This window comes from Capricornis sumatraensis, chromosome 8, assembly GCF_032405125.1.
Source record: "Capricornis sumatraensis isolate serow.1 chromosome 8, serow.2, whole genome shotgun sequence".
Lineage (NCBI taxonomy): Eukaryota > Metazoa > Chordata > Mammalia > Artiodactyla > Bovidae > Capricornis > Capricornis sumatraensis.
The window spans coordinates 77,086,791-77,226,894 of NC_091076.1; the positions used below are offsets into that span (position 1 = coordinate 77,086,791).

The 140,104-nt window shown below is 46.8% G+C and overlaps 8 protein-coding genes and 1 pseudogene across 14 annotated transcripts; 6 read left to right on the forward strand and 3 right to left on the reverse strand.

Annotated features, from left to right (window-relative positions):
- The first annotated feature begins 13,149 nt into the window (after positions 1-13,149).
- On the forward strand, positions 13,150-13,531 carry LOC138083612 (transcription initiation factor TFIID subunit 13 pseudogene; annotated as a pseudogene).
- A 30,431-nt stretch (positions 13,532-43,962) lies between these two features.
- ALOX12 (arachidonate 12-lipoxygenase, 12S type) lies at positions 43,963-57,082 on the forward strand. The gene is made up of 14 exons (XM_068976430.1): positions 43,963-44,097; positions 44,668-44,869; positions 46,175-46,256; positions 46,360-46,482; positions 46,600-46,703; positions 46,961-47,121; positions 47,949-48,092; positions 48,880-49,089; positions 52,863-52,949; positions 53,153-53,322; positions 53,823-53,944; positions 55,936-56,036; positions 56,158-56,328; positions 56,448-57,082. The coding sequence occupies exons 1-14, from the start codon at positions 43,963-43,965 to the stop codon at positions 56,625-56,627; spliced, it is 1,992 nt and encodes a 663-aa protein (XP_068832531.1). The 3' UTR covers positions 56,628-57,082.
- A 2,184-nt stretch (positions 57,083-59,266) lies between these two features.
- On the forward strand, positions 59,267-60,964 carry RNASEK (ribonuclease K). Its single transcript, XM_068977879.1, has 3 exons — positions 59,267-59,452; positions 60,154-60,230; positions 60,607-60,964. Exons 1-3 carry the CDS (start codon positions 59,375-59,377, stop codon positions 60,746-60,748), a joined length of 297 nt encoding a protein of 98 aa, XP_068833980.1. The 5' UTR covers positions 59,267-59,374; the 3' UTR covers positions 60,749-60,964.
- A 218-nt stretch (positions 60,965-61,182) lies between these two features.
- BACC1 (BPTF associated chromatin complex component 1) lies at positions 61,183-64,008 on the forward strand. Of its 3 annotated transcripts, none has more exons than XM_068978298.1 (6): positions 61,183-61,340; positions 61,526-61,620; positions 62,251-62,352; positions 63,028-63,218; positions 63,446-63,550; positions 63,758-64,004. In XM_068978298.1, the coding sequence occupies exons 1-6, from the start codon at positions 61,320-61,322 to the stop codon at positions 63,820-63,822; spliced, it is 579 nt and encodes a 192-aa protein (XP_068834399.1). In that variant the 5' UTR covers positions 61,183-61,319; the 3' UTR covers positions 63,823-64,004. The 3 variants fall into 3 exon arrangements, with proteins under 3 accessions (XP_068834399.1, XP_068834400.1, XP_068834402.1); XM_068978299.1 differs by having other exon boundaries at positions 63,762-64,004; XM_068978301.1 differs by lacking the exon at positions 62,251-62,352 and having other exon boundaries at positions 63,758-64,008.
- Positions 64,009-69,880: 5,872 nt separating this feature from the next.
- Positions 69,881-75,787, forward strand: BCL6B (BCL6B transcription repressor). Of its 2 annotated transcripts, XM_068977735.1 has the most exons (9): positions 69,881-69,940; positions 70,487-70,677; positions 70,916-71,137; positions 71,248-71,592; positions 71,853-71,977; positions 72,732-72,896; positions 72,977-73,107; positions 73,222-73,359; positions 73,760-75,787. In XM_068977735.1, the coding sequence occupies exons 2-9, from the start codon at positions 70,499-70,501 to the stop codon at positions 73,874-73,876; spliced, it is 1,422 nt and encodes a 473-aa protein (XP_068833836.1). In that variant the 5' UTR covers positions 69,881-69,940; positions 70,487-70,498; the 3' UTR covers positions 73,877-75,787. The 2 variants fall into 2 exon arrangements, with proteins under 2 accessions (XP_068833836.1, XP_068833837.1); XM_068977736.1 differs by lacking the exon at positions 72,732-72,896.
- A 2,695-nt stretch (positions 75,788-78,482) lies between these two features.
- SLC16A13 (solute carrier family 16 member 13) lies at positions 78,483-81,761 on the forward strand. The gene is made up of 4 exons (XM_068977886.1): positions 78,483-78,856; positions 79,006-79,149; positions 79,779-80,516; positions 81,201-81,761. The coding sequence occupies exons 1-4, from the start codon at positions 78,658-78,660 to the stop codon at positions 81,398-81,400; spliced, it is 1,281 nt and encodes a 426-aa protein (XP_068833987.1). The 5' UTR covers positions 78,483-78,657; the 3' UTR covers positions 81,401-81,761.
- Positions 81,762-82,442: 681 nt separating this feature from the next.
- Positions 82,443-84,731, reverse strand: SLC16A11 (solute carrier family 16 member 11). 3 transcript variants are annotated; one of them, XM_068978205.1, is made up of 5 exons: positions 84,625-84,731; positions 84,168-84,375; positions 83,701-83,844; positions 82,767-83,534; positions 82,443-82,672 (listed from the first exon to the last, which is right to left on the reverse strand). In XM_068978205.1, the coding sequence occupies exons 2-5, from the start codon at positions 84,367-84,369 to the stop codon at positions 82,443-82,445; spliced, it is 1,344 nt and encodes a 447-aa protein (XP_068834306.1). In that variant the 5' UTR covers positions 84,370-84,375; positions 84,625-84,731. The 3 variants fall into 3 exon arrangements, with proteins under 3 accessions (XP_068834306.1, XP_068834307.1, XP_068834308.1); XM_068978206.1 differs by having other exon boundaries at positions 84,620-84,724; XM_068978207.1 differs by lacking the exon at positions 84,625-84,731 and having other exon boundaries at positions 84,168-84,393.
- Positions 84,732-88,564: 3,833 nt separating this feature from the next.
- CLEC10A (C-type lectin domain containing 10A) lies at positions 88,565-91,221 on the reverse strand. Its single transcript, XM_068978852.1, has 9 exons — positions 91,128-91,221; positions 90,410-90,523; positions 90,022-90,117; positions 89,861-89,932; positions 89,712-89,783; positions 89,461-89,547; positions 89,215-89,369; positions 88,877-88,983; positions 88,565-88,721 (listed from the first exon to the last, which is right to left on the reverse strand). The coding sequence occupies exons 1-9, from the start codon at positions 91,192-91,194 to the stop codon at positions 88,565-88,567; spliced, it is 927 nt and encodes a 308-aa protein (XP_068834953.1). The 5' UTR covers positions 91,195-91,221.
- Positions 91,222-111,032: 19,811 nt separating this feature from the next.
- Positions 111,033-122,274, reverse strand: ASGR2 (asialoglycoprotein receptor 2). 2 transcript variants are annotated; one of them, XM_068978854.1, is made up of 9 exons: positions 121,973-122,274; positions 121,486-121,763; positions 120,007-120,126; positions 119,711-119,806; positions 118,761-118,832; positions 118,550-118,636; positions 118,301-118,446; positions 112,123-112,229; positions 111,033-111,699 (listed from the first exon to the last, which is right to left on the reverse strand). In XM_068978854.1, the coding sequence occupies exons 2-9, from the start codon at positions 121,607-121,609 to the stop codon at positions 111,570-111,572; spliced, it is 882 nt and encodes a 293-aa protein (XP_068834955.1). In that variant the 5' UTR covers positions 121,610-121,763; positions 121,973-122,274; the 3' UTR covers positions 111,033-111,569. The 2 variants fall into 2 exon arrangements, with proteins under 2 accessions (XP_068834955.1, XP_068834954.1); XM_068978853.1 differs by having other exon boundaries at positions 111,572-111,873; positions 121,973-122,268.
- Positions 122,275-140,104: the final 17,830 nt, after the last annotated feature.

Consider the following 140,104-nt stretch of genomic DNA (forward strand, 5'->3'; position numbering starts at 1 on the left):
TGAAAGTGGAGGACACACCATTTTTTCAAGTGTCCAATAGTATTTATGAAAATTCATCATATTTAAGACTTAAGGACTATCGCAACCCCCCACCTACAGAAATAATGCACAAACTATCCTATAATCACATTGCAACAAATGAATTTAATAAGAAAATCAAAGAGTCCTCTCTATTTGGAAGTTTAAAAATAAAACTCTCTTTCATATAATTATTGGGTCAAAAGGAAAACATACCCAAAACTAAGGAATTAATGGAAATAAAAATAACATAAAGAATATATACCAGAATCTATGAAATGCAGTTCAAGTAGTACTCAGAGGAATACTTAATCACCTTAAATACATACTTCAAAACAAAATGCAGAAATCAGAGTTCCTCTTTAAAAGTTAGAAAATAATAACAAAATAAACTAAAGGAATGCTGCAGAAATGAGTAAATGAAAAAACAAATTATAATAAATTTTAGAAAACAAGAAAAGCAGAACTATTATATAAACCTAAAATACTTTTTTAAAAAGTAAATAACTCATTAGCCCAAACAAAACTGAGGAAGTGAGAAAGTGCAAATACAAAAAAGAACAAATAATGGAAGGAAATAAAGAGATAGAAGATATTTAAAATACACAGAAGGGGAAAAGTGGAAGCAGTGACAGATTTTATTTTCCTAGGCTCCAAAACCACTGTGGACAGTGACTACAGCCAAGAAATCAAAAAACGTTTGCTTCTTGGAAGGAAAGCTATGAAAAACTAGACAATGAATTAAAAAGCAATGACATCATTTTGCAGATAAAGGTCCATATAGTCAAAGCTATGGTTTTCCCAGTAGTTATATATGGATGTGAGAGTTGGACAATAACGAAAGAATTGATGCTTTCGAATTGTGGTGCTGACTCTTGAGAGTCCCTTGGACTGCAAGGAGATCAAACCAGTCAATCCTAAAGGAAATCAACCCTGAATATTAACTGCAAGGACTGATGCTGAAGCTGGAGCTCCAATACTTTGACCACCTGATTTGAATAGCTGACTCCTTGGAAAAGACCCTGATGCTGGGAAAGATTGAAGGCAAAAAAAGAAGAGGGTAGTAGAGGATGAGATAGTTAGATAGTATCACTGACTCAGTGGACACGAATCTGAGCAAATTCTAGGAAACAGTGGAGGACAGAAGAGTCTGGTGTGCTGCAGTCCATGGGGTCGCAAAGAGTCATGACAACGTGAGTTAGCGACTTAGCAACAACAACAAAATACCATAACTGACTGTGCTCAACATCATGCAAATAAATTTGAATTGAATGATAACTGTTTAGTGAAATAGACTGTTTTCAGCCTGGAACTTTTCATGTATACTGTTTAGGTTTTCAGTGAGTATAAATTTCCTTTCCAGGAATTCTAAATGGTTCTTTTACATGTGCTGGTTAGCAGGGAGCTAGAGTGTTGTGGAGAAAGAGAGGCAAGTTTTCAGCCTGTGTGGTCATGCAGCCAGGAAAGGCAGGGATACACAGAGTCCAGATTTCTAGGGGAATAATTTTGTAGGGGGCATTTAACCTTGAAACACCAGCATGCAACTCCTAATCTGAGCCATACCTTTAGAGAAAGGATAAAGTGGTCTTATGTTGGAGCACTCCCTGACTATTCCAGAAGCCAAAGCAAACACTGTCTGGAAGAAAGCTTCTTCCACATACAAAGATCAAGCAATGCCTAGGAAATCCCTTGGACGGAGAAACCTGGCAGCTAGTCCCTGGAATCACAAAGAGTCAGACACCACTGAGCATGCAGGCAATCAATCAAATCAACGGATTCACAAAGATTATCAAATATATAAGGAAGCCAGCCACTATGAGTAAAAATCAGAAGTAGCAAGAAAAAAAACAGAGTTCGATTCCAAGGGGATAAAGCTATTAGAAGCAACAAATACAGGGCTCCCTGCTGGCTCAGGTGTAAGGAGTGCACCTGCTAAAGCAGGAGACATGGGTTTCATCCCTAGTTTGGAAAAATCCCACATGCCTCAGAGCAACTGAACCTGTGCATCAGATCTGCTCTGAGTCTGTGCTGTAGAGCCTGGGAGCTACAAGTGTTGAGCCCACAAGCCACAGCTGCTGAAGCCTGCCTGCCCTACAGCCTGTGCTCCGGAACAGAAGAAGCCTGTGCACCGCAGCTGGAGAGTGGCCCCAGCTCACCACAACTAGAGGAAAGCCTGCATGCAGCAATGAAGACCCAGCACATCAAATCAATAAAGAAATAAAAATCTAAAGTGACAAATATAGAATATAGAACACACATACACACAGGAAATGTTAAAGGGTAAAAATAGTTGACTTACAAATGAAAGCATATAAAAAGACGATCAAGATTGAATGGATAGATCAGGAAAACATATATTCTAGAAATAAGAAAAAACAAGATTGTTGAAATTAAAGTCTTAAAGGATGGCTTAAAAAGCAGATTTGGGACAAGTGAAGAAAGGATTAGAGGATTAGAATATTTGTCAAATCCAGAATATGAGAAAAATAGATATGGAAATGAAAAATATAAAAGAAAGATTTAGAGACATGGAGGATAAAATGAGAAGGTATACCATAGAAATAACTGGAGTTTTGAAAGGAAAGTATGGTCATAAGAAACAACAGAAATATTTTAGCCAACATCGGTTAACAGTATTCTAGAACAAATGAAGCATTAAAACTCACAGATCAGTGTATCCCAAAGAGGAAAAAATGAACATAAATTCATAACCAGAAACATTAAAGTAAAATTTCAGAATGCCACAGATGAAAAGGTCCTGAAAACAGCTGTAAAGAATGAAAGATCATAACCAAGGGCAAGAGTTAGCATGACAACAGAAGTCTCAGCAGCAACAACGGAAGCCAGAAAACAATGGGACTGGGTATTTATCACATTGGAAGAACACACAGGTGAACCAAGAAATGTGAACACGCCAAAACTCCAACGTGTTTTCAAACCAAAAAATAATAACAAAGAGGAAATTTACTCCTAAAAATATACTTGAAAACAACTTCTGGAGTCTTCCCTAGTGGTCCAGTGGCTAAGATTCTGGGCTCCTGGTGCAGAGGGTCAGGGTTTGATCTCTGGTCAGGGAACTAGATCCCACATGTTTGTATACCACAACTAAAAAAAGACCCTGCATGCCACAATGAATATTGAAGATCCCACATCCTGCAACTAAGACCTGGTGCAGCCAAATAAATAAATAAAGATAAATATTAAAAAAAAAAGAAAAGAAACAATGGAGGCCAAAATAAGGTAGAATCATATTTCCTTAAGGGCTGAGAGAGGGAAGAAAAAACCTGTTAACTCAGAATTCTATATCCAGGAAAAAACAAACAAACAAACAAACCTGGAGGATGATGATGAAATAAAGACATTCTCAAATGAAGAAAAACTAAGAGAATCCATTGCCAACAGAGCTGCTCCAAAAGAACTGATAAAAGAAATTATTCAGACAGAAGGGAGATTATATGAGCAGGAAACTTGGGTCACTGGGAATAAAGAACAACAGAAATTTTAAATATCCTCTCCTAGTGAATTATTCACGACTGAAGCGACTTAGCAGTAGCAACAGTAGTAGTGAATTATTCAACATGTTTGATGGCTGATAGCCTTAGAAAGCATCACTATGAACAAAGCTAGTGGAGGTGATGGAATTTCAGTTGAGCTGTTTCAAATTTGGAAAGATGATGCTCTGAAAGTGCTGCACTCAATATGCCAGCAAATTTGGAAAACTCAGCAGTGGCCACAGGACTGGAAAAGGTCACTTTTCATTCCAATCCCAAAGAAAGGCAATGCCAAAGAATGCTCAAACTACCGCACAATTGCACTCGTCTCAAAAGTAATGCTCAAAATTCTCCAAGTCACCCTTTAGCAATACGTGAACCGTGAACTCCCTGATGTTCAAGCTGCTTTTAGAAAAGGCAGAGGAACCAGAGATCAAATTGCCAACATCTGCTGGATCATGGAAAAAGCAAGAGAGTTCCAGAAAAACATCTATTTCTGCTTTATTGACTATGCCAAAGCCTTTGACTGTGTGGATCACAAGAAACTGTGGAAAATTCTGAAAGAGATGGGAATACCAGACCACCTGACCTGCCTCTTGAGAAACCTATATGCAGGTCAGGAAGCAGCAGTTAGAACTGGACATGGAACAACAGACTGGTTCCAAATAGGAAAAGGAGTACGCCAAGGCTGTATATTGTCACCCTGCTTATTTAACTTCTATGCAGAGTACATCATGAGAAACGCTGGACTGGAAGAAACACAAGCTGGAATCAAGATTGCCGGGAGAAATATCAATAACTTCAGATATGCAGATGACACCACCCTTATGGCAGAAAGTGAAGAGGAACTAAAAAGCCTCTTGATAAAAGTGAAAGAGGAGAGTGAAAAAGTTGGCTTAAAGCTCAACATTCAGAAAACAAAGATCATGGCATCCGGTCCCATCACTTCATGGGAAATAGATGGGGAAACAGTGGAAACAGTGGCAGACTTTATTTTTTTGGGCTCCAAAATCACTGCAGATGGTGACTGCAGCCATGAAATTAAAAGACGCTTACTCCTTGGAAGGAAAGTTATGACTAACCTAGATAGTATATTCAAAAGCAGAGACATTACTTTGCCAACTAAGGTCCGTCTAGTCAAGGCTATGGTTTTTCCAGTGGTCATGTATGGATGTGAGAGTTGCACTGTGAAGAAGGCTGAGTGCCCAAGAATTGATGATTTTGAACTGTGGTGTTGGAGAAGACTCTTGAGAGTCCCTTGGACTGCAAGGAGATCCAACCAGTCCATTCTGAAGGAGATCAGTCCTGGGATTTCTTTGGAAGGAATGATGCTAAAGCTGAAACTCCAGTACTTTGGCCACCTCATGGGAGGAGTTAACTCATTGGAAAATACTCTGATACTGGGAGGGACTGGGGGCAAGAGGAGAAGGGGACGACAGAGGATGAGATGGCTGGATGGCATCACGGACTCGATGGACGTGAGTCTGAGTGAACTCCAGGAGTTGGTGATGGACAGGGAGGCCTGGCGTGCTGCAATTCATGGGGTCGCAGAGTCGGACATGACTGAGCAACTGAACTGAAGTGAACTGAGCAAGTATTATAGTGTTACTAGGGCTTCCCAGGTGGCAGGGTGCCAAAGAATCCTCCTGCCAATGCAGGAGACATGGGCTAGATCCTGGGTCAGGAAGATCCTCTGGAGGAGGAAATGGCAACCAACTCCAGTATTCCTGCCTGGAGAATCCCGTGGAGAAAGGAGCCTGGTGGGCTACAGTCTGTGGGGTTGCAGAGTCGGACACCACTAAGTGACTGAGTGCACACACACACATTGTAACATTATAATGGGTTTTAATCTATGTAGACGTGACATAACAGGCTGACCTCTGATTCCATCTGCTTCTCTGAAAGCAACTGCTTCTCCCTCTGCTCAGCATGTCCTTTCTCTGCCATGTGGCTTCTAGTTTTTTCTGTAACTCCTGTTTCCTATGGTCATCTTGGCTTCTCTGCCTTCTCTCCATCTTTGATGCTATGGCTACTGCCTGATTCTGTCTGTGGTTTTCATACCATTGCTGCCACCACAACCATACACACTCACTTACATCATAGCGAGAGACTGGCCCTGTTCCTTCTGGTTGGGTCAGTTGTTCCACTCAAGTGTAACTCTTAGGGTCCTAGACAGCTTATGATTTGCCTGTGGCTGAACAGCAGTTTCATTTTGTGTAAAGTAAGAACACCCAGAGCTTCCCCTCAGCACAGGCTGTGGATGGGGACTATTTCCTTCTAAGGGGGTGGCAGGCCTGATGGCTGCCAGGTGGAGTACAGCTGCACTAAACTGTTAGTCTGAGAACCATGTCATGCACTTTCACCCTTCTAGGCCTTTATATGGTCTATTCTTTCTTTCTGGAATGTCTTTTCCTCTTCTCTGCCCAGAAAACTTTAAAACTCAGCACAAGTCACTCCTTTTCCCTGTGAGTCCTTCTTGCCCATTACACCTATTCTATTCAAGCATTTAATATGCTGTTTGACCCTGTCTGTGCATTTGTCTCCCCAAGCTTTTGGGATTCAGGAGATACTCGTTGCTATTTTCATTACCAAACATGTTCATTCATACATTTAGTCAGTCATTCAACAAACACTAATCAAATGTCCACTGTGTATCAGTCACAGTATCAGGTACTGGGATGCAAATGTGAACAAGGCAGATAGACTCTCTCTCCCCTTGGAGATTAGTGTGTGTTGCACCGTGTGGCACATATTAAATGCTCAATAACTTATTTTGAATTGAATTGCACTTGCTTATAGTTCCTCTACCAAAGAAGAACTTTTGGCAGGTAACTTTTGACCTTACTCAGACATCAAAGCCTTACACACGCAAAGCAGTGGACAGTAAAGTGGGCCATGAGGTACCCATCTACAATTTCAAGAGGTTCTTCAAACTTTTTTTTAATCTTCTCTTTTAGTGTTTATTTATTTGGCTGTTTCAGGTCTTGGTTGCAGCATGCAGGCTCTTCCTTGCAGTGCGAGGGGTTCTCTAGCTGTGTCGCACAGGCTCGAAAGCACTCAGGCTTAGTTACCCTGCAATATGTGGGATTCTAGTTCCCCGACCAGGGATCGAACCTGTGTCCCCTGCACTGGAAGGTGTCTTCTTAACCACTGGACCACCAGGGAAGTCCTGGTGCTTCAAACTTGACTTAATCAAAACCCAACTTGATTACACTTCCCAGTCCTTCCTTACATGTCCCACATCTCTGTAAATGACACCGTCATACACCTAACTTGCCCCAGTCAAGAACCAGGGAGTCATGCTGGATCAATCACTTTTGCCATCTCTGCCTCTTCTCTGCCCTCTCTCTCTTCTTTCTCTCTCCCTACCATCACCAATGGAACAACAGTCTTGAAAATTCCACTTCCTTAGCATCTCTTTCGCCCTCCCCCATCTCTATTCCTGCTAACCCTGCTCCGTTTCTGGTCCTTATCATCTCTCACCAGCACTCCAAAGAACTTTTCTCATGGGTCTCCTGTTTCCTTTGCAACCACATCACTTATCTCTTCCTGGCCCCAACCTCATGGATTTCCCTGAAATTTCACCAGCATCCTGGAACTCTTGCTGCCTATTTGCCCAGAATGCCTACCTTCTCCCCAACTCTCCTCCATCTCTGCCAACTTGGCAGATGCCTACTCAAATTTCAAGACTCAGGTCAGCTTGCTCCCCAAGAAGTCTATTCTGTCTCCCCAACATAACCTGACCCCCCCTGCCTTGTGCTCCACATCCTACACAGAATTCATTCTTCACAGTAGTACACAGTTGAATTTATTTTTTTATCATTTTGTTTCCCCCACCAGGCTAGGAACTCCTTGAGGGTACAAATTCCATATTTTTAATGGCTTGTGTATAATAAGGGCTTCCCAGGCAGCTCAGTAGTAAGAATGTGCCTGCCAATGCAAGGAGATGCAGGAAATGAGGGTTCTGCCCCTCGATGGGGGAGGAGTGCAGTAGGAAATGTCAACCCACTCCAGTATTCTTGCTTGGAGGATCCCATGGACAGAGGAGCCTACTGGGCTACAGTTCATACGGTCACAAAGAATCAACACGACTGAGCACGCAAGCATATAATAGGTGCTCAGTAAACACTTTGTGAATGAATCCAGTAAACAAACAAAATACTTTCCTATCTTTATCCTTCTTTTTCTGTGAAACAAGCAACCAGTCCTGGGGAACTTCCCTGGTGATCCAGTGGTTGATAAAAATCTGCCTGCCAATTCAGGACGTGGGTTTGATCCCTGGTCCAGGAAGCTCTCACGTGCCACAGAGCAACTAAACCCAAGTGCTGCAACTAGTGAACCTGCTCATCACAACTAGAAAGTAGTCCCTGTTTGCCTTCAACTAGAGAAAGCCTGCATGCAGCAGTGAAGACCCAATGCAGCTAAAAATAAATAATCAGTTCAGTTCAGTTCAGTCACTCAGTCGTGTCCGACTCTTTGCGACCCCATGAATTGCAGCACGCCAGGCCTCCCTGTCCATTACCAACTCCCGGAATTCACTCAAACTCATGTCCATCCAGTCGGTGATGCCATCCAGCCATCTCATCCTCGGTCATCCCCTTCTCCTCCTGCCCCCAATCCCTCCCAGCATCAGAGTCTTTCCCAATGGGTCAACTCTTCACATGAGGTGGCCAAACTACTGGAGTTTCAGCTTTAGCGTTATTCCTTCCAAAGAACACTCAGGACTGATCTCCTTCAGAATGGACTGGTTGGATCTCCTTGCAGTCCAAGGGACTCTCAAGAGTCTTCTCCAACACCACAGTTCAAAAGCATCAATTCTTTGGTGCTCAGCTTTCTTCACAGTCCAACTCTCACATTCATACATGACTACTGGAAAAACCATAGCCTTGACTAAAAATAAATAATAAATGATATTTTAAAATTACCAGCAATGCAAAGAGGCAAGAAAATATTACCAATAATTAGAAGAAAATAAAGTCAATGGAAATAGACCAGATATGACAGAGATGATGGAATCAGAAGACAAGGGCTGTAAAACAACTACTGTATTACAATAAGATAATAAAGAGAGAATTAAAGATACAAAATAATCAAATGGTAGATCGAGAGAAGATAAATATAACTACAATTAACATTTCATGAGACACATGGACTCACAGATTTAATAACACACTCTTCTGTGCATAATAGGATAATAGAGTGATCACAGTCTCAAACATTGCTGCTGCTGCTAAATCACTTCAGTCATGTCCGACTCCATGCGACCCCACAGATGGCAGCCCACCAGGCTCCCCCATCCCTGGGATTCTCCAGGCAAGAACACTAGAGTGGGTTGCCATTTCCTTCTCCAATCAAAAATTGCTAGTGGGGATGTAAATAGATATCATCCTTCTGAAGGGCAATTTGGTAACATCTAACAAGATCATGGGAAATAGATGGAGAAACAGTGTCAGACTTTATTTTTGGGGGCTCCAAAGTCACTGCAGATGGTGACTGCAGCCTTGAAATTAAAAGATGCTTACTCCTTGGAAGAAAAGTTATGACCAACCTAGATAGCATATTCAAAAGCAGAGACATTACTTTGCCAACAAAGGTCCATCTAGTCAAGGCTATGGTTTTTCCAGGGGTCATGTATGGATGTGAGAGTTGGACTGTGAAGAAAGCTGAGCGCCAAAGAATTGATGCTTTTGAACTGTGGTGTTGGAGAAGACTCTTGAGAGTCCCTTGGACTGCAAGGAGACCCAACCAGTCCATTCTGAAGGAGATCAGTCCTGGGATTTCTTTGGAAGGAATGATGCTAAAGCTGAAGCTCCAGTACTTTAGCCACCTCATGCGAAGAGTTGACTCATTGGAAAAGACTCTGATTCTGGGAGGGATTGGGGGCAGGAGGAGAAGGGGACGACCGAGGATGAGATGGCTGGATGGCATCACTGACTCGATGGATGCGAGTCTGAGTGAACTCCGGGAGTTGGTGATGGACAGGGAGGCCTGGCGTGTTGCGATTCATGGGGTCTCAAAGAGTCAGACATGACTGAGCGACTGAACTGAACTGAACTGAACTGAACAAGATCACAGGCTTCCCGGGTAGCTCAGACGGTAAAGCATCTGTCTGCAATGCAGGAGACCCAGGTTCGATCCCTGGGTCAGGAAGATCCCCTGGAGAAGGAAACGGTAACCCACTCCAGTACTCTTCCCTGGAAAAGTCCATGGATGGAGGAGCCTGGTGGGCTACAGTTCATGGGGTTGCAAAGAGTTGGACACAACTGAGCAACTTCACTTCTTCAACAAGATCACTAGTGCATCTACCCTTTGAACCAGCAGTAATGTTTCTGAGAATTCATTATTCAAATCTACTTGCACACAGGCAAAATAATGTGAGGGGAAGGTTAATCATCTCCTTGTTTGCTTTAGCAAAAGATTGGGGGAAAACTTTAAATGTCCATCATTAGATGAGTGGTTAAGTACATCATAGTAAATTTATTCAATGGAATATTCTACAGTTGTAAAAAGAATGATGAAGTACTCTGTTCTGATATAGAAAGATTTTCAAAGTACAAATTTAAAAGCCAAAATTAAGAATGGAGTGTTTAGTATGCTCTCTTTACATGCATTCATTTTGCTGGCTTGTTCATGAGAAACTCTCAATCATATGAGAAATGAATACCATGGTCTTCAGGAAAGATGTGTGTAGGAACTAGAAAGATTGGAACAGGAAGAAGGTTTTCATTCTCTACCTTTCTATTTATTCTAAAAATGAATTGAAGTGAAACTAAAGCAATTATAGGTTCTTGGAGACCGTAGGTATTAGTACTATCTTATAGGAAAAGATTTGTCTTTAGGGGTCCAGAAACAACAATATACGTGACCTTTTCCCCATTAATTCTTCTCCTGGAAATTTACTCTCCAGAAGGAATTCAATAGGGACTTCCTGGGTGGTCCAGTGGTTATGAATCTGCCTTCCAATCAATGCAGGGGATGGGGGTTCGATCCCTGATGGAGGAACTAAGATCCCACATGCCACACGGCCAAAAAAAAAAAAAAAAAAAGTTGAATTCATAGAAACAAAGAATAGAATGGTGTTTGCTAGGGGCTGGGGGACATATATATCTAATGTATAATACAGTGACTATAGTTGATAATGCTGCATTGTATGACTGAAATTTATTAAGAGAATAGAACATTAGTGTTTGCACCAAAATAAATCTGTTGTTCTTGTTGAGCAGCTCAGTCGTGTCTTACTTTTCTTTGTGACCCCAAGGACTGCAGCACACAGGGCTCCTCTGTCCTCCACTATCCACGGAATTTGCTCAAATTCATGTCCATTGAGTTGGTGATGCTATCTAACCATCTCATCCTTTGCCGTTCCCTTCTCCTTTTCCCAATAAATAAATAAGTGATAAATACATGAGATGATGGATGTGTTAACTCAATTGTGGGAATCACTTCACAATATACATGCATAATCAAATCATTACAGTGTACACTTTAAATCTATTAACGTTAAAATTTTATTTATCAATTATATTTCAATAAAGCTGGAAAAAATATTTGGGAGCCAAAGTACTTTTATGGAGGTAGCTACTTCCGTATCCTCTGATATAGCTTATTGTACATGTGTACCATTCTCTCATTTACTTTCTAACTATGGCATGCTAGAGTTTTTTCTTCATGCCAAAACAACATTGCAGAAAATGTAGGTAATGTGGATAAACAAAAGAGAAGAAAAAATAATGTGAAAATCACCCAAATTATACCACCCAGCGATGTTACCTTTTTGTGCACTTCTTTTCCATGTAACCAGGGAGGAGCCCTACAGTGCATACTCCTTCTAAAACAATTTCCCCTCTTACAGCCCCTGCCGCTAATGCTGCCTTAGTTTATACCACGTAACTCCATCCCACAGGTCACCAGGATTAGACACCCTCCCTGTATTAGTCAGGGTTTAGTCAGGAAAGCAGACGCCACCCTGGGTTTTTCAAACCAAATAAAGGAAATTGGTTCCACAGGAAATGGAAAAGCTGAGAAGCCAAACACAGGATGGTGAGGAGACTGAAGGTTAGCAACTGGCCAGAAACAACTGCTGCTCTAGGCAGAAGGGACAGCAGGAGATGGAGGTTTTATCAGAGCACAGAGTTCAGGGCCAGTCAGAAGGAGCCAGAACCAAGGAGGGGGATTTCCAGGGAGCTGGAATCACAGAGGCTGGGTCTGTTTGTTGGGGAGAGGAGACTTCTTGGGAAAGAAGTAGCCACAGTCAAGGACCTCACAGGAAGAGAGAAAGAGCGGGAACTATCCCAGCCTTTTCCCTCCTCCTGTTCTCTAACCATCTGTCTTCTCTTGGCCGAACTTACCTAGAAGGCTCTGGGCTAAGGAGACTGAGGACTGATGGGGAAGGGGACCAGGGAAGGGGATGGGAGTGAGTACAAATAGGCAACTGGCCAGCAATTATCTAAAAGCAGCCAATCAACGGGTTAGCCACACATCACCTATGTAGTATTCTTTTTTTTTAGTTAATTAATTAATTTTGGCTGCACCGAGTCTGGAGAAGGCAATGGCGACCCACTCCAGTATTCTTGCCTGGAAAATCCCATGGGTGGAGGAGCCTGATAGGCTGCAGACCATGGGGTCGCTAAGAGTCGGACACGACTGAGCGACTTCACTTTCACTCTTCACTTTCATGCATTGGAGAAGGACATGGCAACCCACTCCGGTGTTCTTGCCTGGAGAATCCCAGGGACGGGGGAGCCTGGTGGGCTGCCATCTCTGGGGTCGCACAGAGTTGGACACGACTGAAGCGACTTAGCAGCAGCACCACCGAGTCTTAGTTGCAGCTTGCAGGATCTTCCATCCTCCTTGTGGCATGTGGGATCTTTAGTTGCAGCGTGTGAACTCTTAATTCCCACACCAGGGATTGAACCCGGGCCCCCTGCATTGAGAGCACGGAGTCTTAGCCACTGGACCACCAGAGAAATCCTACCTATATAGCATTCTTACCAAAAAGGATTAAGCTGAATCTAACCAAGAGGAAATAATCAGGCAAATCAAATTGAAAGAAATTGTGCAAAACAGCTGGCCTAGTCTCTCCAGGAAGTCAATGTCACAAAAGATGAAAAATAGCCAGAGAACTTGTCTAAACTAAAGGACACTGGGGAGACATGAAAACTAGTTTCTGTGTGAGCTCATTATTTGAATACTGGATCCAAAAAAATCATATGTCAATTGTGGAAATATGAATCTGAGTAGCAGATTAGATTACATTGTTTATAATTGCTAAACTTCTTGGTGTGACTGACTGTGGTTATGCAGGAGAATGCCCTTGATCTCAGGAGATATATACCAAAGTATTTGATATCTTCAACTGACTGCATACGTATATACATGGAGAAAGAAAGTGTGATCAAGCAAATGTAGCAAATGATAAAATCAGTGACTCTAAGGAAAGGGTCTATAGACTTGCAATGTACTATATATGCAACTATTCCAAAAACTGAACGGCTTTCAAACTAAAAACTTGAGGAAAAAAATAGGCTTTGACCAGTGGCATAAGGAGAAAAAGATGAACTGAACCAATCAGTTCTTAGGAATTAGAACCTAAAAGCATAAAAAGAAACTGCTAGCTCCAAGGGAAGTAGGTACGCTGCAGATGTGGCTGGCTGGTGGGGTGGCAGATCCCACCTTTGAGGAAGAAAATGAAGAAACTGGAGGAGGTACAGCAGATGGACAGGGTAAAAGAAAGAGATTTTTTTCTAAAGAATTAAGGTGTATGATGTATGGGTTTGGAGATGACCAGAATCCTTATACTGAATCAGTAGATATTCTTGAAGATCTTGTCAGAGTTCATCACTGAAATGACTCATAAGGCAAAGTCAGTTGGAGGAAGTCATGGTCGGGTACAAGTTGAAGATATCATCTTCTTGATTCAAAAGGATCCAAGAAAGTTTGCTAGGGTTAAAGACTTGCTTACTATGAATGACGATTTGGAACATGCCAGAAAAGCATTTGATGAAGCAAACTATGGATCTTGACACCTATTGTACTTTCTGAAGCTTCACTATCTTCTGGGAAAACTATACTTAGTAACTATATTTTCCACAGTAAGGTCCAGATACCTAACCATGTGAATGAAAAACAGAGAACCACAAAGTTTTCAGGCTTTATTTTCACATCTTCCATTTTAGAGTGATATGTGAGCCTTTAATTGCCTACCATTATATTACCATACTTGAATTACTTATTGGATTTTAATGACCACATGTAAGTCTAAGTATCTTTCGTTTGCAAACCATTCCGTTTCTTCTGACTCTTGACCATGTCGATGAATTAATATTTATATATGCCATTAATCATATTGTGCCATTGTAGGTTGTACTGCAGCTGTTTAATATGTGAAATCTAAATGGCACCTTTGACTTTGATAGCTAAGATGTATTTCATGTATTTCTAAAGTTTTTAGACTACAGTAGTGTAAGTTATTAAAAGGTAGTGAAATGGTTTGTGTTTCTTTTAAGGAGAAAATGATATTAGAAAATACAGCCTTTTGTAGGAATGTTTATTTGCCTTAAGATAATTTAATACTCTTCTTTAGATAACAAGAGTGATTTAATTTTAATTTTTTATTTTTTGAGAAACTAAAAATTTCCTATGAATGTTTCTGTGTTGGAAGACTTACTGGATTAAAAATCTCTGGGGTTTATAATACACTATTTGTCAGATTTTAAAAGAACTCATTTCCCCAAGTCAGATTAAAACTTCTGAGAGTGCTTTCAGTAGCAGGAATGGTATTGCTGAAAAAGTTGATAGCAGGTAAGCATTTGGGGTTTCATTAACGTATTTGTTAGTATTTATTTATTGTGAAAATGTGTACTTGACTAAAACCATGCGTGGCTGTGGAAACCACTTTTGTAGTTCAGGATATACAAATTTTGTGTGTATTTGGCTCATTGTATTATTCCTGCACTTAGCTTAAAGTAAGGATTAAAATTGCATTTAAAGGGATCACTGGATACTACTCTTTGTGAAACTGAACGTTTTGTGTGCCACTTATAAACATTATCTATGAATCAGTACTTAGGAAGATTTCACTTTCTTAACCTATTAATATAAGGAATAAAGTATGAAAAATTAAAAAGATTACTTAAAAAAAAGAAACTGCTAGTTAGCAATAAAGTTGTACGTGACAGAAAAACACGGCTGGATTTAAATGAAAGAAAATGAAAGTTGCTCAGTCACGTTCAACTCTTTGTGACACCATGGACGGTATCCCACCAAGGATTGTCCAGGGATTGTCCATTGGATTGTCTAGGCAAGAATACTGGAGTGGGTTGCCATTCCCTTTTCTAGGGGATCTTCCTGACCCAGGGCCATCTGAGCCACCTGGGAAATCCAGCGCAACAGCAAACTAGGGAATTCTCCAACAGTCCAGCAGTTAAGACTGTACTTCTGCAGCAGGGCAGCAGGTTGAATCCCTGGTTGGAGAACTAAGATCCTGCATGCTGCAAGGGCAAAAACAGAAACCAAATAAAAGGCCCCAACAAACTAAAATTATATGCAGATCAAAATTATGAGGTGGGAGTATGCTACATAGCACTGTTTGAAAAACAGCAGCCAAGTATTCCTCCCATCTCTGTAGCACATGCCACTTCCCCCATCAGGAGGTGAAGTCTATTTCTCCTCTCTGATATGAACTTGTTTGGCCAAAGATATGCAGCAGAAGTGACACAGTGCCAGCTCTGGACCCAGAGCTGAAGGCGCCTGACTGCTTTATTCCTCTTGGAGCCTTGAGTCACCGTGTAAAGAAGCCCTGCTGGAGAGACTGGTCCAGCCAGCTCCCAGCTATTCTAGACACCCTAGCTGAGAAGCCACACTTGTCAGTGAAGCCAGCATCATCCTCCAGCCCCAGTCAAGCTGACCCAGCCAACACCTGACAAAGCAAGGATGAGCTGTCCCTGCCAACCCCTTCTTAAATCACAGTATCATGAGCCAATAAATAAATGGCTATTGTTGTTTTAAGCTAAAGAATTTGGGGGAGGTTTACTATGTAGCCAATAGGGAACAGAGTAGACAATCAAGGACACAGAGATGCCTATAAGGAGAGTGAAAAAATTCCTGAGTTTTATCATTCTAGGTCATTCCACAGGTAGACTCAAAACAACCCCCACTCCTTTCTTGAGTTAAATTAAGCAGGGAGGGATGGATTGGGAGTTTGGGATTAGCAGATGAAAACTATTATATAGAGAATGGTCCCAAAGTATAGCACAGGGAACTATATGTGATAAACCATAATGGAAAATAATATGAAAAATGTATATATATATAACTGTTATCAATTTGCTGTACAGCAAAAATTAACACAACAATGTAAATCAACTATACTTCAGTGAATTTTTTTTAATGCATTAAGCAGGTCTCTGTTCTCTGTAATAGAATGAGCCAGACACAAATGTCCCCTCCTATCTTTTCTCTTTGCAAATATTCTCATTTTTCAAAGAGTCTGATGAATATTTCTTAGTTGTGCTTGTCCCCACACATTTCCTTATTTATTAACAGCACCTGAGTTTTTCAACAGTTTGTTGTGAAATGCATCATCAAATAAAAGGGGGGATAAAATCATTCATGCAACCTAAATATAATTATAGTGTAAACAACCATCCACTAAATTTGAGATATAAAACAAAGCCAGTCTTTCCAAACTCTCTGTTTACTCCTCTTCTCTACCTCCCAGCACTAAACACTGTGATGACTTCTGCATTGATCATTTTTTCTCTTCATTTTTCCACCTAGACATTTTTCCCTAAACATGACTTAGTTTTGAAAAACTGAGTAGCAAGCACCAGTGAAGGAGGGTAAGGAAAGGGTGATGCTGCAACTGTTGAAGGAGATGAACTCAACTGTCTCTGGGTCATTGTCTGGGCTTCAGCTTCCTTGAGCATTTACGAGAGACTTTTATAGGAAAATCATGAGTAAGATGATGAGTAACACTGGGCATGGGGCTCAGCACTGTTGAGACGTGAGCCAGTGCCACAGCATGGGCCAGTGTTTAGGTGTTCAGCCAGAACACAGTCAGAAGGAAAGGCTGTTCTGTATCTTCTGTTCATCAGGACTTGCCCTCCAATTCTTCCAAGAGGTCAAAGCAGAGCATTTCTAGACACTATCCACAGCAGGTCAGGCAGCAGGGCATGCAAGAGTGATCAGCGGATTGATGAAGTTCAGAGAAAAATTTGGGCCAGACTCCCTGGGCATTTTGTCCTTGATTTACAAGCCTGTATGAGAGTGGGGTAGGGGGGCAATGGCGGTGGTGGCCCTCCACCATGTTGTCTCTCTCTGGGGTTGTACTGCTTCAATCTGTTTCCTTCCGAATCTAGTGCATAGCTGTCATCCTCAGATTCCTTTCACCTTTCTCCCATGTCAGATTCCTATTTATGGTATTCCATGCTGGAGGAGGAAATGAAAAAAACTACTCTAGTATATTTGCCTGGAGAATCCCATGGACAGAGGAGCCTGGCGGGCTACAGTCCATGGGGTCACACAGAGTTGGACACGACTGAGTGGCTGAGCTTGTATGCACACCTTCCTCTTGGTATATTCTCTTGTTCAAAAAGCATAGCTTCCAGTAGCTTCTTCAGAAAGCATGTATGGGAGGGAAATGCATCCTTGAAATCTTGCCTATCTGAAAATGACTTTATTTACCCTCAAATTTGACTGATGATTTAGTTAAGTGGAGAATTCTAGATTGGAAATCATTCTGCTTTGATATTTTTTAAAGATTTGCTTTATTAATTTTTTTAGCTGAGCTGGGTCTTCATTGTGGTGAATGGGTTTTCTCTAGTTGCAGTGCATGGGCTCAGTAGCCCCTCAGCATGTGGAATCCTAGTTCCCCAACCAGGGATTGAACCCAAGTCCCCTGTATTGGAAGGTGTATTCTTAACTCCTGGACCACCAGGGTAAGTCCCTGCTTCAGTATTTCGAAGGCATTGCTCTGCTGTTTCCAGGGTTATTCACTGAAGTATGAAAAGTCAAACCTAATTCCTGATCTCCATCTCTTTTTCTCTCTCAAAGATTTTTAAATCTCTTTGACCCTGTGTCCTGAAATTTCATGATGCTGTGTCCAGCTGGGTGGGACTCTTTTCATCCTTTTTTCTGAGCAGTCAAAGGACCCTTCAGTTTGGAAACTCATGTCCTCGAGCTTGGTAAATTTTTCTGTACTGTTCTATTGATGGCTCAGACAGTAAAGAATCTGCCTGCAGTGTGGGAGGTCTGGGTGTGATCCCTGGGCTGGGAAGATCCTCTGGAGAAGGGAAAGGCTACCCACTCCAGTATTCTGGCCTGGAGAATTCCATGGACTATACAGTCGGAAAGAGTTGGACACGACTGAGAGACTTTCACTTTCACTTTTATTGGTGACTACCTCCTTCAAATGTTCTCTGTTCTGTCTAGAGCTCCTGTTATTCAGATATTGAACCTCCCAGGCTTATACTCTAATATTCTCATCTTTTCTCTCCTATCCATCTCTTCATCTTCTTCAGGATTTTTTCAAGTTTATCTTCCAACTCTTCTATTACTTTTTCCAGGTCTACTATCCTGCCTTAATTTTTAAGGCTCTTTTTTATTCTCTTAATATTTATAATTATATAATCTTGTTCTTACAACAGGCCTCCCAGGTGGTTCAGTGGTAAAGAATCTGCCTGCCAATTCAGGAGACACAGGAGACTCAGGTTTGATCCCTGGATCAGGAAGATCCCCTGGAGAAGGAAATGGCAATCCGCTCCAGTATTCTTGCCAGGAAAATTCCCTCAGAGGAGCCTGGTGGGCTATAGTCCATGGGGTCACAAAGAGTTGGAGACGACTGAGTGAGCATGCATACGTGTTCTTACAACATGAATTCGATATATTCTCTTATCTTTAGGAATTTATTAGTGAGAGATTTTTAAAGTATTTATACCCCTGTACCCTGTGTGGTTGTTTTGCTGTGTTTTTTCTTTTGTTTTTAACTCTTATCTTCAATGTCAGAAGCAGGATCTGATTCTTTTGCAGGGAACTTTCTTCCACTCACATTTTCAACCCATACAAGTTGACTTACCATTTGCTAATTCTTTTGTCCTAAATAATACACTTAACTTGCCTGGGCTTTAGTTTCTTCATCACTTAAATGAAGATGATGATAGAATCTATTTTATTGGGTTGTCGAGGATTAAGTAAAATAATACAGAGGACACAGATTAAGTGCCTTTTCAAGCTTGGGAAGTCTAAATTGTCCAAGGTTACACATCTAATCATAGAAAACTCAGACTCAGATTTATGATTTGACACATAATTAGTACTCCATAAATTTTGCTATTATGTAATAATAGTTTAGAAGAGAGGAGCACACGATCCAAGCCTGACCAAAGAGATTCAGCACTGGGATGGTTACTGGAATGATTTGAAAGGAAAGACTCTTTTCTTATTAGGTTATTAAATTGATAAAACACCATCCCAGAGCTGCTACTAGCCTTCTGTGATGGTTAATGTTTTATGTCAAACTGACTATGCACTGGATGCCCAGGTAGCTGGTTGAACCTTATTTCTGGGTGGTCCATGAAGATGTTTCCAGAAGAGACTAGCATTTGAATGAGTGGGCTGAGTAAAGCAGAAGGCCTTCCCCAATGTGGGTGGCTTTATCCAATCCACTGAGGGCTGACTAAAACAAAAAGGTGTGAAGAGGCTGCACTCTGCCTGACTATCTAAATAGCCCTCAAGCACTCCTAGTCCCCAAGCCTTCAAACTCAGACTAGAACCTATGCCGTCAGCTCTCCAGCTCTCTGGCCTCTGATGCACCATCGGCTCTCTTTGGTCTCCAGCTTACAGACGGCAGATTATGGGACTTCTCAGCCTCCATAATCACATGGGCCAGCACCTTATAATAAATCTCTTTCTAGTATTCATAGTCACATATAATTTACAACAATATATAATTTAAGATTCCCTAATTTATACAGATAAAAATCTGGGGACCATGTAGGAATGGATAATAAGGGTGTGAGATGATAGTGGAAGGAACATAAAATTGATCAGGCCAAATATATTGCCATGGGCTCACTAAGCAGAGATTCTGCATTTAGTCTACAGCTTGGGAAGTTAGAAAGGGCTCTTACAGTTAGGTTGATTGGCTGAAATATGGGCCAAGAGGGGTTTGGGGGGAGGGGTGGCACAGTGAGTGAACTAGAAATGCTGAACCCACCTTGGTTAAATGTGGAGGAAAGGATTCAAAGGATCAGGGAGATGGGAATGTTACAGGGGATCTGTCATTTATGGCTTAGCCACCTGGGAGGGTCTGGAAGACAGCACCACCGCTACTGTAAGAAGCAAACTTGTGAGGGGAGCCTCCTCAGAGCCTGGAGGAGCTCTGAGATCGCTCTTCCCGATAGGCTAGACCTCCCAGGGGGAACTGCAGCCAGTGAACTGGGAAACCTAAAGGTGACGGGAATAGGAGACCCGGGTTCAATCCCTGGGTCAGGAAGACCCCCTCGAGAAGGAAATGGCAACCCACTCCAGTATTCTTGCCTGGGAAATCCCATGGACAGAGGAGCCTGGTGGGTTACAATCCAGGGGGTCGCATAAGAGTCAGACACGACTTAGTGACTAAACGACAACAACAAAAGGTGACAGGGGTAACTGGATTCCAGAACGGTGAAGGCCAGGTTGTAGCACGCAACTCCCCAAAGGCAAGAGGGGCTTGATTGCCATAATGGATAGCAGAGTCAAAGTATTAATCAGACTCTCACTGACCTAGTTGGATGGTTGATGATGGTGTTCCAGAAGTGAAACAGATAGGAAGCCTATTAAACTTGATTTGTGTAAGCGAAAGAATTCCAGGTCAAGTGAACAAAATGTAACTAGAATAATGGTTCAACAGTCAATTCCCAGACTTGAGCCAGTTTACAGACCCAGAACCCCATGAATGAAGGGGAGGCCAGTCCCCTTGAGGAAAGAGCCTGGTATGCTACCCAAAATTTATGCTGTTGATCTTTCTCCCAGCCTTCCCCTAAGGGGACCTATAGCTTTTACCAGAGTAACTGTGCATCGGTGGAAAGGAAACAATCAGACCTTTCAAGACTTTGGGGCATTGGCTCTGAACTGAAGTTAATTCCAGGAGACCCAAAATGTCATTATGAACCCACCAGTTAGAGGAGAGCCTAATATAAGACAGGAGATCAATGGAGTTTTAACTCAGGTCTGTCTCATAGAGGTTCAGGGATCCTTGAGCCCATCTTGTAGTTATTTCCTCAGTTCCAGAATGCTTAATTGCAATAAATATGCTCAGAAGCTAGCAGAACCCCCTCACTGGTTCCCTGAAACTATGAAATGCTAGCTAATATGGTGGGAAAGGCCACGTGGAAGCCCCCAGAGCTGCCTCTATGTAGGAAGGTAGTAAACCAAAAGCAATACTGCATTCCTGGAGGCATCACAGAGATCAGTGCTACCATCACGGATGTCAAGGATAAAGGGGTGTTGATTCCCACCACATCCCCATTCAACCTGCTTTTCTGGTCTGTGCAGAAGACAGATGGGTCCTGGAGAATAACAGTGGATTATCATAAGCTTAACCAGGTGATAACTCTGATAGCAGCTACCGTACCAGAGGTGGTTCCTTTGACTGAGCAGAGTAACACATCTCCTGGCACCTCACCTGCAGCTACTCATCTGGCAAATGCCTTTTTCTTCACCTCATCAAGCAGTCTGCTTTAGGTGGCACTGCCAATAATAGACCTTTACTGTCCTACCTCAGGGATATTTCACCTCTCTAGCCTAATGTCATAATTTAGTTCATAGGAATCTTGATCACCTTTCCCTGGGGCTTCCCTGGTGACTCAGACATAAAGAATCTGCCAGCAATGTGGGAGACCCAGGTTCAATCCCTGGGTCGAAAAAAATCCCCTGGAGAAAGGGATTTTATCCCTTTATGGTAACTCACTCCGGTATTCTTGCCTGGTATCCCATGGACAGAAGAGCCTGGCAAGCTACAGTCCATGGGGTTGCAAAAAGTCGGATACGACTGAGCAACTAACACTTCACACACTTCCTTTCCACAAGCGATCACTCTGGTGCACTACACTGACGTTATTCTAATCAGACTAATGACTAGAGCACTAGTAAGCAAGAAGTAGCAACTGCTCCACACTTGGTAAGACTCTTGCCCACCAGAAGGTGGGAAATAAACCCAACAAAAATTCAGTGAGTAGAAGGTAGTTATCAATACCAGCCACATGGCTAGTCAGAGTAATGAGGATTGTTAACTCACAGAGGTTTCCTTCTTATTTTGTTATGATTGTGTGTGAGTTATCTTTTCTTTCCTCTCTTATTTCCTTATCATGCAACATAAGATGTACTGACTTGAGACCATAGTATTTAAGTATTGTTAATTCTACATCATACCGTTTAAGTTAGAGGATAACAAGGAGAGTAAACATCACTCAGGGGCTTTACCTCCTCTTCTGAGGAAGGGGCTAGTGCATTCTGTTGTATTGTGGCCGGTGGAATTAAACCTTTGTTATTCTTTACTTGGAGATTAGTATGGTTTAAGAAGATACACATGAGCGTCAGCTTAACAGGGGGTGGACGTGTGATGGTTCATTTTATGTGTCAACTGGATTGGGCCACAGGGGTGCCCAGACAGCTGGCTACAAATTATTTCTGGGTGTGTTTGCCTGAAGGTGTTCCAAGAGGAGATTAGCTTTTGAGTTCACGGACTGAGGAAAGAAGATGGCCCTCCCCAGTGTGGGTGGGGCTCATCAAATCCACTGAGAGCCCAATAGAACAAAATGGTGGAGGAAGGCTGCATTCACATTCCACCTGATCCTTTGGGTCAGGACTTCAATCTTTTGCTTTCAGCAGTTCGGGTTCTTGGGCTTCAGACTCAGCCTAGAGTCTACACTGTCAGCTCTCTGGCTGTCAGCCTTTGAATTACACCATCAGCTTTCTGGGTCCCCTTGGCTCTGTTTATCTGGAGAAAACTGACTAATACACTCTCTTTAATAGCTCTCAAGGAGAGTCTATGTAAAAGTAAAACCAACACCAAATAAGAATTAAGAGATGGAAACAGATTACTCATGATGATGTGAGTCCCCAGATCCAACCTGCCTGAGGTATTACGTGCCCTGACTTTCTAGTACTATGAATCAATACATTTCTTTCTCTGAAGCCACTTTTAGTTGAGTTTTCATCACTTGCACAGACAAATTGCAACACAATGAGAACATACCATTTTGAACTTATGTATTTCACTTAATATATCATTACCATATTTTCATGTTATTAAAATTATACTCCAACATTATTTTCTTTGAAGATGTTTGCTCCTTGGAAGGAAAGTTATGACAAACCTAGACAGCATCTTAAAAAGCAAAAACATCACTTTGCCAAAAAAGGTCCATATAGTCAAAGCTATAGTTTTTCCAGCAGTTATGTATGGATGTGAGTTGGACCATAAAGAAAGCTAAGTGCCGAAGAATTGATGCTTTTGAGTTGTGGTGCTGGAGGAGACTCTTGAGAGTCCCTGGCAAGGAGATCAAACTAGTCAATCCAAAAGGAAATCAACCCTGAATATTCATTGGAAGGACTGATGCTGAAGCTGGAGTTCCAATACTTTGGCCACCTATTGTGAAGACCCAACTCATTGGGAAAGACTGATGCTGGGAAAGATTGAAGGCAAAGGAGTAGGGTGCTGCAGAGGATGAGATAGTTAGATAGCATCACTGACTCAATGGACGTGAATTTGAGCAAACTCCCAGAGATAGCGGAGGACAGGGAAGCCTGGTGTGCTGCCATCCATGGGGTCGCAGAGAGCCGGACACGACTTAGTGACTCAACAGTAACAACAAATCAGAACTAACAGACACTCAACAATTTCCACACAAGTTTTAACCCTCACTGTTGAGATACTTTTTTTTCCCCCTAACCCTTTCAAGTATTTTTGAGGCTCCATCTTCCTGAAGATTGCCTCCAGACTCAGGAGGAACAAGCAGGTAAATCCTTCAAACAGACAGAAATGATAGTGGTGATGGCCACCTAACTCCACGTGTGAACATCCATCCATGACTGTTCTGTTACTGAAGACGGGTGTGGTGGGGTGGGGGGCCAGGGCAGGTTCAAGGAAAACTCCCTCTTATTCTTGAATAGCAACAATAAAGTTTAAGTAAGCAAATTCAAAAGCAGAGACATTACTTTGCCGACTAAGGTTCGTCTATGGTTTTTCCTGTGGTCATGTATGGATGTGAGAGTTGGACTGTGAAGAAGGCTGAGTGCCGAAGAATTGATGCTTTTGAACTATGGTGTTGGAGAAGACTCTTGAGAGTCCCTTGGACTACAGGGAGATCCAACCAGTCCATTCTGAAGGAGATCAACCTTGGGATTTCTTCGGAAGGAATGATGCTGAAGCTGAAACTCCAGTACTTTGGCCACCTCATGCAAAGAGTTGACTCATTGGAAAAGACTCTGATGCTGGGAGGGATTGGGGGCAGGAGGAGAAGGGGACGACTGAGGATGAGATGGCTGGATGGCATCACTGACTCGATGGATGCGAGTCTGAGTGAACTCCGGGAGTTGGTGATGGACAGGGAGTCCTGGTGTGCTGCAATTCATGGGGTCGGACTGAGCGACTGAACTGAACCGAACTGAAGCAAAGCTGAACAGGATTTATATTCAAAGAGCTCAAGTAGGAATTCTGCAACAAAGTTCTTCCTTTGTTGCGACATTTATCTTTTGCAAGGAGGGTAGAACTTTGTGGTTATTTGTTTAATATGTAGTCTGTCATCACCATCTTTTTCTCTAGAAAGGAAAAAAACAATTTTATGACTAATGTCAAAGAGTTTTTCTGCTTATAAACAGGATTTTAAACAGTGTTTCCTGAGAGTCATAGAGTAGGAATATTTTGAGTACGGGTCATACAAATCCACTTGAACTAGCTTACATTCGTAAAGGAAATTGTATTTTAAGGACCTGGAGTTAGCCACAGAACTCAAGGGCAGAGATCTGGCTGGTCCTCAAAAACAGGCTCAAAAGAGTCTGGAATCAGGGATTAGATGCTTCCAGAGACACCTGAAGTCCTGTTTATCTCATCAGTCTGAAGTCTCAGCCTTCCAAATTCCTGGGAAGGATTGGCCAGCCACAGTCAGGTACTTATCTCTAAAGCAATCAACCTCACCCAAGAAAAGGGTATGAACCTGAGGATTGGGGGAGGTCAAATTCCCAGAAACCTGCTATTGGGAGAGTCCCTAAACCTCACAGAAGAAAAAGCCTGTAGTTCAGTCGCTAAGTTGTGTCCAACTCTGTGACCCCATGGACTGCAGCACACCAAGCTTCCCTGTCCTTCACAATCTCCTGGAGTTTGCTCAAACTCATGTCCATTGAGTTGGTAATGCCATCCAACCATCTCATCTTCTGCAGCCCCCTACTCCTTTTGCCTTCAATCTTTCCCAGCATCAGGGTCTTTTCCAAAAAAAAAGAAAAAAACTTAGAGGACGGGAAAAAAATAGGGAAGGGGAAGACTTCCTGATTTGATCAAATATTCTAGACACTCCCTTTTGGGTGGAGGAGGCTGGATTGAGTCCTGGCATCCTGGCTATTTCCTTATTTAGCAACCAGGTGCAGGCAGTGCCCCCTGGGTCAGGATTCTGGCCATGGCCATCTTCTCTTCACATAACCATCCGTGGCAAAGCTCATCTATTTCCAATGCCTTGAAACACTGTCTATATGTTGACTGTTATTGTTCTGTTTCTAAGTAGTGTCCAAATTTTGCAACCATGGAGTACAGCATGCCAGGCTCCCATGTCCTTCACTATCTTTCAGAGTTTGTTCAATTCATGTCCACCGAGTTGGTGTTGCCATCCAACCAACTCATCTTCGGTCGTCCCCTTCTCCTCCTGCCCTCAATCTTTCCCAGCATCATCAGGGTCTTTTCCAATGAGTTGGCTCCTCGCATCAGGTGGCCAAAGTATTGGAGCTTCAGCTTCAGCATCAGTCCTTCTAATGAATATTCAGGGCTGATTTTCTTTAGGATTGACTTGTTTGATCTTCTTGCTGTCCAAGGGACTCTCAAGAGTCTTCTCCAGCACCACAATTCTTTCAACTGATGAAAGCATCAATTCTTCGGCTCTCAGCCTTCTTTATGGTCCAACTCTCACATTTGTACATGCCTGTTGGAAAAACCATAGCTTTGACTATACAGACCTTTGTTGGCAAAATGGTGTCTCTGTTTTTTAATATGCTGTCTACCTTTGTCATAGCTTTCCTTCCAAGAGGAGTCTTTTAACTTCATGGCTGCAGTCACTGTCCACGGTGATTTTGGTGCCCAAAATTTTGACAGCAGAGTCATCCATACAGCAGAGCATAAGCCTAGAGGCACTGGGAGCCAACACATACGAAAGCCTTCTGGGAATGGATCCAGCCATAAGAACCCTAAATAATTCAGATCAATTGCCTTTGGTGTGGTAAATGAATCAGATGCAGGTCAGAGGGGGTGGGCAGAGGTCGACAAATTAGGGTCCTGCTGCAATAGCCCAGACAACTTCAACAGGGAAAAAGATTATGGAGATGCAGGGATACTAAAGAATTCAAGAGATATTTAAGAGAGAAAATCAACAAGGCTTGCAAAAGGGGAGGAGACAAGAGTAACTTCTAGATTTTGACATGCATAACTAATATCTGATGAAAATGATCCTGAGGTTGGGAACACTGGAATAGGATTAGGTTTTGGGAGGAAGATCATGAGTTCAGGCTGAATGTGTTGAGACTGATAAGTCTTTTAATAGTGAAAAGATGATACACAGCAGGCAACTGTGTACAGGGAACCTCGGTGGAGAGGTGTGGGCTGGAGGTATAAATGTAATCTTGTTAAAATTAATTTATTTGTAATTGGAAGATAACTGCTTTACAATATTGTGTTGGTTTCTGCCATATATCAACATGAATCAGCCGTAGGTATATATATACCTTCTCCCTCTTGAACCTCCCTCCCACCTCCCACCCCATCCCATCCCTCTAGGTTATCACAGAGCACCGGTTTGAGCTCCCTGTGTCATACAGTAAATTTCCACTGCCTATCTAATTTTACATATGGTAACATGTATGTTTCAATGCTACTCTCTCAATTCATCCCACCCTCTCCCTTCCCCTTCCCCAAGTCTGCTCTCTATGTCTGCATCTCCACTGCTGCCCTGCAAATAGATTCATCTGTACCATCTTTCTAGATTCCATATGTATGTGTTGATACATGATATTTGTCTTGCTCTTTCTGACTTACTTCATTCTGTATAATAGGCTCTAGGTTCATCCACCTTATTAGAACTGAGTCAAATACATTCCTTTTTATGGCTGAGTAATATTCCATTGTGTATATATACCACAATTTCTTTATCCATTTATCCGTTGATGGATGTCTAGGTTGCTCCCATGTCCTAGCTACTCTAAATAGTGCTGCGATAAACACTGGGGTGCATGTGTCTTTTTAAATTATGGGTTTCCTCAGGGCATAGGCCCAGTAGTGGGATTGTTGGGTCATATGGTAGTTTTATTCCTAGTTTTTTAAGGAATCTCTATACTATGCTCTATAGTAACTGTATCAGTTGCTGGGGGGTGTGGAGTAAAGGGAACATGCTTGCACTGTTGGTGGGAATTCGAACTAAACATAATCTTAATCCTTGTCACCATGCAGTGCTCTAGTCCAGCCCCAGCTTCCATCATAGCCTCCTGATCGTGTTGCCTAATCCACTGGTCTCCAGTCTACTGACATGGAAACTTCAGTGAATGGTTCAGAATGTCACTCCCCGGTATGGGATCCTTTCCATTAATTTCATGATAGAATTTCCCAGCAGGGCACGGATTCCTGGGATTTGCCTGACTACATCAGACTGGACACAACAGAAGGTCAGATAATAATCAACCTGACACTGGTATAAAAGGGCAGGATTCAATAGGACACAACCAAAAATCTCTTTATTCCTTTTTTTAAAAAAAAATATGTATATACAGGGCTTCCCTCATGACTCAGTGGAAAAGAATCAGCCTGCCAATGCAGGAGACATGGGTTCGATCTCTGGTCTAGGAAGATCGCGCATCCCGTGGAGCAACTGAGCCCGTGCACCACAACTACTGAGCCTGTGGTCTAGGAGCCGGAAGCCCAACTACTGGGCCCACTCAATGGTGCCCTAGTGCCAGTGCTCTGCAACGAGAGAAGCCACTGCGACGAGAAGCCCACACACCACAACCAGAGAGTAGCCCTTGCTCTCCAGAATAAGAGAAAGCCTGTGCAGCAATAAAGACCCAGTCCAGTCAAAAACAAATTTAAAAATTATTTTCAAATATGTATATATAAATCCCATTTTGTTTTTAATTTTATTATTTTAAAATTATTTTTATTTATTTGGCTGTGCCAGTTCTTAGTTGCAGCATGAGAACTCTTATTAATGGTTGCACCATGTGAGATCTAGTTCCCTGACCAGGGATTGAATCTGGGCCCCCTGCATTGGGAGGACAAAGTCTTAGCCACTGAACCACCAGGGAATCCCCAAATCTCTTTCTTCTTAACCCTCCACTGTTCTCAGATCTGCTGTGTAGCATCTCCCTTCTGGACCTCTGGATTATATTACCACCTGTAGCTTTCTTTTAAATTGTTATCAAAATATAAGACACATATAGAAAAGTATACATATCATGTATATACAGTCCAGTGAATTTTCACAAACTGAATAGACTTACATAAGTAGCATCTGAGATCCTATAGCCCGTTGTGTTACTTTGGCTGTTCAAATTATGATAATTTCAGATATTAAAAGGCCTAGTCTAATCTATTACTAAATTTGCATTTCTCATCCAATTCAAAGTATATTCACTTTCTCCCAGTTCAGGTTTGAGACTCAGAAACCCCACAAAAAGGAAAATGGAGGGAGTAGTCTATAACTTTAAATATTTTCTTTCTGGTTTTTCCCTTCCTTCCTCTCCCCTACCTATACTACTCTGGCTTCTCCAGAATCAGGATGAGGAAAAGGATGAAAGGTGAAAGAGCAAAGATCAGGTACCTCTCTGTGTACTTCCCCAATCTCCAGACGGTGTAAGTAAGATTATCCCAAGAATTCTTTCTCCACACTTTCCTCATATCCAGGAAGCAGCACAAGGCAGCCTCCTTTTTGTGATTCAACCAGCACCCACTTAGGAAGGAGAGGGGGGATCCTCTTGGAAAGCACCCCAAGTCTTACTTTTATTTTTTGGCTGACCGCACCATACAACATGTGAGATCTTAGTTCCCCGGCCAGGGACCCAACCTGCACCCCCTGCTTTGGAAGCATGGAGTCTTAACCACTGGATTCCATACCACCTAACTTGGCTACACTGAGCCACCAATTCTTCAAAAAACGACTGCACACTTTCTTCCTGATTAACCCCTTTCTTCTGTTAAATGTAGACTGGAATAGAAGAATTACAATTCATAAGTACAAAAGCAAGGACAGAACATCACCATTTTGTAATCCTTGATGAAGGATTACAGATCTAGGTAACAGCCCTAACAATTAGTAAAATCATTAGGCAAATGGTCAACATAGTGGATCAAGCTGATAACCTACTCTATTATTACATATTAATATATGTTAATTTATGGAATAGCAACATATATAGTGTGTGTGTGTTTGGTTGCTAGCAGTATATTGGCATAAGCATAAATGTATAAATCACTGGAATAGAGTACAGATATAGACCCATATATATACAGTCAATTGATCATGAACAAAGATTCTGAGGTAATTTAGGACAGGTTTTTCAACAAAAGATTAGTCTTCTCAACAAAAAGTCCTGGAATAATTGGATGTGTGTGCATGCTCAGTCATGTCCGACTCTTTGCAACTCCATGGACTGTAACCCGCCAGGCTCCTCTGTCCACGGAATTTTCCAGGCAAGAATACTGCAGCAGGTTTCCATTTCCTTCTCCAGAGGATATTCCCGACTCAGGGATCAAACCTGTGTCTCTTGCGTCTCCTGCACTGGCAAGCAGATTCTTCACCATTGAGCCACCTGGGAAGCCCAGAATAATTGGATATCCTTATGCAACCCATTTTAATATTCTTGCCTGGAAAATTCCATGGATAGAGAAGCCTGGCAGGCTACAGTCCATGGGGTCACAAAGAGTCAAACATGACTAAGCAACTAGCACACGCACACACACACACACACACACACACACACACACGATGCAAAAGAACGGATCTCAACCCTTACCTCATACCATACACAAAAACAACTCAAAATAAGTCATAAGTTTCAGTAATAACTGAAACTATAATATGTTTAGACAAAAACGTAGGAGAATTTTTTAGTGTTGATTTGGGTAAAGTTTTCTTAGGTAAGACAAAAAATGTATCAACTATGAAAGAAAAAAAAAACTGATAAATTAGACTTCATCAAAAACTTCAAAAGACACTATTAAGACAATGAAGATGCCACCGCTGAGACCAAGATGACCACAAGAATTGCAGCCTTCCTTAAGAATGTCTGGGCCAAGGAAGCAGTGCTAGCGGCATCCTTCTCCCTTGGGGGCCTCGCTGTAATTCTGCCTGCACTCAGTCCCTACACCGACTGCTCACTCACCATCAACCAGGCCACACCCTACAACTACCCAGGGAGAGGCCCCCTCCTCTATGGCACCAAATAAATATGTGAAAACCACACACACACACACACACATACAAAAGACAAGGAAGAGACATGCCATAGACTGGGAGAAAATACCTGTAAAACATGTATCTAATAAAAGAATTGCATCCAGAATATATAAAGAACTTTTACAATTCCATAATAAGACAAACAACACAATAAAACAAAATAGGTCAAATATTTTAACAGCAACATAACCAAAGAGGACATATGAATGGCACACAAGCATATGAAAGGGTGTTCAAGATCATCAGTCACCAGGGAAATGCAAATTAAAACTGGAATGACTAAACCTTAAAAGACTGTCAATACCAAATGTCGATGAGGACGCAGAGCAACTGGAACATTGCCGGTGGGAAAGTCAAATGGTACGACTACTTTGGAAAACAATTGCAGTTTCTTATAAAGTTAGACGTATAATTACCATATGACTCAGCAATTTTACCCCATGTGTTTATCCAAGATAAATGAAAACATGTGTCCACACAAACCCTTGATGATATATATTCATAAAAGCATTAAATCATGTTCAAAGCAGAATTATTCATAAAGCCCCAAATTGGAAACAATCCAAACATACATGGACAAGTAACTGAATAAACCAACTGTGGTATTTCTATAGAATAGATTACTACTCAGGAAAAAAAGAAGTGTCAAAAAAAAGGAATGAATTGAAGATGAAATAGATACACTTCCTCCTCTACATCCCACTAAGTACAGCTAAAAACTATGAACATCATACATAAAAAAAATTAAGACTCTAAAAGGTAGAGATAATAAGACAGACAACCTAGGGACCTTGGGAACAACATGGCAGTGAGTTTCCTGGGTTTTCGTTTTGCCTCACATAGCTCAGTCTGGACGCTGGAGAAGCTACCAACCTGGAACACCAATGGGCACAAACAAAATAATCCCCAAGAAATCTATCTGGTCAAAAGAATAGAAAAGGGGCAAATCAGCAAGACAAAAACCTCCTTCCTCCCTTCCTATTCCAGCCAGACACCATGGGAAGAACCATAGCCCCATCACCACTGATATCAGCTGAATGGGGAGCCCAGACTTCCACTCTTTTTCTTTGTTTTAAACATCCATTACTTATTTATTTAGCTGCACCTGGATCTAGTAGCAGCACATGGGGTCTTCAGTCTTTGTTGCAGCATGTGGGTTCTGCAGTTGTGGCACACAGGATGTTTATTTTAGTTGTGGCCTGTGAACTCTCAGGTGCGGCTTGTAGGATCCAGTTCCCTGACTAGGGATCGAATCCAGGGCCCCTGCACTGGAAACATGGGGTCTTAGCCTCTGGACCACCAGGGAAGTCCCTAGACTTCCATTCTTGCCTGGCTGTAACAAGGTACCTCTAAGGTACTGCTGGGGAGGTATGGGAGAAGATGTGGTAGAGATCTAGGACTTTCATCCCTACTTGGAGCCTCCCTTCACAAGGTGATCACAGACTCCCATTCCCACCCAGTGATAACAAGGTGCCACTCCCACTCCCCACCAGACTCAGAGGAGGCCAAGGGCATTGATAGAGTAGATTAAAAAACATGACTCAGCTAGACGCAAGAACACTATGCTGAGTGAGAAAAAAAATAAGCCAGTCTCAAAAGGCCATACACTATTCGTTCCATTTGTATAATATTCTAGAAATGACAAAATTACAGAGATGGAGAATAGAATCGGTGGTTGCCAAGGATCAGGGATATTGAGGGGAGGAGGGAGAATGTGAAACCAGGGAGGATGCATGCCTGTGTGCTCAGTCATATCTGACTCTTTGTGATCAAACCCTAGCATCTCCTGCATTGGCAGGCGGATTCTTTACACTACATCACCGGGGAAGCCCTGAAACTGGGAGGCCTCTGGGTTAAGGAAACAGTTATGTATCTCACTTGCAGTGGTGGTTACAATGATAAAGAATCCTCCTGCAGTGTGGGAGACCTGGGTTCAATCCCTGGGTTGGGAAGATCCCCTGGAGAAGGGGAAGGCTACCCACTCCAGTATCCTGGCCTGGAGAATTCCACAGATTGTATAGTCCATGGGGTCGCAAGGAGTCAGACACGACTGAGCGACTTTCACTATATACACCTATTGTGCCAGTGTTAATTTCTGGGTTTTGATCTTGTACTATAATTAACATTAAGGACCTCTTTGCAGTTTCCTGTGAACCTATAAATATTTCAAAATAAAAGTTTTTAAAAAATGAATGAACTAATGATACCCATAATAAAGTAGAAATCACAAAGACATAATGTTGAGTGGATAAAAATATGATTCCATTTATATAACTCTAGAAAAGAGAAATCTAATCTATAGTGACTGAAAGCAAACCAGTGGTTGCCTGGGGCTAAGGAGGTTGACAGGTGTGGGGCACAAAAGAACATTTTAGGTTAATAAAAATGTTCCATATATTTATGTGGTCACAGATAGAAGGTCAAAGCTCATGGGAATTTACACTTAAAATGAATGCATTTTATTGTACCTAAACTATTCCTCACTAAAGCTGATTTAAGATCACAATAAATGAAAGAAGGTTATCAAATCAAAGAAAAAAGAAAATATTTTAATGTACAGTAAGATTAAATTTTGTTTTCATTATAAAATATGGCATTTTTTGGCCATTTGAGTATAAGATGGATGAGAAAGTCACATCTAATTTTAATACCCAATATTTACATAAAAGCCTTGCTAATACTGACACTTTGCATAGATTTTCCAGGTAGTATTCGGACATTGTATACCCTCAGATCCTCCTCAAAGACTGAGAGCTGGAGCCTTCAAGGCACATGGGTTGATCAATTACTTCACTAGCTATGTATGGTGTAGGCCACCTGAAGCCAGAAAGTGACCACAGTTGCACAAATATAATGGAGGGGAAGCGATTTTTCAGTATAAGGGTTGCTTGATATAATTCAGTCTGATTACAAGAGAGAGAGGGTAAGATCTAGTCACCGCCTGAAACAGTCAACTTAGTACACAGAAGTACAGAGTCACCACCATATAACCCCAGAGAGAACCCTCAATTTAAAACTTTTCTAAAAAACGGCAAATTATTGATGACAAAATCTCTACACTACCTTCACAGTTTTCCTGTAAATCTAAAACTATTATAAAATTAAAGTTTACCTTTTAAAAAGAACTTATTCCTTTATAAAATAACCCACTGAACTTTATATACAAATACTGTTGACGCTGCGACCTGAGCAGGAGTTGTGACATTTTTGAAACATGAATTGGTGAAACCTTCATGACGTCACCGGCTTTACATGCTGCTTTTTGATGTTAGGTGGAGACAACAAAAGTGCTCATAGATGCATGCTCTAGAGTGGATTTGTGGAAGAGAGACTTAGAAAACTGCACTCAAAATACACCCCCCAAAACCTATCAGTTAACTATTGCTGCTGCTCATAAAAATGCTTTTAGATGCCAGGAACGATGGAAAAGATAACCAATACTAATATAAAACTAACCTAAACTTGTTGACCAGTGGACAGCTGCTCTCTGCCTACTGATGAAAAGATCTGGAACAATAACTGTGAACAAATACAAATTGAATGAGAGAAACCACGTTAAGGAGACCTACTTTTTTCTTTACTGAAGTATGGTTCATTTACAATGTTATGTCAATTTCTGCTACACAGCAAAGTGATTCACTTATACATAAAATGTATTCATTTTCATATTCTTTCCCATTAAGGTTTATCAGAGGATACTGAATATAGTTCTCTGTGCTATGCAGTAGGGCAGTGTTGTTTATCCATTCTATAAATACTAGCTTGCTTCTAACCCCAAACTCCTAGTCCTTCCCTCTCCCACCCCCACTCTTGGCAGCCACAAGCCTATTCTCCATGTCTGTGAGTCTATTTCTGTTTTGTAGATACACTCATTCGTAAGGAGACTTACTTTAAAGTAGCTCATCCAGGCCAGCTGGTGGACAGAACTGTCCTGCCACCCCTCCAAAGCTAGAGAGGTAGGCACTGGGACAAAACCCACTCCCCTCAAAAAAATACCTACCACAGTTGTTCAGAAGGAAAAAAAAACCACCCAGAATTTCTACTGCCAATTATATATAAGAGGAAAGAGGAAATATTAAATAGTGACTCAAAGTGAAAATATAAGGCCAGTCACTAGGCAGTCTTCCCATAGCCAAATGCAATGCCTTTTAAACTAACTGACTCACCCAAAGAGTTTCTAGAAATAGGAAAAAAGTCAGGAGATGCCAGGTTCCCACCCCTGAGAGGAGAAAGTCCCAGCAATTAAGAAAAGAGTACCAGGACTTCCCTGGTGATCCAGTGGCTAAGACTCCGAGCTCCCACTGCAGGGGGCCTGGTTCGATCCCTGGTCAGGGACCTAGATCCCACTTGGCACAACGGTGAGTTTGCATACCAAAATGAAGATCAAAGATCCTGTGCACCACAACTAAATACCTGGCACAGCCAAATAAATAAATAAAAATAAATATTTAAAAAGGAAGAGTACAACTTAGAAAAGGACCCTAGAAAGAGAGTGAGAAATCCATATCCAAACCCACTTATACATATTCCAGGCTGCCTGGAGAGAATGGCGCTCACAGGCTAACATCATGTTCTAAGTCACTATCTCTTGAACTCAGTCCACAGGTGCCCAGGTGCTCCAGCCTACAGACTGTCACTGCCCTACACTTCACATTATTAGCATTCTTTGTATCCATGTATCAGAAAGTCAATTCAAAGCGGCTTTTAAAAAAAAGGAAAAGACATTGATTGGTTCCTGTAATCTGAAAAGCCAGGAGCAATCTGACCTCAAATGTGGCCGAATGATGGGGTTCAAACAATACCGTCAGGATTCAGTCTCTCCTGCCATGATTCAGCTTTGCTTTCCTGGACATGGGCTACATTCTCTGTTAGGTTTTTTTTAAGTGGAGGCCACTGCCGTCAGCAAGGCTATAGTCTGCAAGTTTGGGAGCCACCGTGGAAACACAGAGACTTCATTTTTTCCATTTTCATCCAAGTCCCAGAAGCAAGCATCTTTGGCTCTGATTAGCCCAGCCTGGGGTCATGTGTCTACTTCTTAAGCAATCACTGCCCAGGAGGATATGTTACTGTCATTGACTGGTGTTCAATGGGTCACTTACTAATAGACAAGGATCAAAATCATTAGGCAACCTGAGATTCACCAACAATCCACATCTGAGTAAGAGCAACAAAAGTCAACACACACACAACACCCAGGCCTCTCTGGCAGACTGAGCAGTCTTTCAGAGTTTGTTCTCCTCAAGATAATAATAACAAGCATTATACTTTAAAAAGCTTCCCTGAGGAGTCTGGAATTATTATGAGCTGCTGCTGCTGCTGCTGCTGCTGCTGCTGCTGCTGCTACTGCTGCTGCTAAGTCACTTCAGTCGTGTCCTACTCTGTGCAACCCCATAAACGGCAGCCCACCAGGCTCCCCCGTCCCTGGGGTTCTCCAGGCAAGAACACTGGAGTGGGTTGCCATTTCCTTCTCCAATGTATGAAAGTGAAAAGTGAAAGTGAAGACACTCAGTCGTGTCCGACTCTTAGCGACCCCATGGACTGCAGCCTACCAGGCTCCTCCATCCATGGGATTCTCCAGGCAAGAGTACTGGAGTGGGTTGCCATTGCCTGAGCTAATATATGTAAAAAGCACTTACAAGAATGTCTGACCCAATGTAAATACTACAGAACTGTTAATTATCATCATGGAAGAAGGATCCTGGAGAAGGAAAAATATCATAACAAGCAGGATGGAGGTACAGAACAGTTTAAATACTGAAAGGAGGGACTTCCCTGGTGGTCCAGTGGTTGAGACTTCACACTTCCACTGTAGGGAGCACGGGTTTGATCCCTGGTTGGAGAACTGAGATCCTGCATGCCACGGAATGGTGTGGCCAAAAAAAAAAACTGAAAGGAGTGTGACCTAATTTTGTAACAAACTGGTAAAGCAGGATATATTGGTTAAACTACTTTTTGCTTCTTTGATCCAGAGTTTGCCACAAGATTGTTTTAAAATATGTTTCAGTCATCTCTACAAGGGGATTTGGTAGCGAATAAATACTCAATACTGATTACAAGATGGTGGACTGATAGATGCTGGAGTCCACCCTCCTACAGCAAACTCTACCCATAATGGAAATGAATCTGAAAAAAAAAAAAAAAACCGTGCACACACACACACACCTAGATCACGCTGCTGTACACCTGAAACTAACACAACATTGTACATCAACTAAAGTTCAATTAAAAAAATAAAAGAATAAATAAAATAATGGATGATTTTTTAAAAAGTCAAATGGCTCCAGGGTATGTGTGGAGCAATCAGCTCAGGTCCCCAGAAAGGCTCAGAAATTAGGGTTCCAATGATCCCTGAAGACAGGGGTGCAGGTTAAGACTGAACACAGTAAGACTGACTGAAAATCTGTATGAAAAGCAAACAGCCTCCATTAATCCCTAGGTTAATGAGCTGGGGCTCAAGTTCATCAGAGAGAAATTTCTGGTGGCACAAATGATGGCAAAAAAATTTTCAGAATACATGGAGATAGCTAATATTAAGTCTTTCAACTGATCCTGTCTTTATTTAAAATTTTGATATTTTGTCAACTGTTAATTTTTTGCACTAATTTTTATTTTTTTCAAATAGTGCATTAAAATACTATTTACCTTGATAACCGGGTTTTGAGGCACCCAAGCTAAGTGCCTCACTTGCCTCTCTCTAGTCTTCACCTAGGTTACTGCCTTTTCAAACCTTTAGTACAAATCTGTTACAAGGAACAGCTTTGGATTAGTGATCGCTTTTAAACATGGTCCAACACAGGGTGGAGCGGAGATTCATCAGCAGTGGACAAGACAACAAAATCATCTAGAAATCAGTGTGACTAAGAAATCTGGAGCTTTCTTGGTGGCTCACTGGTAAAGAATCCACTTGCCAATGCAGGAGGCACAGGTTCAGTCCTCGGTCTGGGAAGATCCCACATGCTGAGGAGTAACAAGGCCCGTGTGCCACGACTTCTGAGCAAGCCTGTGCTCGAGAGCCCGGGAGCTGCACCTACTGAGCTCAGGTGCTGCAAACACTGAAGCCCACATGTTCTACAGCCCATGTTTTGCAACAAGAGAAGCTACTGCAATGAGAAACCAGTGCGCTGCAACTAGAGAAAACCCCGTGCAGCAATGAAGACCCAGCACAGCCAAAAATAAATAAATAAGATTATTTTTTTTAAAAAGAAATTTGAATACGTAGAATTAGAACAAAGAGTTTAGGCTGGTTTTGGGTATTGGCAGGGATCCCAGAGAAGGGGTGGAATTTCTGTGTTCCCTATACCCTCTGATGAACCCCACAACTCATTTGTCCCTTAATCTTTGTCTCCAAGATGGAGTGAGAAGCCTGAGATGCCACGGGTCTGGGCTTGCAGTTCACTCCCGAGAAGAGAGTCGAAGGGTTTGAGACTGGATCCCTGAGGAACAGAGATAAGCAGTGGGGGCTGGAGAAAGGCCCAAGATTAACCTTACAACGTCTTTACAGAAATGTTGAGAAAAGTCAGTGTCAGAACAAGTAAATCCAAGTAGTTTCAGGACCTCAACCTAGTGGAAAGGGATTCTGAGAGGCCTTTCTTGATAAAAGGTTTACATAAAATGCTAATTGGTAACATAAAAGTGAGGGTCCCTGCCTGCTCTACCAGTGATGCTGGGGAGATAAGGATGAGGGAGGGGCTCACATCAGCCTCTGCCAGACGGAGTCTCAGGATAATGTTCTGGATGATTCCAATCTTTGATTTTTCTTGCATTAGCAACCAAGCAGTGAGTACTGCTAGGGGTATCACACCCCAAGTCATGTTTCTCTACCTTTTTTCTGTGATTGCCCCCTTACAAAGCCTTTACCGTCGTGTATCTGCTTATGGCCCTCTGAAGGGCCATAAGCCATAAAAGAATCTATGATGTTGTGGCTCCACCCATGAGAATGCATGGCCTGTAGCCAGTTCCTCCCCACACTTTCTGGATTTTATATCCCCCTCAGGGTCTTCCCCTCATCATTTACACTCTTGTTTCTCCACATCTCAACCTTTCCACCCACCTCCAGCCATGGCCCCCTCTCTGTTCCCTGCCTGGCCCTCTTTCTTTCTTTCAAGAAATTCTGGTTTAATTGAAATGGGGTGTAAATGAAAGGCCTTGTAGTACACTGTTAGGTTTAGAATTTTAGATGATTTACTTTAAAAAAAATTTTAAGGGTAATACATTGTAAATAAGTTTTATTTTTATTTTAGTTTCTGGCTATGTGGCATGAGGGATTTAGGACCCTGACCGGGGATGGAACCCATGCCCCACGAAATGGAAGCATGGAGTCTTAACCACTAGACCACCAGGGAAGCTCCAGCCTTAGTTCTTGGAGGGCATGCTGCACTCTGATCTGCATTATGTCTCCTTCTCTCTACTGAACCTGTTCTCCGTAATATCACAAATGAACTCCAAGCCCCCGACCTCAACACATACTCTTCCACCCAGCAATCTCCATGTCAAAGAAACCTTACCAGCATGTGCCTAGAAGATAGCAAAACTGGACACTATGTTTCACCACAACTCTTTCTAACCAGCCGGATTTTAAATGGTTGTGAATATTGAGTAACATTGCTCTGCCCAATCCTTAGTGGTCCTAACTTAAGATCCCTTGGAACAACAGGACTTGTCTCCACTGTGTACAAACCTATGGACTCTCTCCAGCCTCTCCAGGGTACAACTTGCAACTTTTAATCATCATAAACATTAAGAACAGCCCCTTTCAAGCAGTCAGAAATCCCTGACTTAGGCTCCTCCCTGAATAATTCAGTTAATGTCTTCGCTAGTGGGTTCTTCTGCCTGACAAAAAAAGACACTTAATTTTGTTGACTGTTTTTATCTGTTCATTTTATTTTGTTCTTGTTTTTTTAATGGTGGTCTTTCACCCTTTGTAACTTTTCTTGAACTTTAACCCATAGAAATAAAGCCACCAAGTATATAAGGATATAAATACAAACATGCTCTCTATAACATTCATCAAATGTCTAAAAAGTGTAAACTGAATGATCACTGGCAGAGGAATGGTTAAAACCAACGTGGAGCACCATGTAGCTGTTAAAGAAAAAGTCCAAGGAGTTCCCTGGTTGTCCAGTGGTTAGGACTACATACTTCCACCGCAGTGGGGTATGCGTTCAATCCCTGGTCAGGGAATTCAGATCCCACGTGCCAATGGCCTGGCCAAAAAAGAATGAGTCCAGGGTATAACTACGGAACCACAGAGATGCCCATGAGAGATAGAGCTCTTAAATGAGGAAGTATGGCACAGATTTGTTAAACAACAAAAAACAGCCACTCCTAGAAGCGTACTCATGATTGAAGATGATTCTGTGCAACCCACAGAAACCTGAGCAGACTCTCTTTGGGCTTGACTTGGGGATACTTGTTGGGATCAAGGCAGCAGAGGTGGTGGGGACAGGTGGCAAGGCGCCAAGAATCTGCCAGCTTTCTTCTCTCTGAATGGACATAGCTCCCTGGGAGCAAACCTTCTTTGACTCTCCTCTGAGCCTTGAGCATTCCCTCACCAGCACCCGTTTGAGGTCCCACAAAGGCTCTTCCCTCTTAGTCCCATCCCAAAACTCCCTTCGTAGGCAGAGATGGTGGATGAGAACGAGGGGGCAAATATGCCTCAAGGACCAAGACTCTACCTGGAAGAAAAGAGATTGCGACTGAATTCTTTTTCACATTGTTTGATATGAATAAAGTTCTCTCTGAATGTTGAGAAGGTTCCAACAGAGATCCACCGGCAGGAAAGAACCCTAAAGTTCTCCAAAGGGAAGCCCCTGTGAGCAAAGTCATCTGGTCAAATGACCAGGCTCAGCATCAAGACTCAAGGTTTAAGGGGTTGAGGCTGGACAGGGGCCCTGACCCTGGCCCCTGGCACCACAGTCACTCTGGGAGACCCTCTGTGAGCTAAGAGCGGGGAAGCCCAAGTGTGGGTCACTCTTGTGGCCTGTGCAGCAGGCTCATGCGGCACTAGAAATGAACCATCAGATGGTGCAGGAACAACGTTTCCCTAGTGCCACCAGTGAACAAGAACAGAAGTGAGTATCACACTCAGAGAGGGGAGGTGCTGGGCTTCCTGCACACTGGGAAGGGGTACTCAAATTACTAACTGGAAAAATATGTGATATAAAGTCTACCCTCAAATCAGAGCCTATATTTAAAGTTACATAGTTTATAATGCTGTGTTTGTATGTCCAATTTGTCCTCAAGGAATAAACACAAACTTCTGTAGTCCTGTACCAAATATGGGCTCCAAACACTCATGGAGTGGGGACAGTGGGGTGACCCTCTAGCCAACTGAAGTCTAAGCCACACTGGTACAGGAGAAAAGAAGGGAATGAAATTGCTCTTGTGTTCAGAACACTTAAACAAGACTTTTTGGCTATGAAATGCAAGGTCCATCCCCCTCGCCCACAGTCCCTGGGGAAGTATCTAATGAGAGAAACTTTGACCAAGAAGCTAAATTGTCCTGCAAAGAGTGGTGGTAGAAAAGTGAGACAGAAAGCAGGGCCCTGGGGATCTGGAAGAAGAGGAGAGTTCAGCTTTGGGGTGCACATATGGGCTTCCCTACTGCAAAACCCAGCCCCTGGTCCTTCCTGTGGTAAACAGAAGAACAAATGGTAACTGTAAGGACCGGTAAACATTTTAAAATAAGAAGCTTAATTCTCCCTGTTGAAAATAAGAGACTTCTTCCAACCTTTTCTTTTCTTTTACTATTTATTTATTTGGCTGCGTCAGGTCTTAGTTGAGGCACAGGCAAATTTTCGACCTTCATTGCTGCATGTGGGCTGTTCAGCATGAGACCTCTTAGCTGTGGCATGTGGGGTCTAGTCCCCTGACCAGGGATGGAACCCGGACTCCCTGCATTGGGAGTGTGGAGTCGCAGCCACTGGACTCACCAGGGAAGTATCTCCAATCCCTTCCTTAGAGCATTAATGTTAGAAAACTTGTAAGTTCTTTCTCTGTCTCTTTGAAATGTATGCCTCTTGCAGCTTTATGACCCAGGAATGTCTCTCTCCTAAGGCCCTGGCAGTCATCTCTTTGAAATGGAAAAATCAGGAGAGAGAGCATCCCTACCTCCTAGTTTCTGTGAGAGGACAGGACCCTAACTGAGGTGAGCACCTTGCTCTGAGATGCAAAACTACCTCCTGTCATAAAGATATAAGGATATTGGTTTTCCTGTGATTAACCCTATTAATAACACCAAGGATCACCAATCACCAGGTTAAGTTAGGACGAACGGTGTGTGACAAATGGTGCTCTCAAGCCTCTTACTTGAGAACTAGTTACTGTTTATCTTGAGAACATGTGTTAAGGCTGCATCTGTTTGGCACTATAACAGGACGGGATTACTTTATCTTTACAATCTCTTAGCAGATGGCCTGTGACGCACATCACATTCTGGTAATGCTTATTCAAGTATAAAACTATTTTCTTTCCTCCACTGCCTTTGTGGAGAGCTTTTCCTGGGTTGGGAAATCTTGTTTTTCATTATATTTCCCAATATAATGCATGAGCTGAAAAAGAAAAAAAAAATAAGTGAGAAGGTTTTGAGGAGTAAGACATCTAAATGGAAAGGATGTGGAAAAATAGTATGGGGTGAGGAGAGGCAGAGAAAGTTCTAGAAACACTGATGCTGACATTCAATTGAAAACTGTTTCCAGAATGTAAATAATAGAATAATAGCAATGAACACATAAGGAGACTACTGCCAGGTATTGTTCTGTTTTAAACATTAACTTATTAGCATATGTAGTAGCTTGGATTATTGTTCTTAATTATCCATCCCCACTTCCACCCTACCTCTGAGTACGCTCCAGCAGGCAGAAAAGCTGTCACTGAACAGCAGAGAAGCAGGCTGAAGTATGGACTAGTCTTGGAAGTATCACACAAACTTTCTTTTTAGGTAAAAGTGACACTTGAAGGGCACGTGAGGAAAGGCCAGGTTCAGCTACTACAAAAGATGGGGAATGTGAGCCACACTATTTGGATATTACAGGATACCCCAAACTGGAGGAAACTGGGGGCCAGCAGACACCAGCCCGGAGCGCTGAGGATGCAGTAGGCGGGAGTGGGCCCAGAAGATAAGGGGAAGGGCACCCAGTAAGGATCAGACACTTCTGTAAGGTCTGGAGGCTGGAAGGTAGGACTGGAATCCCTCTTACGCCCACCAAAGACCAACATGTTGGGTCATTTTTGAGGGTCTGGCTCATGAAAGCAGATTTACCTTGCCCTGGCCTAGCCCAGGCTGCCAACCACGTCCACTGTGAGCCAAATGCTTATAAAGACTAGGGCCAAGAAGACTTGGGTAGGGACCAGCAAGAGGCTTCCTGGGTGGGTGCTAAAGCTTGAGTCCTGAATCCTCCTCCTGACAAAGTCCCACCGCTGCTCCCTGGTTCCCCAGTTTCTTGCCCTGAGTGCCAAAAACGACCAGGAGACAGTGGGGGTAGGGGGATGTGTTTCAAGTGGGATAAAGACAAGGGGGAAGATGAAAGAAGTAGAACTTCATGACTAATAAGAACTTTACACCTGAGTCTTTTAGGAGAAAATTGGATTCTTGTGGGGCAAGCAAGCACCAGGGTCAGTGAGGCCAGAATAAAAATATACCTGGAACATATAGAAGAGAAAGAGCCTGCATTCATTCTGGAGGGACAAAGTCCATGGGAATCGCCCAAGGATGCTGGGTCCCTAAGTGGCTCCACATTGCACCCTCACACCTGGGTCCCTAACATTCTCTGCACCCACTATGAAGACAGGACAAAAGGAAGCACTCACTGCCCTGCCTCAGTTAGGCCTCCCTCAGTATCTGAAGGGGTTGGCAGGTGGCGCTAGCGGTAAAGAACGCATCTGCTAATGCAGGAAACATAAAGTGATGCGGGTTGGATCCCTGGGTCCGGAAGACCCCCTGGAGAAGAAAATGGCAACCCGCTTCAGTATTCTTGCCTGGAGAATCCCTGGGACAGAGGAGCCTGGTGGGCTATAGTCCCTAGGGTCCCAAAGAGTCAGACACGACTGAAGCGACTTAACATGCATAGCATGCAGTATCTGACGTGTATGTGGGGGGGGGGGGGTGTCCTAACCCAGCCATGTTTGACGAGGTTGGGGGTGGGGTGAGGAGCAAGTCTCTCAGCCGTTACTTTTCCAAGTTTTAGGCAACCTGGGGAAACTCTGGTCATTTATTGAAGGACTGCGCCCAAATCAGGTAGCAATCAGAAACTGGAGACTGACTGGGCTGCACTGGGTCCGGAGAAGCCCACTCTCCAGGAATGCCCCAGCGCAGCCACCCAGGTCGACCTTCCAGGGCTCGGCCCTCCGTTTGGAAGACCGACACACTCCGTCTTCCTTCGAGCTCCCCAAAAGTCCCGCCGACCTCGGGGAGTGTCCTCGTCCTGCTCCCTTCAACGCCGAGGCCCCTGACCTCCTCGGGAGGAGGAGAAACCCGGGCACATCCGTCCTCTCGGCTTCCCCGAGGCCGCGGTCCCTTTATCTCCCTCGCAGCTGCGCTCGGGCCGGTAGGCGCGGCTCTGCCCCACAGCCGGCTCTGCGGCGGCTCGCAGGTTCGGGCTAGTCTGGGGCGGAGACTGGGAACGCCAGAATGTGGTGAGGAGGGCGGGGACGCGAGCCCATCTTTAAAGGCCCGGGACCGGCCCTGAGGCGCCTGGACACCTGCCGGCGGCCCCGGGCGGCCTCGAGAAGCGCGCACGAACCCGGCTTCCCTCGCTTCAGCCGCCGGGGCGGCCATGGGCCGCTACCGCATCCTCGTGGCCACCGGGGCCTCGCTCTTCGCCGGCTCGCACAACCGCGTGCAGCTGTGGCTGGTCGGGGCGCGCGGGGAAACGGAGCTGGAGCTGCAGCTGCGGCCGGTGCGGGGCCAGGTCAGCGGGCGAGCCGGGACGCGGGAGGCCGGCGAGGGGGCGGGATAGGGGGCGAAACGACGGCAGGACCGTGTCCGCTGGGGCTTTCAGGTGTTGGGCCGCCGGTGCCTGGGCGGAGGGGATCGGGAGCCAAGGTCCAGGCAGGGCGCATACCCTTCTCGCTCCCCGACGGCCCTGGTCCTCACAGCCTCCAACTCCTTCTTCAAGTGACCCGTGCCAGTGTCAGTAATAGGATCTGAAGTCAAGCAGGATGCTCCTAGTAAGGAGGGCGCGGGGGGAGCTCAATTAAAGGACCGATTGAGGTGCTGATGCTCAGACATCAATTCAAGACACTGCGAGCCACACGCCGGGCTCCCTCATTCTGCCGGTGCGATAGGGGTGAGACCCACCGCGCAAGCGTTCGGAGGCAGAACGAGGAATGCTGTATTTGGAGGCCTTGCCAACCGAGGCTCCACAAAGGTCCCCTCCTCTCTTGTCCCCCCCTCCCCCCGCATTACTTACCCCCCACCCACCCCGGCAAAATGGCCTTTCCTGGAACCCTGCTACTGTCTCTGGGTTCTGGTCCCACAGAAGGAGGAGTTTGAGCACGAAGTTCCGGGGGACCTGGGGCCGTTGCAGTTCGTGAAGTTGCGCAAACACCACTCCCTGGTGGACGACGCGTGGTTCTGCGACCGCATCACGGTGCAGGGCCCTGGAGCCTGCGAGGAGGCCGCGTTCCCGTGCTATCGCTGGGTGCAGGGTGACGGCGTGCTGTGCCTGCCAGAGGCCACCGGTGAGGGGCAGTGTCGAGAGGAGGGGTGTAGGTCCTGGAGAACAGATGGGAAAGGAGGGGGGTTGGAGCTGAGAAAGGTCAGAGGGCCTTGAGGAAAGTGAGCGTTCAGCAAGTTAAGTGTGGGGAAGGCAGGACACTGGAAAGTTATAAAATACCAAATTTATACACAGGAGAAAAAAAAGCTGCAAGTGGAGCTGGACAGGGACATAAGTTCACGTGTAAATCCCACCCTCCAAGAAGATGAGGGCAGGGGATGGGAGTCGCAGCGATGATGGGAAACAGAAGCACCGAAAGTGCCGAAGTAAAAGCAGAAAGATCTGTATGGGATGAGGAACAAGTTGGGGCAGGGCAGGTACAGGTAGCATGTGGAATAGCGGATGGAGGAGACCCTGAGAGGAGACAGTGTGGGAAATAATAAACAATGTGACTGGGAGAGCTGGTTTGGTTGGAAAAACACGGAAGCAAACCATGAGGGACAGGGTGCACACTGACAGCGGGCGGGGGTGACTGAGGACAGCCAATACAGAATCTGTTATCATGGGAAATAGTAAGAGAGATGATCGCGGAGGAAAATGCAGGCCAGGGCAAGTAAGGATAGAAAGACATCACTTTGACACTGGTGAGTAAACATGCAGCTAAGAGCAGGAACAAGGTGATAATAGACTCTGAGGGTCTCAGCAGAGTGAAGTCAGAGAAAGAAAGCAAAGAGCTGTTCCTCATAGCTTTCCAGACGGCTGAGGTGTGGCAGGTGAGGTTCAGCACATATGAAATTAACCAAGGCAATATATAGAAGAAAACAGGTAAGGGCATATGGGTGACTAAGACTTTACCCCCCCCCCACCCTTTTTTTTTTTTTGGCTGCACTGCTCAGCATGTGGGATTTTAGTTCCCCAACCAGGGATTGAACCCGTGCCCCCCGCAATGGACTTGCAGAGTCTTAACCACTGGACTGCAAGGGATTCACAAGATTTTATCACCTTAATTACAGTGATTTTTTCCAACAATAGATACTGATGAAATAGGATCAAGCGGGGAAAGGCGAGTTAACGGACAAGAAAAGATGTCAAACATGAGATTGTCTCAAGGCAAGAAATGAGGGTTGAGATTAACAAAACCCAGAGTACACAGTTGGCAATGACAAGGTAAATGTGTCTCAGAAATCAATGGAGTGATGCAAGGCCAGAGATAAAAGCAACAGAGCAGAACTGAACACAGGGCCCATGACTGCTGAAAGGAAGATGAAGACAAGCGGGGGAGAGCCCAGGACCACACAGACTGTGGCCAAATGTCTTAACATCTCCACAGCCCGCCTGGCAGGAAACAATGCATTGGATGTGTTCCAGAGACATCGAGAGAAGGAGCTGAAAGAAAGACATAAGATATACCGGTGACCACCCACCCACAGGGCCTCTCAGTGGTACCCCCTTCCCTGACCCCACCCCCACTACTGACCTGGGCACCCTTCCTGAAGCCTTGTCCCCATTTCCTAGCTGGGCCACCTGGAAGGAAGGGTTACCCCTGACAATAGCTGCAGGCTGTGAGGACGATCTACCTGCAAATATGAGATTCCACGAGGAGAAGAGGCTGGACTTTGAGTGGACACTGAAGGCAGGGTGAGAACAGGCCTGGAGTTCAGAGCGGTGAAAGGGCCGGGAGATCGAAAAAATGGTGGTAGATGGTGAGGGGCTGAGGGATGGGCGAGTGGGTTCACGCCTTGATTCCTGTCCTAGGGCTCTGGAGATGGTCCTCAAACGTGTTTACACCCTCCTGAGCTCCTGGACCAGTCTGGAGGATTTTGATCTCATCTTCTGGGGCCAGAAGAGCCCCCTGGCTGGTCAGTGGTTCCCCAGGTCTCTATAACCTGTTGATGGCCTCTCCTGATGTCCCGACCTTCACACTCCACAGTCCCTCATAAGTATTTCATAGATGAGACTATATTGTGCTGGGTCATTTCTCAGAGGCCTCAAGATGAAAAGATAGGGACTGGATATGGGGTGGTCACATGCCTATATTGCTGGGGTAGGGCCTGGAGGAGGGACATCCCGACTGTGTAAACCTCCTCCTCCACTCCACTCCACCCCGACCCCACAGAGAAGGTTCACCAGCGCTGGCAGGACGATGAGTTGTTTGGCTACCAGTTTCTCAATGGCGCCAACCCCATGCTGTTGAGACGCTGCACCTCTCTGCCTTCCCGGCTGGTGCTGCCCTCGGGAATGGAGGAGCTACGGGCCCAGCTGGAGAGAGAACTCCAGGTATCCCTCCCACCCTGCACTGTTCTCACCTTGGCAGTGCAGCCAGAAGTGATGAAGGGGAGGGACCAAAGATGAGTTGAGGAAGGGAGGCTGTGGTAACCCTTGGTCCAGACTCCAGTGCTGGAAAAAACTAGAGGTGATACAGTATGTGGGGAAAACTCTGAGGAGCTCCTAGCATGGAGAAGCAGGATGGATCCCCAGGGTACAGACAGGCTCAGTGGTGTTACCAGGGACAATGTCGTCTCCTGGTTGATGTCAGTGCCCTGGACACCAGTGTCCAAAGGGAGGAAGAAAGATGGAAAATGTGCCATCAGCAGGGGAGAACTGTGGAGGTTACCTGGGTTTGGAGGAGGTGAGCTGCATATGAGGATGATGAGCGAGGCCAGATGTGAGCGTGTCATGGGCATGTGTGCACTGGACTGGGCAGCAGTGCTGGCAGCGGATTCCTTGACACAGGAGGTGAGTTTTGGAGAGGGAGTGAAAGAGCGTCTGCTGAGCTGGTAACAGCTGAACATAGGGAGCAGGTCACTGCAGGATGGTGGGGTAGGGGTCTGGCCATCTGGACAAGGGGCCAGTGTGCACAATGGACTAGGCAGGCCCATTTTGAAATCGGACCTGCACAAGACGTCTACCTTCACTAGGCTGTTTGTCACTTAAAATGAGAGGAATCAGGCCAGATGCTCTGGTTCTGCCAATAAGACTCCGTAACTGACACAGGATGATAGCAAGACTCAAGATAAATATCTTGAAATGTGTTCCCCCTTTGCCCCTGCCCTCTCGGGTTAGACTTTAAACTCAAAGGATGGATACATTCCTCCTTTCCCCAGAACGGTTCCCTGTTTGAGGCTGATTTCATCCTCCTGGACGGAATTCCAGCCAACGTGATCCGAGGAGAGAAGCAGTACCTGGCTGCCCCCCTCGTCATGCTCAAGATGGACCCCAGTGGAAAGCTGCTACCCATGGCCATCCAGGTGAGGTGCCCCAGGCACCCCCTCCCAACTCTGCTGCTGTTCACCTCCACCTCTGCACCTGAGGACCCAGCCCCTTGCTCCCAAGCTCCATCCTCACACAGTGAGACCTGTCCTCATGTCACTCTGCTTACAGCCCGTTTTTCCTGACTTGCCCAACTGGAAGGACTTGTTCAAGAGTCATAATGGCCTTTTGGAGTTCTCATCCTATACCCAGTGGTTCGCGAACTGCAGTGTGCCTCAGAATGACCTAGAGGGCTTGTTAAAACAGTTTGCTGGGTCCCAGCCTGAGATTTTCTGATTCAGTCTGTCTGGGATGGGGACTGAGAATTTGCTTTTCTAAGTTCCAAAGTGATGTGGATGCTTCAAGATTGGGAACACATTTTAAGAGTCACTAATTAATCCCTCAGTCCACTCTCTTTTCTCCCACTGTTCTCAATAGTCAGTTTAACAAACCCTGTCAATTATCTCACACACCCAGCTTCCCCTTCCATCCCCCACCATAACTCAGACCCCCATAACGTTTCTCCCAAACCACCATCAGGACCTCCTCACTGGACTCCCTGCATTCAGACCCCCTGCATTCACCCTGAAGACCATGATGGGTGCACGGTGCCACAGCAGTAAGAGGCAGGGTGGAAGGGGCCTCATTCTTCCTCCTCCTAATCCTCTAGATTACAGCCTCCTGGGTGGCAAAAATCGTACTTACTCATCTGTTTCCCCAAGATGGCTGACCATAAGGTCACACAGAAAGTGGGAATTCAATGAAGGCTTAATTTCTTTTTCCCAGATCCAGCCTCCCAGCCCCATCTCCCCAACCCCACCACTGTTCCTGCCCTCAGATCCTCCACTAGCCTGGCTCCTGGCAAAGACCTGGGTCCGAAATTCAGATTTCCAACTGCATCAGCTCCAATACCATTTGCTCAACACCCATCTGCTGGCTGAGGTCATTGCCGTGGCCACCATGAGGTGCCTCCCAGGGCTGCACCCTGTCTTCAAGGTACCACCTCTACCCTCCACATCCTACTTCATTCAGACCCCAAAGAAAGGAAACAGGCCAATATCATATGATACTGCATGTGTGCATGCTAAGTTGCTTCAGTCATTTCTGACTCTTTGCAGCCCTATGGACTATAGCCCACCAGGCTCCTCTGTCCATGGGATTCTCCAGGCAAGAATACTGGAGTGGGTTGCCATGCCTTCCTCTGGGGGACTTTCCTGAACCAGGACTTTTACATCTCCTGCACTGGCAGGCAGGTTCTTTATCACTAGCACCACCTGGGAAGCCCCATCATATGATATTATAGCAGCAAAAAAATTTTTATCACTTTGTAAAAGAAGGGAGAACAGAAGGAAGAAAGACCGTATCAATATTTTGAGACTTGTGTTTTAATTAAGTTGAGTCACTTAACATTTCTTCAGGACATATTACACAGGAACCCTCTGAAATTCTCAGATCTGACAATCTAGCAATGGGCCGAGAGTATAGCCAGAATATTGTCAGTAAAACAACAGCCTTGTTCCTGCCTTAGTAGATTTATGATTTAGCCAGAAAGACACATGGTGCCCACAAGAACTACCCAGAGAACAATACCTGGACCTAGAATTTGAAATCACGAGACAGCTGGTAAACACTAGAATATTGATGGAGAACGTTCCACCCAAACTGAGAGTGCTAAGTAGGAACAGAGCAATAGGCGAGGAGAGCGGCTCAACAGGGTGCTTATCCCAGCCCGAGAGAAATGGAGAAAGACATGTGTTGGCAAGGTGGTGACAAGAATTTAAAAAAAAAAAAAATCAAGGACTTCCCTGGCTGTCCACTGGTTAAGACACCACACTTCCACTGCAGGGGGTACAGGTTCAATCCCTGGTCTGGGAATTAAGATCCCACATGCCACATGGCTCTAATCATCAGACTTGGGGAAGGGAAGGAACAGTAGCTGCAGCAAGCCTGGGTATCAGAGCAGAGACAGAAAAGTCAGAGGTCTAAGCTTCTACAACACTCAGGAGCCCAAGGGTGGGTGTGGGAGACTGACCTAGAAATCCTGTAATTTTATAAAAGAGTGAGCTCAGCATCTACTGCTCAGCTGACAGCAGCAACATAAGGCTCATGCTTGCTTTAAAATGTCCTCAAAATCTTGATGACATTTTAGATATAGGGAACAAGGCAAAAGGGACAAAACTGCATACGAACATATGCATATGAAACAAGCATATGAACCAGAGCAATCGTCAGAAACAGGAAAGCCAGGAAAGAAGCCAGCTGGGAAGTGAAGATGAGATTCAGTTTGAGGTTCATGGAATTGGAAGTGTTGGCAGGACACACAGGTGAGCACCTGGCAGGGAGAAGGACTGAACTGTACTTCAGCCGAGGGCCCGCCAGGTCCCTGAAAGCCTGGCCAGCAGTAGCTGTGGCCTCTTGGGAGGCTGGGGTGGCACCAACAAGATGGAGTCCAGTGTGATGAGCAGAATCTTGGATTTTACTCATCTCATGGTGCTCCTGCACCACTATCTTCTGCTCACCTTGGATAGGCTACGCCTCTTTTCACACTGAAAATATCCCCCCTTTACGAGTTGAGCCCTGTGCCCACCTCTCTCCACTCCCAGAGCAAAATCATGTCAAAGAGCTGCACTGTTATCAGCACACACAGGAGAGCCAAGCCGGCCAATGTCCCAGTGGTGATCTGTGCAGGCTCTGGATTCAGACTGCCAAGGCCTTTGTACAGGTGTGAGCTCAGTGTCCTCATGTCTTAAAGGGGACAAAAGGAACACCATCGTGGGGCTGCTAAAGGATAAAATGACCTAATAGCATGACACAGGCTAAAAGCTAGAAAAAAATTAGTTCTTGCAATTTTTGTTATTATTACCTTTGGGGGGCGGGGAGCTGGGCTGGGTCTTCATTGCTGTGCACAGGTTTTCTCTAGTTTTGGTGAGTGGGGGCCACTTTCCAGTTATGGTGCATGGGCTTCTCACTGCAGTGGCTTCTCTTGTTGTGGAGAACGGGCTCTAGGGCAAGTGGGCTTCAGGAGTTGCAGCTTGTGGGCTCTAGAGCTCAGGCTCAGTAGACGGCTTAGCTGTCCCCCTGACATGTAGGGTCTTAGTTCTTGGACCAGGGATCAAACCAGTGTCCCTGAATTGGCAGGCAGATTGTTAACCACTGGACCATAGAGGAGGTCCTGATTATTATTAAGAATTGTTTGTCCTCGGGCTTCTCCTCTCAAGTGGATGTTGGGCTTTCTATGACACTCAGCAACTTTCATGAACTTTCTGAAGTTTCAGTCCAATGTAAGCTGCTCTGACCTTCTGACCCCATAGTTCTCTCTGGCTCATTCTGTCTCCAGCAACAACTACGTAAATACCAACCCTTTGTGAAATCTGTACATAAACTGGGTGGAAATGAAAACAAAATAGTCTGAGATAAAAAGAAATGCATGGAAGATCAGGTGGCCTTTTTTAATAGCTAAGGAAAAGTTATTTCTTGAAAAGCTTGCAAAATAGAGGGAATCTAACTGCCTAATTTGGGGTGGGAGGAGATTTGATGACAGCCTCTCTGCTGCCCTGGTGGCTCAGCTGGGAAAGAATCTGCCTGCAATGCAGGAGTCCTGGGTTCGATCCCTGGGTTGGGAAGATCCCGTGGAGAAGGGAACAGCGACCCACTCCAGTATTCAGGCCTGGAGAATTTCATGGACTGTATAGTCCGTGAGGTCGCAAAGAGTCAGACATGACTGAGCGACTTTCACTTCACCTCTGCTGCTTACACAGGTGACAAAGTATGGCTCCTCCTCACTGAAGGTACCCAACTCTACCCCTCAAAACCTGACAGTGAAGCAACCAGGGGATAGAGGTGTGACTTTGGAAATGAGCAGAGAGACTAATTTAAACTGTGAGGATGACAGAGTATAAAAGCAAATCAGCTGTGGAGTAGGAAATGGCAACCCACTCCAGTATTCTTGCCTGGAAAATCCCATGAACAGAGGAGCCAGGTGGGCTACGGTCCATGGGGTCGAAAAGAGTTAGACATGACTAAGTGACTGAGCACATCAGCACATACTATGATTTAAAATGGTTGTTTTCTTTTGTATTCCTACTAGAAGAGTCTGGGACTTCCAATGCTTCCATATCCTTGCCAATATGTTTAGTCTCTTTAAATTCTGACCTTATTAATAAATGTGTAATATTTTTAAAAAAGCAAATTAGGGACCCTAGTGGTCCAGTGGTTAAGACTCCTGCATTGTAAACCCCTGCTTACAATGCAGGGGCTGCAGGTTTGATCCCTGGTCAGGGAACTAAGATCCCACATGCCACACAGCCAAACAGGGGAAGAAAAAAAGTAAAAGCAAATCAAAAGGGGCTGATTCTCAAAGGCCACCTACACTCCAGGTGGAAATCATCAAGATAAATAACAGCTGCTACTCAAGGGCATCACTCATGTAAGCATCACTGTAGCCTCCTAAGACAAAAGACAAAAGACCCTATAATCAGCCACCATTATCACATGAGGATAGGAGATGAGAAAGGTCAACACTTACAGGGTCCTGTACCTTGGACAAATATAAAATGACTGCTGAAGTGAAACCCAGGTCAGCGTGGCTGGAGAGAATGATGACTCACAGAGGTGACAAGATCATGAGATGGCATGATCATAGAAACAGGAAGAGACCAGCCTGTCAAGGGAGGAAAGCGCCAAGAGAAGAGAAGGCCATCATGCTGCCTACAAGGAAGGACCTGAGCATGTCCCCCATAATCGACCCCCTCTATTCTCCCCCATCCCAGCTCCTGATGCCACACATCCGCTACACGATGGAAATCAACACCAGGGCACGGGCTCAGCTCATCTCAGATGGAGGTATATTTGATAAAGTAAGTGGGGCTGCATCACTGCCTGACTTTCTACCATCTCTTGCCACTTTGAAGATCCCAGACCAACCTGGATAAATGTCCTGACCCTTAAACCTATGAGCCCTTTATATCCATGTCTAAAACGTGAAAACCCCACATCTGAAAACCCCTTATATACTGTGCACTGGCTTCTTCCTCAAGGCCTTGCATCTCTCTTGTCCCAGGCTGTGAGCACCGGTGGAGGGGGCCATGTGCACTTGCTCCGCCGGGCCCTGGCTCAGCTGACCTACCGCTCCCTCTGTCCTCTTGACGATCTGGCTGATCGCCACCTGCTGGGAACCCCAGGTGCTCTCTACGCCTGCGATGCTTTACGGCTCTGGGAAATCACTGCCCGGTGGGTGAGGGGGAAGCCAAGAAAGGAGTCGGTGGAGGGGTGAGGTGGGGAGAAGGCGAGTGGGGCTCTGGTCCCAAGGTTAGCATGGGGCAGAAGGAACATGAAAACAAGAAGGTCCAGACAGGAGAAGCAGAGGAAGGGATCCTGGGGAGAGATGAGGAAGGAGTGATGGGTGGGGTCTGAGGAGCAGACTGGGGACAGAGAGCATAGATTGGGAAAGCTGTGGATGCAAAGGCTGAGGGACCTGGACAAATCAGCGGTTTTGTTAGAAAGAAAGGCTTTCAACAATGTCTGGGAATGCCTAGAACTAAGGACCCACGTGTCCTTCCTCTCTGGGCTATTTTGTAGAAACAGCTAGGAGTGACCCAAAAGGCAGGCCTAGAAGACTCTATACTCAGACACAGCAACAGTCAGCTGGCCAGAGACCATGGAAAAGTGTAGAGGTCAGAGGCCGGAGCCTTCTCCTCTTAAGGAGCTCACCTCCCTTCTCCCCGGGGCAGGTATGTGGAGGGGATTGTCCACCTCTTCTACCACGGGGATGACGTTGTAAAAGGGGACCCTGAGCTGCAAGCCTGGTGTCGGGAGATCACTGAGGTGGGGCTGCGCCAGGCCCAGGAGCGAGGTGAGATCCCTCCCAGAGATGGGAGCTCCTCAGACACTCTGCCCAGAGCAGAGTCTGAGTTCAGAACCCCGCCCGCTCATCACACCCTCTGCCCTCCACACTTCAAACATCTTAATACCATTTCTACCTCCTAAGACTCAGGACAATTCCCAATGCCCAAGGATCAGCCTCCTCAAAGACCCTGGCCATCATCCTTCACTTTCACCTTCTCCCCTAACCTGCCACAGCATGGCACCCCTCAGGAACAGTGGGCGATCTTCCCAAGCCCTGCTGGGGTTCACGTTCTCTCCTCGTGGCTGTCTATACCTTCCTGAGGATATAAATGGGAAGAGTTTTCCACCAAAGTCCATGATGACCCCTTCTGTTTTCCCTCTTCTCCTGCCTCCCACTGTCCAGCACAAACAAAGAAAGTCCAAGCCAACTGCACAATGACCACAGTGCAAGGTCATTTCTAGATGTAAACACAATGTTCTACAGGCTTTGTATCAACCCTGAAGTCAGTGCCCCCTTGGGGCTCATGTCGCTTTGGCCGATCCAGCCTCCCCCACAATCAAGTCACTGCCTTTATCACCCCTACTGGCATTCTACCCTCTGGGGAAGAAGCAGCCTTTCTTGGCTCTTCCTGGCTTCCTCCTCCTCTAACACACACGGACCAGCATGGCCTGCTCCAAATCTTCCTTCCGTCCCTGTACCTCACATTTCACACTGACATCTCGGCCTCTGTGAGGCAACTACAGATATTTACTGGGGAGCCGCTATGGCCAGCCTCTGGGGGTGCCGTGAGCACTAGTCTGACACTCGCCCTCAAGAGGGAGCGTCCCTCTGGAGCATCAGTGGCTGCACCACCCCCCTTCCAGGACCAAACTTTCTCTACAGGCTCCCGGGAGACCCCTCCTCCTCTCCTTGGCCATCTTTTCCCCAACCAGCATCTACATTTGGAAAATGAAAACAAACATCCACATGTCAACTTTAGCCTCCAATAAGTGCTTCTCATTCTCTCTTCATCCACTCTCCCTCAATTCTCACAGCTCACTTTTGCCTCATTTTCTCAGCAGACATTTTAGAAAAAAATGTGCTAAAATAAAAACAAACCTGAGACTAGCAGTTAGGAACCCAAGTTCAAGGTCAGCCTCTGCCTTTTCCCAATTACCACAGTCCTGTTGTTCGTTTAGCTGCTCAGTCATGTCCAACTCTTATGAGATGGCCCAGACTGTAGCTCACCAGGCTCCTCTGTCCATAGGATTTCCCAGGCAAGGATACCAGAGTGGGTTGACATTTCCTTCACCACGGGATCTTCTCCACCCAGTGAACTGAACCCATGAACCCACATCTGCATCGGCAGGTGGATTTTTTATCACTGAGCCACCAGGAAAGCTCTTCTACAAGCAGTTTAATCTCTTTTGTCTTTGATTTTTTTTTTAATCTATAAAAAGGGAGTGTTACATTTGTTCACCTTAACTGGCAGGATTACTGGGTCTCTGAGCCCCCACCTCCACCATAAATTGAGTGGCTTGAGCATAATCTTTGCAGAAAGCCTCTCTTGCCTGTGACATTGTAAATCTATAATTTTGCTTATCTTTCATATTATAAATTAGATACCTGGAATTCCCTGTCTGCAAACAGAAGGGAACATCCCTAAATTCTCAACTGTTTTTTGAGGCAAAGGGTTTCTGATCACTCAAACCTTTTCTACCCTTCCAAAATAACAATAATTGCTTATTGGAAGACTTATTCCATACCAGGTGATTAACTCATTTATAAAGTAGGTATCACTCACATTTTACAGGTCAAGAAATTGAGGTTCAGAGAGGTTAAGTAACCCAACTGTATTACTTGAGTCTGAGTTGAAGCCCACATCTGATGCAAATATACTTGAACAAATGAACTAAACAAACATCCATCAATTCCAAAATCTAGACATCTGAAGACATCGGCCTTTATTTCTCTCCTCTCAGACTGTAGCCTCTAAATCCTGTTCCTTTTCTGCCCAGGTTTCCCTGTCTCCTTCCAGTCCCAGAATCAGCTCTGCCATTTCCTTACCATGTGTGTCTTCACGTGCACTGCTCAGCATGGGGCCATCAACCAGGGCCAGGTATGGAGCGCTGAAAGCCCAGATCCCTGAAGGCAAGTGTTTGGACTTGGGATGCCCATGGGAGAGACGGCGGTTCAAACCCTAAGTACTAGGATCCTAGGGTTGCAGTTTCTTCCCCCAGCTGGACTGGTATGCCTGGGTCCCTAATGCCCCATGCACAATGCGGATGCCCCCACCCACCACCAAGGAAGATGTGACAATGGCCACCGTGATGGGCTCACTACCTGATGTCCGACAAGCCTGTCTTCAAATGGCCATCACGTGGCATCTGGGTCGCCGCCAGCCAGACATGGTAAGAGAGGACTCTGGGGAAATGGAAATGACAGTTGGAAGGGAACAGCAGAGTAGGGCAAGGCTCTAGGTGTGTCTGCCTTTGAACTCAAAACTGACTGATCCTTTGTTCTTTCTTAGGTGCCTCTGGGGCATCACAAAGAAAAGTATTTCTCAGACCCCAAGGCCAAGTCTGTACTAAATCAATTCCAAACAGATCTGGAAAACTTGGAAAGGGAAATTACAGCCCGCAATGAGCAACTTGACCTGCCCTATGAATACCTAAAGCCCAGCCACATAGAAAACAGCGTCACTATTTGAGCTCTAGGGCGCCCCCAATGGGCAGACTGCAGATCAGCTCTGGGACTGACAATTCCATCTTGAGTTTCAGTTCAGTTCAGTTTAGTTCAATCCCTCAGTCGTGTCCGACTCTGCAACCCCATGAACTGTGGCACGCCAGGCCTCCCTGTCCATCACCAACTCCCGGAGTTCACTCAGACTCACGTCCATCGAGTCGGTGATGCCATCCAGCCATCTCATCCTCTGTCGTCCCCTTCTGCCCCCAATCCCTCCCAGCATCAGTCTTTTCCAATGAGTCAACTCTGTTTTGCTGTTCACTTGCTAAGTCGCGCCTGACACTTTGCAACCCCCTGGACTGTAGCACACCAGGCTCCTCTGTCCTCCATTATCTCCCAGAGTATGCTCAAATTCATCCTGCTGCTGAGGTTATTTCCTTTCCCAATTAAACCACCTACATCTGTATCCTATGAGCCCAAGGGCCTTTGCAGGCGTGCATGCTGAGTCACTCAGTCATGTCCAACTCTTATGCGACCCCCATGGACTGTAGCCCACCAGGCTCCTCTGTCCATGGGATTCTCCAGGCAAGAATACTGAAGTGGGTCGCCATTTCCTATTCCAGGGGATCTTCTCAATACAGAGATCAAACCTGCATCTCCTGCACTGGCAGTTGGATTCTTTACCATTGCACCACCTGGGAAGCCCCTAAGGAAAGGGTCTGATAATATGTTAGGTTTTGGAGGCCACACTGACTCTTGTCACAGCTATTCAATTCTCCTGTTGTAGCACAAAAGCAGCCACAGGCAACGTGTAAATCAATGTGTCTATGTTCCAATAAAGCTTTATTTATGGACAGTGAAATATGAACTTCTTGTGTCACAGAATATTCTCTGTTCAGTTTAGTCAACCATTTTAAAATGAAAAAAACACAACAACAAAACCCTGTGGATTTTCGCCCTCAGGGGCAGTACCTGCACCAGGGTGCCCCTGCAGCAGCCTGAGGTACTGACCTTATCTGAGAAACATCCAGAGAATGCTGGGGAGTGGGGGGATGGTAAGGGAGGGAGGGCGGGGAAGATTTCTTGGAGAAACCGACAACCTCAATTCATCCTCCTTTCCCAGAAGCTTGACTTCACGCTTGGTGGCCAACTTAAAAATTCCTGACTCTACCTTGGCAGCTTTCCCTCCACCCGTTTCTCCTATTCATACACCTACCCCAAAGTCCCTGCATGAGAATGGTGCTTCTAAGGCAAAAGAAAAACTTTCACTCCAAAATGGTGTCCTTCCAGACAGTCTCAAACAAAAGAGACACAAAATACAAGTCTGAAGGTCACTTCCTCAGGAGCTTCAGTGCCCTGGGGTCTCTAAGTGTTTCCCAGGTTCCAAGTTCTCTTTCAGGATCCTTTAAAGAACAATATGTACAAAATAAAGGGGAAAATATCACAAAGTTATGCTAACCACTGGCAGTGTCTGTCTGGTTCTGGGGTCTTGGGATCAAAATGACCCCTCTCAATTATACTATGACCACTGCCCTCACTAGAAAAGGTACAAAAAACTCAGTGAAAAATTATGTTCTTCAAACACCACTATTTCCCTGAATAATGTCTATAGACCTGTTTTTCACCAGTGCTGCTGCTGCTAAGTCGCTTCAGTCGTGTCTGACTCAGCGACCCCATGGACTGCAGCCCTCCAGGCTCCTCCATCCCTGGGATTCTCCAGGCCAGAGTACTGGAGTGGGGTGCCATTGCCTTCTCCGTTTCACCAGTGAGGTATACAAAATTTTTCTTTGGAAGGTATATAATCTATTCATATCTTTAAAATCTTGGACTCTATCATGTTCAAACTTTCCGTTTTCTCGCTTACAGTAAGGAAGAAAACTGACATTACTGTGCACGTATTGCCTTCTCCAGCACACTTGGCAGGGCCACTCACCTTAACAGTTTGTTCATTGAGTCCGCTTCCCCTGGACTTCCTAACGCCCATATTTTTCCTGGATTTGGTATCCAAAACTCTTCAGTATTCCATGTTTGGTAACAAAACGTTACTTAAGGATTTCCAAAGCCAAGAACTCTCAGCAATTTTAAAGCGTTCTAGCCACGACAGCACGCCTGGACTTGGGAAGGGGTTGCCATCTCCTTTTACCGTGTCAGAGTGTCTATTTCAAACGGTATGGATGAGTAGAGAGGAGACAGAGGCATTCTCTCGGTGTAAATCTATCTCAATTACCATTTTCCCAGCGCAGAACACCACTCAAGACTAAGGTATCTGAGACCAAAATGACATAATCCTCGGCTGCTGACAACCCATCGCCAAGTTTACCTAGAGCTCCGCCAGAGATAAACGCTGTTCCAAGACCGGGCTACCCATTCTTCCTCGTCACGTGACTTGACAAACTTGGTCACGTGACACCATGGCTCCTCCCATTCCAAACTAGAGAGGGGGTAGCCAAGAAACCGGAGGACTTTGCTCCTACAAAACTCGCGCCCCAGTTATTGATCCATATTGTTCAATAATGGACTCTAATTTGAGAAACACCGCCCTTCCCCTCGGAAGTCCCGAGAGGACCCGGAGGCTCCAGAGTTCTCCGCCTGGTGCCCCCCCCCGGCCCGATGGTTGAGCCCGGAGGCCACGCCCCCTCCTTCTCCCTCCCTACACTACGTCCTCCGCAGCTCGAGCCCTCAAGTCCAGCTCTCTTTTCTGAGCTCCTAGGGCCTTCCTCTCACCGATATCCTATCTGGCCCATATCTAGGCGATTCCCAACTCCTTTCTTCATGGCGTCGCTTCTGTGCTGTGGGCCCAAGCTGGCCGCCTGCGGCATCGTCCTCAGCGCCTGGGGAGTGATCATGTTGGTGAGGGGACTGCCGGGCGACTACCGGAGAGGAGAGGGCCTGAGGGGCTCAATGTCGGAGGGCTGGAAGGCTAGGAGACTCCAGGCCTTGAAAAGCAGCAAACAGGCTGGGGGGGTGGGGGGTGGTTGATTAGCCTCTGGAGAATAAGACAGAACTGGATTGAGAAATGAGGATTTGGAGGGGAGAGGGGAAGCTGGAGCTTGGAATGGGAGCCGGGGCTGGTAAATCTGGAGTACCCTCAAGGTAAGAGGAAGGAGATCTAGGTTCTTGAGAGATCCTTGAGCTGAATGGAGGGCAGTGGGGAGAGGGACCGCTTGTTCCCGAAATGGATAGCTAGGCCTTATTTCCTCAGGACTCTACCCGCTCTACTAAAGGGAGAAATAATATGGAGAAGTGCCGATTCCCTCTACCCCCCTCTTCGCCCTGTCCCGTGATAATGACGCCTCCAGAGAGGAGGATAACCAGGGTTCTTGGGTTGTTCACTATTCTGCCCTTGCCCCAACCACGTCTTCTCTGTGTCACCATTCAAGCTCTATTCCAGGTGACCGGAGTCCAGATCCGGGAACAACCATCCCTAATCCCAGCTCATTCTGGTAATTCCCAGACCCAGATGTTGTGGCAACATTCGAAGTGGGAGGAGTTCAGGCAGCGACCAGGTCAGTTGCCTGAGTTAAAACAACCTACCCTTTCTCTTTTTTCAGATAATGCTCGGAATCTTTTTCAATGTCCATTCTGCTGTGTTAATTGAAGACGTCCCCTTCACGGAGAAAGATTTTGAGTAAGTGGAGAGGCAGGGGATGTGGTCAGAATTGGGGGCGGAGAATCGCAGGAGGCTAGACACTTGGGCCGCGGTGGCTGGGAAACTGGGTGCTCTCTCTAGCACCCAGGAACAGTCTTGGGAGTCAGACCTCAGAGACCATCCTAAACCCACCGCTTTAGATGTGGCTGTTAAGAATTTTACTGGACTTCTCTGTGCCTCTGTCCACCCCTGCAAAGTGGATGCTATAACAGAACTCTCCCCCAAAAGGGTTATGAAGATTGAATAAGATAATACACGTTAAAGCGTTTAGAACGGTACAGGGCATATAGTAAGTGTTCCGTAAATGTGTGCTGTTAATGTTTCTGATATTTCTCTGCCTAATCCTCACCCCTAGGAATGGCCCCCAGAACATATACAACCTTTACGAGCAAGTCAGCTACAACTGTTTCATCGCGGCGGGCCTTTACCTCCTCCTCGGAGGCTTCTCTTTCTGTCAAGTTCGGCTCAATAAGCGCAAGGAATACATGGTGCGCTAGAGCACCGTCGCGCTCCCCCTCTCCAGCCCCCTCCTCTATTTAAAGACTTTCCCCACCAGGTCACAGCCCCCTGCCCCCCATTCTGGTGCCCTCTGCGGACTAGGTTTTCTTGGCGAGAGACTCAATCCCTTGTTCTCCAACCTCTGGCGCCCGGCTTCTGTGGAGGGAGGTTGGGGTTGGCCGTTCCCTGTCCCTCCGGCCCTCTCGCCTCGTCCCGTTCCAAAATAAAGAGAAACTGCTCTCTTAAGACTTGTGTGTGTGTCTGGGTTAGGAGGCGGGTACCCGGGCTAGAGGTCGGTCTCCAAATAGGGAATCCCGACCCCTCGACGGAAGTGGAGTGAAACCGGGCCGGAAGTGAGGCGGTGTCTTCCACTCTCCTTCCCGCGCGCCGAGGCGGCCTAAGTAACCGCGGCTGGTGAGGCCGTGAGCGCCCGAACTGGAGCCAATCAGCTGCGGGAAGGGGCGGGACTTCCTGCGCGGGGGCTGGAGCCGTTGCACCGCCTTGCTCTTCGCGGTCCCGGCTCCGAGGTAGCGGCGGCGGCGGCGTCTCCGTGAGGAGGCGCGCGGGGCCATGACGTCAGCGTCCACAAAGGTTCGACCTCCCTCGCGGACAGCGCTCCCTGGCGGCCACGGGAGGGCGGGCCCCCCAGTTGGCTCTCGGCTCTTCCGTCCCGGGCGGGGGGCAGGCGGGAGTCCAACCTGGGGTGGGGCTAGGGGCTCCGGGCGGGACGGCGCGGGGCTGTGCGCCGGCCCCCCATAACGCTGCCCCGCCCCCAGGTCGGAGAGATCTTCTCCGCGGCGGGCGCCGCCTTCACGAAGCTCGGAGAGCTGACGATGCAGCTGCATCCCGTGGCCGATTCTTCCCCCGCGGGGTACGTGAGCCCGGGCTGGGGACCTGGACGCTGAGATCAGACGCTGGGACTCGATCACAGACACCGACACTCTCTAGGGCAGGGACAGATGTTCGTTTCCCTTCGTGCCTGGCACAGCGCAGAGTAGATCTTAATAAATGATTATTGAATGAATGAATGACACATAAACCACAGACTGAGGCTCGTAATCTGGACTCATTTTACAATTCTGTCCTGCTGCGCATTGGCAGAGCATAGACCATCACCACTACCCATTCACCCCAAATCATGTGGGATTCCGTCAGATTGCAACAGATTGTGTTTAAGGGTCTGTTGGTAAGACACCCCCCCCCCCACTTGTTGAATTAGTTTCAGTGGGCTGTTTACAGCAGCTGTTTCACGTTGATGGGGGAGCCGTTTTCTTCTAAGGTTGTTGCATTATCGTTTGGATGGGGGTCCTCAGGGTTCCCACAGGGCCTTAAGAATTTTTTTGCTTTTTTTGTTTGTTTGTTTTTTAAAGAGGACCTCTTTATGGAAGGGGCCCCGGACATTGCAGGGAGGAGGCTGGTTGCTGTGGAATGCGTAGCCTGTGGGCTGGCTCCACATCCCTCCTCCTCCCACTTTCGCTATTCCCCTCTCCCCTTCTGACAGTGCCAAGTGGACGGAGACGGAGATAGAGATGCTGAGGGCTGCTGTGAAGCGATTTGGGGACGATCTTAATCACATCAGCTGTGTCATCAAGGAACGGACAGTGTGAGGGAGGGCTGGCTGGCAGAGAAAGGGCGGGTGGGCAGCTTTCTTCCTCCATACCCATTTGTTCCATCTTCCTCAAACTCCCTTCCAGCTCAACATCTTTCCTACTCTGTGAGTCCCTTGAGAACTGAAAGAATAAAAGAATTGTCACAATTGATCAGAAGTTACTAAAATGCTGTGGTCATCAGGACCTTACATGAATTTAATTTTAGGTTACCCAGTAGTTTAAGATACCCAATAGTTGAATTTGCTAGTAGGAATTCCCTGGTTATTTATACAGATCTTTTGAACACTCCTGTGGTGTTTCCAGGGATATTATGATCCTGAACTAGTCGATCAGGATCTGTTAATAAGTTTCAATCTACCTGTAGGTCACCCAGGCTTACCTGGTAGTCTTCCACGTCCATACATCTCTCCCAAAAGAGAATTAGGGGGTGGGCCTTTCCCACTCCTCAGTTGAGGGACTCCACTCTTCATGCTCCATTTGCCCTCATTGGCTGCAAAGCTTCCAGGAAAACAAGAACCCTAGCAAAGGTCGTTGAGGCCCTCACCTGGATTCCTATGAAGGGGCTCCCCAGTGTTCCTTCAGAGTGGCCCATCTCCCCTGCCCCCACCCCCTTATTCTCTCAGCCTTTTTTATGACTCTCTTCCTAACTTGCTCTCTCGTCTCTTTAGGGCTCAAATAAAGGCCACCGTGAAACGAAAGGTATATGAAGATTCTGGTATCCCCCTTCCAGCCGATTCACCCAAGAAAGGGCCCAAGAAGGTGGCATCTGGTGTATTGTCGCCTCCTCCAACTGCTCCTCCACCAAGCAGCTCCAGTGTCCCTGAGGCCGGGGGCCCCCCCATAAAGAAACAGAAGGCTGGTGAGGGCTGTGGAGTTGCTGCCTGGGGATTAGATGTCCCATCCGCGGTTCAGTGAGAGAACTGGGCTTTGGTCAGAGGACAGATCTCTTTTCCTCTCCCAGTGAAGGTTCCAGAAACTGGCTGGGGTGGGGAAGGGAGGGAAGGAGAAGTTGAAACTTTGGGAAGTGGGTGGGGTGGGGGGAGAACCATCAGGGAACCTAGAACCTAGCTTGTGCCCCCCTCCCAGATGTGACACTCAGTGCTCTGAACGACTCGGACGCCAACAGTGACCTGGTGGATATTGAGGGGCTAGGAGAAACTCCTCCAGCCAAGAAACTCAACTTCGACCAGGGTAGGAGTCCTCTTCCTCCCACAACAGCTGAAGGGGTGGGGGATGGTAGGGAGGGTCTCAGCAGGAGCCCCCTCCTGTGAACTGGGGAAGAGAAAGTTCCCTGCTATGCATGCAGGGGTCAGGTCTGTAAGGAGCCAGGTGCTCTGGGGAAACGGGAGTCCTACTTGGGACTCGCTCCATCTCGGCCCATTTTACTTCCTGTTCCAGACAGCCTGACCCTGGATTCTGGCCTTCTCTTGACCTCCGCTGATCCTCCTCTGCTCTCATGCTGAGCCTTCCACCTCTGACCCCTCTCACTGTTCACCCTGGACCTGTGGATCGCTTGGGACTCTGAGCAAGGCCTGCATGTGACAGGGTGGAAAGGCTGCCAGGGGCAGCCCACCTTGCTGTTCCTGTATGAGCATCTGCACCCCAACCCCTGGGTCCCCCCCACAACTGATGGACGTTTTTATACAGAAAACAATAAAGATCTCCCTCTCAGCCTGGTGCTTTCCGCCTGACATTACGGGAGTATGGGGGACACTTCTCTCAGCTTAGCCCCCGGGGCTTAGCCCCTCCTCGGCAGCTCTCACCACCCTGCCTGGAGCAGCACAGCCAATATTGGCAGGCTCTCTTCCCAGTACCAACATTTCTGTGCTGCTAGAGCCAGGGGAGCTGGGCGTGGGCAACAAAGACTCCACTTTGCTCTCTGGGGGCAGCATGTACTCCGGGGTCTCTGGCAGCCAGTACTCCTGAGACTGCCCTGGGGACTTCAGAAGGGCAGCTTCCAGGGCTTTCACACCTCCCATTCCCCGCCCCACCCCACCCCACCTCCCACCTCACCAGAAGGCCCCAGATGTTTTCTGTGTCGCTTCTCCAGGGTGGCCTCCCGGGCCAAGCCTCAGCGGCGCCTCCCCCACCCTCGCTCTAACACCACAGTGTGGTTTGGACGTGGCCACAGTGCCGTACAAACCACAGTGTGCTGCTGGGGCGGGAGCAGGACTGGGGTGGGTTGAGAGAAAGGGAGCACAAGACAGTGCTGTGAAGACCCCACCACCACCAAGGGTGGGGAGACAGAGAAGGCTGAAAGGCAAACATGGCCCCAAGAAGGGTTGGGGAAAGCAAGAAACTAGAGCTAGGAGCTGAGCAGGCCACTGAAGGGAGAGAGGCCTATGGGGTGAGCTTACAGTGTAGTAAGACTGGAACCATCTTCCCTGTAGGACCTCTGCTCAAGAGATTCCCAGTGTGTGGGGAGGTGGGATCTGAGGAAATAGGGAATGACTGTGGGGGACCAACAGACTGCCTCTCGACTCAGCAAGGGCAGGGACCCAAGGCTTCCTGTGTCCGTTCCTCCCCTCCCTGGGTCAGAACCCAAGAGAAAGCAAGGAAAGACAGAAGGCCAAGGACAGCAGTGTTGGGAGTTGGCAGTCCAGAGGTGGTGGGGCCGGAAGATGGTTGGGAGAGGGGGGCCGGAAGTCGCCCTGGGCCCTGGGCCTGCCACAAGATGGAGGCCCAAGGCAGGAAATGGAGGCCAGGGGGAAAGGGGAGCAGCAGGGCCCAAGAAGAGGGCCTTCTGGACCTGGGGGCCAGGTATTCAACCCTCAGGACTGTCCCCATTCCTCATGGCCCCCCAGGACCCAAGTCCCAGCCCCCACGACAACCCCTACCAGCCTATTCACCAGGCCCAGGAAGGCGGGCCCACCCCAGAAAGCCACGTTTAAGCTGACAAACATGCCTCTCCCCACCCCCACCCTAGGCCTTCCCTCAGCCTTTTTCTCCTGTCCAGGACTTGATTTTTAAAAAACACCCCCCAGAAAGCAAAATCCAAGGGCCAAAATCCCTTCCGCAAATCAAAATAATATCCTCTAAAACCCAAAAGTTATCCTCCCTTTACCACCCCCCCTTCCGACACACCCCCCAAAACTCTTAGCAATCAAAAAGATCTAAGATGGTGGTGTAAGCAGTCTTTTTAGGCCCCGGGGGATGCCAGACACCCTCAGATGAGACCCCTATCTGTCCCACATCAAATTCTGCCAAGGCTTCCTGCTCCTCACACCCCCCTCCATAACCCCAAAACTGAACAGCTGCCCCCAGCTCCCATCCTCGGCAGAGCCTTTGTGGGGATGGATGAAACAAATCAAACACTATACTAACGGCTGGGGATGTTGGGGGGCCCTCTGGTCTCAGTCTTTGGTTTCCATCTGGGGGACTACAGTTTCGGGGTGTAAGAGAAAGCCTCTTCAATCATCCCCCCAATTTCAAGACTGACAAAGCCCAACCCCACCCGAGCACGCACCTCCAAACCTCCCCCCCAACCGCCACGTCTCTCCTGAAAACAGGGGACACTTTCCTCCCCACTTACCTCAGCTACTCTCCCCTGAGATCCTGGTCCCCTATTTTGAAGGGAACAAAATTTGGGGTGCATCCCTCACATTTGGGGTGCAGGAGAAAGGAGCCGCCCCAGTCGCATCGCTGGCCTCCTTCCTCTCGGCTGGCTCAGGGAGTGGGGAGTGCCCTAGGGAGGGGGGACCCCCACAAGAGAGCACAGGAGGGGGTTCCTCCACTTCCAGTCAGAATTGGGGACACCCCCCCCCAAACCCGTCCCAGCCCATCCGTCTCCAACTCGGCGGGAGAGGCAGCTGCAGTGCCCCAGTCAGATTCCCCCAACACTACATTCCTCACCCCATCTAGAGGGGTCCCGGGGGCCCCAAAAAATCCCAAAAAAATCTAGGATGTTGGCAGGACGGTCCTGGACTAGCTCCCCAAATTTGGGGTCCTCAGATCCCCCCATTTTTTCAGGAAAATTCCGTCTTTCACCTGCCTCCCGCCAGCCCTGCTCTGTCCCGATGCCAATTTTGGAAGTCACTCCCTCCTTCCTCCTCCCGTCTCTCCAGGCCCCCCCGCTCGGGGGCTAGGGTCCAGGACACCTGGCTTCCAGGCCGGGGGAGGGGGGCACTCCTCAAAGGGCTAGGGGCCAGGAGGTCAAGCTCATAGCCCCAGTCTTAGGGAAGCAGGAAAGCCCGATCCTCCCTTCCCCTCCCCCCTGGCTGGTCTCCGTGGTGGTTTAGGAAAGCCTGGAGGATTGGAATCTGCCATTGCTGTTGCACAGGCAGTTTTTTTTCCTTGGGTTGGGGGGGTGGGCGGTGGGAGGGAGAGAGGGGAGGAGAGCCGAAGAGAGCAGGGACCGGGGTGTGCAGAGCTGGCCTGGCTTACCCCCCAGCCCCTGCTGCCGTGGGGAACCCCCCCTCATCTCACCCACACTCCCAGTCCTCTGTCTGCTTTCTGTTTGGGGCTCTTATCCTAGAAAATCAGGGTACAGATTCACCTCCTCGTACCTCATCACCACCTCTCCTTGCCACAATTTCAACAGCACTTCCCTAGTCAGGAGTGTCCACTTGACCACAAGACACCCCACTTCCCCCCACTTTTCCCTAAGTTGAGGTGTGTGCCCTTAATAAATTGGGGTTCAGAATCTGAAACCACCTTTTCTCCCTCAGATCTATCCAGGCCACATAAAAATAAGAGGAGATACGCTCCCTTTCCAAATTTCTTCCATCAAATCTTGGGCATATTTGGAGGTTCACTAAAAAGACTTCTAGACTCTAGGGTGAGAGGGAGCTAAAAGCAAAGGATATCCCAAACCATTATCATAGTCCAAATTAAGTGAACCCTAAAATGAATCTCATGTCATGATCCACCACTCAGCTTCAACAGATGCACCAAAGAGTGGCAAAACACCCCAAAATAAGGACACCCCAAAGCTTTAGTCTCCTACCCTCAGCCCTCACCTTGTTTCCCCCTGGAAAAAGCCTCCTGGCTCTCATGCATACATAGAAATATCCCCCTCCTCAAAGTAAGCTTGCACAACATTCAAATATAAAGCCTTGCTCCCCGGCAAGGACCCACAATCACAAAAGGCCTTCAAACTTGCTCCTAGGTTCCTATTATGTTCCACCTCAAGCTAATAAAAACCCCAAATTGAATTTCATGTCCCCCCAAATATAATCTGAACCTCAACATTTATCTGGTACCCCATCAGACTGTACCCTAAAAGCACCATGATTACTGTACTTGAAATCAGATTGTCCACATACACCAATGACTATGAATCCCCTACCCCAAATTTTCATCCATCTCCAAAGAACACCTAGCTGATTGTGGGTGTAAGAATCCCCAGAACTAATATAGCTTCAAAATCAGCTCCATGAAAGTGTTAGTCACTCAGTCATAACCAACTCTTTGCAATCCCATGGACTAAAACCCACCAGGCTCCTCTGTCCATGGGATTTTCCAGCCAAGGATACTGGAGTGGGTTGCTATTTCCTTCTCCATGGGATCTTCCCAACCCAGGGACTGAACCTAGGTCTCCTACATTGCAGGTAGATTCTTTATCGACGGAGCCACCAGGAAGCCCAATGTAGCTTCAAAATCAGCTCCATACCTCAGACTTACTACTGGCCCTCAACCCTGAATCCAGCCCTCAGGGCCCAGAATGATGAGTAACTCAACACCCCACATCTGACAGATAGACCTGATACCAAAGGAGCCGCGGGTCTAACTCCCACCTCCAACTGGCCAGAGACCAAAGTAACCCTCATTTGCAGAAGCCACCACACCATCTTGAATCCCTAGTTCCCCATTCCCAATGTCTCAGCAGTTCTTTCCTGCACCCAAAGACATCCTCAGTTCTGAAGAGGAGGGCCCCATGTCTCTATATGCAGCTCCACGGATTATGGCCAGTCATTACTGGGCAATTGTAGACGTTCCTGAGCCCAAATGCAAGTCCTGCTTGGCAGCTAGACTCAGCTCTGTTATCCAAATGAACCTCGTCTCCCCAGACAAAATACGAGGGTGTGACCCGTGCCTATCTCCCAGATCAGGGACTTAAACTGGGGTTATCAGCCCCTTCTGCCCTCTCTCCCTTGTTACCCTGAGACCCTCGCTTTCCTCTTCTGTCTGTTCAGTGCATCTAACTTTTACATTCAGTTCAGTTCAGTCGCTCAGTCGTGTCCGACTCTTTGCGACCCCATGAATCACAGCACGCCAGGCCTCCCTGTCCATCACCAACTCCCGGAGTTTACTCAAACTCATATCCATCGAGTCGGTGATGCCATCCAGCCATTACATTAATGTTTACCAAAAAAAAAAATCACCTCTAAATACAGATAATAGCATCGAGGTTAATAAAAAATCCTGGGCTCCCATGGCTCAGACCCTCGGCTCTTTGTCCCATTCATTTTCCTGGTTCCCAAAGCCCGCGGATTTCTCACCCCAGGCAGGAACCCCAGGTTCAGAGGGAAGTCACTTCTGTCGCCTAACTCTCCCTCCCTCCGCCCAACCCTGGTCCCCTGGACAAAGTAAATGCGAGCAAAGAGGGGGAGAATGACCGCCCAGACCTAATCCATCCTGCGCCCCCGGCTGAATGGACCCCCAGCCGAGTGGAGACGAAGGGCGCGGCGAGGCTAGTGCTCTTCTGCCCCCTCGTGGAAGGAGCTGAACATTGCCGAGCTTCGCCTGCTTGCCGCGCTGGACCGCGGCGTCCCGCCAGCCTCTAAGCGTCGCCGACGGGCGGGTGCTCAAGGCCCTAAAAAGCTGGTACTGGGGGAGGGCGAGCGGGCTTTGGGCGGGAATCTGCCTCTCTGGATCCCTAAAAGGATTCAGAAGAGCGTCGGGAGCGAAAAGTTTGGACCCTAGGTCTCTTGAGCGTCTCTCGGCCGCCACCCGGGGCTTTCCCCACCTCCTCGAGGGGAAGCAGCTGGCGGAGCCGTCCGGTCGCAGGACAATGGAAGGAAACGAACTAGAAATCATATCCGCCCCCTCCCTATCGCGCCCGGTCAGAGCCCCTCTTTTGCAGGCCCCGCTAGAGGAGCCTGTTGGATGACCACACCCTCCCTGTCTGAGACCCCACGGGAGCCCACTGTCTCCTCCCCAAACCCGGTGTTTCTTTGGGCTCCCCTCAATCTCCCTTAATACCGTACATTGCAGGGGCGGGGGTCTGCTGTATTCACTCCTGTAACAGGCTCCTTTCTAAAGCCAACACATCAATTTTCGCTGTCCCGGGTCCCCCGACGACCTAAGTCACCCAACGACTTAGTCACCCAAGTTTCCCATCTCAACATCCCCAACCTCCTCCCCAGTGCCAATGTCCCACCCTCGGTTCCACTTTCAGTGGCCCAAGACCCCTTACGTTACGACCACCCAAGCGTTTCCGAGGTCCCGCCCTGGAGCCGGAGACCCCGCCCCGGGTTCGCCATCTGGAGAGCGAGGGAGGAAGGAAGGATACAGACCCAGGCGTTCACCCCACCTCCACCCCCGCCCCCGACATCCCGGCCAGATAAAGGAGCCGAGGCCAAGAGGGGAGAGAGACCCCGCCCCCTTGAGAAGAGAAGCTGAAGCCCCTGCAGGACGGGGGTAAGAACCAGAGACTGAGGGAGGCAGACTCCTGGGTCCCTTAAGAGAGTCGGGGCTTGTTGATGGTAGGAAGACCGAGGCCCAGAAATTGGGCTAAACTAGGGATCCAGGACTAGAGAGTGGAATTTCGTGGTTCGGGGAAGGGAGCTTGGATTGGGATATGGAGGGATGAGGACCACAGGTCGTCTGGGGTCTCCAGGCAAGATCGTACACCTGAGACCAGGCGCGCGGTGAGGCAGAGGGGAAATGGGGACACTGGAAGGGCATTGGGAGTCTAAGTAAGGGCGCTGCGGACTGGATTCCCAACGCTTGCCATCGACGCAGCGGTGTGGGACACTTCAACTCGCTCCAAGCTCTGTGGAATCTTAGAGGAGGAAATCGGACGATACTGAGGTTGAGGGCTGACAGAACGAGATGAATTAAGTAAAACTGCGTGAGCCGGGGCCGGGGGCTTTCCCCTGCACCTCAGGAGGAAGAGGCAAACTGTGGAAGGGAAACCGTCTTGGGACGACAAGGATCCCTGAGCCCTTTCCTTGGCACCCGCAGGCCTCCGTCGCTATGGGTTCCACCGCTACCCCGGAGGGAGCGCTGGGCTATGTCCGCGAGTTTACTCGCCACTCCTCCGACGTGCTCGGCAATCTAAATGAGCTGCGCCTGCGCGGGATCCTCACTGACGTCACGCTGCTGGTTGGCGGGCAACCCCTTCGAGCTCACAAGGCAGTTCTTATTGCCTGCAGGTTCGAGGGGTGGCTCAAGGAGTGGGGTGGGACCAAATGGGAAAGGGGGCGGAGCTATAAGGTCTTTGGGAGGACCCGGAAGCCAAACCTTCCACAAACAGGAGGCGGAGCGACAGGGAATTGAGGGCGGGGTGAGAGCTAGGGAGGCGGGGCTTCGTGTAGGGGCGGTGCTTTCGACGGGGTCAAGTTCCCCCTTGGTTCCCCAGCCCCTAACTCGACATATCTTCCCTCTCTCCAGTGGCTTCTTCTATTCAATTTTCCGAGGCCGTGCAGGAGTGGGGGTAGACATGCTCTCCCTGCCCGGGGGCCCCGAAGCCGGAGGCTTCGCTCCCCTTCTGGACTTCATGTACACTTCGCGCCTACGTCTCTCTCCCGCCACCGCACCAGCAGTCCTCGCGGCCGCCACCTACTTGCAGATGGAGCATGTGGTCCAGGCATGCCACCGCTTCATCCAGGCCAGGTGAGGGAGCCCCAACTTGGTGTTCCTCGTGGGTGAAATGGCATCCCAGGTGTCAAGGGCAGAGGCCAAGATTAGGAAACAGCACTAATGTCCATCGCACTTTTTCTCAGCTATGAACCTCTGGGCATATCTCTGCGGCCCCTGGAGGCAGAACCCCCCACGCCACCAACGGCCCCTCCACCAGGCAGTCCCAGGCGCTCGGAGGGGCACCCTGACCCACCTACTGAGTCTCGCAGCTGCAGTCAAGGGCCCCCCAGTCCACACAGCCCAGACCCCAAGGCCTGCAACTGGAAAAAATACAAGTTCATCATACTGAACTCTCAGGCCTCCCAAGCAGGGAGCCTGGCCGGGGAGAGTTCTGGTCAACTTTGCTCCCAGCTCCCCAGTGGAGATGAGGCTTCCAGCAGCAGCAGCAGCAGCAGTGAAGAAGGACCCATTTCCAGTCCCCAGAGCAGGTACAGAAACTGGAAACCACCCCACCCCACCCCAACCCCAGAATTTGTAGCAGTAGCCTCAGCTCAAGAGGCACAACCACTGGGCTTGGATGATCAGTAACAGGAAGTGAGAGAGTGGGCTTCACCTTAGGGAGCTGGCCAGAGGCCAGGCTTACTTGGTGAGGTGGGCCCTTGGCAATACAACTGGATAGGGTATATTGGTCAATACCCCATCATATGATGTCTCCTAACCATTTTTCTGGGCCTTGACATCTGCCTAGGCTTTCTCCAACTGCTGCCACTGTGCAGTTCAAATGTGGGGCTCCAGTCAATACCCCTCATCGGCTCACACCCCAGGCTCCAGAGACCACTGGGTCACCTTCTGGGAGGGCTCATCCACCACCAGGTAAGAGCCTCTCCTTCTACCCCCTTGGCTTTTCTCCTGTGGCTACTCAAGGCCAGTTGGGGCCAAAAGAGCACAGGGAAGGCCTAGTCCATTTTCAAATTAGAATCACCTAGCGAGCTTCTTTAAATCCCATTGCCCAGGTCACACCCCATGGATCAGAATGTCTGCAAGTGGAATCCAGGCATCAGTATTTTTTTTAAGCTTTCTATAAGCAGCAGTGTTTGGCAACTTCTGGCATGTTCCCATCCAGGGCTGAGTGGTCAGCCCAGGGCTGGCAAAGCCTCTCTGGCAAGCTGTCATCCAGGCTGGTGCAAGAGAGAAGAGAGGGGGTACTTCCCTGGTGGTCCAGTGGCTAAAACTTCATGCTCCCAATGCAGAGAGTCTGGGTTCAATCCCTGGTTAAAGAACTAGATCCCACATGCCTCCACTAAGATTGATGCAGCCGAAGAAATAAATATTGTTAAATAAAAAAAATAAGAGAGAGTGAGAGAGAAAGAGAAACAGAAACTTCCACCCATAAGTAGGGGCCTCCACCTCCTACCACCACTATTGGAGTGATTAGCAGAATACTCTCAAATTATAAAGACATAGAGACAGATCCTGGCTTGTCCTCTCAAATAACCATGTGACCCAGAGCAGGTCAAATGAGCCTCAGCAGCCTTAACAGTAAATTGTAGGCAAAACCAAACCAAACCTGCTACCCTGTGGTCTGAGAATTCACTGGTATTGTTGTCATGACTCACCCCGTCCCCAGGAGGTGAATTTTTCAGCTGCCAGAACTGTGAGGCTGTGGCTGGGTGCTCATCGGGGCTGGACCCCGTGGCTTCTGGGGATGAGGACAAGCCCTACAAGTGTCAGCTCTGCCGGTCTGCCTTCCGCTATAAGGGCAACCTGGCCAGTCACCGCACGGTGCACACAGGTAGGGGAGGAGCAGGGAGAGGACCCTGGCCTTGGTGCCCACTGCTATTCTCCTTGACCTCCCTTCCTCCCCGCCTCCAGGGGAAAAGCCCTACCACTGCTCCATCTGCGGAGCCCGCTTTAACCGGCCGGCTAACCTGAAAACGCATAGCCGCATCCATTCCGGAGAGAAGCCCTATAAGTGCGACACATGCGGCTCGCGCTTTGTACAGGTACGACAGTTTCAGAGCCTGATCGCAGGCAAATTTGCGAGAGGGCGAGGTGGGCCGAATGGGGAGGGTTCCGTCCCTTCCAGGGGCGCGGCCTGAGATTCTCTCCTTCCCCAGGTAGCGCATCTGCGCGCGCACGTGCTGATCCACACCGGGGAGAAGCCCTATCCTTGCCCCACCTGCGGGACTCGCTTCCGCCACCTACAGACCCTGAAGAGTCACGTTCGCATCCATACCGGAGAGAAGCCTTACCACGTGAGTCCCCGACCTGGCCTAGACCAAAGCCTTGGAATTACCTCCTGTTTACCGACGAGCGGGGCTCTGAAAGGAGCGGGCCTGGAGGCTTTAGATCGAGGCTAGGTGGGCGGTGTCCTTGTAAGAAAGGGGTGGGGCCGAGGTAGGGGTGGCAGGTATGGAAGTTAGGCTTCTGGACGGGGCGTAGTCCTGGAGAGGAGGTAACAGGTGGAAAGACGCTTTGCTGAAGGGGGCCTCCTAGGCCTTCCCCAGAGGATTTGGGAGGATGTGGGGACTCAAGGGGCTTCCCTATATCTCCCAGAGCTTCTCTCAGGTGGAGCGCTGGGCGGTTCTCCCTCGCTCAACATCTGAAAGGTGGTCGTGGGTGGGGAAGAGACCTGACCCGGCTGTCATCCTACAGTGCGACCCCTGCGGTCTGCATTTCCGGCACAAGAGTCAACTTCGGCTACATCTGCGCCAGAAACACGGAGCTGCTACCAACACCAAAGTGCACTACCACATTCTAGGGAGGCCCTAGCCGAGTGCCGCCCCGGCCCCACTCCCTTCCCGGAAGACGGAAAGCTGCGGCTCACGCCTGGGTTCGCTGCCAGGCTTGGGCGTAGGGGTGTGCAAGGCCCCTGGATATCAGCGACGGCCACCACTTTTAATTTCTCACTGTGGGGAGCAGGGGTGGGAGATTCTAGCCTGATCTGCCTCTGTTTTGCTGGTCAAAACCTCTTCCCTGCAATCGATATTGTTTCTGAGCAGAGAACAAGCTAGGAGCTGGAGGAGCAGAGAGACTGGAAGCCTGATTTCCTTAAGGAATCAGGCCTCCACCTGCAGCCCCCGTCTCATTTGATTTATCTGTAAATATAATTTATTGAGGCTTCTGGGTGGCACCAGGGCCTTCATACTATTGCATTTACCATGTCCCTCTTCTACAAGTGTGATCAAAAGTGACCTGAAACTCGGAATGAGAGGTCACAGCTCTGCTGGCAGAGATTAGCACTTGGCTGCCTCCTTTGGCTTGAGTGTTTTATATTATTATTGTCTTAACTTTTGTCTTTAGAATTGTTCTTTTCCCACTTGCTTGTTGGTTTGTTTAAAATGGAGGAAAGGGTTCCCTGTGCCCTGCCCCTTCAATTCTAGGTCTGGAACCTTTATTTGTTCTAAGGCAGCTCTCGGAACATGTGGGTTTGTGGAATTGGGTCAGGAACCCTCTCGAATATTCTGAATATTGTAGGTTTTCTAGCAGGCTAGCACTGGATATAGACTTTTTCTGTCCTTCAAGGAAACTATGATGAAGTGGGGGTAATATATACCTCCTGGAGGCAGTGATTGTGGGGCCTTTGTCAGTCCTGGAAGTTGGGGGATGACTTGAGAGACTTTCTCTTAGGCCCCTGACTGTCCTATTAGTCTGGCCACCTAAGTTTGGCTCCATGGTAGTTTTGGCTATCTGATAGAACTCACCCAGGAGCTTGAGTTGAGCCCACAATCCTCCCATTAGGGCCTGTTCTTACACGAAGTTGCTCCCTCTATGCAGGAGAGATCTGCAGTTCCATATCAAAAATGATGCAATCTTTTCTGAGTCTGCCCAGTCTCTAAGAATGCAATGACTTAGGGGAGAATTATCTTGAGTTAAGACTATGACCTTTCCTTTACTGCAGAGCCATCTGGGTTAGAATGTTCCTTGGGGGTTCTACGTGAGATGACCTCTTCTTCCTTTAGTAGATATTTGGACATCTTCTGGCAAGTGTCCAGATTTCAGAGATTTCTTTGCCTCTAGAAGTCACAGGTGCTTGGTAACTTTCTTACCTTAGAAAAGCTGAGTCTGTGACCTGGTCTTCCCGTCACTACATTGCTGTCTGGAACCAGTGAAAGCACTAGAACCTTCCACAAGGACAGAAAAGGGGCTGAGTTCCATTATGGATTTGCTGTAGTTGGGATTATGATCAAGATTAGTGTTGGGATTAAAGCTTTAAAAGACTGACTGATGGACCATCTAGTTGACCAAGTATCCCATAGGATTAAGAGGTTGTTTGAGGGACACAGTCTCTGGTGTAGGCCAAGTAGGTAGAAAGTTAGAAATGGATTGCCTCTTAACTGTGTGGAGCATCTAGAATGTTAGATGATACTCTGAAGTATTACAGTCCTGCCCCTGTTGCTCTGGGGCCTGTTGGTTTAGGGACATGGGGTAGAGGGTAAGAAGCACTTTGAATTTGTGGGATGGAGCTTCCTCAAAACAGGTCAGTCCTAGTGGCTGTCACTTGGGGACTGGTTAGAAAGCTACTCTTTTCCCTCTTTCCCTCTTAACCTCAGTGCAGAATTGAAGGAGGGAGGGAAAGCAGAGGAAAGAGTTGAGAAGAAACTATATATATATATATATTTTTAAGCAGATTGGATGGGCAGGTGGAGAGTGCCAAGGGGTGGAGATGTTAGATCTTGCAAGATCAGAATCATGGAATAAAGAAGCCTCTCTGTGCTGCCTGTTGTGTCCTGGGTTCTTGCCTGTGGCGATCTGGGGAATGGGGAAAGATGCTTCTTCCTCATGGATACCATCTTGGATTCTGTGCCCATCCCACTGTCCCATCCATTTTAAGTGGCCCTTGTTCTCCCCTTCCCTGCCCTTGCCTTCCGGCTCATTGTGTAGGAACCAGTGACTTCATGAAGTCTCTCCGGAGCCACCTGCATCCTGCTGCTCTGAAGTCACTTCCTGCCTGAGATGTGGAGGTAGCAGGGAGAAACCAGGAAGCCACAAATAATACCAAGATGCTGGGGGATGCATCTGTGCAGGGGAACTTGATGCTTGGGACACCCCCTAGCACCACGGAAAATGGTTAGGACTTGGGTCCCCTAAGGACAACAGATGCTAGAGGTGGCGGTGAGAAGACCATGTGTTTAGAGCCAGTGTGCCAGCGCTACCCGTCCCCCAGCAGCGATGTCTTGGAATCCATCCAGTGCCTAGTACTCGATTCTCTTCCACCCTTTCTCTTGTCCTGTGTGTCTTGGTGCACAGCTTTGTTCTGCCCAGAGGGTGAAGGGTCACCAATTCTGATAAATTACCTCCCTCTTGGACTTAAATTCCTCATCTGTGAAATAAGTCCATTAACATGGACGGAATAATTTCCTTCCAACATTTATAGTTTGTGGTTGTGTGTCTCAGTCTTTTAAAACCCGTGACATGGGTTAGATGTTTTTTAAGCACAAAACAAACTAAAGGAAAACCTCCCTTCCCTTCCCTCTATGGCTTATCCCCTGTTTAAAATAAGACTTGCTAATATTACTTATCTCCTGCTTCATGTGCATGCTAAGTCACTTCAATCATGTCTGACTCTTTGTGACCCTATGGACTATAACCCACCAGACTCCTCTGTCCACAGGAGAGATTCTGGGATTCTCCAGGAAAGAATACTAGAGTAGACTGCCATGCCCTCCTCCAGGGGATCTTCCTGACCCAGAGATCTAAGCCACATCTCTAACATCTCCTGCACTGGCAGGCAAGTTCTTTACCACTAATGCCACCTGGGAAGCCCAAGGCATTTCAGTGTATAGATTTTCTGATTCAACCCCCTGACAACCTAAAAGTAGGAACTATTACTAGCCTCAGTTTACAAGTCGGGAGACCAACTGAGAGATTCAGCATCTTGGCCACGTTAATAAGTGATGAAGCCAGGATTGGAACTACAATTTGATTCTACAGACTGTGCTCTTAACTATTATGTTATATAGCCACACCAACTTCTCCATCTTTGATATAGTCCCTACCGGTCAAAGTTCTGACTCCACTTACAAAAAAAAAGGAGAGAGAGAGAAAGAAAAAAAAAAACTTTTTGGGTATGACTATTTTTATTTCCCACATACAAAAAAGTATAAGGCTCAATATGCTTTTTAAAATTACACAGCCGTCCTCCTCACCCCAGCCCCACTTGTCTGACCCCTTGAGCTCAGATTTCAAAGTCAGTGTTTTAAGGAGCTTGAAGCCAAATCATTAGTGCTACATAAGGCTGGAGGAACTGGGTACTGGTTGGGAAGAAAGGGCTGATTGTACCAGTGGTCATGGCTTGTCTCTTTTAGTCTATCCCATCATGGGATCGAAAACTGTGGTTCAGTTCAGTTCAGTCGCTCAGTCGTGTCCGGCTCTTTGCGACCCCATGAATCACAGCACGCCAGGCCTGCCTGTCCATCACCAACTCTCGGAATTCACTCAGACTCACGTCCATCGAGTCAGTGATGCCATCCAGCCATCTCATCCTCTGTCGTCCCCTTCTCCTCCTGCCCCCAGTAGGAAGTGGTTGTTACCAGAGGGCAGAGAGAAAGTTTCCAGCCCCACTGAAGACGGGTGCTGGTGGGGCTCTGAGTGAATTCACAGATGCACTTCCTCTGCCCAGTTATTTTTGGTCTCTGTGACCTGTAGGTTTCCTGTTAGTGGGAACAGAAGGGACAGGAACAAGTGCCCATTACAGAAATATATGCCAGGAATCCAACAGCCCATTCTCCTCTTTCCTTGGCCTCTGAACCCTCTCCATCCAGGCATCTAGATTTAATCTTATCTCATAATCGCTCTACGCCCCCTACCCCCGCCCCGTGTTTCAACTCCTGGACCCCTTATTAAATATGTTTTCCTCTCCTGAACCAGCTTATCCACCACCAACCCCCACGGACTCCTTATGTGCGCATCTCTGTGCAGAAGCCCGATCAAATTAGCCCACTAGGTGGACAGGGGACCGAAGCTGCAGCAGTGCACACTCCTGGGTCACGTGGGGCCCAACTATTTGGCCTCCGAAAGTCCCCTCTCCACGCATGCGCCCCATTCGTTGTCCAGTACAGGACGGGTTCTAAACTCCGCCCCGCCCCTCTGGCTCCGCCCCCTGCTGAGGAGTCCCGAGTCCTTATTGGTGAGCTTCGGACAGGGATGCAGACCCTGGCTGGCCAGGTGTAACACTTTCAATGATAAAATGGATAATCCACCTGGAGACGGGCGCACCTCAGGGGTGGGGCCCAGTTCAGCCCCCTCCCCAGTCCGTCCCGCCCAGGCCTCGACTCCAGATTTGAAGCCAGCGGAGCCACGCCCCCCGGCGCTGAACGTGGGGGCCAGCTCGGGCCTAGTCTCCCCATTATAATCGCCCCCACTAGGGGAGAAGCGCAGGCGTCTCACGCAGCCTCTCTGCAGCTTTCAAGCCCTCGTTGATACTTTCCTCTCTGCCACCCTCGCCTCTCCGGCGCGGCCCCGAGCTGTCCGGCTGGGTGGGTGGGCAGAGGTGGAACGACCCGAGCTCCGCTCCCGAAGGGGCTTAAAGAGGCAGCCCTGTTACCACCCAGATGGCTTATAGGGCCGAGCCCCCCGACGGGGGCTGGGGATGGATGGTGGTGCTCTCAGCGTTCTTCCAGTCGGCGCTGGTGTTCGGGGTGCTCCGTTCCTTCGGCGTCTTCTTTGTGGAATTTGTGGCGGCGTTTGAAGAGCCGGCCGCGCGAGTCTCCTGGATCGCCTCCATAGGAATCGCGGTGCAGCAGTTCGGGAGTAAGTGCTGCGCCTCGGTCCGGAGTCCTGTGGCCCTCGACCCTCGGAAGGGAGTGGGGGATGCGGGGACAGTAAAGGACTTGGGGAGGGGAAGTGGTGCTGGAGAAGGACGCCTGAGATTTTCTCGCAGAAATCTTCCTCTTCTCCAGGTCCAGTGGGCAGTGTGCTGAGCACGAAGTTCGGTCCCAGGCCTGTGGTGATGACCGGGGGTATCCTGGCTGCACTGGGGATGCTGCTCGCCTCCTTTGCTACCTCCTTGACCCACCTGTACCTGAGTATTGGGTTGCTCTCAGGTGAGACCCTGAGCAGGGCCAGTGAGTCAAAACCTGAGTCTTTGGCCTCAGGACTTTTACCTTCTTCCTGCTCCTTCCTAAAGACAGGGGAATCTCTCAGAGAAAGTTTTAGCTAGCACCTCTGCCTGGAAGGGAATTCTTAACAGAGGTAACTAAAGTGATAAACAGGTTAGGGGAAATCAGGAAATTCAAAGATTCAAGGCAAGAACTGGTGGAACTGGAATGTAAAGGAATGAATTACTGTAAAGTTGTGTAAGATACTGTGGCCGTAAAATAAACATCATTATCCTATTTACAGATGCGGAAAGTCTTTAAAGCTTATGCAATTTGGCAAATGAAGTTCACACAGACAGCAATGGTAGAGCCCAGGTCCAACTCCAAAGTTCTGTGGTAGTGACTTTACAAACAGTCTCTGTAAGCTTCCAGAGTCTGCTAAGTTATATTACCTCCATTTTGCAGATGAGATTGAAGTCAGGAGGTTAAGGTACACAAGGTCATACAGCTAGAAAGTATCGAACCAGGGTTGTGATTTAGGCCTGTGCTCCACTTTGTTGCTGGGCAGTGTTGGGATGACTGGGTGTTTGAATTCCTTAAGGGGTCCTCAACCCCCACTTCTTCCTTTTTGACAGGATCTGGCTGGGCCTTGACCTTCACTCCAACCCTGGCCTGCCTGTCCCGTTACTTCTCTCGCCGGCGATCCCTGGCCACCGGGCTGGCACTGACGGGCGTGGGCCTCTCCTCCTTTGCTTTTGCCCCACTCTTCCAATGGCTGCTCAACCACTATGCCTGGCGGGGGGCCCTACTGCTGGTGTCCGCCCTCTCCCTCCACTTAGTGGCCTGCGGTGCTCTTCTCCGTCCACTCTCCCTAGCTGAGGACCCTGTCGTGGGTGGCCCTGGGGCCCAGATCACCTCCCTCCTGTGTCACGGCCCCTTCCTCCGTTACACCATTGCCATCACCCTGATCAACACTGGCTACTTCATTCCCTACGTGCACCTGGTGGCCCATCTTCGGGACCTGGGTTGGGACCCACTGCCCGCTGCCTTCCTCCTCTCGGTGGCGGCTATTTCTGACCTCGTGGGGCGTGTGGCTTCTGGGTGGCTAGGCGATGCTGTCCCAGGGCCTGTGGCAAGACTCCTGATGCTCTGGACCACCCTGACTGGGGTGATACTGGCCCTGTACCCTGTGGCTGAGGTGCCCACTGGCTTGGTGGCCCTGACTGTGGCCTATGGCTTCACATCGGGGGCCCTGACCCCAGTGGCCTTCTCCATGCTGCCTGAACTGGTGGGGACTGGAAAGATATACTGTGGCCTGGGACTGGTACAGATGGTAGAAAGCATCGGGGGGCTTCTGGGGGCTCCTCTGTCAGGTAAGGGGAATAGAATTTCCAGGTGGGCCATGGCTGCTGTGTTTTACCATGCGGGGGGGTGGGGGGGAGGGGAATTGACATAGCATATGTTAATACTGCCCTCTGCCATGGAAGATGCACAGCCCATATAGTCAATCACAGCAGCCTTGAAACAGGTCTGGGGGAAAGAAACTGGGGCTGTGGAAAGATTAAGAGGACCTCTGAGGCACCCTTGGCAGTGTACCTACAGCTGGGGTTTTCAGAGGATTCCGCCAGACATAGCATGCTAGTGCCTGCCTTTTCCCTTGGCCCACTGGGCCCCAGGCCAGGGGCCTGAGCCCTCTGGTCAAAGTTCCCCACGCTTCAGAAGCCAGAACCTTCAGACCCTTAATGTTTTCCTCTAACTATTAACTGAAGGCATGGAAGAGAAAGAAAGGCACAGGTGTGGCTGACTCAATCTGTATCCCCAAATCTGGGGATGCCCTAAACTGGCTAGTTTGGCAGTCCTTTCTGAAGGCAGGAAGGTGGTTGAAGTGACATTTTGAGGGCCCTTGGGAAACCAGAGTTCTCACGCTCACCCAGTCTGAACTCTTCCAAGATGATGGGTTAAGGATCATTTTCATCCCTCCACCCCAAAATGTGTCAGAGCCATCAGTCCCAGGAAACAGATCACCCATGTGTATTCTTTTTCTCTTTTGAACCTAGGCTACCTCCGGGATGTGACAGGCAACTACACAGCTTCTTTTGTGGTAGCTGGGGCCTTCCTTCTGGCAGGAAGTGGAGTTCTCATCACTTTGCCCCACTTCTTCTGCTTCTCAGCTCCTACCTCCAAGCCCCAGGACCTTGTAACAGAGGCACTGGATACCAAAGTCCCCCTGCCTGAGGAGGGGCTGGGAGAGGATTGAACTCCAAGAAGGGGCAGACAGACCCACAAAACAAGAGGTCGGTGGCTCCAGGTCTTCTCCTGCCCCATCTTGGCACCCAGAGAACCACAATGCCTTAAGCATCTTGATCTGCACCCCCTCCCTGCCCCTCAGAGCAGGCGTGGGGCTCCTGCAATGTGTGTGCCAACCCTTTGTATTTTCTCGAGGATTCTTGTCTCTTGTTTGCTCCCACAACTTTTTCTGAAGGATCCAGGAGTTCAGCCTGCTCCACTGAGCTGTGAATCAACTGTGGAAAATCAAAGGCCAAGATACTTATCATAGTTTTTTTTACATGTGATCTCTAATGTTGCCCTCCTTGGAAAAGATCTGTCTTTGGGATAAAACTGAATAAGAAAACTGGAAAAAATAAATAAATAAAAAAAATAAAAAGAAAAAAAAAAAGAAAGAAAACTGGACAAAACTCAGAACCTCAGAAAGTGCTTGGGCCCATAAGCCTGAGTGGGCTGAATAGGGTCAAACTGGGGAGTGGAGGGGAGGTATCCAGGACCTCTGGTGACCCAGAGCATTTAACCCTGGAGTCTGCTCTCTGGACCACAGTTTCTCCCACTTGCCCACAGACTTCCCTCTTTCCCACTCTCCCCTGTAACTTAGAAATTAAGAAAATGGTGTGAGATGTGGGGGAGGGGTGCTAGTTTGGAAGGGAGAGATAAAGCTAAGAGAGAAATCTGAGATGCTTGTATTTTCCTCAGGCCAGTAAAGGGGGACTGAAATGCAGAAAGACTTATCTGAGAAATGAGGATGGGGCAGCTAGCACTCATGAGCACCCCTCTGCCTCCAACAAACCTGAAGCAGACAGACAGGGAGTGCCTCAAAGGTTTCCTGTTATAATGGCAAAGAGAAATGGACTGACAGGATAAACACCCCGCCTGCCATGGCTTAGGGGGATCCTGTTCCCATCAACCAGCTTCTCTGGATATCTTAAGCAGACTGTTTGCAGCATAGATTGCCTAACAATTGGAGCTTGCAGGAAAAGCAGATAAAAAGTCTTTATTGGGGGAGGGGCTCAACAAGTGGTGTCCAGAGTGGAGTGAGGGTCTCCTGGGGAGAGCAGGGCAACCTGAGGGACCGGGAGCAGCTCCCCCATCTCAGGGGGTGGAGTGCCTGGACGTGAGGCCGGACGGCAGGAGGGCAGCGCCTTGGGCAGCCCCAAATAGACGAAGCTGCCAGAGAGGACGAAAGAGCCGCACGTGAGGAAGGAGGCGGTGAAGTCTCCGGTCTCATCCCTTAGGAAGCCTGAGAGGAGAGGCAAAGGAACTTAGAGGCCTGGGTCCCCATATGCAGGTGGGGGGTGAGGGTGGCGAGCGGATCTGCTGGCTCTGGCCCTTACCTGACAGGGGAGGGCCTAGAAGCCCCCCGAGGCTCAGCAGCATCATCACCAGACCGGTGGCCTGTACCACATTTCCGATGCCCACCAGCTCCGGGAGCACACAGAAAATCAACGGGGCGTAACTTCCGGCGCTCAGGCCGTAGACCCCAGCCGCTGCCAGCAGGGGGCCCCCCCAGCTGTCCTCGTTCCCCACCACGGGCACCAATCCCACCGCCAGCAGCCCCAGGCCTGTCAGAGCCCCGAATACCGTCAGCAACCGCGGGAGGGGCACCCAACCCTGGTCTGCCAGCCACCCGCAGAGGAGCCGAGCGCCGATATCCCCCACCGCAGCCGCCGCCACCACCAGCGCTGCCCCATACCCGCCCAGGCCCCGATCTAAAGCGTGAGGAGCCAAGTGCACGTAGGGGATGAAGTAACCGACCCCCACTAAGGCCGTTCCTAGTGTCAAAACTAGGAAGGCCCGGTGTCTGAAGAGACCGAGGCCGAGGGCAGCTAGAGGGCTTCGGGGTAGGGCCAGGGGGTCTCCAGGAAGCGCCAGGGGTCGTAGCAGGGCGCCACAGGGGGTGAGGTGGAGGGTGACGGCTCCGAGGAGGAGCAGGGAGCCCCGCCAGCCAAAATTATCAAGGAGGAGCTGCAAAGCAGGCGCCAGGAGCAGCGAGGAGGCCCCGTTGCCCGTGAGTGCCAGCCCCACGGCCAAGACTCGACGGCGGGAGAAGTAACGGGAGACGGTCCCCAGGGCAGGGGCGAACACCAGCGCCCAGCCGGAGCCTGTGAATGGATAGGACCGGGTAAAGACAGAAACCAGGGTTGCCAAGGCCCTGCCATCCTAGCTCCGTTTCTCGCAGGAGGCCCCCGCCCTCTCGGCTTCCCTACCCAACAAGCTCCTATCTCCACCATCACCCCCTTAAGAACCCGGGTATCCCTCTCCCCTCACCAGCAAGGACGCCCAGGCCAAGGTAGAGGTGCAGCAGACTGTGGGCGAAAGCCGAGAAGACGAAGCCGAGCGAGGTGAGGACGCCCCCAACCATCACGACGGGGCGCGCCCCCCAGCGGGTGCTCAGGGCACTGCCTACTGGGCCTGGAAGGGGGCGGAGTCAAGGGAAGGCACGCCCCCTGGACCCCCAAACTCGCTCGAACAGTTCTCACTGGCTGTTTTCCTGGCCTAAACTTCTCCCCCGCCTTAGAGCAACACCACCACCGCCACCCTGCCCCGCTTCATCTCAAGGCCCACTCAATTCTAGAACTTAAAATTTTAAATTCGACCTAGGTCTGAAGGTCGAACTCTAAGGGTCGACTTTTCTTAGGTTGTTTGTTAACTAGTCAAGTGTGTCCTCTACCACTGCTCTCACGGCACTTCCCCCCACCCCAGTTCCTACCTCCCACCTCGGGGCCCCTCCTCACTGGCTGCCTGCTGCACTGCCAGGGCCAGGGCGCTGACCCACGCCGTCTCCTGAGCGTTTCGGTCAAAATACTCCGCGAAGTCAGGGAAGGCGAGGCCCAGGGAGCGTAACACCCCGTAGGAGAGCCCATTCACCGCGAACCCTGCGGCCGCCACCACCCAGCCCCAGCCCCCGTCCGGGGGTCCGGTTGGCTTGGGGGTCATCACCTCCTGGGGAAGGGGGAACATCTATCAGAGAAGTCGCCACGTCTGTGTCTCCTTTATGGATCTTAGCATACCTGAGATCCAGCCCTGAGCACAACAGGACGGAGGCGGGGGTGGGGGGGGGGGGCGGGAGGGGGCGGTGTTCGGGCCTAGGGCTAGAACTCCAGGTCCGCGCCGTACAAGAGCGGGATAACAGCCAGATCCCCCAATTCTGAGACTCCCCCTCCCACACACACCAGGTTCCCCTTACCCGACCTCTCTGGGCGGTCCGGGGGAGGGGAAGGGCGAAGAAAGGCTCGGCCCGGTTTTCTCCCCGCTTCCCCAGAGGGCGGGGCCTTAGAGGGGAGCAAATGCAGAGATGGAGCCCAACTTGGACCGGCTCTCAAGGTAAACAGAGAGCGCCACAGGGCGCCTGAGCCACCTGGGACGCGCGGGCGGGGGGATGGGGAGTGTCGAGGGCGGGGGCGAGCTGAGACAGCCAATCCACCGAGCCGAGTCCCACGGGGATTGAATTATCCATTTACACCCCCAATCCCGAGGAAGGGAGGGGCGAGGAATGAACACCTCCCCGCCCATGCCCACGCACCTGCAGCTGGCTGCGCACCCGGGAGATGCATGGATTGCAATCGCCAGCCTCCCCAACGTTGGTAGGCAACGCACGGAAATAGGGGTGTCCTCCCAAAGCCTGAGGGGGATGAGTAGCTCCAACGTTCTCAGGGAACGTTGCTGGAGAACCTGGTAAACCTCGGGTGTCAAATCACAGACCAGTACATCTTGCGTGCTCAACGACAATATGCCCTCCAGGACAGAGAGGAAGGAAGAGGACTTCCTTGTGATGGGCCAGGGACATATACACATCATGTTGCATCTTCACAATCACCCTGTGAACAGGTGTTCCCTCCATTTTACAGATGAAGTCACTGAGACTTAGAGAAGTTATGTGATTTGCCCGAGTAGCCAAACTTAAAGAAAGAAAGAAAAATATTTGAGTCTGGGTCTGTCCAACTGTGGAACCATCCAAGAACAGACCTACTACTGAAATAGAATCTGCCACCACGAGGGAAACGGCCTGGAGACAATTTGATGCCAAACTGACCTGGAAATTGTAGATTGATTCTGAGCTAGGGGTTTCTGGGGCTAGAAAGGATTTTGGGATCAGAATCCCTGAAGATTTAGATGGGAATTTTAAAAACAAAGTAAGAAATCCGAAAATTGAACCCAGGTATTGATTTCTTGGAAAAACTTTTCCTTTTTACATTAAGATTGATTTACTTTGAATCAAGGGTTTTGTTCTCTCCTTTATTAAACAACATCAGAGAAAACCTGGCAGTTTACTGTTTGGCCGACAGCCACATTACCCGACAGCCACATGGTGGCAGTGTTCCCTAATTGTTGAGAAACTCTCTGCAAATAAAAAACAGCACTATTCATGCCTGGAGAATCCCATGGACAGAGGAACCTGGAAGGCTATGGTCCATGGCGTTGAAAAGAGTCAGACGCAACGAATGACTGAGCACACACACACGTTTTACTGTGTAAGAATTACATCTCAATAAAGCTGATTTTTAAGGTTAAAGAAATCTTAGATTGGTGAGGATGTAGAGAGAAAGAAACACTTAGCACTGTGGATGGAAATGTAAACTGGTATAGCCAGTATATAGAAGTGCCTCAAAAAATTAAAAGTAGAACTGCCGTGCTGTGCTGTGCTTAGTCTCTCAATCATGTCTGACTCTGCAACCACATGAACTGTAGTCCAGCAGGTTCTTCTGTCCATGGGGATTCTCCAGGCAAGAATACTAGAGTGGGTTACCATGCCCTCCTCCAGGGGATCTTCCCAATCCAGCGATAGAACCCAGGTCTTCATTGCAGGCAGATTCTGTACAGGCTATCAAAGGGGTATCTGCACTTATGTCTTCATTGGAGCATCATTCACAATAGTCAAGATATGGCAAGAACCTAAGTGTCTATCAATGAATGAATGGATAAAGAATAATATAATACTCCATTAGTTTGTTGTCCAGTGGCTAAGTCTTGTCCAACTCTTTGTGACCCCATGGACTGAAGCATGTCAGGCTTCCATGTCCTTCACTCTCTCCCAGAGTTTGCTCAAAATTTTGTCCATTGAGTCAGTGATGCTATCCAACCATCTCATCCTCTTTCACCCCCTTCTCCTCCTGCCCTCAATCTTTCCCAGTTTCAGGGTCTTTTCCAAAAACTCAGCTCTTCACATCAGGTGGCCAAAGTATTAGAGCTTCAGCTTCAGCATCAGTCCTTCCAATAAATATTCAGGATTGATTTCCTTTAGGATTGACAGGTTTGATCTCCTTGGCCAAGGGACTCTCAAGACTCTTCTCCAACACCACAGTTTGAAAGTATGAGTTCTTTGGTGCTCAGCCTTCTTTATGATCCAACTCTCACGTTTATACATGACTACTAGAAAATAGTATATATGATCTATATATCATATATACCTATATATAATATTCTACCATATAGCCAATATATATTGTGCATGCTGAGGAGCTTCAGTCATGTCTGACTTTTTGCGACCCTATGGACTGTAGCCCAACAGGCTCCTCTGTCCATGGGAATCTCCAGGCAAAAATACTGAAGTAGATTACCATGTCCTTCAGGGGATCTTCCCAACCCAGGGATGGAACCTCCATCTCTTACGTCTTGTGCATTGGCAAATGGATTCTTTACCACTAGTGTCACCCAGGAAGCCCATATCCAATATATACATAAAGGTATGTATAAAATGACAGCATATTATTCAGCCTTGTGAAAGAAGGAAACCCTGCTATTTGCAACAACATGAATGGAACTCAAGAGCATTTATAGCAAGTAATATAAGCCAGATAGAGAAGGACAATACAATATGGTATCACTTATCTGCAGAATCATTAAAAAAAGACAGAAAGTGGAAAAGTGGTTGCCAGGGGCTTGGGGGTTGGAAGGGAATAGGAAGAGGTTGGTAAAAGGGAACAAACTTTCAGTTATAAGATGAATAAGGTCTGAGAATCTAACATTAAAAAAACATGGTAACCATAGTTGATAACACTGTATTGTATATCAACACCAATATACAATATCCTTTTGGGCCACACCAAAAGTCATCTCTACTCTTTAAGTGATGCATTTTATTATGTAAGGATTACACTTCAGTAAAATTGATTTTTCAGGTTAAAAAAAAACCTTAGGTTGGTGAGGATGTAGAGAAAAAGAAACATCTATGCACTCTTGGTGGGAATGTAAATTGGTACAGCCAGTATGGAAAGCATATGGAAATGTCTCAAAAAATGAAAAATAGAACTACCATATGATCCAGTAATTCCATTTCTGGGTTTATATCCAAAGGAAATTGAAACAGGATATCAAAGAGATACCAGCTCTCCCGTGTTTATTGGAGCATCGTTCACCATAATCAAGATATGGAAACAGCCTAAGTGTCTATCAGTGGATGAAAGGATAAAGAATAATATAATATTCTATCATATATGCATATATAAATTCCATCATATGTATATAATGACAGAATATTATTCAGCCTTGACAAAGAAGGAAATCCTGCCATATGCAACAATATGAATTGAACTAAAGGGTATTTATATCAAGTAATATAAGCCAGACAGAGAAAGACAGTACTGCATGATATCACTTATCTGCAGAATCATTAAAAAAAAAGTCAGGAAAAAAAATCAAAAGTGCAAAAGTCGTTGCCAGTGGCTGGAGTTTGAGGGGAATAGGAAGAGTTTGGTAAAAGGGAACAAGCTTTCAGCTATAAAAGTCTTATAGCTGAGAATCTAACATAAAACATGGTGACCATAGTTGATAGCACTATTTTATCATTGAAATTTGCTGAGAGTAGAACTTAAGTATTCTCACCTAGGAAAAATAATAAACGTGAGGTTATGGATATGTTCATTAACTAGATGCGAGAATCCTCTCACAAAGTATATATGTATCAAAGCCTGATATTTAAATATCTTACAATTTCATACATCAATTATACCTCAATAAAGCAGAAATTTTTAAAAAATACCTTAGGAACTCTAGATAGTCTTTTCAAAGTTAAGGGGAAAAAAAGAACCTCAAATCAATGGCAGTGCTCTAATCTCCCAGGGTTTATTGCTCTCCCACAAGGAGAAGGGTCCCCCTTCCCCACCCTGCCATTTCCCAGGCAGGGGCCACTCTCTTAGTTGCCTTTGCTCAGTCCGGCCTCGCAGATCCAGCGGTAGGGTCTTTGGCAGGCATCGTCATTCCACTTGCCATCAGGGTAGAAATGGGCACAGTCCTCACCCCCACCCAGCCCATGCCCATGAAAGTCATCCGGCTGGCCTGGCTTCCAATTCCTGGTTGGGGAGGGGGAGGGTTGGTGTGAGAGGAAAACAGCCAGCTAGGAAGAACAGAGAGAACAGAATCCAGGTTGGAGAGAAGGGGCTGTGGGCCAGACCCTGGAGGAGCAGAGCTGAAGAAGGAAGAAGGTACAGAAAGCCAAGGCACTCACTTGATGTTGGTCTCATAGTCCGACCCATCCACCCATTTCCAGACTCCATCCTGATCACTGAGGCCCATCCAGGTGAAGTAAGGACGTAGGTTGGCCTGGATAAAATCCTGGGACGACAGAAGGGCAGCGGTGACTTCCCCCCCGCCCCAAGGCCAGCTCCTTGGACTATCAGTTCTGAACTTCATGGGTTCATTAAAGCCATGGAGGAAATTCAGGGTGTTGATCCCAATGCCGGAACCAGTGGAATCTCAGACTCTGGCTTAGATTGCAGTGGTTGCTAAAACTCCCCAGGTGATGCCAATGAGACCAGTCTTGGGACCTGAGCTTGAGGGGCTCACCTGTTCATCTCTGGAGTTGATGACTACCAGGTGGGCATTTTTCAGTTGGCAGTCTTTCTCAGCTTCTGGCCAGGGCTTCACCAAGGAAGAGAACCAGTAGCAGCGGCCTTCATGTTCCAGCCAGTTGGTGGGACAGCAGGCTGTGTTTTGAGAGCCTAAGGGGCCGGGGTTGGGGGAGTGGCTGAGATGCTGCCCAGGGGGACGTGGGCAGGAACTGGCTCCAGGCATGCCCCGCACAGCTCTTACAATTGCTCTTGAGAGCATCCATCTTGCAGGTCAGGGAGTTCAGGTTCTTGACCAGCTGCTGGACTTGAAGGAGCATTTCAGAATCACCTGGGATGCACACAGATGGGCAGTGGGTACAGTGTCCTGGGTGTGGCTTCTGCTCCATGAGTCCCTGGAGACTGGGGGTCCATGCCCAGGACCCAGCCTAGGAACCCCCCTGCCCTGCCCTCCCACACACCTCATGCCCAGGTAGAAGGCAGTAAGGGGCTGACCTGCTCTGAGTTCTTCCAGTTGCTTCTCCAGCCTGTTCTCCAGAGAAAGCACCTTGTCATTCAAGCTACGGGCTGGAGGGGAGGGCACTCAGCACCCTGTTACTGCTCCCATCCCCCACCTCTCCACACCCTCTCCCTGAGGGTCTCACCAGCTTGCAGTTCTTGCTTGTGACTTTCCACCTCAGCTTTCAGTGATGTTATCATTTCTTGCAAGTTGCCACCTGGAGGATTCAGGGACTCAGGAGTCAGCCTCCACCCCTGCTCCACCCCACCCCACCTCAATCCAGAGCCCCTTTCATGCCAGGCTCACCCTGGGAGTTCAGTGCCTGGACCTCGGCCATACTGTTTGAAGTGAAGTTACTGAAACTTGTTCTCAGGGTCTGCAGGTCACTCTGAAACTTGAAATCTGATCAGGAGGATGGGACAATCAGTGCTAAGGGTTGTCAGGCCCTCTCTATGCCAGCATTGGGCTCCTAACATGCATCATCTCATGGGTCCCTTCAGTGACCCCACCCAAAAGGAGAGGTCCTATACTGCAAGTGAGGCAATTAAGGCTCAGAGAGAGGACATAATTTGACAACATTCCCCAGCTGACAAGTGACAGAATCAGCTGTCATCTTCATCCAATCACTCTTGCATTCAGCATCCCCACCACACCTCGTTATTTCTCTCTTCCTTGCCCATCACGTGCCACTCACTTTGGTATCCCATCACACAGATGCTGGCCAGCAGGAGGCTGAGGCCCAGGGAGAGCAGGAGGAGGCAAGGGCTGGAGAGGAGCCGCTTCAGAAAGGTCTGGGAAGAAAACAGCACTGCAGGAGGAGAGGGTGTCAGGAGGAGGGCGTCCAGGTGGTGGGACAGACGGGGCTGAGGTTGGCGCCACAGGGACCTCTCAGGGAGGAGGCCAGTGCAGCTCATGCTGGTGGGAGGCCGGATGAGAACTGGGGGACCAGGGGTGTCCAGGTCTCTGACTCCTCATGGACCAGCCCAAGTGCTCAGATACAGGGGCCCCTCACATGCCTGGGGATATGTGTACACAAAGACACACAGACAGAGGACCATCGCGATGTGTAAGGTCCTCTCATTGGAGTTGGGGAGGTAGCAGGAGGACCCGGAGAGAGCGAGGGGCAGCCCACACTCTAAGCCCACAAGGCAAGCTTACACTCAAGGGCAAAAACACATTAGAAAGACAGCTTACGCTTTTGCCCTTCCTCAGCGCACAGGAAGTCAGGCCCACTATGGATCTTGAATTCTCTTCATAGTGGGTCCCCCAGAGGCTGGGCCCTGACCCCCTTCAGAGTGGGGGACCCCACCAGGACACATGGTAGAGGTGCAGACATGACACACTTGACAGCAGAAAGCCTTCTAAACATATTAAGAAGAGGCTTAGCAAAGACTGTTTCCCCTTTCCTTTACCTTCTGTAAACCTCTGGCTTTTTTTCTCACTCTCCAAGTACTGAAGGTCTTCGTACTTCACTGACATGTTTGGACCAACACGGTCTCTGAGACTGTTGGAGCAGAAGTGGAGGCCGAGGCAGTAGGCAGGCCGGGGCAGGAGCTGGATTAAAGGGGGAACGCAGGGACCAGGGAGGAGCTGCAAGGCAGGGCTGGAGATGAGAAAAGAGTGAGGTTTGAAAAGGAACCCATGGTGAAGGCTAGGAATGGGGAAGGGCTTGGGTTTGCAGCTGAGGTCAGAGGTGGGGTCAGGGATGAGGTTTGAGCTAGGATCAGGTTGAGTCTGGAGTGATGGTGGAGGTGAAGTTGGAGCTAAATGCATTGCTAGGACTAGGTCTGATGTTGGGGCTGGAACCGAGGTTGCATCTCCTACTAGGATCAGTACTCATGCTGGGGTCAGTACTGGGATCAGTACTCATGTTGAAGCCATGAATGGAGATAGACATAGGCTTGGTGCTGAAGTTGAAAATAGGACAGAGTTGAGGTTCAAGCTTTCAGGGGGTGGGGGAGAGGGGCAGGCTGGTGTTAAGAGTCAAGCTAACTTGGGAATTTTCTGGCAGTCCAATGGTTAAGGCTCCATGCTTCCACTTCACAGGGCAGGAGTTTCATCCCTAGTTCCTAGGATCCTGTGTGTCCTGCTGGGCTGCCCCCAAGGTTTTTTTTAATGATGTAAGAACTCTGGGGGTGAAGCTGCCACTGGGGTTGGTATGGGGTTTGAGATGTGGCTGGAGTAGGGGCTGAAGACAGGGCTAGAACCGGGCTAGGGAAGGGGTTGACTGTAAGTATCAGTTTGTGACCAAAGTTGTAGCTGCCCTGCTGCTGCTAAGTCGCTTCAGTTGTGTCCGACTCTGTGGGACCCCATAGACGGCAGCCCATCAGGCTTCCCCGTCCCTGGGAGTCTCCAGGCAAGAACACTGGAGTGGGTTGCCATTTCCTTCTCCAATGCATGAAAGTGAAAAGTGAAAGTGAAGTCGCTCAGTTGTGCCCGACTTTTAGCGACCCCATGGACTGCAGCCCACCAGGCTCCTCCATCCATGGAATTTTCCAGGCAACAGTACTGGAGTGGGGTGCCATTGCCTTCTCCCTAATTTAATCCAAATCCAATGAAGGGAATAGAGTTGAAAATCTCCCATGAGTCATTAAATCCCCAACCTGCCCCCTTATATATCTTACCATTCAGTTCCACCAAAGACCCATGGTCCCTTCTCCCTGCTTTCTCTGACATCCTCCCTGCCCTTTTAGTCTCACATGCATCCCTAGCCCCTTTACCTGTGAGAAGTCAAGAGGCTGTGATTCTTGAGTTCTTTGTGCAGCAATGACCAGAGTTGGAAAAAACGAAATCCCGGACAGTTGGGATGGGGGTGGCCGATGGAAGAGTCACCTGAGTAGAGACCTGCTCGTCTTTGTGTCTGAATGACCAAGAGTCTATAAACTGGGAAACTCCCATTTCCTCAATTTGAGGCAGTAACTAACAAGGAGGAATTGAAATCAAAACTCAGGCAGAGGTGGCGTGTGTAGGGCAGCTGGACTTTTTTAGACCACCAGTGACTTCCTTAATTTTGCTATTTGGCAGTGAAACATTGGATCAGAAGGAACCAGAGTTCCAGTGTTGCTCTTCCTCTGTCCCACACCTCCTTTCATTTCCTTGATGTGAACATCTCGGAATTGTTGACATCTCCATCATTGCAAACCCAGGTCCAGAGGAGCCCTTTGCTCTACTCTTGCTCAATCCTGACCCAGGGCCCCTGACATCTTCCTCTGGGGCCTCAGCCAGCAAGCTCCCTGAGTTCTGGCCAACTCTCCTTGTTATCTAGTCCAAGCTTGCTCTGATCACTAAATGACAGGGACAAGGTGTTGAGGCAAGGAAAAAGACTTTATTCAGAAAGCAGGCACTGGACTTCCAGAAGATGGCAGAATAATGTGTCAAAATAACCATCTTCTTTTATAGACCAGAGATGGGGTCAGGAAAGGGGTGAGGAAACAAAGTAAAAAGGCTATTAGTCTTGCAAATATCTCCTAGAATGGCAAACCTCAGGCAGGGATGTGTTGATTTTTCCTTCCTTCCATCCACAGATGGACAGGGTCCTGAACACTTTAACAGTCAGGCAGAGGGGCAGATGCTCTGAGGCAGGTCTTTATGTATGATTATAATAACAAAATCCAACTCAGAGAAACAGTTCCAACATGGAGTGAGAATTGGCTTTTCCCTGCTACATCCTCATTTCATTTGAATGGAGGGAAGAGGTGGTGGAGAATAGGACCCCCTGGCTGGAATGGAAAGGGAGGATCCAGGAGAAAGAATAGAATTTATTGAGCATCAAATCTGTGATGAGAATTGTGCCAGACATTTGCATTAACCATTCAATTCCCACAAGATTGTTGGGAGGAATTTTGGATGAAGAATTTAGGCTCAGAACCATCCTGTGACTTGCCCAAGATCACTCGCCTGGTAAGCATAAGAGCCAGAATTCCAGCCTAGGGCTGCCCCACACCCTAGCCTGGGCTCTCTCTGAATATACTATTTTCATGAAAGGGGTTCAGTTTAATACTGTCAGCTCTCTAAATCCCTCTCAGGGGTTTTCCCTGAATTCACACATACAATCTTTTCATAGGAAAGATTATTAAAGGGGAAGCAGGAAAGCAAATACATTTCAGATTCCATTTTCTAGTTAAATGGGATTGTGCTCTGATAATTGCATTTTAAAACTCATTTAACATTTTGTTAAGACTATTTGGCCACATCAGTTCATAAAATGTCCTTTATTTCTTTTTTAACTTCATCTCATTTCATAAGCTGTGCCATAATTTATTGACTAAGCTTTTTCCCTTATGATAAACATTTAGGTTTTTTCCAGTATGCTTTTGCTTCCTTGCTTTGCATTTATTCGGTGTTTGGATTAGTATCTGTTACAGGCTGGGTTTTTGGAATCAATGTGGAGACTGAGTATGGGGTACAGTTTAGTTATTAGGGATCAGCACCTGTGAAAGGAGGGGAAAGAAGGTGGTGGTAGAGGGAGAAGTTAGAGCTACAAAGACCCCACAAAGCTTCAGCACATCCGACAGGGGCTTCTAGGGGTTCAGACTGCACTGGCTGTCAGAGCTGCCCATTGCTTCATGGAAATGGGGCCTTTATTACCTGATCTCGCTCAGCTAGCTGATACGGCTATCACAGCAGGGATGGGGCCTCAGGGAAAGTGGCTGTGTTGTGTGTACAGGTTACACACCCCATGACTGGGCACCAAGTCCTTTTTGGAAGTGAGGTCTGGCTGTCTTATCTTTGTGTCTACCACAGTACTGCTTTACATTCACACATTAATTGGGGGATAATCAAATTTTTGCTTTATTGTATCTTTCCCACAAAGAACATTGTATGTTTCTCCATTCATTTATCCAAGTGGTAGGGACAGAATGAAGGGACAAAATAGGTGATTAAATAGTTAATCCCACTAAGGGTTTGTAATTAGAAAAATATGGGAGACCCCCATAAGTTAATGATTACTCAAGGTTTGCTTAATAACAGAACCATGCAACAGAAGCACGGGACATGCCCCAAAACAATAAAACAATGGTTGCATAAGACCTACATAGTGAGTGCCCAGTGAACTCAGTCAGTTAATGATCCCTAGTACATGTTCTCTAAACACACAAAAAACAATAATTTGTGGGTCTAGCTTGACCACACAGGGACAGGGAAACTCCCCTGCTCAACTTGGAGGAGGAGCTGATGAGGGAAGCATGACGTCTACTCAAGAAAGACAAAGAAGGGTTTCCCCCTCCGCTGCTTTCCCTTCGATTAAAAAACTGCAGCCCACTAAGTTTTCAGGGTGCAGCATTTCTCGCCCACCTGACTGTGGGCCCCTAAGTATCCTAGTCTAATAAATAGCTTATCTACCACTTTGCTCTTGCTGAACTCTGCTCTGAACTGAGACATAAAGGACTACAATATTGGAGCTCTTTGGACCCCGCCTGAAATGACACCAATCGGTTTCACAAGCATTCACCCATCCATTCAAAAATATTTATTGGGTGTTAATAAAAGAAAATGTCACATATGGAGGTAGGGGAAAGTCATTCTGGCTTTTTTATGCGCTAACTTGAATTGTATGCCAAGTTATGACAATGTGTTTGTGAACTATCAAATACACATTGTGCATCCACTTTAATTATTTAGAGGGAAGAACACACTGACCAGAAGTAAAGAATGTCCATGTCAAAAATAAAGATGAAATTCTCCTCTTCCTGGGATGCCAATGCTGCTCCTTCTTTGACCATAAGACTCCCTTCCCAGGTGCCAAGGCCATGCTTCTTACTGTGTATGTTTTGGTCTGGTTGTTTTTAAAATCTGGAAGAAACATATTTCTGAATTATTTAATGTTCTGACACAATAGAAAACTGTGCTGAAACTCTGGACCAGTTAATTTCTCAGAGAAATCTGAGAAGTTGGCTTCGGGGCTATAGTCCTCAGCTAGGCTCAAAGAGAATTCTTTTCTATTCTTATTATGGCTTATTGATTATTTTCATCAACAGTGTCTACAATATGCCAGGCCCCCTCCTTCAGAAGAGACATCCTGCAGAAGTAAACAAACAGATAAGAAAGGACCTGGTCACAGAGCTTATATTCTAGCGGGTGACAGATAAACAGAATAAGTGAGTAAAACACATATAATGTCACACAGTGATAAATGCTAAGGAAGACAATATAGCAAGGAGATGGGTACAATAAGGTCAATTTTTAACAGGCTGTCATGACTAGGATGTCAAGAACAACCTTACTGAGGGACTTCCCTGGTGGTCCAATGGTTAAGAATCCACCTTCCAAGGCAGGGAACACGGGTTCAATCCCTGGTTGGGGAATTAAGATCCCACATGCCTTGGGGGGCAGCTAAGCCTGCAGCAACAAACGATCCTGATGCAATAAGAAATAAATACTTTTTTTATTTTTCAAAAGAATAATCTTAGTGAGAAGTTGATATCCAAGCAAAGGCCCAAAGGAGGTGAGGGAGAAGTAGATGACACTCAGCTAGGAAACCTGGAGCTCCAACTCTTCAGGGCCTGTAGGCTATCGTCACAGATTTGACTTAGAGGGGCAGGCTTTGTGGGGGTGAGAGCAGAGGAGTGAGTGGGCTGATTTACATTTTAACTGTGACAATGTGACTCTTGCGAATTTTGTGAAAAGGGACCAGAGTTGGGTTGGGGGGGAGGGAAGAGAGATAAATTAGGAGCTTGGGACGACCATACATACACACTGCTACATAGTGGCTCAGCTGGTAAAGAATCTACCTGCAATGTGGGAGACCTGGGTTCGACCCCTGGGTTGGGAGGATCCCCTGGAGAAGGAAAAGGATACCCACTCCAATATTCTGACCTGGAGAATTCCATGGACTATATAGACCATGGGGGTTGCAAAGAGTTGGACACAATGAGCGACTTTCATTTTCACATATAAAATAGATAACTAAAAAGAACTTCCAGTATCACACAGGAAACTACTCAACATTCTGCAGTAACCTATATGGGTAACAAATCTGAAAAAGAATGAATATATATACAGCATATAACTGAATCACTTAACTGTACACCTGAAACTAACACAATGTAAATCAACTAGACTCCAATAAAACTGAGAAAAAACTATTGTAATATCTGGTTGAGAGGTGATGGTGGTTTGTGCATGGTGCTGGTGAAAAACATGTTGATTCTGAACACATTGTGAAGGTAGAATTGATGGGATTTTTTGCTGATAAATTGTATGTGGATCTCACCCACAGATGAAACAGTTCTCCTTCTATGCCTCTAAATAAATGAAACTTTGACCATTTTCCATAAATTGCTAACTCTCTAGGAAAAACAGCTTTCCCCCTGGCTATGCGATGCTGATGCCTGAAGATCTGTCATGACATTTTGTGAATAGGATAATCATTGAGAGAAGTTCTGTTTTGCCATCAGGAGCAGACTGATAAAAATTTGTTAAATCTGATACTTGTGCAGAATTTCTCTTTGGATATGTGGTGTGATTTACTTGATAAGGTTGCCCTACCAAAGTCTGATTCCCTTACAATTTTTTTTTTTAGTTTCAGCACAGCAGTTTAATTTATATCCCTCTTACTCATTCCTTGTAAATATATTTATTATCCATATTGCTATTTAATTTTTCTCAAAAACTGTTACACAGAGGCTTGTATTGTTTATGTATCAATCATGACACAGGTCTGAAACAGACACTTGTCCCTGTCCTCCTGGGAACCCACACACAAAAGAACCAACAGATGAAAACTTAGTCAAATATGCTGTTGAAACCATTTACCTCAGACTGGGACTCGAACCCAGCCAAAACCCAGTTTGGGTTTCAAATCCATGTGGCTGGGACTCAAGCCCAGCCAAAACCCTGCTTGAGACGTTAACCCACATGGCTAGACTCAGACCTAGCCAAAACCCACGGTACCTGGTTTCAGGACCTAATGAAACTTGGGTTCTTGATGTCTCACCATAGAAAGAATTCAGTGAGAGACAAAATGATAGGTAAGAAGTGGATTTATTCAGATACAGAGAGAAGCACACTCCACAGAGTGTGGGCCATCTCAGGGGACAAGTACGGTGAGGAAATGTAGCACGGTTATTTTTTATAAGCTGGGTAATTTCATATGCTAATGAGTCAGTCCTAACGGACTGACAAACCAGTCAATCATAAAGGAAATCAGTCCTGACTATTCATTGGAAGGACTGATGCTAAAGCTGAAATCCCAATACTTTGGCCACCTGATTTGTAGAACTGACTCATTGGAAAAGACCCTGATGCTGGGAAAGATTGAAGGTGGGAGGAGAAGGGGACGACAGAGGATGAGATGGGTGGATGGCATCACCGACTTGATGGACATGAGTTTGAGTAAACTCCAGCCGTTGGTGATGGACAGGGATGCTTGGCGTGCTGCAGTCCATGGGGTCTCAGAGTTGGACATGACTGAGTGATTGAACTGAGTGAGTGGGAGGATTATTCCAATTATTTTTGGGAGGGGGTGGAGATTTCCAGGATTTGGGCCACTGACCACTTCTTGGTCTTTTAACAGTGGCTTGGAACTGTCAAGGGACCTCTGAGTGTGTCATTTCATTTGCTGTCATTTCTAGTCTTCTCTGCCATCTTGGTCCCATTTGATTCTAATTGGTTTATGTTGTGTCCTTGGTCTATGTCATTCTTTCAAAAGTTGTGCCCTGCCCCTTTCCCTCCTGTTACACTTTCAGTGATCCAGATAATGTTCTTTCTTTGATCTGAGGTGGGATTTAATTTTTTTAGAGTAAGAAAAGATTAAGTATAGGGACTTCCTTGGTAGTCCAGTGGCTAAGACTCTGTGCTCACAATGCAGGGGCATGAATTTGATCCCTGATCAGGGAACTAGACCCCACTTGGCACAACTAAGAGTTCCACAGCCACAACTAAAGACCCCGGATATTGCGATGTTAGGCAAATTAAGGGGAGGAAGTCTTGTCCAGGCTTCAGAAACAGGAGAGCAGGCCCTTGACCTTGCTTCTGATCTGCCTGGACACTGTCCAGTTACTGCCTGGATTCCATGCCTGCCCTCAAGCACAGCACTTGAGATAAGAAAGGGAGTGGGTCTTGGAATTCTAGGGCCCCTGGAGTCTGGCCAGCTGCTCAGGGTTTAATGAAATCCTAAGACTCACAAGATAAAACACACCACATTGTAACAAGGGTAAAGTGAAACCAGTGCTGCATTTTTGCAAGCAAACTGCTGATGATATCAGTTTGCAGCCTGTGATTACAAGCGGGAGCCCCTGAAACTGCAATCTGAAGTCTCAACCCATGGAGTGGACGCACTGCCCGGGACATTTTCCCAATTAAGATTCCAGACTGCTGTTACTTGGGACTTCCCAGAGCTGTTACTCCGAAAGTTGAAATTCATAAGAACACATCCACAGCCTCCCTGCACTTTTCTTGCCTCTCTCAAATAGCACTCCAGGATCCCAACAAAGTTTGCAGCTGAACTACGGGCTTCCCAGGTGGCACAGCGGTAAAGAACCTGTTTGCAGTGCAGGAGATGCAGGAGACTCGGGTTCAGACTCTGGGTTGGGAAGATCCCCTGGAGAAGAAAATGGCAACCCATTCCAGTATTCTTGCCAGGAATATTCCTTGGACAAAGGAGCCTGACAGGCTACCGTCCATGGGGTTGCAAAGAGTTGGACATGACTGAAGCAACTGAGCACATTGGGCTAAGAGGAGGTGAAGAAGCGGTCCTCTCCCCTGGATGACTCTCTGGCTACATGCACGAATTCCCTCAAAATGATCTCAACGCCCTACTTTTCACTTACAGAGTCTGGTAAGGGGAATGGTTTCTTTTTTATCACCTCTTAGTAAGTCCTGACTCCATGTCTTCTGCCCCTCCCTGAGTTTCCTTTCCAGGTTTATTGAGATATAATTGACATGTCATGGGGTCGCAAAGAGTTGGACACAACTGAGAGACTGAACTGACTGAACTGAACTGAAAATTGTGTAAGTTTTGGAAAAAAACTCTGATGCTGGGAGGGATTGGGGGCAGGAGGAGAAGGGGACGACAGAGGATGAGATGGCTGGATGGCATCACGGACTCAATGGATGTGAGTCTGAGTGAACTCTGGGAGATGGTGATGGACAGGGAGGCCTGGCGTGCTGCGATTCATGGGGTCCCAAAGAGTTGGACACGACTGAGCGACTGAACTGAAATGAACTGAACTGAACTGAAGGTATACAATGTGTTGATTTAATATATTTATAAGTTGTAAAATGACTGTCTCCACAGTATTACCTACCACTTCCAGCCCATTTCATATTTACCATTTCTGTTTTGTGTGTGTGGTGAGAATTGTTAAGAACTCCTCTGTTAGCAACATTCAGGTATATGATATAATATCATTAGATATGATCACCATGCTGTACATTAGATTCCCCAAACTTGTGAATCTCATCATGGAAGTTTGTGCCTTTTGACCTATGTCTCCCCATTTCCCCCATTCCTCAGTTCTTCTCGGCTTTAAATGTATTAATTAAAGCATTTGTCGATAATCATTCTCACTTTGCAGAATTCAACGAAAGTTCTTTCAAAACAGGAAAAGCATCACTTACCTTCCTATTTCAAATGGCCTTGCCCTGTCTCTCAGTTCCTTAATTGGGCTTGCCAAATTTTTATTTATCCCGTTAGTCTTTTCAGAAGTGAGATTTTTGGAATTACCTGGTGGTCCAGTGGCTAAGACTCTGCACTCCTAATACAGGGGGCCTGGGTTCGATCTCTGGTCAGGAAACTAGATCCCACGTGCCACAACAAAGACCCTATGCAGCCAAAGAGAAAAAGACGTGAGATTTTCTTAAAAGGATAAACAAGCCACAGATTTGGAGAAAATGCTTGCAATTCACATCTTCAACTAAAGGCTGGTATCTAGAATAAATAAAGAATTCTAAAGACTCAAAACTAAAGGAAAGAAAATCCAACTGGAAAATGGGCAAAAGACATGAAGAGACATTGTGTCAAAGAGGATATACAGATGGACAATAAGCACTTAAAAAGATGCACAATATTAGCCATCAGTTCAGATCAGTCACTCAGTCGTGTCCGACTCTTTGCGACCCCATGAATCACAGCACGCCAGGCCTTCCTGTCCATCACCAACTCCCGGAGTTCACCCAAACTATGTCCATCTAGTCGGTGATGCCATCCAGCCATCTCATCCTCTATTGTCCCCTTCTCCTCCTGCCCCCAGTTCCTCCCAGCATCAGGGTCTTTTCCAATGAGTCAACTCTTCACATGAGGTGGCCAAAGTACTGGAGCTTCAGCTTTAGCATCAGTCCTTCCAAAGAACACCCAGGACTGACCTCCTTTAGAATGGACTGGTTGGATCTCCTTGCAGTCCAAGGGACTCTCAAGAGTCTTCTCCAACACCACAGTTCAAAAGCATCAATTCTTCGGCGCTCAGCTTTCTTCACAGTCCAACTCTCACATCCATACATAACCACAGGAAAAACCATAGCCTTGACTAGATGGACCTTTGTTGGCAAAGTAATGTCTCTGCTTTTGAATATGCTATCTAGGTTGGTCATAACTTTCCTTCCAAGAAGTAAGCGTCTTTTAATTTCATGGCTGCAATCACCATCTGCAGTGATTTTGGAGCCCCCAAAAATAAAGTCAGCCATTGTTTCCACTGTTTCCCCATCTATTTCCCATGAAGTGATGGGACCAGATGCCATGATCTTCGTTTTCTGAATGTTGAGCTTTAAGCCAACTTTTTCACTCTCCTCTTTCATTTTCATCAAGAGGCTTTTTAGTTCCTCTTCACTTTCTGCCATAAGGGTGGTGTCATCTGCATATCTGAGGTTATTGATATTTCTCCCGGCAATCTTGATTCCAGCTTGTGTTTCTTCCAGTCCAGCATTTCTCATGATGTACTCTGCACAGAAGTTAAATAAGCAGGGTGACAATATACAGCCTTGACGTACTCCTTTTCCTATTTGGAACCAGTCTGTTGTTCCATGTCCAGTTCTAACTGCTGCTTCCTGACCTGCATATAGGTTTCTCAAGAGGCAGGTCAGGTGGTCTGGTATTCCCATCTCTTTCAGAATTTTCCACAGTTTCTTGTGATCCACACAGTCAAAGGCTTTGGCATAGTCAATAAAGCAGAAATAGATGTTTTTCTGGAACTCTCTTGCTTTTTCCATGATCCAGCGGATGTTGGCAATTTGATCTCTGGTTCCTCTGCATTTTCGAAAACCAGCTTGAACACCAGGAAGTTCACGGTTCACATATTGCTGAGGCCTGCCTTGGAGAATTTTGAGCATTACTTGACTAGCGTGTGAGATGAGTGCAATAATGCGGTAGTTTGAGCATTCTTTGGCATTGCCTTTCTTTGGGATTGGAATGAAAACTGACCTTTTCCGGTCCTGTGGCCACTGTTGAGTTTCCAGATTTGTTGGCATATTGAGTGCAGCACTTTCACAGCATCATCTTTTAGGATTTGAAATAGCTCAACTGGAATTCCATCACCTCCACTAGCTTTGTTCATAGTGATGCTTTCTAAGGCCCACTTGACTTCACATTCCAGGATGTCTGGCTCTAGGTGAGTGATCACACCATCGTGATTATCTTAGTCATGATGATCTTTTTTGTACAGTTCTTCTGTGTATTCTTGCCACCTCTTCTTAATATCTTCTGCTTCTGTTAGGTCCATATCATTTCTGTCCTTTATCGAGCCCATCTTTGCATGAAATGTTCCCTTGGTATCTCTGATTTTCTTGACACGATTTCTAGTCTTTCCCATACTGTTGTTTTCCTCTATTTCTTTGCATTCATCACTGAGTAAGGCTTTCTTATCTTTCCTTGCTATTCTTTGGAAATCTGCATTCAGATGCTTATATCTTTCCTTTTCTCCTTTGCTTTTTGCTTCTCTTCTTTTCACAGCTATTTGTAAGGCCTCCTCAGACAGCCATTTTGCTTTTTGCATTTCTTTTCCATGGGGATGGTCTTGATCCCTGTCTCCTGAACAATGTCACAAACCTCTGTCCATAGTTCATCAGGCAGTCTGTCTATCAGATCTAGTCCCTTAAATCTATTTCTCACTTCCACTGTATAATATAAGGAATTTGATTTAGGTCATACCTGAAAAACATCTATTTCTGCTTTATTGACTATGCCAAAGCCTTTGACTGTGTGGATCACAAGAAACTGTGGAAAATTCTGAAAGAGATGGGAATACCAGACCACCTAACCTGCCTCTTGAGAAATCTGTATGCAGGTCAGGAAGCAGCAGTTAGAACTGGACATGGAACAACAGACTGGTTCCAAATAGGAAAAGGAGTACGTCAAGGCTGTATATTGTCACCCTGCTTATTTAACTTCTGTGCAGAGTACATCATGAGAAATGCTGGACTGGAAGAAACACAAGCTGAAATCAAGATTGCCAGGAGAAATATCAATAACCTCAGATATGCAGATGACACCACCCTTATGGCAGAAAGTGAAGAGAAGCTAAAAAGCCTCTTGATGAAAGTGAAAGAGGAGAGTGAAAAAGTTGGCTTAAAGCTCAACATTCAGAAAACGAAGATCATGGCATCTGGTCCCATCACTTCACGGGAAATAGATGGGGAAACAGTAGAAACAGTGTCAGACTTTATTTTTGGGGGCTCCAAAATCACTGCAGATGGTGACTGCAGCCATGAAATTAAAAGACACTTACTCCTTAGAAGAAAAGTTAATACCAACCTAGATAGTATATTCAAAAGCAGAGACATTACTTTGCCAACAAAGGTCCATCTAGTCAAGGCTATGGTTTTTCCTGTGATCATGTATGGATGTGAGAGTTGGACTGTGAAGAAAGCTGAGTGCCGAAGAATTGATGCTTTTGAACTGTGGTGTTGGAGAAGACTCTTGAGAGTCCCTTGGACTGCAAGGAGATCCAACCAGTCCATTCTAAAGGAGATCAGTCCTGGGTGTTCTTTGGAAGGACTGATGCTAAAGCTGAAACTCCAGTACTTTGGCCACCTCATGCGAAGAGCTGACTGATTGGAAAAGACCCTGATGCTGGGAGGGATTGGGGGCAGGAGGAGAAGGGGACAATAGAGGATGATATGGCTGGATGGCATCACGGACTTGATGGACGTGAGTCTGAGTGAACTCTGGGAGTTGGTGATGGACAGGGAGGCCTGGCGTGCTGTGATTCATGGGGTCGCAAAGAGTCGGACACGACTGAACGACTGAACTGAACTGAACTGAACTGAATGGTCATACCTGAAGTGGTTTTCCCTACTTTCTTCAATTTAAGTCTGAATTTGGCAATAAGGAGTTCATGATCTGAGCCACAGTCAGCTCCCGGTCTTGTTTTTGCTGACTGTATAGAGCTTCTCCATCTTTGGCTACAAAGAATATAATCAGTCTGATTTTGGTGTTGACCATCTGGTGATATCCACGTATAGAGTCTTCTCTTGTGTTGTTGGAAGAGGGTGTTTGCTATGACCAGTGCGTTCTCTTGGCAAAACTCTATTAGTCTTTGCCCTGCTTCATTCCGCATTCCAAGGCCAAATTTGCCTGTTACTCCAGGTGTTCCTTGACTTCCTACTTTTACATTCCAGTCCCCTATAATGAAATTAGCCATCAGAGAATTGCAAATTAAAACCACAGTAATATATTACCTCACACCTATCAGAATGGTTAAAATTCTTTTTAAAAATAGTGTGTGCATGCTAAGTTACCTCAGTTGTGTCTGACTGTGTGACCCCATGGACTGTAGCTCATGAGGCTCCTCTGTCCATGGGATTCTATAGGCAAGAATATTGGATTGGGTTGCCATTTCCTTCTTCAGCGGATCTTCCAGACCCTAGGATTGAATCCACATCTTTCAAATCTCCTGCATTGGCCAACAGGTTGTTTACCACTAGCACCACCTGGAAAGCTCAAAGCAATTGACACCTCCGGAGGCACCACTGGGATTAAAAATAGTGATAGCAACCAAATGCAGGTGGGGATGTGGACAAACCTCTCTGGAGGTTTCCATAGGAACCCCAAGGACAATGGGCAGGGCAGAGCACAGCATGGGACACAGGAGCAGAACTCGAGGAAATAGCATCAGTACCTTCATGATGGCCCCAAGGACCACCAAGCACCTGGCTCTCAGCCACGCATCCCTTACACCATATCTTTCCTCTCTCCCAGATGAAAGAAGCCTGGAGAGAGCTGAGTGTAATGACTGTGAGCCCCCCACTGAGGCTTCAGTGGTGATTTTCAGACCTTTGGGATAAAGGGAACATCACAGAGTGGGGGAGGAATTTTCTGTCCAAGAGATCAGGCCTAGCATAGGGTTAGCTCTCGCTGCAGCACATTGCAAGTGGAAAACGTGGGAAATGGTGACAGATCATTTTCAACCTAGAATTCCATATTCCCACAAATGATCAGTCCCACTCTTCTATCCCAAAAGAGTGCATTCCTTTCCCAGGAAGATACTGGAAGGGATGCTTCAACAGAACGGAGGAATAAACCAAGGAAGAACACATGGATCCAGGGAAGAGAGGATCCAGCCCAGAAGAAAGAGGCAGTCCAGGTCTTTCTCAGGAGGACTGGGAAGTCCCAGGAAAACTGCTGGCAGGGGGAGGGGAACGGAAGAGGAGGCCAAAGTTACAGAAGTGGGTCCAGAGGAAGTCTATGGGGGCTTGAACGCAAGGGGCCAGCTGGAGGCCCCTCACAACGTCTCTGAGGCCATGATCACAGTTGTTTTTAGATAATTATGAAAATGACTAACTGATGATTGACTTAGCCACTGAACAACCACAACAACATATATAATAGTCAGTTCTTTGCAACCTTATGGACTACAGCACACCAGGCTTCCCTGTCCTTCATTATCTCCCAGAGTTTGCTCAAACTCATGTCCATTGAGTCAGTGATGCCATCCAACCATCTCATCCTCTGTTGCCCCCTTCTCCTCTTGCCCTCAATCTTTCCCAACATCAGGGTCTTTTCCAATGAGTCAGCTCTTCGCATCAGGTTGCCAAAAGATTGGAGCTTCAGCTTCAGCATTCGTCCTTCCAATGAAGATTCAGGGTTGATTTCCTTTAGGACTGACTGGTTTGATCTCCTTGCTGTCCAAAGGACAATATAATATATATAATAATGTATATTATATATATAATATAATCAGTTAGGATGACCACCATCACTTTCCACTTCAGTTTCCCCTCCTTCACATCTTCCTCTGTGTCAGGTGGCATTTTTTTTTAATCCAAGCAAGAAATTGGGTTGGAAAAACAGGTTTGGCTTGAGTGGAGAGGGACCTTGTTATTTGCTTTACGGTCAATTTATCCTTAGGGTTGGCCCACCTACCCAGTCATGGCTTTTGGGGGTACTGTTGGCACCCATTGTGTAGACTCCCTTGGGGGTGAATGAAGGTGAGCCATGAGCCTCCCTCAAGCACTGGCATCAGTAGCAAAGAAGAAATATGCTGGAAGAAACCCTCAATGATCTTTCTCTTCTGAAAATCTCCTTACAATACCTTTGTCACAGGCAGAAGGAAATAATAAGTACGCAGCCAAAAAGCGGGGGAGGCGGAGAGAATGGACTTCACAGGTGTGTTGGAAGGTTATTAAAAATGTTATATCAGTTGTCTGGATTTTGTGATGTTCGTAGTAGCTTTCAGCCTTTGTGTTTTCTTTTCTAATTTAAGGAAATAGTACCTTTTATGCTTAATTTTGTATTCATAATTTTGCATCTTTTCCTAAGGAGGGCACCCCAAATTGTGTACATTTCATGCCCTGTAAAACTTGGATTCACCCTGATGGTTCTTGGAAAAGAGTACAACTGAAGTGCTGGAGACATGACCAGATCACGTGTGCAGAAAATTACGTTGTCATTGTCAGGCTTTTTACAGTTAAGAAAGACTTAGTAATTGATTCACAGAATCTGAAGCAAGATTTTCAAGTATTCACTTCAGAAGAAACAAATGTTGTTCAGAAAAGGAAACGTAAGCATATTATACTGCTTGGCTCAGCGATTAACAATATTGCCACAGCCCTAACCGACACAGATTCTGAATTAGGATTCAAGTAAAACCTGTTATAGACTAAACTGGAAAATTATACTTATCTACAAGATAAAAAGTGACTGGATAATGTCTACAATTGATAAATAAAGAGATATCAATTTGTGTGTGTTATTTGAAAGTACAAATGTCTAAGGGAAATAGCTAAAATACTGAAAATGGTTTCTCAGAACAGCAGGAATGGCTGAAGAAAAAAAAACAGGGTCTGGTAACTGCTTCTAGCCCTACAAGACTGTAAATTGTATGTATTATTTCTGTCATAAGTTTTTAAATTCAATGACAATTATATACATTTTGAAGGAGAAGTCCTAGAAAAATTTGCAACTGAAAATTGGGAAGTCTTGACCCAGAACAAGCTTAGATGCAAAAATTGCTTGAAGTATTAGATGTGAAAAGAAAAACAGCAACTACTTGATTTAATAACATCTGGCACATCTATTGGAGAAGGCGATGGCAGCCCACTCCAGTACTGTTGCCTGGAAAATCCCATAGATGGAGGAGCCTGGTGGGCTGCAGTCCATGGGGTCGCACAGAGTTGGACACGACTGAAGCGACTTAGCAGCAGCAGCAGCAGCAGCGCCACATCTATATTTTGGAATTCTCTAGCCTGGCTAAATTCAATGAAGTAAAACCTCTCAGGGAACAGCATAGACTGGATCAATGTCCATAGGACATGGAAAAGTGGAAAAAGCTAACTATGTCACGATATGTGGTATTGCATATGGGCACAACATGCAGGAAACTCCCTACAGAAACCCTGAAATGGTTCATTTTTATGTGTCAGCTTGACTGGGTCACAGATGGTGGGTCCAACATTATTCTGGGTGTGTCTGTGAGGGTGTTTGGGGATGAGATTGACAGAGTCATTTCCTAGGCAGGTTGATAAGACGTCTAGGAGTCCCCAAGGAGAGAGGGCTCTGGAATTCTCAAGGAGGAAGAAAGGACAAACTTTTTTCCTTCTCTACATTCCTTAGGATTATAGAACAACAATGTATCCTGCCTGAGGACAGTCTCTGGATTAAACCTTCTGGCTAATTCTGTAAATTATGGGAGTAGACCTGCTCTTTACAATGATTATATAACAACAATGTATTCTGCCTGAGGACAGTCTCTGGATTAAACCTTCTGGCTAATTCTGTTATCTTAAAATGTAAATTATGGGAGTAGGTCTGGTGAGGTCTTTACAACCTCCAGACATTCTTTGGATTCACTGGAGAGTATATAACTTCATTGCTCACACTAACAAGGGGGTACTTTTTCTGCCCCCTTCTAATGCCTATGTCAGAAGCTTTCTCTATCTCCTTTATACTTTAATAAAACTTTATTACACAAAAGCTCTGAGCGATCAAGCCTCGTCTCTGGCCCCGGATTGAATTCTTCTCCTCCGGGGGCCAAGAATCCCGGTGTCGTGATTCAACAACAACCTTTCAAGATGAACATTTGAATTGCGAAAGCAGATTGCTCTCCCTAACATGGGCTGGCTTCATCCACACCGCTGAAGCCCTGAATAGATCAAAAAGGCCGGTCCTCTTAAGGTAAGAGAGAGTTCTTCCTGTCTGGCCCTCTCCAAACTGGGACATTGTGTCGGGAGCCGCGTTAGGCATTACTGACAAAATAGAGGCACGGCCCTAAACCCCTCCCTTTGTTCTGTAGGCATGGACCTGGAATGAAGGAGTTAGATTTTGTGATTCTGACTTGTTTTTTCCTTTCCTCGGCTGAGTTGACTGAAGAGACTATTAAGGTGCTTATTGTTTTTGAGAGGCGCAGGAGAAGGCATAAAGCCTTCTGCAGCTGTGCTCAAAGAATAATTCATAAAGTTAATCACTGACATTTGTTCAAGGACTTTTACAAAAAAGTGTTCCAGGGTGAGCACAGAGGCCGCAGCTTGAGACCATGGGAGGAATTCCTATCTGAAGCCTATTTGTGAGAAAAGTGTTTATGGCAAAGGAGTTTGCTGAATTTAGGGCTTAGGAATAATTAAAATAGTTAGAAGCTAAAGATTTAAGGATTGCTGTAATGTTACAATATTCTACTATAGCTTATAAAAATTAGGGACTTTAGAGATATTATTAGCTAGAAGCCCTTTCTAAGAAATAGTGAATTTAGGATACTAGGGGCAAACAGGACTTAGAAAGATAAGAAATAAACTGAGGAATGTGGTATGCAGCCCAGACATTAGCATGAGTTACAGTGTATTCACAAGGACACATGAGAAAAAGTAGATAAGAGAATCGCTGAGGAAGGAACTCCTTTTGAGGGCCAACAATGATTTTTGGAGAAAAATAAATCTGGGTCAATGGGAACTAAAAATATCAAACCTCTGACCTAATGCTTTTGTAAAAGTATAAAAGAGAATCATAAGCTTAAAATAAACAGGCAGTCCAAGAAAACTGAGAGGCTGCCTCAGTTTCTCTCGCTGACACCGCCCACCCCTTCAGGCCGAATCCCTGGCTGCTGGAGCCCCTGCTCCGCAACAAGAGAAGCCATCGCAAGTGCTGAGCCTGTGTGTGTGCACTCAGCTGCTGTTGTGTCTGACTCTATGTGACCCCATGGACTGCAGTCCACCAGGCTCCTCTGTCCAGGGAATTTTCCAGGCAAGAATACTGGAGTGGGTTGCTGTACCCTCCTCCAGGGGAATCTTTCCACCCCAGGGATAGAATCCATGTCTTTTATGTCTTCCTACACTGGCAAGCAGGTTCTTTACCACTGAGACACCTGGGAAGCTCACAATTGCTGAGAGGCCCCTGCTAAAGCCACGAGAACTACCTCAGATCTGGTTCAGGCTCACCCAAGATGTCCCCCAACACCTTGGTGACCCAGTAGGCACACACAGGGAGAAAGAAACAATCAGTGCGCAGACTAAAAGAGTCTAGCCCAGAGGTCCCCAAACTTTTGGCACCAGGGACCAGCTTGGTGGAATACAATTTTTCCATGGACAGGGGTGGTGAGGGGGGCAGATTTCAGGATGATTTAAGCGCATTACACTTATCAGACTCAGGTGGAGACGTTGATTCTTCCTGGATCTTGAGCCTTTAGATTCAGACTGCATCTTACTCTGATGGATTTTGGAGGTTTCCAGATCACCGACTCATCTGCAGAACTTATCCATACTCCCATGAGCCAATATATCTCCTATTGGTACACCAAGATGCCATTGGTTCTGTTTCTGTGGAGACCCTTGACTAATACAATATCCATGAAATGGTTAACTCTGGGTAGAAGTAGGAGTGGTAAGGGGAGGACACGCGGTGTGTGTGTGCGTGTATGCAAAACATTTTTTACTACTAGTTTATACTACTTTTGTAAATAAAAATAAAACCAAAAAACCTAATTGCTTCAAGACTCGTTTAAGGTTGGTCGTAGTGATCTTGGAAAGTCCAGTTTACCCACTGTGGAGCCTGTTGGAGACACCCTTTACTGGAGAGCCATCTAGGTCAGTCTGGGGTCTTTTCAATCCTGCTTCTCTTAGCAAACTTTTTCACTGGCCTTTGCCAGCCCAGTTCACAGTTCCCAGACTGACAGGGGTGTTCTTCGGAACAGGGGTGTTCAGTGGAGCAGGGGTGTTCTTTGAAACCTCTTTTGCAGTGAAGCCCTCAGGGCAGACTCTGTGGCCCCAGCCACACTGGCTCCACCCCCACCCCGCGCAAGCCCCACCGGTGCCATCCAGGGGCCCCTCTGTGCCCATCTCTGGCCTGTGTGCTTTAAGATTAGGTGTTAAACATAGAGCGTTGGTTACCAGGGCTTGGTGGGGGAGGGGGAGACAATGGTGAAAGGGTACATGCTTCCAGTTTTAAGAGGAATAAGTTCTGGGAATCTAAAGTACAGCACAATTATTATAGTTAATAATACTATATATGTAGTTGAAGGTTGCTAAGACAGTAAATGTTAAATGTCCACACTGCAATAAATGGTAATTGTTTAACATGAAGGAGGTGTTAAATAAAGCTATGGTGGTTAAAAGAAAAAAAAAATTAGGTATCAAGCCTTATTTTATATCCCTGGATATGTTCCAGTGTCTCCTGGTTTACAGCCTATGGGAACTTGAATGGAATTTATATTTTACTGTTATGTGAAAACTGTATAACTATTAATTATGTTGAATTGGTTCATAGTGCTTCTCAGGTCTGCTAGAGTCTTCTACTTTTCTGTCTATTCAGTTTATTAATTTTTGAGACCTTGGTATTGAAACTCCAATTAAAAATCTTTAAATACTTAAAAAAATAATTTGTAGTATATAGTGAAACTATATATAACTTTGTTCTGTATTTTCCAAGTCTCTTATAAATGTGTTATCATACTTCCATAATTCAAAAAATTAAAAATAAAATATTAAAAAAATAAAACAGCAAATTACCAAACAAATAAGCAAATAAAAATATAAAGCTTCATAGGTAAGGGAGCGTAAAAAAAAAGATTAAGTGTCAGGGACAGCTGTCCAACACTTGAGCTCTCTCTTTGAGACCCTCTCCCTCCCTCTTCTTTGAATCCTACACTTCCCAGGTCCAAATAACCAGTCCACACGAAGTTTCAAGTATTTGTCCTTTTCCTACTCCCTGATGGCTCAGCAGGTAAAGAGTCTGTCGGCCATGCAAGAGACACAGGAGACGTGGGTTCGATCCCTGGGTTGGGGAGAACCCCCTGGAGAAGGAAACGGCAACCCACTCCAGTATTCTTGCCTGGGAAATCCGAAGAGCCTGCCAGGCTACCATCCAATGGGTCATAAAGAGTCGTGCATGACAAAGTGACTAAGCGCAAGTTACACACTACTCCACTGAGGAAGCTGAAAATTATAATAATAATAATCACAGTGAATTTCAGAAGAAGGCAGGAGCAGTCTCCCCAGGGTCAGAGCTTCTTCAGCGCCCCCGCTTCTATCCCTCTTCGAGCTCTCCCCATGCTTCTGAAGACTCTCCTCTCCTTCCTTTCTTCAAAATGCCCAGGCAGGGGGGTTTGCGGGGCGGAGGTCTGCTGGAGGCTGGGGGAGGTGGGCGGCTAGATGGTGATGTTCCGCTTCATCTCACACACCCAGCGTTTCACTTGCTGGCAGAAATCATCATTCCAGAGCCCATCCCGTCTGATCTCTGCACAGTCCTCGCTGGCCCCCAGCTCATGCCCCCGCCAGTTATCGGGCTGAGCGGGATCCCAGTTCCTAGGAAGGCAGGACAGAGCTCCGCTCCAGATGGCCCCCACATCCCAACAACCCTCACTCCCCACCTCAGAAATGCATGGCTTTTTCAGGGAGCCGTGACTGCAGTCTTGGGAGCTGACAATCTGGGTGAGGGGGGAGATGGTGGGAGAATTTGGTCCCCGAGGGATTAGTGGGAGTGTCCTGGGGGCAGAGACCAGATGGCCATCCCCAGGACAAATTAATGGGGAGAGACAAGGAGAAGCCACTTACTTGTAGCTGTGCCTGTAGTCTGTGCCGTCCACCCATTTCCAGGAGCCATCGCTGTCGGTGAGACCTATCCAGATTCTAAAGGGGTTTGAGTGTTGTACAACGAACTTCTGGAAAACAGGCGGGAGGGAAGTTTCTAGTCCCTTGTGCCTCCATGTAGGTCTTAGCTGTGTCTCCCTCACCCCACCCCTCAGTCTGATCTGTCCCCACCTCGAAGCAACAGCACCCAATACAAGTTCCTGGCTTTTTCTTCTGCAACCATATCTATTATTTAGTGAACATTTACTGGGCTAAACATTGTACTAATTGCTTTACAAGGATTATCTTATTTCATCCCCATAAAGCTCTGTAAGTTGGACACCCTAATGATTACACTTTACACATGAGATTAAGGAACTGAGGGTATCTGTGGAGCCCAGAGTAACAACTCAGTGCCTGAGTTGGTGACCCTTGTCCCCTGACCTGGCCTCCCACTTCATTCCTAACTCACAGCTGCTAGACCCCTATTCTAATCTTCTTCCTGTCTTGTGCCCACAACCTCAGACTCTTGGATCCTGACCCCTGCCACCCTCAGGGTAACCCAATGACCCAGTAAAGATCTGGGTTTTACTTGCCTTTCAGGCACACTTATCTGCTCCTACTTCTATATACAGGTTTCCCTCGTGGCTCAGATAGTAAAGAATCTGCCTGCAATGCGGGAGACCTGGGTTCAATCCCTGTCTTGGAAACACCCCCTGGAGAAGGCAACAGCTACCCACTTCAGTATTCTTGCCTGGAGAATCCCATGGACAGGAGCATGGCAGGCTACAGTCCACAGGGTCGCAAAGAGTTAGATGCAGCTAAGCAACTTTCACTTTCACTTCACTTCTACATACAGCTGTCATTTCTGTTGTTCTCCAGGCCCTACAGCTTCTAAGCTTGGACCCACTGCTCAGAGCTCTGTTATGACTTGGCTACAGGGCCTCTGGCAGTCTGGCTGAAAATAAGAAGATGCCCTATATGTGAGGGGCAGCCAAGCTGTCCAGCTGGTGGGGGTGGGACAAAAGTGGTCTTTGAGATAGCTTCCCAGGATCCATGCATACCTCCTAAGAGGAAGTAGCTTTCTCTTAAGAGATATGGCTCTTTCTGAGGCCTTAAGAGGGAGGCCTTGTGTGCTGCAATTCATGGGGTCGCAAAGAGTTGGACACGACTGAGCGACTGAACTGAACCTTAAGCCCCCTGGCTTGGGAGGGCAGCAGCATAGGGTGTGGTCACCTTGTTTTATGAAGGAAACATGAATATGTAGCAGTTTCCTTTGAGAGCATATGAAGGGTCTCCAACTGCATCTGGAGGAAAATTTCCTAATTCCACTCTCCCTTTCTAGACACCTAACTAAAACTGCAGTTAGTCACCTCATCTGAAGGCAGATACAGCAGCATTCTTGAATTCTAGACTCCTGCAAATAGGTCAATATCCTGTGCATGAAGGGACAGCTCTCAAGGGCTCGTAGGGCTATTCCCCAAATTCAGGAGGGTCAACGGAGCTGGAGGGAAAATGCCTGGAGGCAAGATATTCCCTTTGCTGCTGCCCACCGCCCCAGTCCCCTCTTCATCACCACAAGAAGCTGAGTAACTGAATGGACAACACAAAGCATCAATATCCAGCCTCTGTGTTGAAGACTGAGTGTGTGTGAGCATGTGGGTGCTCAGTCATGTCCGACTTTTGGTGACCTCATGGTCTGTAGCCCACCAGGCTCCTCTGTCCATGGAATTTTCTGGGCAAGGGTACTGGAGTAGGTTGCCGTTTTCTACTCCAGAAGATCTTTCCCACCCAGAAACTGAACCCGCATCTCCTGCATTGTCAGGCAGATTCTTTACCACAGCGCCATCTGGGAAACCCAGGTGAAGACTGTGGGGAGGGATGAAATAGTGTCAGGTGATCAGAAAAGATAGTCCATGAGAACACGTCTGCCCTATTCATGAGTAAATAACAGGCAAGAAAGAATTCAGCCCACTCAAAGAAGGAGCATGGGGGAGTTTTATCATGGAAACTGAGAAAAAATTAAAAGGATGGAAAGGAAGAGGAGGAAGAAAAAAGCACTGTGATATCAAGAAGAGAGGTGAAAAATATACTTTGTAAATAAAGCATGTTTCTAAACCTAAGAAGCTATTGGAGAACAGCTTATATCCTCAGAAACATTGAAGAGATGAACGACATAAAACTACAAAAGAAGAATCAAAGAAGAAAGATAACAATGATAAAGAGAAGAAAGTGAAGAGAAAATTTTGAGCTACAATAAAAAAAAAAAAAATCAAGTCTAAGATACAAAAGACAGGCTTGAGAAAAGAGCCCAGAGAACAAAGAAGAGAGAAAGAAGGTGAAGTGAAGTCGCTCAGTCGCATCTGACTCTTTTTGTGATCCCATGGACTGTAGCCTACCAGGCTCCTCAGTCCATGGAATTTTCCAGGCAAGAGTACTGGAGTGTGTTGCCATTTCCTTCTCTAGGGGATCTTCCCAACCCAGGTATCGAACCCGGGTCTCCTGCACTGCAGGCAGACGCTTTACAGTCTGAGCCACCAGGGAAGCCCAATATTTCTTTGAGCCCCTCTTTTGGGGCGGGGGAGGCAAGAATACTGGAGTGGGTTGCTCCCTTCTCCAGGAGATCTTCCCGACCCAGGGACTGAACCCAGGTCTCTCGCACTGTAGGCAGATGCTTTTAAACAGTAACAAGATGAAGGCTATGGAGGGTAGACAATGGAGATCATTTTGAATAGTGTGCTCCAGAGGAAAAGAGAACAAATGGGCAAGAAAAACTATTCAAATAAATGGCTTAAGAAAATTTTCCAAAACATATGAAAATCTAACTATATGTGTTAAAAGAACTCTCCTAGCCTCAGAGCAAAAATATAGAGAATGTACAACACTGAGATATATCTGAGATTAATGAAATTCAAAGAAAAACTATTTGCACACACATGTAAGGAATGTGGGAGAGATATGAACAAGGCATTATAAACTGCAAAGTTGCTAACAGACTAGTTCTGAATTGTTCTCAATTAAAAAGAAATGATAATTATGTGACATGATAAAGGTAAGAGCTGCTGCTGCTGCTGCTGCTAAGTCGTTCCAGTCGTGTCCGACTCTGTGAGACCCCATAGACGGCAGCCCATCAGGCTCCCCCGTCCCTGGGATTCTCCAGGCAAGAACACTGGAGTGGGTTGCCATTTCCTTCTCCAATGCATGAAAGTGAAAAGTGAAAGTGAAGTCGCTCAGTCGTGTCTGACTCTTCATGACCCCATGGATTGCAGCCTTCCAGGCTCCTCCATCCATGGGATTTTCCAGGCAAGAGTACTGGAGTGGGGTGCCATCGCCTTCTCCAAAGGTAAGAGCTAACACTACTTTATTCATCATATTGCAATATACAAACCAGGGTGTTGTGCACCTCAAACTTACAGTGTTACATGTCAATGATATCTCAATTTTAAAAGAGAGAAAAGATTGAGGCGTGAGAAGAAGTGTACTGGTTTCCTCGTCTTTCATATAAAAGTTATATAAATTCTTTTATTTTTTAAAGCCAAGAAGTTTCAGCCCATTATTTAGAGTTATGACAGTAATTAATAGTGTAGCTAAAAACAAGCCACATTTAGTCCAAAATAACACAGTGGAGAAAACAAAAAGAATACATCTCACATAGCAAATGGGAGAAAATAAAAGAAGCATATAAAACAGAAAAAAAGTAGTTGGATTAAAGATATCTATTTTAAAATAAATGCAAGTGTGAGAGCCCAGAAATAAACCCACACACCTACAGTCAATTAATCTACGACAAAGGCGGCAAAAATATACAATGGAGAAAAGACAGTCTCTTCAACACGGTGGTGTTGGGAAAACTGGACAGCTACATGTAAATCAATGAAATTAGAATACTCCCCCACATTATATATAAAAATAAACTCAAAATGGTTTAAAAACCTAAATATAAGACATGACACCCTAAAACTCCTAGAAGAGAACATAGGCAAAATATTCTGGGACATAAATCACAGCAGTATTTTCTTAGATCAGTCTCCCAAGGCAAAAGAAATAAAAGCAAAAATAAACAAATGGGACCTAATCAAACTTAAAAGCTTTTGCACAGCAAAGAAAACTATCAACAGAACAAAAAGACCACTTATGGAATGGAAGAAAATATTTGCAAATGATGCAATTGACAAGGGGTTAATATTCAAAATATAAAAACACCTCATACAACTCAACATCAAAAAAAACAACTCAACAAAAAAAATTGGCAGAAGACCTAACAGACATTTCTCCAAAGAAGACAGAGATGGCCAGCAGGCACATGAAAAGATGCTCAACATGGCTAACTACTAGAGAAATGCAAATCAAAATCACAATGAGGATTTGCCTCACATAGGTCAGAATAGTGAAAGTGAAGTCACGCAGTCGTGTCTGACTCTTTGTGATCCCATGGCCATGGGATTCTCCAGACAGGAATACTGGAGTGGGTTGCCATTTCCTTCTCCAGAGAATCTTCCCAGCACAGGGATCAAACCCAGGTCTCCTGCATCGCAGGCAGACTCTTTACTGTCTGAGCTGCCAGGGGTCAGAATGGCCATTATCAAAAAATCTACAAATAATAAGTGCTGGAGAGGGTGTGGAGAAAAGAGAACCCTACTCTACTCTTGGTGGGACCGTGAACAGCCTGGAGGTTCCTTAAAAAACTGAAACTAGAGACTTCCCTGGGCATCCAGTAGTTAAGACGCTGAGTTTCCACCGCAACAGGCAGACAGGGGTTTGATCCATGGTGGGAAACTGAGATCCCACAAGCTGAAAAGCAGCTAAACCTGTACAGAGAAACTATCGAATCTGTGCACTTACACAGAGAGAATCCGGACACCACGATGAAAGAGACTTAATGATGCAGTGAAGATCCTGTGTGCCCCTAAGACCCAATGCAACCAAATAAATATTTTTTAAATAAATAAAATAAAACAACTTATATACAACCTATAGGAGAAATACCTTAAGGGTGGCTAAACAACAGAGAAGCGTCATTTAGGGGGGGGTGGGGTGAGGGTGCCTAAAAGATTCTCAATACTCAGGATGAATCCAAGATTAATTAAATCAGAACCTTTGAGTGCAAGACCAAGTGTGAATATGTTTTAAACTCCTCAAGAGGTTACAATACACTGCAATGGCTGAGAATCATTTATCTAAAACAGAGACTCAAAATGGTTGGAAATAAGAGGGATGGAGAGAGATACACGAAGCAAATGTAAGTGAAAAGAAATCAAGGACCAGTCCCTTCATATCACATGAAGACGAATTCAAGGCAAAAAGCATTAATCAGGACACTGATGTTCATTTCACCATGATAAAGGTACCATCCCATCCTCCATAAAGTTGTAGGTGGCATGAACTTGTGAGCCAAATCACAGACTGAGTCTTAGGTTGATTCACATGAAACTTTATAGGCCAATACTGAGAATATTGGCAATTTCAACCTGATCAGTAAAGTAAAATATGTCTGTAATCCATATATATATATATATCTACCCTCACCTCAAAGAGGGGATAACAAGAGTGCCTGCTCCATAGGGTTGTGAGGGCTAAAGCAATGGTTATATGAAAGTGCCTGACACATAGTAAGGGCTCAGTAAACGTTATCATTAATACCCTCCTTTGCCCTAACATGTCCCACTTGTTCGAATGGGTTGAGTCTTCCCTCTGGACTTTGGAGTTGTGATCTAGTGGCAGCAGTGGGCAGGGAGACTTGGGGTGCTTTGGAGGGACCCAGTAACTCACGCCAGGCACGTTCCTGGGAATCCCACTCACTCTGTCCCTTTCACCCAAAGACCCATCACATTCCCCAGGCCAGCGCAGAGCAAGCAGGGACTGTCAGCGCCTCCACGGTGTTCTCCACCGAAGTCCTGGCCCTTTAGCTCATCCTGCCACTCATTCTGTCTCCTGCCCTGTTCCTCATCACCTCCTGGCTCCTATCCTTTGCCCTGGCTCCTGGATGTAATCTCCCACCTCTTAGAATCAATGGCTGCTCCATCATGAACCTCCCAGAGCGGGGATGGATTTCTGCTTCTGGATTCTCCTCGGGTCAGAAAAAAATAACAAAACAAGCCTGACCCAGCCTCCCAGTTTGCGTTCCCAAGGTTTCCTCCTGCCTTTGGGAAGGTTGTGGTTTCACCTGCTCCTCTCTGGAGTTGACGACCACCAGGTGGGCATTCTCCAGCTGGCAGTACTTCTCAGCCTCGAGCCAGGGCTTCCCCAAGCGAGAGAACCAGTAGCAGCTGCCATCATATTCCACCCAGTTCACTGGGCAGCATTCTGTGCCTGAGGGGGTTGGAGGGACAGAGGGCGATAAGATCCAGCTGGAGGGGACGGGCAGAGGGATTGGAGATGCTCACCCCCCAACCCCGCCCCACCACATCCCTACCGTTGCTCTGGAAGTGTGCCATCTGACAAGTTAGTGTGCGCAGATCCGTGGGGAAGTGCTTCAGATGGAGCAGCAAAGTGGCGTGATCTAAGGGTCAGAGTGGTGGCAAGGGTGTGGTAGGCCGTGTGCATGGCCCACAGACCAGCACTCCAGCGTCTGGCTGGGGAGACACACTAGCACACACACGCACACTCGAGAGGGAGTCTCTGACCTGCTTTCAGGTCTTCCTGCTGCTTTTCCAGCTTGGTTTCCAGCAGTCTCACCTTGTCACTGGCGAAGCCTCCTGCAACAGAGGAAAGCTAACCTGTCTCCCCTCCGCTCTGCCTCCCCAGCGTTTCTCCTCCCTCATGCCACTGACGAGTCAGCCCAGGCCACCATCACCTTGGCCTGGGATGTTACATGCTCTGCCCTCTGGGCTCCCCAGCCCCACCCACTCTTCTCCTGGCTGCACGGTGGTGTTCTGAAGCACAACCTGCTCAGGCCACTCACTCCCCTGTTAAATCCTTCCCGTAGCTCCCTATGTTCTCAAAGTAAAGCCTCGCGCGTTAGCACAGCTTGCCTGCATGGTCTGGCCCCGACCCACCTCTCTAGCCCACCCTTGGCCCAGCCCTCCAGCCACACTGGAAATGTTGAGAGTCCAGGACATGCAGTGGTCTTCCTCATACCCCGGTCATCAGACTCTGCTCTCTACCTGGTTCCCACCTCCATCTTCTACTCTAACCCTTACTCATCCTTCAGGGACCCTCGGCTCAGGAAGCAGCATCCTTGGAACCCTTGCCTGGCTTCTCAGGTTGGGTTATCTGCCCTAGTCTGTGCTTCCTTCCCAGTACCCCTAAACACTCCCCTATTGCACCCAGCATACATGCACGTGTGTTTAGTCAGTCATGTCCGACTTTTTGCAACCCCATGGACTGTAGCCTGCCAGGCTCCTCCATACTTGGGATTCTCCAGGCAAGGGTACTGGAGTGCGTAGCCATCCCCTTCTCCAGGGGATCTTTCTGAACCAGGGATTGAACCCAGCTCTCATGTATTGCAAGCAGACTCTTTACTGTCTGAGCCACCAGGGAAGCCAGCACGGAGCCCAGCCAACCCTCGCTGCTAAGCCAGCCCCTCAACCACCCAGCACATCCCAGTCCCTCCCCTCGGGGCTCGCCCAGTCACCGTGGGAGCTGAGATTCAGGATGTCCATCAGGGTGCTCGACGAGAAGTTGCTGAAAGTGTCCTGTAGGGTCTGCAGCTCCCCTTGCAGCTGTGCTCCTTGTCAGGAGACAAAACAGGACACGGTGGATCGCACACTGTCCCACCTGACCGCCCTCACACTGTCCGCGGAATGGCCCCCTTCCCCGCCCCAGCACTGCCTCCTTACTGCCTCCATCTCTTCCCTATCGTGGCTCTCACCGGCCCCAGCACTGCCCGAATCCCCGCTCCCATCACTGCCCCACCCCTGCGACCCTCACTTTGGGACCCTGTCACGCAGATGGCCACCAGCAGCAGGACATTGAAGACCAGGACAAACAGACTAAGGCGGAACTTGGAGCAGAGACGCTGCAGCACGAGAGGCTGGGGAGGAGGCATCCCTGCAAGAGAAGGGGTGTCAGGGCAAGGGGCGTTGGAGGCAGGGGGCCAGAGAGCCAACCTCACGGAGCATCAGAGGAGCAGAGCCTGAGGAAGTACAGCCTAGCGGGGCAAGGGCAGGAGGAGAAAGTAGATTCCGAGATGAAAAACACCCTGGATAAAATTAACAGATGAGACAGGCATACGTCTCAGTGAACTTGGAGGCATAGCAACAACAACTGTATAAAAAGAAACACCAGGAAAGAAAAGAATCCCACACTCCCCCATAAAATAGCAAGAGCACCAATGAGCTGTGGGATCACTAATATATGCATAATTGATGGAAAGGGGAGATGGAGAGGCAGAAAGAAAATTTTTTTGAGGAAACAATAGCCAGTGTATCTCCAAATCTTCTGAAAAACTCTGGGAAGAGTGGAAGCTGCTCCCAGGTGAGCAGGTGCCAGCTGTCAACCCACTTGCAGGTGGCAGAGGCTGGCTGATGGTTGCACCCCTCAGGCACACTCTGCCATGCTGCCCACCCCACCTCTTTCAGGCGAGCCCCCTGTCCCGTGAAATCCAAAACCACTGGACTCTCTCCAAGCCTCCTGCTGAAACACGAATCCTCTCATTCTCAGAAGATCCAACAATATCCAAAGTTACTTTTGTGTGTTCACTACCTACCAGGCAGCTGGTGGGACCTGAAGGGGCAGAGGGGTGTAGGTGGGTGTGGCCTCTGCCCCACGCAGCCTGTTGAAAAGGCTTGTGGACCTGCTGCCGGGGAAAGGAGAAGCCTGGTGGGACAGCAGCTTTCTCCCCTGCCCAGCTCTCACCCTCAGCTGCAACAGGGGCAGTTCTTCCACCCTCAGGCAGGAGGGAGTCCCTCCTCCCAGCCCAGGCTAACCAGTCCCCCTCCTTGAGCTTTGACCCCCAACCCCTCCTGGTCTCCACAGAGCTTCACTCCATCACCAGCACCCACACCTGACACCCACTCCTGCATCCCGGCTCCCGCCCTTCATCTTGGAAATGGCTCAGTTCTTTCTTGCCTGAAAACTTTCTCCTAGACACTTGGGGACTTTGGTCAAGATTTGCTAGAGAAAGATTCAGGTAGGGGGCTTGGAGGGGAGTGGGGATCTTCCAGAATTTCTCTGTGCCCTTTCCCTCCAACACACACCCTTCCCCTCCCGCCACCACACACAGTACATACTGGTCAGATTGGAAGGAAGAGGGGAGACCCCTTTCCTGGGGCCCTGGGGGTGGAGAAGGGGGTGACATCAGAGGACAGTCCCTGGTCACAGGGTGAATGTGACAAAGGCCTCGGAGGGACAGAGAGTGACCAGGAGCTAGACTAGGGTAGAGCAGAGCCCCAGATACCGGACACTTGCCTTTCCAGAATGGTTCTTCTCTCCCGGGGCTGTGTCCACGAGTGTCTGGGCCCTCGCCTCTGCCGAGCTGATGGTCGTTCTCCTCGGAGTCCAGCTGCTGGATGTCCTGGAAGTCCCTGGCCATGCTGGGTCCTGGGTGTAGCTGGACCCTGCCTGGGCTCGGGGATGCTTTAGGGCTGGGACTGAGTTGGGGCTGATGCTCGTGCTAAGATGCTAATTGAGGTGGAGGCTGATGGATGTAGGCTCAGAGTGGGTCTAGGCGATGGCTTGGGTTGGATCTGAGGTTGGAGGGGAGATGGAAGCTGAAATTCTGCTGGGTCCCATCCCCTCTCAGGAGACCGCCTGGGCCTCGAGCCTCCCTTCCACACATGCCAATCACCCCACAACTTCCCATCAACCGCGCCCCCCCCCCACTGTCTCTGAACCAGGGTCTGTCTAATCCCAGACATCCCCAGGCTTGCCTGCCTCCCCAGTGACCTCAGTTTACCTGTTCAAGGTCTAGAAGGCTGCCCAGGCCCCAGGACGCAGGAGAGCTTGAACCAGGAGAACTGGGGGCCAGGTGGTGCTGGAAGAGAGGAGGAAAGGGGTGAGCACTAGCTCAGGGAAGGGCCCTGAACCCGTGTGCCTGAACGTCCAAGTGCTTCTAACTTGGCATCTCCTGCCCCTGGGACTTTGGACAGTAAACAGAGTGGAAACTGAGTTGGAGACTCAGTCAATATGTGGTGGGGGCAGAGGGCAGGACTGTGTCTCTGTCCTTCTCAAAGAAGGGGTCTCCTGGCCTGTCCCTTCTACCCTCAGAAGCTAGTCACCTCACTCTTCTCAGCACATCTGGGAGGAGGGCCAGCCGGGAGGAACCAGGGTACAATTGGCTAGTTCCTCTCTGCCCCACTCCCCTTTCACTTCCTGCCTGAGATTCCCAGAATTGTTAGTCAGACAATCCTGACCAGGATTGGAGGGGCCACTTCTGTACTCTTGCCCAATCTGGCGTCTGAGCCAAGGCCTCACGTCCTGTAGGCTCAGCCATTAGGCTTCCCTGCTTTGGGCCAACTGGCTTCACTCTCCATGGGAGTAAAGCCCCTCAGAGACCGGAAATTCAGGGAGGACGGAGAAGAGGGAAGAGCATCCAGAAAGCAGTGGATAGGAGAGGTTCAACCTTGTAAATAAGCCCCTTCTGTTGCCCAGGTGGCTCAGTGGCAAAGAATCTGCCTGCGATGCAGGAGACATGAGTTTGATCCCCGGGTCAGGAAGATCCCTTGGAGGAGGAAAGGGCAATCCACCCCAGTATTCTTGCCTGAGAAATCCCATGGACAGAGGAGCCTGGTGGGCCACAGTCCATGGGGTCACAAAGAGTCGGACAAGACTGAGCGACTGATTGGCCCTCTCGTGGCCCTGGCTCCAGAAGCCGTGGGCCTCACATCCAGGCACGGCACTAAATGACCCACAGACATGCTCTCTGGTAACTCTCACGACACGTCGCAACAGATTGCTTCACGTCTGCTGTTCCCACTTCCCAGAGGAGGGAATAACCTGGAGGAGACTAAGTGACTTGACTGTGTAGCAGGGGATGGGGTGGGGAGGGGGGTGGTGGGGACTGTTGGATGCAAAACTGATCGAGGGAAAATGCCATCCCATCAGACTGGGGGCTCTTCACAGTCCTGTGAGGAAGACAGGGCTTCACGAACCGAAAAATCAGAGCTCAGTTGGTAAAGAATCCGCCTGCAGTGAGGGAGACCTGGGTTTGATCCCTGGGTTGGGAAGATCCCCTGGAGAAGGGAAAGGCTAGCCACTCCAGTATTCTGGCCTGGAGAATCCCATGGACATTATGAGGTTGCGAACAGTCGAATACGACTGAGCGACTTTCACTTTCACCATCTACACTTGCGCTAACAATAACTTGGGAGAGAAAACCAGTTTTCATTCCTGATTTTATGTACATATATACACATCAGTTATTTGGCTGCACTGGGCCTTCATTATGGCATGAGGGCTCTTCAGTTGCAGCATGTGGGATCCAGTTCCCTGACACCATATGGAGACAGAGAAAACACAGAGAAGAACCGAGGCCCCCCACATGTGAACAAAGCCTTCTGGGAGCTTCCAGTCTAGCCAACAGCTCAATGCATCCAAGTGTATGACCCTAGCCAAGACCACACGGTCTACCTGGCCTAGCCCTTCACGGCACCCAGAGAATCTTGAGAAATAAATACAATTGACCCTTGAATGGTGCAGGGATTAGGGACACCGAACCTCTCCCTGCAGCTGAAAACTCGAGTATGACTTTACATACCCTTTGTATCCCCTGATCAGCGTCTGCACATGATGTAACACATTTTTTTGTGGAAAAAAATATGCTTATAAAGTAAAACTGTGCAGTTCAAACCCATTGTGTTCAAGGGTCAACTGTAGTTGTTTGTTTTAAGTCAATGAAGCTTTGGGTTAGACGGTTATGCATCAATAGGTAACTGAAATAAAATATATTCTTAAGTATGCATCCTTATCAAATATATGGCATAGTTTGTGTGCCTATTTTTTAGATAGATATGTGAAGCTTTCATACATCTCATTTGTTCCTGACTTTTTCACCCAAGAATAAATGTTTCAGATCTATCCGTGTTGCTATTTGTACATCTGGTTTGTTGCTATGAACCTCTGCGCAGTATTCAATGGTGCGTATCCATCACTGTATATTTACCCAGTCCCCAAATGAGGAACACCCAACTACTGCAAGGGACACATTATGTCCCCATGAGGACCTAGGTGAGACTATGTCTCAGGACTATATCCAAGACTGAAATTGCCAAGTCACAGAATATTCTCACACTTAATTTAATGCATACACACACACCGTTTTTTTTCATCAGTGAGATCCTATTCACAATACTCTTTTTCAGTACAGTTTTTATTCCCTTTCATTTCTCACTTGCCTCATGCTCCTTGTCTACTCACTGCATCCTCCATCCCTACCCCTCCTGTGATATTAATGTCTTTCTGTTTCATCTCTGCTATCAATGCTTCATCAAGTTCCCACGTGGAGCTTGGTGAGAATTTCCCTGTGAACCATATCCAGGAGTGAAAGTGTCACTTCACAAAGGATTCTCAAGCTTAATTTCACCTGAGTCCAGCCAGGCTATACCTCTTCCAGAACAGCTGTGCCCATTGACACTCCCATCACCAGCACATGAGGGCTCCCTCTTTTGCGTCATCCTTCTCAACACTTGTTACTATGCAGCTTCTCACCACCCTGATGACATCTCGCTGCTCTTCTATGCTACATTTCTGGTTAATAGAGGGTTTGAACGTTTCTCCACCTGTTTTCTATTTGTTCAGATTTCCTCTTGTATGGACAGCTTTTCCACATCCTTTATCCATTTTCCTATTGGGTTTCCTGGATTCACTTTGCTGATTGGAGGCATATCTTGTATATTCTAGATACATGTTCAGAAAACAAGGTCTTTTGAAAATTAAAAACAATTTTTTTGTTGTTAAAGCCAAAATAATTAATAAAAGTGCTGGAAGATAAAAATCAGGAAATCGTTCCAAAAAAGGGACAAAGTTGTTTGTTCGTTTTTTTTTTTTAATGAGAGAACAGCTAAACTGAGGGCATTTTTTACCCCCTGGCCTCATGTTTCCATGTATACTTCCTGCTAGGAAACTCTCCAGGCCTTTCTCCAGACATTCCCACCACACCTCCCCAGGAGAGGAAGCTTGCCTGTGGGGCTCCCTTTGGTTCTTTCTGCTCAGCCAGTGATCTGTGTTCTGCCAGGTGACACTGAGCCTGCCCCTGCAGAGAAAACCTGCTTTGCCCAGCTCTGCCTGTGACTAGGTAAACATGTCTGTCTAACTCTTGGATGAAATATTAACAAGTCCTTTTGATTTAAGGGGCTTCCCTGTAGCTCAGCTGATAAAGAATCTGCCTGCAATGCAGGAAACCCCAGTTTGATTCCTGGATCGGGAAGATCCCCTGGAGAAGGGAAAGGCTACCCACTCCAGTATTCTTGCCTGGAGAATTCCATGGACTATACAGTCCACGGCCTCGCAAAAAGTTGGGCATGACTGAGCGACTTTCACTTTCACTTGATTTAAGGTTTGAAGCCAAGTCCACCTTAACTGTGTATCAGCAAGAAAGCTAGCAACTTGACATCATTTATCTGTCTACTGTGTCTTGGTTCTCAATTGGTTTCAAACTTCAGAGGAAAAGAAAGCACCCCCCCCTTTTTTCACCAGCCTTGTTAAATCTCCACGAATAATATAAAAGATCAATTGATCCCCAACATTCAATTAATAGTTCTAGAAGATACAGAAGGAAGTAAAAGGGAGAAAGTTACCAAAGAAATAATACAAGATTGTTACTTAGAATGAAAAGCATGAGGCTCCAAATTTAAATAACCTACTAATTGCCCAGCTTTTCATTAAAGAATGACCAAAGGACATAACTGTGAAATTTCAGAATACCAGCAATAAAGATTCTAAGAGCTACTGGAGGCAGGGGGAAAAATCACCTATAAAGAAACAAGAACTGGAACAGATTCTGCTTTCCACTTGTTACACTCAACATCAGGAGACAGGACAATGCCTTCCAATATGCAAGGGAAATTTTTTCCAACCTAGATTTGTCACTGCAAATGACCATTGACATGAAAAAACGGGGGAAAAAAGAGAGAGAGAGACTTTTCAAGGACTTCCCTGGTGGTTAAGACTCCATGCTCTCAGTGCTGGGGGCCTGGGTTGAATCCCTGGTCAGGGAACTAGATCCTGCATGTAGTAACTAAGACCCAGCACAGCCAAATAAATAAATTAAATAAATAAATACAATTTTTAAAAACTTAAAAAAAAAAAAAGAACTTTCAGACATTCCAGGGCTCAGAATACTTATATCATATTTCTACTATGTTTACAAGTACCAGAGAAAGTGAAGAAATAATCCAGAAACAAGATACATAAAAGAATATCTCAGTATGGGACTTTCTGTTATTATTAAATAAAATTTTATTAAACTCTTTCTGTATTTCTGTCTACAAGTTGACTTTTTGTCTTAGAATGCTAACTAGTGAAATTTGAGAGCCTGGCCTTAAAAATGCAAGTCATAATAATAAATTTAAGAGATCTAAGGAAGAGATGGAGGACTTCCCAGGTGGCTTAGTGATAAAGAATCCACCCGCCAATGCAGGAAACATGGGTTCAATCCCTGGTCAGAGAGGATACTACATGCAGCTAAACCCTGTGCGCCACACTACTGAGCCTGTGCTCTGGAGCTGGGGAACCTCAACCCCTGAAGCCCTTGCATCCTAGCGCCCGGGCTCTGCAACAAGAGAAGCCACCCCAATGAGAAGCCAAGCACCACAACTAGAGAGTAGCCCCCACAAGCCGCAACTAGAGAAAAACACACAGCAACGAAGACCCAGCACAGCCAAAAATAACTAAATAAATGTGGTCAGTCTTATTAAAAAAAAAAAAAAGATACTCTAACAGGCTTTCAAAGTCACTTCAGTATTTTGGTTTACTTTCGCCACTTAAGCAGCTAGGTTTTTCTTTCCTTTTGCTATTATATTCCCAACATTCAGGATAGTAGCGCCACCTGGTGGTCATACCTGCATAATGCGCGTGTCTTCGAGGAGGGAGATTGCCAGCGACCTGGGCCTTAATTTTCTTTTAACTTCTTCAGTACAGTTCAGTTCAGTTCAGTTCAGTCGCTCAGTCGTGTCCGACTCTTTGCGTCCCCATGAATCTCAGCACGCCAGGCCTCCCTGTCCATCATCAACTCCCGGAGTTCATCCAAACTCACATCCATCAAGTCGGTGATGCCATCCAGCCATCTCATCCTCTGTCGTCCCCTTCTCCTCCTGCCCCCAATCCCTCCCAGCATCAGAGTCTTTTCCAATGAGTCAACTCTTTGCATCAGGTGGCCAAAGTATTGGAGTTTCAGCTTTAGCATCAGTCCTTCCAAAGAACACCCAGGACTGATCTCCTTTAGAATGGACTGGTTGGATCTCCTTGCAGTCCAAGGGACTCTCAAGAGCTTTCTCCAACACCACAGTTCAAAAGCATCAATTCTTCGGCACTCAGCTTTCTTCACAGTCCAACTCCCACATCCATACATGACCACAGGAAAAACCATAGCCTTGACTAGATGGACCTTTGTTGGCAAAGTAATGTCTCTGCTTTTGAATATGCTATCTAGGTTGGTCATAACTTTCCTTCCAAAGAGTAAGCGTCTTTTAATTTCGTTGGTGCAATCACCATCTGCAGTGATTTTGGAGCCCCCCAAAATAAAGTCTGACACTGTTTCCACTGTTTCCCCATCTGTTTCCCATGAAGTGATGGGACCAGATGTCATGATCTTCATTTTCTGAATGTTGAGCTTTAAGCCAACTTTTTCACTCTCCTTTTTCACTTTCATCAAGAGGTTTTTTAGTTCCTCTTCACTTTCTGCCATAAGGGTGGTGTCATCTGCATATCTGAGGTTATTGCTATTTCTCCCGGCAATCTTGATTCCAGCTTGTGTTTCTTCCAGCCCAGCGTTTCTCATGATGTACTCTGCATAGAAGTTAAATAAGCAGGGTGACAATATACAGCCTTGACGTACTCCTTTTCCTATTTGGAACCAGTCTGTTGTTCCATATCCAGTTCTAATTGTTGCTTCCTGACCTGCATATAGGTTTCTCAAGAGGCAGGTCAGGTGGTCTGGTATTCCCATCTCTTTCAGAATTTTCCACAGTTTAACTTCTTACCTCTCTCCAAATAGCTGAAGCGAACATGAAACAGCAAAAGGGATCATTCTGATAGCTAAAAATTTCCCACAAATCAATTCCTGGGGGCAATGTTGCAACTTCTTCCTCTGATCATTTCTTTTTTATTAACTTGCATTCACTTAGTTCCAGTCCTATACACTTTCTGGTTACTCTGAGTTAGAGTCAGTAAAGGTTTGCAAAGACCCTGGAGGTGTCACAGGGGCATGAGAAGATGATGGTTTCTGTGTAATGACCAGACCCACTGAGCTCAAGTTCAGAAACCAGGATGACTGAGTTTTTAAGCCCCAGGTCTATAAGAAAGGCCTTCCCAGGTGGCTCAGTGGTAAAGAATCTGCCTTCCAGTGCAGGAGATATAGAAGATGAGGCTTCAATCTCTGGGTCAGGAAGATCCCCTGAATGAGGAAATGGTAACTCCAGTATTATTGCCTGGAGAATCTCATGGACAGAGGAGCCTGGTGGGCTACAGTCCATGGGGTTGCAGAGTTGGACACGACTTAATGACTGAGCACGCACGCACGCACACACACACACACAGACACAGACACACACAGGTTTACAAGAACTGGAGTGGGGAGGGGTTCTTGAGTCCTACTTTTGTTAACTACAAATGTGCTTGCCAAGGGCATTTGCCATCTGCCTCTGTAGAGACTGAACCCTGTGCTGCTGCAGCTATCGACCTTCAACACCCCCTGAAGGGACTCCAGGGTGGAGAGTGAGGCACTCTGTGCTCCAGGGAAACTGATGGAACAGGTATTTAGGTAGTTAGGTATTTTCAGGAGCTGATTTCACGATCCCAATCCTTGCATCTCCTCATATCTAGAAGAGCATGAAATCCCTTCATGGTGACATCAGCCGCTCATAACTAGCAGAAAATCTTTTGTAAATAAGTGCTGGATTGCACTGAACTCTCCCTTTCACCCACATCATAGATATTGACCTTGCCCTGCTACCTCTTTCTCAGAGCTGAGATGCTGTCTCCTGGGCTGCAGTCCTCAATTTGCTCCCAAATAAAACTTAATTCACAACCCTCACCTTGTGCATCTTTTCCATCCACACTTTCCACAGAAGTACTTAATTACTGGGTAGCTTCTACCAGATCTTCGCTTCCCTTCAGCCTCTTAGTCAAATTAGGAAAGTGGAGGGACCTACACGGAGCAACTCCACTCTCGCCCTGTCTTCATTCTCCAGCAAGGACTGAGAGCCTCTTGGCTTTTGTGGGAGAAAGATGGGCCACTCCTGCCAAGCAGGATCAACAAACACCTCCAAGGCCAGGGCACCTCTGCCAGCATCAGCCTGCGGATGGCTCAGCAGCCTGCCAGCTTGACAACTGGCCTCAGCCAACCCTCGAGCTACTCCCTTCAGGATAAGATGTAAGCATATCTTTGTTGTTTTTCAGTCGCCAGGTCATCTCTGAACTCGAGACCCCATGGACTGCAGCACGCCAGGCTTCCCTGTCCCTCACCAGCTCCTGGAGTTTGCCCAAACTCATGTCCATAAGCATATCTTTACCCATCATCCTTTTAGCATCCCCCTTGGCAAGTTTCTGACAGGGAAATTCCATGTGGTTTTGCAACATGCAAATCTGCCTGAGAGCACCTGAGCAGAGGCTGAGGAGGCCAGTCTGCTGGGAGGCCAGCGGGACCCAGCGGCCTTCGCCCACGTTGGAGTCTCCCACCGTTTCCCAAAGTCTGTGCTGGAGGCGGAGGTGGGGGTGCCCTTGTCACCAGCTCCGTCCAGAAAGCGTGATGAAGGGCATCTGCCAGGCTTCGGGGTGAGGGGTGGGTGGAGATGGGGATCCGTGACCCACTCCCTGCTCTACCACCCTCTGCCTCTACTAGGGACCCTCTGTTCCCCCACCCCCATCCGGAGAGTACCCTCTGTCCTCTCCAGGCCCAGGCTCAACTCAGGCTCAGTCCTGGGCCTCCTCCTGGGCTGGTTCTGAATGTAAACTGCCATCCGGGTCTTCAACTGGTGGGCACGTGGCGGTGGGTGAATTCTACACTTCCTTGTTCCGTCTTGGATTCATCTCCCAGGTTGCTCCCCACCCCTTCATATCACACAGGCCTCTGGGGTCTGTCCACTGACACTCCCAGTCCAGCCTCCTCCCTCCAGCCCCGGTTCAGGGCCTGTGACCCATCTAGGCAATAGCTTTTCCTCTAATTAACTTCTTTTTGTTTTGTTTTAATGTGGACCACTTTTAAAGTCTCTATTGAATTTGTCACAATATGATTTCTATTTTATGTTTTGGTTTTTTGGCTATGAGTCATGAGGAATCTTAGCTTCCCAACCAGGGATGGAACCAGCACCCCCTGCATTGAAAGGCAAAGACTTCCACTGAACCTCCAAGGAAGTCCCTTTAATTAACTGTTTATGATGAAACACGGTGTCTGATTAGAGGAACAGAAGCTTCTTCTGTTTGCCCAAGCTGACAAGTAAAACTTGCTAACAAATCCTCTGTTAGCAAATGACCTTGCAAGGGACGGTGCTTTGCTAGAAGCCTGGCAGCCCCTCCTCAACTGTTTAAGTCGGGAGCCCAGCGGCCTGCCAGGGGAGGGAACGCAGGATCTGTCCCCAGATTTGGCCAAGACCACTCCTCTCTGGAGGCCTTAGTGCACAGAGGCTGCTGAGAGGATGCAGGGGCATTCCACTCACCCCTGCATATACCCTACCTCTGGCAAACACCAGACTGTTCTCTGGATCTGTGATTTCAATTTCTGTTTGGCGAGTTTTTTTTCCTACGATTCCCCATGTGAGTGAGATCATGCGATATTTATCTTTGTCTTATTTCACTCAGCATGATGTCCTTACTGTTGTCAAAAATGACAGGATCAAAAGTCTTCTTTACTTGAGGAAATGACTTTAAAAAAAAAAGTTAGGCCCTCCCTAGTGCATCCCTGCATGCTAAGTCACTTCAGTTAGGTCCGACTCTGTGCAATCCCATGGACCGTAGCCCGCCAGGCTCCTCTGTCCGTGGGATTCTCCAGGCAAGCATACTGGAGTGGGTTGCCATGCCCTCCTCCAGGGGACCTCCCTAACCCAGGGGTCAAACCCGTGTCTCTTACGTCTCCTGCATTGGCAGGCGGGTTCTTTACTACTAGTGCCATCTGGGAAGCCCAAACCCAGAAAGGGCTGATAACAAAAGAGTTTACTTGTTTCTAAAACAAACCCAAGTTATTATTTCCCTCATGGGAACATGACCCTCTTTTTTTCTTTTTTTTTTTTTGAGGTCCTTGAATGTTTGCAATAAAAATACAGTTAGGCGTTTGTTTAAGAACTGAGCCTCTCCCGTGAACCACACACCTTGTGGTTGGAGCACCATCCTGTTGTTAGGGGAGGTTAGAATATCTTTATTATGTTTCTGAACAGTATCCAAGACAAAGAATACCAGTTGGACTGTTGTTGTCGAACTGGAATTGTTAGATCAAAAAATGTTATTTATATGTTGAATTGAATTGGAAATAACTAATTTTGTATTTTAGTTTGTGAGTTGTTCTGTTTTTCTCCCTAAGAGCAGAAAACACAGCCCTGCTTTGGGAATGGGTGGGAGGGCAGAATGGTTTCCCCACGTGATAAAGCCGCCAACCGCAGGAGAGAGAGAAGGAGCTAACTGAGAAGGATGACAAAATCCAAACCGAAGTTCAAAGCTGCCTGTTAAATTTTTTTCTCCTTTCACTCCAGAAATTTCTCCACAGCAAAACAAACTGCTGAAAATACAAGGCTGGCTTGTTTGATAGCAAAGCCCCTCCTCTGCTTTATGGATGATGGAATGCCAGTCGCTATGACGATGAGGGTTTAGATTGGAGGAAAGAAGGCTTTTCCTCTGCTGCATGGCCTAGAAACCTCAGGGGGGATAGGGTGGGGACGTGTGCCTTAAAGGGCACAGGGAGCTAACCTCTTGATAGAGCTCCCAGCGTGTATCTGTGTTCAAAGCAGTGCTATCTTGGGACTTGCCTGGTGGTCCAATGGTCAAGACTCCACGCTCCCAAAGCAGGTGGAGCAGGTTCAATCCCTGGTTGGGGAACTAAGATCCCACATATTACAGCGTGGCCTAAAAAAAAAAGAAAAAAAAGACAGAGCTATTCTTTCACGTTGGCCTTCTCTGCTCACACTGACTTCATGCAAAGGAGAAATGCCATCAATCAATTGGGATTCCAAAACAGGAATTCATTAGTACAAATCTTGCTGAGTCCCTTCCTCCCTTGTAGGGTTTTATTCCCTAATAATCCTAAACGCTTTGGATAGAGATTTTTTATTAGTGGATTTGGTTCTTTGGTAGCATTACAGGTTTTCAGAGGTGACTGAATTTTACAAGCATCCATACAGGAAGGAAGCTGCCTCTGTTTGCTAGTGCTGCTGTGACAAAGTACCGCAGACTGGAGGGTTTAAACAACAAAAATTCATTTTCTTGGAACTTCCCTGGTGGTCCAGTGACTAAGACTCTGTGCTCCCAACAGAGAGGCAGGGGACCTGGGGGTTGACCCCCGGTCAGAGAAGCCGACCCCACATGCTGCTAAGGTTCACTTGCCGCAGTTCAAGATCCCTCACTCCGCAAAAGAGAAAATCCCACGTGCTGCAACTAAGATCTGTGCAGCCAAATAAATAAGTTTTTTAAAAAGGAAGTTGGAGATCAAGGTGTGGACAAGGTTGATTCCTTCTGAGCACTTCTTTCCCTGGCCTGTAGACCACCGTCTCCTCCTCTGTCTTCATGTCCTCTTCACTGTGTGTGTCTGTGTCTAAATTTCCCCTTCTCAGTCATATGGATGGCATCACCGACTCAACGGACATGAGTTTGAGCAAATTCCAGGAGATGGTGAAGGACAGGGAAGCCTGCCGTGTTGTAGTCCATGGGGTGGCGAAGAATTGGGTACGACTGAGCGACTGAACAACAAGGAAGTCATGTGGATTAGTGCCCACCCTAATTACCTCTCTTTAACTTAATTATCTATTTAAAGTTCCTGTCTCTCAATACATTCACATTCTGAGGTACTGGAGGTTAGGACCTATGTATGCATGTGCGGTGGACACGACACACCACCTACATAGTAAGAGTATAATACAAAGTTTATGCACCTAGTCTCTGATGGCCAACTTGAAGATTTGCTTTCTGGACAAGCAAAGGCTGCATCTGAGGATTGCCTCTGTATTTGTACACAGGTAAGGAATGGCCTCTGAATATAGTTCTTTCTGTGGTTTTACCCCCACCAAAAAAAAAGAAAAGAAACTGACTTTCACTGACTGCTGTAATATTGACCTTTGCTCTCTTGGGCTCAGGGAGGCCAGTCCTAACGTCTTTGGTCATAAGTGTCCAGAGTGAGACAGAAGGACTCTGCAGTCCACAGTCCTCCTGACTCCCCCTGAGAGATGCCCACCTGCGTTTCCCACCTGTCCAGGGCTCTCCTCCCACTGTGGAGGTCTGCCTGTGACCACCTTGAGGCACCCTGGGGTGACCCACAGCCAATGAAGATTTGACTGGGAAGCTGTTCCTGTTCTGATTAAGCACAAGCTTCCAGGGTCATGATATGGCCAGGCTGCCATCGGTGACACACATGAGGCTTTAACCATTGCCCATTTTGAGCCGTAGGATTGAAGAGACAGGTCTGTGTGACACCAGTTATCCCAGGTGTTTTATTGTTACTAATGTACTTTTGAGAGAGTCTGGCTTCACTGAGAGTCAAAGGAGCTGAGAGCCTCTCTAACAGTTTGGTTGATTGAAATCTGGTGGAGATTGTTGTTGGTCAGTCACTAAGTCCTGTCTGACTCTTTGCAACCCCTTGGACTGCAGCAAGTCAGGCTCCTCTGCCCTCCACTGTCTCCCGGAGTTTGTTCAAATTCACGTTCATTGAGTTGGTGATGCTATCTAACCATCTCAATCGTCTGCCACCCCCTTCTCCTGTTGCCTTCAGTCTTCTTTCCCAGCATCAGGGTCTTTTCCAATGAATTGACTCTTCATATCCGGTGGCCAAAGTATTGGATCTTCAGCTTCAGCAACAGTGTCCCTGGTATCATGCAGAGGAAAGAATACAAAAGCTGGACCTCGTGCTGGGGCTGTGGGCAGGTTGGAAACCAGCCAGTCACCCACCTAGTAGCCCTTTAGCAGGTAATGGTGTTAGACATGGTGGAGGGGGCAACATACATATCAGGTCGTTACTCAGCATATAGATTCGCCCTCACTGCCTGCAGGGCTTCTGCCGGCGCCACCATCCATGCCCAGACTTTCAGAAAGCCTTACAGAATGATGGATCGTGGCTTCAAGGTAGAATGGGATTGCTGCTACACAGTGGGTGCAGGGAAGAGTATATCTAGAATTTAAGGGATTTGTAGGCAGCCTTTGGTCCATCCATACCTTGTAGTAAAACTTACCAGAAGACTACAACAATCTAATAAAGGCAGAAAAACCAGAGACTCAGACTCTTCAGGAATGAAGGTTTGTGTTTCCCACCAGAGAAAGGAGCCCTGTCTGCCTGCTAGAGGGCTTGCAGAGGACGGAGGGAACAGGGGATGGGTAAGTGGAAGAATGACATTATAAAAATGAACTACAGGAGACTTCCCTGGTGATCCAGTGGTTGAGAGGCCATGCTTTCAGTGCCAGGGGAGTGGGCTCAATCCCTATTCGGGGAACTTGGACCCCTCATGCTGCCTGATGTGGCCAAAACCTTTTTTTAATAAAAATAAAATAAATAAAAATGAATTACAGCTCTATACCCACAACAGAAATAAGGACTGTAGCAGATATGTATTTCTTCTTCCTTGCTTGCTACAAATTTCAATACATTAACCAAGTATTTCCTTTTCCCCCTCCCCCCTCCTCCTCCCATTTCACATAAAGAGCGGTGGTGGTGGTTAACTTTAAATATTATTTTCCAGATTACATAATATCCAAATGTGTTTGTGACAGAGCTAGGACAGAAATTAGCACCCAGTGATAGAGAAGGGGAATGCTAAGACTTTCTGTCTCCTCTTCTTTGGGCATCTTTACTGGAATGAAGAACAGTTGTCCCATGTTGGGTAGAAGTGTGATACTGTTATTACTGTATGGAAATTAAGCATGAGCAGAAAGGTGATAATACTGAACCGTTGTTGGATTTCCTAAATAAAGTCTATTTGGTCATAATGGTCCCAATTCTTTTTTCCAAACAATTTTTTAAACTGAAGTATAGCTAATTTACAATGTTGTGTTGGTTTCAGGTATACTGCAATGTGTTTGTGTATATATATATATATATTCTTTTTCAGGCTCTTTTCTGTTATATATTACTACAAGATAATGAATATAATTCCCTGTGCTATACAGTAGGTCCTTGTTGTTTATCTATTATATATCTAGATATTGGGTCCCAGTTCTTTTAATGTGATTCTGGATTCCATTTGCTAATATATTATTTATCAGTAGTATTTTTATCAATATTTATAAGTAAAATAGGTAAATTATTATAAAGCTTTGGAATTAATGACGTATCACCTTAATTAAAATAATTTGGAGATTTTTTTCCTCTCTTTTTCTGTGCCCTGGAACAGTATTCAAATAATCTCTAAAGGTTTGTTAGAATGTTTTGCAAAACATCTGATTCTGATCCTTTAGGGAAACCTGTTGGCTCTTGGAAAACTCTCTTTTATTAGAAACGTGTTTAAATTTCCTCTCTTCTGGGATATTTTTGATGAATAATTTTTAGAAAATAATGCAGCTTTTCAAATTTATTTTTTGTGAACAATGAATAAATTAGCTTACAGTCTCATCTTCCCTCCTTCCCTCTCTCAACGCCACCACCAACTTTTTGTTTTAGCCTTAGTTCTATGTTAATTATGTTCAACATTCACTCCCTCCTCTCACTAAAATTTACTCAGTTATCCCTCGGTTGACTCCAGTTCATCCTCTAGTAATTTCTTCAAGAGCTCATGAGAACAACATTCCTAAGATTGTACATCTTCAAAACTGTCAATGATTTAGAGAATAAAAAGACAAACCACAGTCTGGGAAAAAAAGTATTTGCAAAATATATATCTGATAACGGACTTGTGTCCAAAATTTACAAAGAACTCTTAAAAATCAACAATAAAAAAAATAAACAGGGACTTCCCCAGTGGTCTAATAGTTAAGAAGTCACTTTGCAATGCAGGGGATGTGGGTTTGACACCTGGTTGGGGAACTAAGACCCCATATGCCACGGAGCAACTAAACCCATGAGCCACAATTAGGAAAGTCATACACCGAAACAAAAAATTCCACACGACACAATCAAGATCCCACAAAGCTAAGACTAACTAAGGGTTGATTCAGACAAATAAATAAAACATTTTTTTTGAAAAAAGAAAAGAAAATGAACAGGAATTTTCTTTGTGGCCCAATGGTTAAGATTGTGCCCCTAGTGCAGAAGAAGGTTCAGTCCCTGGGCAGGGAACTAGATCCCCCATGCCTCAACTAAGACCCAGTGTGGCCACATAAATATTTAAAAAGAAAACAATTCAAAAATTAGCAAAAGATCTGAACAGCCATCTCACCGAAGAAGACACATGGATGGCAAAGAAGTGTCTGGAAAGATGCTCCACATTATTTTTCACTAAGAAATTCTACATGAAAAGAACAGTAGGTGCCATATCACACTTATTAGATGGCTAAAATCCAAAACACTGGCAATGAATATTGGCAAAAAGGTGGAGCAACAGGAACTCTTATCATCTCTGGTAAGAATGCAAAACAGCACAGCTTCTTTGGAGGATAATTTGACAGTTTCTTACAAAACTAAACGCAGGTTTACCTTACAATCCATCAGTCTCTCCCCTGGGTGTTTACCTAAACAAAGTGAAAACATAAGTCCATATACACACACAAAACCCTGTAAACAAATGTCTACAGTAGTTTTAATCATAATTGCCAAAAATTGGAAGCAACCATGAATAAGTGAACAGTGGCACTTCCCTGCAATGTAATATTATTCAGTGCTAAAAAGAAACTAACTATCCAGCCACACAGGAAATTTAAATGCATATTTCTAAATGAAATAAGCCAATCTCCAGAATTCCTTGGTGGTCCACTGGTTAGGACTCTGTACTTCCAAGGCAGGGGGCACAGGTTCAGTCCTTGGTCATGGAACTAAGATCCCACCAGCCTCTCAGCCCAGCCGAAAAAGAAGCAGGAGCAGCTAGTCTATAAAGGCTGTATGCTATATGTTTCCAACTCTGTGAAGTTTAGGGGAAAGAAAAACTATTGAGACAGTAAAAAGATCAGTGGTTGCCAGGAAGAGTGGGAGGTGAAGGAGAGAAAAAGTGGCCCTTTTATAAAAATCCTGACTCATATTTTCTTTCCCTGAATATTTTGTGCCATCTCTTCTGGCGTTTGATCTGGGTCTGCAGACATCCAAGCGTAGCCTGTTTTCTATCCCCTTATAAGTGACTTGACATTTTTTCCTGGCTGCTCAAAAAATTCTGTATTTTTAAAAATTCAATAACTTGATCAGTTTTTCCTGGCACTTAGCTTTTCTCTTTCACTGGATAGAGTCAAGTCTCCTGTATCTCAGAAACACTTTTCTTGAATCATATATTCAAATGTGTGTTCCCTGAACTTCCTGTTTCATTTCTCTAATGTTTGTGCTTTTCTTACATTGTTTCCTGTAATCCAGTCAGCCCTCATTCCACATGCCGCTGTTGTTCCGTGATCTCTTTTCTGAGTAATTGCACTTCTGCCTTCTCATCTTTCTTCATCAGAATGATTGCTTAATGGTTTTTTTTTTTTTTTTAATTCCTAGCAAAAGTTCAGTCACTGCTTTCAACTGCTACCTGGCAAACTTTTTCCTGGTGAGTACTCTTCACGTGTTTGTGAATTTTACGCCTCTTTCTCACAGTTTGCTCCTTTTGGTATATCTGCTCGATGCTGTACTAGTTATCTTTTTGGACTCGTCACTGAATGAGTTGGGTTTTCCTAAATTAATATTTGCAGTGTCCTGTCCCGCAGCACAGCCCAAGGCCTCTCTCTCTCGGACTGCTTCCTCCAAACAAGACTTCACTGTGGGAGTCTATGTGGAGCCCCAACTCCTCTGCTTCACAGAACAGACAGTGAACAGAATAATGGCTCCAGCCTCACTCCCTCTAGTTTCTGCTTCCTGCTCAACCGCAAGGATACACTAGAACTGTCATCTCGAGACTTTCCTGAAGGTCCAGTGGTTGGGACTTCACCTTCCAGTGCAAGCCGGGGCAGGTTCAATACCTGGTCAGGGAGCTGGGATCTCACATGCCTTGCAGCCAAAAAGCCGAAACATAAAACAGAAACAACATTGTAACAAATTCAATAAAGACTGTAAGAATGGTCCACACCAAATTGCAAAAAAAAAGAATGGTCCTCTCACCTTCTGAAAGCATGTTTTTGTTCAGACGCTCAGAAAAGTGCAGCCCCCCTCCATTCGCTTGCCTTGTTCCTACCTTCCCTTTCTCCTAATCACCGTCTCTGCCTTTTCACAGCTGGAGTTTTGGTGTCTGTGAATAGGTCTATTTTCTCATTTTGTTGAAAATGGAATTTTCCATTTTCTTTATTCCTTTTACGTGATCTTCAAACAAGGCATTTAAAAAGCTGACTTCTCCTGGAGAAGGAAATGGCACCCCACTCCAGTATTCTTGCCTGGAAAATCCCATGGATGGAGGAGCCCAGTAGGCTACAGTCCATGGGGTCGTAAAGAGTTGGACACGACTGAGCAACTTCACTTCACTTCAATGTGTTTCATTAACTTTCTCAGAGGGCTAAGTTGCTAATCTTGGTTGCTTGCTATGACAAATGTCTGTTGGTTTTATTTTAGCAATTCTTTCATGTGTTGATGGCCAGTAGTTAAACTGGGTTTTTCTTTCTTTGCCAAGAGAGTAGATAACTTAATAAAATTGTGGTGTTTCTATATAATATTAATAACAACTCATACTTTTTTTTTCTGGTAGGTCATTTTCTCCAAGCAAGAAGACTCATAGTTAATGTTGCCAGCATTTCACTAAAAATTAATTCAAAAAAAGACCCACACTAAATGGAAGATAAGAGATAACCATTGACCAGATTACTATATGTGGTTCTGTGGTGGTTCTGAGTTTAACACAAACACATGTTATTCCTGAGTCCTGTTGCTTTCTAAAGACATTGCCAATACACTAAATCAGAGCCAGTCAGATCAAATAATTATGAACAAAATATCAGGGGAGATTGTCAATTTTTAAAGAAATATTAATACAAACACAAGTTAATTTTCAATTTTCATCCCCTTTGAAGTGTATATATCCTGATACTTTAAAAATTGCAAGTGATTTGAATTAAAAAATAGATTTCCCTCTAAAAAAAAAAGCTGACTTCTGTGGCCATGTTTGGATTGGAAGTCCTTTCTGGAGGTTTGAGGATGCTAAAACTGAATGGTCAGCAGCTGTGGTTATGGCCTCATGGAGAAGTGCGTCTGTCAGAAAGACATCACCATGAGGAAAAAGAGTGTCCTAACAGCATTTCGATTCCTTCCAGGAGCCTCAAAGATCAGCTCCACCCTTGTCTTTCACAAGGTTTGGTTTTATGAGTCAATAAATTCTCCTTTTGGTTTCTGTCACTTTCAAAAAGGGAGTTCTGGCTAATACAGGAGGTAGCCAGGCTCCCTGGTAATCTTTCCCTTGTTCGCTTGGTTTCTCCAGGTCCCGCTGCCCTAGTCTGACACATAACACCAAGGGGCTGTTGATCCCCAGTAGGAGTATAAAATAGGTCCCCTCCTATAAACCAGCATCAAACATGCCAGGATGTGAGAAACAGACATACACTGGGAGCGCTTCATCCTTCTACCTCGCCCAGCATGTCAAGTCCACCCTCCGTGCCATGCTTCCTGCATCATCACCACCTTCTCTCTGTCCTGTGTTCCCTTTCCACC

Bases quoted from the DNA above. Each gene is read 5' to 3' on its own strand.
- ASGR2 (XM_068978853.1), bottom strand. From the start codon at position 121,609: ATGGCCAGGGACTTCCAGGACATCCAGCAGCTGGACTCCGAGGAGAAC. The intron at 118,833-119,710 runs GTGACTGGGCGA...CCTCTGTTGCAG, and splicing joins CCTGAATCTCAGCTCCCACG to GAGGCTTCGCCAGTGACAAG. The intron at 111,874-112,122 runs GTAAGTGGCTTC...CTGCCTTCCTAG, and splicing joins GACTACAGGCACAGCTACAA to GAACTGGGATCCCGCTCAGC.
- BCL6B (XM_068977735.1), top strand. From the start codon at position 70,499: ATGGGTTCCACCGCTACCCCGGAGGGAGCGCTGGGCTATGTCCGCGAG. The intron at 71,978-72,731 runs GTAAGAGCCTCT...CCCCGTCCCCAG, and splicing joins GAGGGCTCATCCACCACCAG to GAGGTGAATTTTTCAGCTGC. The intron at 73,108-73,221 runs GTACGACAGTTT...CTCCTTCCCCAG, and splicing joins GCGGCTCGCGCTTTGTACAG to GTAGCGCATCTGCGCGCGCA.
- BACC1 (XM_068978298.1), top strand. From the start codon at position 61,320: ATGACGTCAGCGTCCACAAAG. The intron at 61,341-61,525 runs GTTCGACCTCCC...CCCCGCCCCCAG, and splicing joins TGACGTCAGCGTCCACAAAG to GTCGGAGAGATCTTCTCCGC. The intron at 63,551-63,757 runs GTAGGAGTCCTC...TTCCTGTTCCAG, and splicing joins GAAACTCAACTTCGACCAGG to ACAGCCTGACCCTGGATTCT.
- RNASEK (XM_068977879.1), top strand. From the start codon at position 59,375: ATGGCGTCGCTTCTGTGCTGTGGGCCCAAGCTGGCCGCCTGCGGCATC. The intron at 59,453-60,153 runs GTGAGGGGACTG...CTCTTTTTTCAG, and splicing joins CCTGGGGAGTGATCATGTTG to ATAATGCTCGGAATCTTTTT. The intron at 60,231-60,606 runs GTAAGTGGAGAG...CCTCACCCCTAG, and splicing joins TTCACGGAGAAAGATTTTGA to GAATGGCCCCCAGAACATAT.
- CLEC10A (XM_068978852.1), bottom strand. From the start codon at position 91,194: ATGTCAGTGAAGTACGAAGACCTTCAGTACTTGGAGAGTGAGAAAAAA. The intron at 89,370-89,460 runs GTAAGAGCTGTG...CCGGCCCCTTAG, and splicing joins GGATGCTCTCAAGAGCAATT to GCTCTCAAAACACAGCCTGC. The intron at 88,722-88,876 runs GTGAGTGCCTTG...CTCCCCAACCAG, and splicing joins GACTATGAGACCAACATCAA to GAATTGGAAGCCAGGCCAGC.
- SLC16A11 (XM_068978207.1), bottom strand. From the start codon at position 84,393: ATGTTCCCCCTTCCCCAGGAGGTGATGACCCCCAAGCCAACCGGACCC. The intron at 83,535-83,700 runs GTGAGGGGAGAG...ATCCATTCACAG, and splicing joins TGGCCTGGGCGTCCTTGCTG to GCTCCGGCTGGGCGCTGGTG. The intron at 82,673-82,766 runs GTAAGGGCCAGA...CTCTCCTCTCAG, and splicing joins TCTAGGCCCTCCCCTGTCAG to GCTTCCTAAGGGATGAGACC.
- ALOX12 (XM_068976430.1), top strand. From the start codon at position 43,963: ATGGGCCGCTACCGCATCCTCGTGGCCACCGGGGCCTCGCTCTTCGCC. The intron at 46,483-46,599 runs GTGAGAACAGGC...TTCCTGTCCTAG, and splicing joins GAGTGGACACTGAAGGCAGG to GGCTCTGGAGATGGTCCTCA. The intron at 56,037-56,157 runs GTATGGAGCGCT...TTCTTCCCCCAG, and splicing joins GGGCCATCAACCAGGGCCAG to CTGGACTGGTATGCCTGGGT.
- SLC16A13 (XM_068977886.1), top strand. From the start codon at position 78,658: ATGGCTTATAGGGCCGAGCCCCCCGACGGGGGCTGGGGATGGATGGTG. The intron at 78,857-79,005 runs GTAAGTGCTGCG...CCTCTTCTCCAG, and splicing joins CGCGGTGCAGCAGTTCGGGA to GTCCAGTGGGCAGTGTGCTG. The intron at 80,517-81,200 runs GTAAGGGGAATA...TTTTGAACCTAG, and splicing joins TCTGGGGGCTCCTCTGTCAG to GCTACCTCCGGGATGTGACA.